The sequence below is a fragment of the Pinus tabuliformis genome, chromosome 1_2 (assembly GCF_031772625.1).
Source record: "Pinus tabuliformis cultivar Carrire ecotype Pingquan chromosome 1_2, CPIR1, whole genome shotgun sequence".
Taxonomy (NCBI): Eukaryota; Viridiplantae; Streptophyta; class Pinopsida; order Pinales; family Pinaceae; genus Pinus; species Pinus tabuliformis.
In genome coordinates, this window is record NC_142298.1 from 1,178,413,954 (window position 1) to 1,178,558,132 (window position 144,179).

A 144,179-nucleotide genomic window follows, 5' to 3' on the forward strand; every position below is an offset into this window, starting at 1 on the left:
TGAACAGCCCATGTTCCATTATTGGGTATTGACCAATTATATTATATGTATTTGAAGTTGCAGCAATATTAATAAGATTATTTTATGCTACTTTTGCACTGATTCCCATGCTCACGCATGGTGGTTGTATTAGTTGTCTGGTACCTTCAGCATATTTGTATGTGTGCTTGCATATATGCCAGATGTTATGTACTGATACATAGTAGTTGCATTTATTTTTCACTTATGAATCTGTGTTTACTTGTCCTTTTCCATGTCGATAATCTATGGTGAACTACTTTGCAATTAACCTCTAGCATGTTCCTATTTATTAAGTCCGATGGGGTTTTAGCTCACTAATCTCTCTCATCATTCATCTCTCCTTATCGTTGTTGTGACTTGCTGGCACCTCTTTCTGCAATTTGTCAATCTTGGGTTGATTTTGTTTCACTGCCTGGGCACTTAATTCTTGCCCCACCCTGGCATCTTCTCATTTGATTGCCAAGAGCAGAAAACATTCATGGTTGCAGCCAAGCCCACATATCGGATGGGGCTCCTATCCCAAACGGTGTGAGTTCTAATTTGGAATTCACACTGGGGAGACCCCTTAGTCGTTGGCGGTACATTTTGGCTTGTCAACATACTCTTTAACTCAGTGCCTTTGCCTAAAAGTTCTATTGGTGGCACTTGTTATTATATTATAAAATTTCACATGTCACTACGGAAACAAAATGTTGTGGTGAATTAATTTTATGAAATTTCATAGCTGTCAAAGATTGTGTCAATGATTTCTTTAATTTTAAAGGAGAATCCTCCTAAAATATCTCTTGAGGGAGATTTAAATCAAGTAAAGGTTGAAACATTTTTCACTAAATATAGATAAAGATGATGTAGTATCAACATGTTTGCAAATAAATACATCCAATGATGATGCAAATGATACTGATTTGGAGGAATACATTGAGGGGAAAGGAAAAACATTTTCTATGAAGAAAGGTCAACCATCCACCAATACTTTGGTTGTGTCCAACAAGCATTCTTAAGCAATGGGCACAGGAAATCTGTGAGAAGATTATCAAAAAAGGAAACTTGTTTGTTGTGGTATATCATGGAAGCATCAGGAAAAATGGCCCTAATGAGCTGGAAAAGAATTAAATTGTTTTGACTAGTTATTCCATGGAGGTTCCAAAACATCATCTTGGAGATTATGGGAAGTTAAAAGAAATCCTATCAATTCTAGTCTAATAGACTCTTTTATTCTTAAAAAGAAAAATAATTCCTCAAAGACCAAAGACTATTAGGAAGACAAATAGTAGAAAGGGAGAAGATGGCTCCTCAAGTGAACCTATTCCTCCCCCTCGTGCAAGACTGGGTCGGTTTAGGGTGGTTCTAGATGAAGCTCAGAGTATCAAGAATCATAGGACCCAAGTTGCTAGAGCATGTTGGGGTTTACCAGCTAAACAAAGGTGGTGTCTCTCTGGGACCCCAATCCAAAATTCTATTAATGATATTTTCGTCTAATTTAGGTTTCTTAAATATGATCCATATGTCGTTTATAATTATTTCATTTCCAAAACAAATTTTTTTGATTTCCAGAAATCCAATTTCAGGATACTAGAAGCTCCAAGTTGTCCTGAAGATAGTAATGCTCCAATGCAAAAAGGTACTACAATTGATGGGGCACCTATTATTACATTACCTCATAAAATGATTACCTTCCAGAAGGTTGAATTCTCTGCGAGAGAACGTGATTTTTACTAGTTGCCTAAACCTCATTCATAAGCTCAATTCAAGCTATGGGGCCAATAGGTGGTTTTGTTTAAACCCCAGGTCAGCACTGATCAGTTTGACTCTTTCGTTTTGGATGTTTCTATAAATAAATATCTTGTTGAGAGAAATTTGTGGGTATTTGTTGTTTCATGGTGGTAGATAACATCAACATGCAGAGGCTCATATGTCTCACTGAGAGAGAGATTTGTGGGTATTTGTTGTTTCAGGGTAGTAGATAACATCGATACATAGAGGCTCAAGTTTTTCTATTGGTGGAAGCTCAATTCAAGGTCTATGCTACTGCAAAAACTATGAAAAATAACATAGATATAAATATATTATTAATTTTGTTACGTCTTCATTAAGCACGTGATCATCCTCTTTTTGTTAAAAGTCACTTATCCATTTCTACCATCCTCTTTTTGTTAAAAGTCTCTTATCTGTTTCTACTTGGAGATGTTCTATAGAAGAAGTAACGAAGCTACCAAGGGAAAAATAGATTGATTTGATAAATCATTTGGAAGGTTCATTGGTTCTTTGTGGCCTCTATAATGATGCCCCTGAAGAAGCCGTTGTCACCATCTGCGGTCATGTATTTTGCAATCAGTGCATATTAGATCACCTTACTCAGTCAAACAATATCATTTTCCCTCCTCAAGGTTTCAAAAGCTATATAAATGATTATTCTTTGTTTTCTCTGGTTGCCTTAAAGCATTTCCTTATGATGATACTATCAATGATTAGATCTCTGTAAGTTTAGCAGGGGTCACTGAATTGGATTTGAAATATGATATTCCATACTTTCATTCTTCAAAGATCAAATCTACGATAGAAACTCTCCAAGCCCTCCTAAAGTTACGTAAAAGTGACTCTAGCAACAGTTATGTCAATAATATCAATAAATATTCAACTGAAACATCTGATAGTGGTAATAGTAATCAACATGCAAAGCCAAGTCTAAAGAAGTAGATTATAGAGACATAGGAGAAAGCCATAGTTTCGCCAAGTAGATGAGTATGTTGGATTTGCTTCAGGTTCCACTAAAAATGGCATGTATAAAATATATAAGGATGGACGTAACTATGTCTATAATAACATGGGATAAAGTTGTGAATGATTTCAAGACACTCCCTAAGGTGACTACTATGACAATGTCCCTGAAAGTTTCATGTTATGTTATTCTGCTTGATCTTTTGTGGAATCCAACAACTGAAGAGAAACCTACTGATAGATCACATTGAACTATACAAATTTGTCATGTAATGGTTTCCTAATTTACAATTAAATATAGTGTGGAAGATAATATTTAGCATTATTATTGTCGATGAACACGCAGTTGACATTGTAGACAATCTTATAACAACCATAACCTAAAACTAAAGTAACGTGTCATAGCTTGCACACCAAAACATTGACATCCCATCTACAATAGACAATAACACAATGATCATATCACCCATTTACCATAGAAAAATTCACATATCCAAATCAAGCCAAGACAACATGAATTCAAAGAGAGGCATTTTCCAACAGACCCATACAAAATAAATTCAACTCTGGGCCACAAGTAATTAGCACTATTAATCTTGAATGAGTAAGTGCTTGAGATTGCAAGTAATATTATAGCAGACATAACCTGAAACTGAAATAATGTGTCATAGTTGGCACTCCAGAATGTTGGCATCCCCAGTACGATACACAATACCACAATGATCATATGACCCCTGCCCCATCGACAAACCCACATAATCTTATAGCAGACATAACCTGAAATTAAAATAATGTGTCATAGCTCATACTCGAGAACATTGACATCCCTAGTACGATAGACAATACCAAAATGATCATATCACCCATGTCCCATCGAAAAACCCACAGATTCAAATCAAACTAAGACAAAATAAATTCAAGCATACACATTTTCCAACCGACCCATACAAAAACACATTCAGACAGACATACAAAATCTAAAGTCAGATTAATATGAACTAAAAGTGGTATATTCAGTCAGGGATGACCATGAGGATTCATTTCAGTGTTTCCATTTGATGGTCAGACAGTTGAGTGGAGACAAATACTTCTTCCCTCTCTTCCACGTAGGACATATAATTTGCTAGGGACATATAATTCCCTCCAGATTGACTTCTTGTCTGTGCTTGTTTGTAAACATTTTGCACAATTGGGTCCTAATAGCCTACGGACTAGAGCCTATCTTTGCACCAACAATTATCAAGCAAATCTGAAGTGCAGTCATGGACTCTTTTTTTTACTTGCAAAAAACTGAAAGTGAAATACTTTCCCTCTAGTTTCACGAGAAGATATACATTAGTTGAACAATCTTTTACAAGACAATCAACTTTTGTCTAACAAATATATCACCCAAGACAATCAAAGTGTTATAACCAAATAGAAAACTTTCCAATACAATTCCATATGGCAAGGTGTACCCAAATTTTCATCCAAAGCTGACTACTAAGGTCCTAAAAGGATCGTCCCTACAGGACACACTAACAAGATTCTAGTGACTGCACAACACCAACTTTCTTGATAAAGGAAAAAAAGACAACGTTGTTGATCTTAACGATGGAAATCACTTGGCCATCATTACTTTGACAAATTCCTCATAGTTAATTTTTCCATCACCATCGACATTGGCCTCCTGAATAATCTCATCAACTTCTCCATGAGTGAGTTTTTCCCGTAAATTTGTCATGACGTGGCATAGATCAGAAACATATATGAAACCATTATGGTCCTTGTCAAAAACCTGGAATGCTTCCTTCAACTCTTCTTAAGAATCAGTGTGCTTCACTTTCCATGCCATGAGATTTAGGAACTCGAAAAATTCAATGGTACTGTTACCATCTGCGTCAATCTTATTTATCATATCTTGCAGCTCTACTTCAATTGGGTTGTAACCCAAAGAACGCATTATTGTTCCTAGCTCCTTTGTTGTGATACATCCATCTTCATCCTCGTCAAACAAGCTGAAAGCCTCCTTGAACTCAGAGATATGTTCCGCTGTAATATTGTCCATCATTTTCACGTAATGCAAGCAGATAGACCATCAGAGAAGCTAAGAGGGTACTCTGATTGGGTTGCCCAATGTCAAGATCAAGCTTACTTTCTCCTACCAACCTTATTCCTTCTCAAAACAAAATAAGGGACGACTTGATCTATTTTTACCTTCCTTCATCTAAGTGAATTCACAGACTCACCTGCAACAAATTTCATTCTACAACATCACTCAAGAGGTCGAACCTAGTTACTTTTATGAATTAGCTCTCTAGAGATTGCCAATTGACCAACTAGAAACTGGTCGACCTCCAATCAAAGCCTATTACATTCATATACTTTTCCAATCTCAATATAAAGGGATGAATTAACCTTGAAGTGGGAACTAACTATTGCAAATAGAGTGTCACCAGCCTGACACTTATCTATTCTCCATGGAATTAGCCATAGACCACACTGAATGTTGCATTCAAGCAGAGTTAAAACAACATCCCTCTTCATAATTTCCTTGTTAATTTCCTTTTTACAAACAAGCATAGATAAGAAGTCAATCCGGAGGGAATTATAAAATTGCGCCAACTAAATTTCATAAATTCATGAATGCTTCTACATGTTTTATGAGCTTCCAAATCTATGGTCTATCACATAAACATGAAATTTGGGATAATTGATCACATAAACTCTGTTATGGGCATTTACTATACGTCCAAAAGTAATTATTCCTCTCTTGTGTCCTGTCAAAACCCATCCCAATCTACCTGATTATTGATGTGCTCTTCTGTGGTGAAGGACTTGATGATTTCTTGAATAAGAGTCGCAACATAGCCAATATCTTCCTCAAATAGGTGCTCGGCAAGTAGAAAACAATAATAGTGCAGTCTAGTAATGGAAGCGAGAAATGCGATAAGATGGAGTTGGTGGTTTTTAAAAATAATTTATACTTATTTTCATAATTTAAGGGTTTTCACCAATCATAACGGACCATATTAATCCAAAAATAGAGAATGAATAAATGGAACCGGAGCATACTAATGGTGACATCACACTCTGGAGCATATTTCCTATTCCCTCGGGGCCGAGTGAGGTGTAGAGGATTTTCACAATGGTCGTAGCCACAACAATGTTGGGCTTCTGAGCATCTAAGTATCTCATTTTGGTTTTCTACTCTTGCTCTTTTATTATGGTAAATGGTCTCTCGAACTCATCAAATGCCAACGCCCTCCTTGCAAATAGTAATAAAATGCAACACAGAGACTAACACCTAAATATAAGAGTGTGGATGTAAAAAAACAATGGATTTTTAACCAAGGACATGAGGTGTGTGTACTCTTCTCTGTGTGGAAGACTAAAAATGGGGAAACACAATGATGTTAAAAATGGAACATACCTTGGCGCAGTCAATGGGTAAAACCCTAATTCACAAGTCCCTTAAGTCTCGTTTTTTCTCCCGCGTTCTAAAAAAGTGAACAAATACTAGAATACTTAAATGAAGATTGCGGTTGGGAGGGATTTTGTAAAGCAAAATTAACTCTTAAATTTTTCAAATATGCTAAAATTTTCCCTCCTATAAAATAAATACATTATTTTCTTTTCTTTTGGCACAGTAAATGGGTAAAACCCTAATTCACAAGTCTCTTAAATCTTGTTTTTTCTCCCACCTTCTGAAAAAGTGAACAAATACTAGAATACTTAAACGAAGATTGCAGTTGGGAGGGATTTTTTAAAGCAAAATTAACTCTTAATTTTTTCAAATATGCTAAAATTTTCTCTCCTATAAAATAAATACATTATTTTCTTTTATTTTTTTGGTAGGTAAGCATCCACTAGGGATTTGAACCAGTGACCTACCACAAGGAGTGCCTTAACAGTGTACCCATTCACCATCAATCCAAAGCCCCATGGGCAAATACATTATTTTATTTTCACTTAAATACATTATACATTATTTTATTTTCTTTTGGATACTTGGGATTTTTTGTTCTGTTTGAAAGCATTTCTTGCATATTTGGATTATTTATCATAATAATAATAATTTAATTTTAAGATTATTATTTTGAGGCAAAGATTTTTTTTGTTAAAGTTTATGGAGGTAGACATACTCTACTTTTGGAATTTGAATGTGAGACCTTTCACAAGGAAACATGTGCTCTTAAATTTCTTGTATTGAAAAAATTTAACTAAAAAGTAAAAGCTGACAGTATGACTAGACTATTGAAGTACGGCATCAAGTTTTCCACCCATATGTACTAGTGGGGGTTAGGGGTTAACGGTCACAAGTTAAGAGGATAAGGGATTAGGGCTTAGGGGGTTTGTGGATTTCAAGTTAGGGGCTAGTGGCTTAAGGTTTAATGGGTCAAGAGGTTAATGGGTGATGAGTTATGAATGTATGGGTTAAGGGATGATGAAATGTGGATTAATGGGATAAGTAATTTAGTGGTTATGGGTTAATGGCTTATGGGTTGTGATAATGGAGCCCCTAATCCCCTTATCATCATTATTGGGGGTTCCCCTATCAATTTCTCTCATTCCCTTCACTCTAGGCCCCTTATCCAATATGACGTTAGGAACTAAGTGTTGGCATTATGGCTAAAGTGTTGTCCTTGATGGAAACCCATACAGGTGATAGATCACAGTACATCAAGTCAGTAGCAGAGATTGATGATTAGCTCACAAATAATGAAGAAAATAAGAGGTATGCAAGTACACCGTACAAAAGGTGCGGACACGCAGGAATGTCATAGAGAAAGTGCGTACATACCCGCAGGTACACCATGTAAAAGGTGCGGACCCTAGTCCACGCACTTTCATGCAGTGAAAAAGTATTCTCACGTGGGAATCCAATGGTGGACCATAGTATTTAGCCCGACGTATTTGATCCTATGGTTTGGTCAGTGGTATTGTTTTATATTATTATTATTATTATTATTATTGAGCCCCATGTTTTTGTGTCCCTTGTATTGGTTATCTATGGTATTGATTCATGGTTTTAGCAAGAGCTTGCCTATATAAAGCAAAGGAGATCATTTGGCTAGACACTTGTGAAATCAGAAGATCTTAAGAGGAGCTAGATCTGAAATTCTTGTAATCGGTTTGTGAAGAGATAGCTGAATCTAAGTCAAGAAGAAACATGAGGATTACAAATCGGATCTACTAATGGGTTGAGATCTCCTTGGCGCATGATCAGATCGGTAGATCTGACAGTCTGGGTTATCTTTGAAGACTGAAAATTATCTATACCCACAGGACCGCAAGTACAGTGAAGGAACAATGCAGAGGTACGCAGGCCCAGAAGTGCAGAAGGTGCGGAGGTGCGCAGCAGTCCATTAAACATAGTTCGGAGGTGCGCAGGCAGTCCATAAGACACAGTGCGGGGGTACGCAGGCAAGCAGCAGGAGAAGGTGCGGATGTACGCAGGTGTTCTATGGGTGAAGCTGTGGACTTTTCATGAAATCTATTTAACTGCCCCTGTTTATTATTGCTGTGTTCTGGGTTTTGAAGTGATGTCTGGTTTCTGGTATTAAGTTCTGATAACAATATTCTGAGAAGTGATAGATTATGTTTAGCTTCAGTTTTGATAGATGAATGGATCGGGTTCATAATGACTTATCCTTATATGATTTGATCTGATTGTTGACACACATGCTATACTTGTATATGGTGATTGGGTGATTTAGAAGATTGATTGATTATGAGCTTCAATGTTATTTATGGGTCCAGTATGAAAATTGGATGAAACATGGCCTTTCAGATTATATGTTGTGCTTCAGGTGTATCCAGTCTGAAAATGTGATGAAACGTGGTACCCGGAAGAGAGAAGATTGTAGGTCGGCGCCTATGTACTAGTATCTTAGCTAGTACAAGAGCTAAGGGGGTGGTAGCTCCCTTCTAGTAGCAGTTGAGATCTTTGGAGCATTGTAGCAGGTAGCAGCCTGCGTACTAGTTCATCGACTAGTTCAAGAGCATAGGGGGTTGTAACTCCCTTCCAGGAGAGTCTGGAGAATGAGAGGAGGGTTGTAGCCCTCTACAGGTAGAAGCCTGCGTACTGGTATAAGACTGCACCAGTACATGAATATTGTAAAAGGATTTTCTTATTAAGAAGAAGATTGAGATGACTTGCAGCAGGTGGTTTTCTCCCGCATTGGGTTTCCACCTTATATCATGGTGTTCATGTGTGTGACTTATGTGTGATGATCTATTCTATTTTACTGCACCTGTTTATTGGTAATGTTATAATGCACTCATTGAAGATCAATTAACTAAATCATAAGAAGTTGATATGAATCAGATTTTGGAAATGAAAAAGTTTTATTGACTTGATAATACTGATTCACCCCCCCCCCTCTCAGTATTATTTCCAACACTAAGTTTCCTTCTCATTATCTAATGCTAGATCTTACTAAACCATGCTTGGACCTCCCCTTTCCACATTAAATACACAAAGAAATAGCCCTTCCACATTTTTGGCCGTACTATTCAACTTCTCCTAATGTTATGAACCCCCAAGTTTGGTGCCAATTCCCATACAAATACACCCTTTCCCCCATTTGGATAAGGGCTTAAATGCATTAGGGTTTACAGGTTGTGATAAGGGAGCCCCTAATCCCATTATCACAACTATTGGGGGTTCGCTAATCAAATTTAATTGCATGATACATATGAGAAATTGAGAGAAAAAGACAAGGAACTTGGAAAATTAAAATCAGTTATTGAAGAATTAATTAAATGAAAAGCTATCATGGAGGTGTAGACAAGCAAGTTAAGCACCATGAGAAATTGTGAAGAAAACTTAAGACATTTGATGAGTTGCATGAAGGAAACTTGGAAATGGTACTAAGTGAACATTCCTTGATGGAAGTTGATACCCTCTCCTTGGCACTACCACTTTGCAAGACAAAAAAGAAACATGAAATATATGTGCAACACACTAAATAAGTTGGGAAGGTCCTTGCAACATATATAGGTGGTTTTTTCATGCCGCAGAAGGAGGTGTTGGAACTTGGAAGGTGACCATTGCAGTAGAATTTCATGGAGTGTTAAAGAGGTGAAAGGACCTGATAAGGAGAAAATTACACAAATCTAACAAATATCCTATATTGGGTTAGGATATTACGGTTTTGGGACTTCCAAAGTTGAAGGTACTTTTGATGGAGGTGTAGTCTAAGTGCTTGTGTGTATCACACATCTTATGGGTATCTTGGACTTTTGGTGTGTGTTACTAGTGTTAGTGCATTATGTTTAATGAGCACTAGCTAGAATGTGTTCCATGAAGACAAAAAGCCCACAAGTTTGAGATGGCTTAACCATTTGGCTTTGTAAGGTGTGTTATTCCATAGTTTTGAGGAGACAATTAAAACCATCTTAGAGTGTGATGGGTTGTATCATGGACTTAGGTCCAGTCGCATGGGTTGAGGTGTAAAGGTAACCCATGAGTTGAGGATAATGATTGCAATGTTTACCTATATAAATCGTTTATAATATAAGATTAATGAGTTTGTTTTGGAGAATGGAAGAGGAAGATAATAAAGGAGAGGCAATGAGGTTTGTTGTAAATCAATCAAAAGGAAGGAAAAATGTCTCCAATTACCAGGATTTTTCAAGTTTCCTATTCAATAGGACTAAATTTTAGTTGGAGTTAGGGAGTTGCCCTCAAAAGTATTGATTCAATACTCTAGAAATCGAGGACTAACATTTCCAAGCTAGTCAATTAGATAGATTCATCTTAGGAAAAGGTTGCAAAGGCTAAGGTTACAATATCCCCCTTTTAATGTGGGTTTTAAACCTCCCATTTGAAAATGCTAAAAAACTCAATGGCAATGCTTAATCCATAGTGTCATTATTAGTTTGGGTCTAGTTATCAGTTTGGCATTTCATTTATCTATTGAGAAGGTCCTCGGGGCTATAGGGGATAAGATGGTTATTTTCCAGCACCCCTCCCTTAAAACCATATCAAGATACGGTGTGCCACATTTTTTTGTTCTAATATTTCAACCACAAGCCCTTCCTATGAGGATTCCCTTGAAGGGAGGATATGTAAAGGAAGTGGGAAAAAACAAGATTTTATGTTGAGTCGAAGGAGGGGCATGGATTGCAGGTGTCTCTAGAGGTCTTGACAAAGGTGATGGGGAATGGATTTTACCTCCTGTTACAACTTCTACTATTCCACCATTAAATGTGCTGACAGCCATTGACTTTAAGGGTCAGAGGTGAAAGTTCATAGGGATATTAAAAACGATAAGGTATGTGTGATTTAGCATATGATTGATTCTTCATTGATTGAATTTTTGGGTGATATTTCCTATTAAATGGAAAAAAATGAAGCCCTACCACCTCCATCTTGTGTCCATGAGATCCATGTAATTTATGTTCAAGTGTTGATAACCTGTGTTAATATATCATCTTTGATTCAGGGCACATATACTTCTTCAACTAGTGGTGGAGAATCCAACCAATGAGTAGGAAACGTTATTCATGTACAAAGTTGGCGTCAATCAAGTATTGTCCCTCTCTACCCAACTCTAAGATGAGAAGTGTGAATAATGGACTTATTATTGTAAAAAATTGAAAATATTGGATTATCTTGAAGTTCAAGGGCTTAAAGGGGTTGCCTCAACCTACAAATATTTAAAGGAACTATGTGTTTTTCAATTAAACCCTTGTGGCCAAGGAGCTGCAAAAGAGGAAGGCCTTATGGCTATTTTTAAGGGGTTGTAATGACCCTAGTCTTGTGGTAAATATGAAAATATGATGCTAATGGTCCTAATCTTAGTACATTCTTGTATATAATGTAAATATTTTCCTATCACCTTGCATTATATAAATATGATAAATATCTTGTGGTTATCGTGGTGTACATCTTGAACTTGCACTTGCATGATTATGGGAAACACTTCTCAATTATCCTTGTGTACATGGGAAAGATCACAATTACACTATGCCCAAAAATATAATAATGAATATTGTCTAACTTAATCAAATCCCTAACCATCGACCCAACCTCCATTGATGCTTCAACCAATGGTCCTTCCTTAAGGTAAACACTTATAATTATTGATGGGACATTTTTCTAACTCACGGAACCTTGTATTAACTAGGGAGACTTAGATGGAACCTCAATGACTTCAAGGTGATGGTAATAACCAAAGTTCAACATATAGCACAATAACCTAGACATGTGTCTTTATATTAGGGACATGATATAAGTATAAAAAACTCTATCAATGGGGGAGGGGGGCGGGTGTAAAGAGCATATAGCTCGACTCATATAGTTAAACGAGAAAAAATAATTCCACCGAAGACTAGAGAAGAGACTCGCAAACACTCATAGACATACGATTTACAGGCCTTGATACAACCAACTAGGGCGGGAAGATATTTTTCAACCTATTAGCACATGTGAATATATTTTTCTCCTCCCTCACACCTTGTCGATTCTAGAACTGACCTAGGAAGAGGGAAAATGACAGATAGGGAGAAAATGGGAGGCCAAATGGCAAGAAATGGAAAATCCAATTAGCCAAGTCCTAACTAACTAGAAGCATGAAGTGAGAAGTAGAAAAGATAAAGAAATTGGGATAAGGAGAACAAGAAGAAAAAGAGCACAGTGAGAAGAGAGTAAGGGATAAGGAACTGAGAGTGAACAAGATAAGGAGAGGGCAATTAAAGGCAACAAATTCACTAGGTAACTACTCGAAGGACGTTGTTGCAAGGAGGGTGTCACACTTGGACATCATGGGGTATGCACCACGAAGATAGTAGACTAAATTATGATGTTAGAGGTAAGCCTCCACCATGTTGTTGAACTATAAATTTGACATTTCCAGCATCAAACTACTACTTGTCTGCATCTAATTAACAATCAAGTTCTCAGGTCTAGCGGAATGGAAAAAACACTACCATGACTCTCTTATGAACACTAAAATTTCCCAAAGATATTATAGTCATATAATTTCTAGTTAGTTTTACAATCCAAGATTCAGGAACCTTACCGTCATGCTTATGGCTTAGCCACCTTCCAACTAGTGTGGTAAAGACACCTAGTAATATTTTCACACTAAACACTATACAATAAACTTAACCCTAGTCTCTTAGCAAAGAACAAGTAATTATCTAGCCTTTGGAAGGGTTTTTGGATTGACTATTGGTGAAACTCAGTATAGTTAGGTGTGCCAATGCGTGCTAGGTATTAGCGAGCGCTAGGGAAACACAAGGGAGCACTAGGTCAAAATGAATGGAAATGAATGAATAAGAGTGTGTGATAAGGAGTGTCAGTGAGTTTTAGGTGTGGTAAGGGGGGAGTGACATCGTATGCTACACAATGATAATTCATGCTAGTGTTCCCAAGTATCATGCGGCCAAGAAGTGCTAGGTGCCAGGGAGTGTGAAAACTTACTAGGAAGTGTTAGGGAGTGCTAGGGAAACACAAGGGAGCACTAGTTGAAAATAATGCATGCAAATGAATGATTAATATTTTGTGACAGGAAGTGTCAGTGATTTCAAGGTGTGCTAAGGAGGGAGTGACAAGGTATGTTAGGCAATGCTAAGGCATGCTAGAGGCCAGGGAAACATGCCATGATGTGTCAGGTGCTAGGGCATGCCAATGCATGCCAAGGAGAGTTATGGAGTGTCATGGAAAACAATGGATCACTAGTTTCAAATGCATTTAAATAAATGAATAGGAGTTTGTGATAGGGATTTTCAGCGAATCTAGGTGTGCTAGGTAATGCCAAGGAATGCTAGAGCGTTAGGGAAACATGCCAAGATGTGCCAAGTACTAGAGTGTGCCAATGTGTGTTAGGGAGTGTTAGGGAGTACCAAGGAAAACAAGGGATAACTAGTTCAAAATTAATTGAAATGAAAATATAAGAGTGTGTGATAGGGAGTGTCAATGAGTTCCAATTGTGCTAAGGAGGGAGTGACAAGGTTATATTCTAGGCAATGCAAAGGAATGATAGAGTGCCAGGGCATGTCAAGGAGTGGTAGGGTGTGCCAGGGAGTGCAAAAGAATGCCAAGAAATGCAGGTGGTGCTAATACATTCCATGTAGTGCCAAGGGATTGTAAGACATGCCAAATGCTATGGCATGTGAATATGTAAACTATGTTGCTTAGTTATTTTATGGGCATAATTGGATGAGTTAAGATTGGACATGAGAAGCCTAAGATGAGTTATAGGCCATTCCTAGGTAAACAATACATTAGGTAAAAAAATACATAGTCTAGTTGTAGTAAATGTAAATTTGTCAAGTTGTTGTAGTTGAGGCAAGACTTTGTTGGGTTCCAAAGTCTAAAAAAAATAAGGGTAGTTATGAGGGCATGATAGCTAAGGAGTTCCAGGGCATGCCAAGGAATGAAAAGGAGTGATAACATATTCCGGATAGTGTCAATGCATGAATAGGAGTGTTTGGGAGTATCAGGGCATCACAAGGGAGAACTAGGTCAAAGTGCATGGAAATGAATGAATAAGAGATTATGCCAGGGAGTGTCAGTGAATTGCAAGGTGTCCCATGGATGAAGTGTGTTAGGATAATTTCATAATAGGACTTGTAGGATGAAATCCTACGATTTTGATAAGGGGATGGAAAAAGCAGTGTTGGACAAAGGGAGACTTTGGGCTAGGAACAACACTATTTTTTCAATGACTTGGTTGGGTTCCCAACTCGCAAAAAAAGTAAAGCTATCTATGAGGGCATGACAACTAGGGAGTACCAAGGTGTGCAGGGAATGCTAGAAGTGTTAACACATGCTAGAAATTTCCAAGGCATGTTAGGCATGCCATGAAATGATAATTGCTAAGGAATGCAAAGATGTGTTATGTTTTAGGTATTGGTGCCAACACATGCTAGGGATTGCCAGGGAAACATAAGGGATGACTAAATTCAATTGCATGGAAATGAATGAAAAAGAGTATGTGATAGGAGTGTTAGCAAGTTATATGTGTGCTAAGGATGGAGTGTTAATGTATTCTAGGCAGTGCCAAGGCATTATAGAGTGCTAGGAAATCATGCTAAGATGTGCCAAGTGCCAGGGTGTGCCAATGTGTGCCAAGGAGTGTTAGGGAGTGCTAGGGAAACAAAAGGGAGCACTATGTCATAATGCATGAAAATGAATGAATAAGAGTGCATGACAATGAGTGTCAGCAAGTTCCAAGTGTGCTAAGGAGGAGTGACAAGGAATGCTTGGAAATGCTAAGGAATGTTAGAGTTATAGGGAAGCATGCAACCAAGATGTCACAATTCACGCAAGGAAGTGTTAGCTAGGAGTGCAAGGGAAACACAAGGGAGAACTATGTCAAAATGCACGGGAATGAAAAAATAAGAGTTTGTGATAAGAATTTTTAGTGAGTTCTAGGTGTGCTAAGGAGGGAGTGACAAGGTATGCTAGGCAGTGTTAAGGCATGCTAAAGGCCAAGGTGACATGCAAATATGTCATAGGTGCTAGGGTGTACCAACACATGTCAAGGAGTGCTAAGGAGTTCTAGGGAAACACAAGGGAGAACTAGGTAAAAATGCATGGAAATGAATGAATAAGAGTTTGTGATCGGGAGTGTCAACAAGCTCTAGGTGTGCTAAGGAGAGAGTGAAAAGGTATGCCAAGTAGTGCTAAGGAATGCTAGAGTACTAGGGCAGCAAGCCAAGATGTGCCAGGTGCTAGGTGATGAGCCCCAATTTTTGGTACAATTTGGGCTCATTTGGCCTACTTGCTTTGCTCAAACCATTCATCTTTAATTGCTTATGCATTCATTTCTTGGTTTATTCGTGTTGTTTGTAGGAAGAAGGGTAGGAATTCTATCTACGTGACTAATACATGATGATTTCAGGTTTTTGGCATTAAAAGGGAGCAAAGACCACGAAAAAGGAGACAAGGAGACAGTAAGGTGGCACTGCTAGCTTGTAGGAGAGGATGTCCACAGTCTTGGGGACCTTCCTCGTGATTCCCACCATAGCTCCGAGCTCCAACCAATCTCCCCACCGAGCTTAGAGGCAGCCAACCGTTCTACAGGAACAACAGTTACAACTGTTCTACAGGATCAGCAGTTTAACCTTCAGATTGGACAGCCGAGCTCCACAAATCAAGGAAACCTGTTGGATTATCGTTTTGCATAAATACTGAGGCCGTAGCCTTTGTTAGGGGCTTTTGAACTTTCGCATTACTATTGTAATTTCTGAGTACGAGCTACAGCTCGTTGTTGGTTCTTTTTGTAAGCCAGTTTTGGCATGACATCAGATTTTTGGTTATGAATAAAGGCAGGCAGATTTTGATCTCATTCTGAGTTTCTAAGGGAGCTATAGCTCTCAGGTTAGGGCCCAACCTGAGAGCAATAGACCTCCTCTGTGTTGTAATTTTATTTGCCTTTCGTTCCAGCACTTTGTTTCCTTACTTTGACATGCAATTCGAATTTACAGACTACTAATTTAGTTTTTTTTTATGAGATTGAATAGGATTAGTTTATGGTGAATTTGCTTCCAGTTGCTTAGGTTAGAATCAGATAGTTATAATTCATTGGAGCTCCAGAAAAAGGTTGAAAGGACCTCACTTCCATCTCTGTTAGGGATTGGGGTGTAGTCTGAACCAACCACCAAAACAAAAAGCAGTTCTTTTCACGTCCATGCAAGCTGCAACAGTTACTTTAGTCGTAGATCCATCCATGCACTTTGGTCTTGATCATTACTTCTTCATTCCACTTCCATGCACGAGTTTCTTTCACAAATTTCACTGTTGTTCATTGGTTCAAAATAGCACAGTTAACGTAGGTTAAAGAGTTCTCATTTTTGGTGACATTCCTAGACAATTTGTTTCATCTACACTGCTCCACACCATTCCATTACCTTCCTCTTCTTGTCAACCACACCTAAAGCCACTCAACCTGTTATCACAAAATCAGTACTAAGGGCTGCTACCTAGCAAGATTTCATGTAACTATTTCAACCAGACTTTAGACTAAGGATTAGCCTCCTTAGTCAGAGAGGGCTCTCTCAGAGACTTCTGATAAGAATCAATTACAAAAACAGATGGCTAACTCTTTACACATTTTATGAAAATAAGTTGGTTGGAAAAACAAAACAACACTTCTTCCATTGGGCTCATGGAGTCATACACTTCAGTAGTAGACTTTTAATCACTCAATCATAGAAGCCAAGGCATATAATGTTTAACACTCAAAACATTTCTCAAAAAGAACCAAAACTCATAAATATACACAGGAAGTCTGAGCACTAGGTGAATTCAGAGTGATTGCACATTTAGTGAGCTGTAAAATATATAAAGGATAATGACAAAACTTCACACATTCTGAGCATTTAAACACTTGATGAATCTTGGGAAGAAAAAGTAATTCTTATATTATTGTCAAAAGTCTTCTTACACAAGCTGATAAAAACTCTGTTTTTTCATAAATTTCCAACCCTACTTACATCAGAGTTTTCACTATATATAGGAAAACCCAAAACTAAAACTATCTTGAGTCTCCTCAACAAGCATGAGGGGAGAACTCGTTGCTCTACCATTAATTAACCTTATCTATTTCTAAACAAACTTATTAAATACATGAAGTGGTTGGGCTGTAAATACATAGAATCCCAATTACATTGCAAGTCCAACTCTATCTCCTCGTATGCATGATTCTCCTTGGATCCTTGACAGCTGTACAATTTCTGTTGTGGCTGAGATATGTTGAGGAACATTCACTGAACGAGCTGACCTTCGGGTGCTAGCTGTGTAGATGGCTCATAAATTAGTAAACCTGAACACCCTATTTTCACGGTCCCTGTCTTCCATTCTTCTTTACCATCAAAAGACCACACTCCAAGCTCTTTAATCCTTTAATAACCACGCATAACACCATATGCCTCATGATCTGGATGCCTTGTGGAGTGAACAGGTGTGCTAGCCAAAATCTCGGTAACCCTACCAGAACCCTAGTATTTCGGTCATAAAGTGCCTTTAAGAGAACTTTTAGCAAAAAACAAAATATTTCACTTTTTCTTCAAAACTCACACCTGTCACTATTTGAGCTGCTATGATATCCATGTATAATCTCCCTCCTGTCCTCGAGACATTCTTTTCAAAATTCGCTGACCTCATCATCAAATTTCATTATTTCCTTATAAAACAGCGTTCTACAGTAGTTTCGTAGCGCGCTACGAAACTACTGTTTCTTGCCAAAACAAAACATATTCATCTTGCAGCGCTTTCAGCTTAAACTCATGACTTCTTCAGATATTTGTACAGGTGCATAGGGACCTAAATAACTTCAAAATGATAGAAGTTGAACCAAAATTTATCAAAACTTTGAAAAGTACCTTTCTTCTTAAGTCAGTGAGCTAGTTTACCTAGCTTCTTCTTCAAACTGCTAACCTCCTCCTTCAAAGCCTTATTTTCTGATCTCAGACACATGTTCAGCTTTCTCACGTGTTTTGCTTGTTTAAGTGCTGGTATCATCCATGAGAATACATCAGACCCTGAGCCAGCTTGCTTCAGTAGACTTGTGCTGCCTTTTAATACAGCCCTCCTATAACTAGCATATCTCATTGCACTTTCTTTAGAAAAACTCTTTGTCTGAACCACCTCTTCCTGGGTCTTTCCTGCCTGGTTCTTGATAGCAATGACATTCCCTCCTTGACTAATAATAACCTTTTTACTTTTGTCTTTACTCTTGGTTGCATGCACTGTTTTAGTCAAAATTTCAATAACCTCTGTACTAGGCATTTTTACAGCTGCCTCCTCTTTATGCACTTTCTCAGCCTCTTTCATTTGTCTTCTTGTAATTGGCCTTCTTGGTTTAAACACATATTCTTCACTTGGATCCTCAAACCGTAACCTCTTTGAAGCCTTTGATTTCTTCATGCTCTCTGGTGAAGATTGGGTTAAGTCAATGTGCATTGGTTGCACTGGCTGATCTTGTTCAAGTTCCATTGGCTCAATCTGCACTGACTGATCTTGTTCAAGTTCAATTGCTTCAAGTAAATCAGTTAAACTAGCTTTTGACACAGGACTCTCTTCAACAACAATTGACTTACCCTTCTCCTTGCTCAACTGACCCCTGGTTTTTACTCTTGATCCCTTTTCAACTTCACTTGGTGCAGGTGCATCCTTCTTCTGTTTGACCTTCTCTTTTGATGATGATTTAGGTGTCTCCTTGATCACCACAGGCTTGACTGGTTTCTTAAACTTGGTTTTGGACTTCTTTAGATCTTTCACCTCCTTCCTGATCTCAGCCAGAGTAGGTTCAACTGTTTTCTCCCTTTCCCTAACAGGCAATGGAGTAAGGCCCGTCTTGCTCTGAAAACCGGCCATAAAAATAAAGGAGTCCCAATCTTTACCAATCTTCTGCAAACCATCTAACACTAACAACTTCACCAAACCATGATGGAACAGTGATGTTTCACAGTCATCTTTTTTCAACTGAATTTTATCACACATTTTACTTAGGCTTCTGAATAAATAGAAAGGGATATCAATTGATGCTTTGCCTGTGAAATGTAACAAAAGCTTAAAATGATATGAGTACACTTTGTTATACCTCCCTTCGCATGTTAAATACTTTTGGATGCATGTGAGGAGCAGGGCAAAATGTTCCTTCACGTAACTCCTTGGCACAGCTTTTGTGAGATCCTCGTTTACATAAGGTTCCTTCAAAAATTCCTTACAGGGGCTCATGTCGAATTTAAATTTTTTGAACCATTCATGTCCACCTCTAGGAATCTCAGTCACCTGAGAAATAGCTTCTGGAGACACAGGGAATTCTAGCATTGACACCTTAGAGTTTAAACCAGTAAAATTCAATGCAAATGCCTTTGTCACCTCTGCGTGCCCTCCCTGCAACTTCTCGCAAAACCTCCAGCAACCAGCCTCTCTAAACGCTTTTGCTACTCCTTCATCCCTTAATGTAAGATCCAGCCCCACTGGTTCTGTTCTGTGGCACCTACCGGATCGATGTTCCCTCCTTTCCATTTTACTTTGAAAACTTTCGAACAGAGAACAAACAGCAGCTTCAACTCAAAAGGAGACTTCGAACTTTGGAATGCAGGCTCGCTTGCAATTCAGGTTCTTTTAAATGAAAACTCGGGCTCTTTTGCGCTTCAATAGTCTTGTCATACAAACAATCCAGTTTACGCACTAATAACCATAACATGACACTACCATACATCATAAAATCACTTTGAATGATGCTTATGCGCGTGATTATGAACCTTATGGCGGAATGATGACTCATAATGACCTGGAGAGGATATTAACTGACAATATATGGACGGACCTAATGACTCATTCCCCCCAAACTTGACATTTCAAGAAAACGCGCTGCAAAATCCCAAAACCCCGATTTCGTAGCGCAGACAGTAATGAATTAACAAAAAGCGCTACGAAATGGCTGGTAAATGAGACGCTACGAAAAGGCGGAAACATCATTTCGCTGCCAAATTGGCCAATCAGACTGCGCTGCGAAACTGCACAAAGGACAAATGACGCAAACAAGACAAGACATGCCTTAACCAAATATGATAGAGGATGATTAACGGTTTTTTGCAATGATTCACAACAATACCTTTTTAAATCATAATCCCTAAGCGACACACATAGGATCATAACCACTAGACACACATTTTTTGACAATGAAAAATTTTGTTGTTTGGGACAACCTTATGTACATGAACTGTAGTTCTAAGTGATAACACAACCGACCTCTGTTCAGCTCGTTTACCTTCCATCTCTTCCATTACTCACGTAGCTCCATTTACTTAACCTTTCGTTGATCCCATCCTTCTAGCCATCAACCCACTGCATGCAATATTTCTCCATCTGAATTCTCTGCTCCTGAGCCATCACCAGTTCCATATCCATCTCACCTATCCTCCCATACCACTCCATCACTTCACCATCTCCCAAAACTCCCACGGTCGAACATCCTGTAGAATCTCACAGACTTCCTGTAGAACCCCTGAGTTTCTTGTAGGATCCCCTTCAGACTTCCTGTAGAAGCCTGCAAACTCGGTTGCTGAGCCTCCGAACGTGGTAGACTTCTGTGGACTAATGCTAGAGATCCTCTAGGGCCTCTCCTAGCCCCCCTGACCTTGCCCATGCTTTCCTTCCATTCGAACCGCTCCTGCACAGTCAAACCCTAATCAAAAGCATCATCACAATAAATCCAACCACTTAATGAAAAAATACAAAAACATGTCTTTTCAGATGCAAGTAGCTTAGATGCATGTATTTCAACTCACTGCAAGTAATGGCATCATTGGTAGAAGTTTCATTCACAGTTTTGCATTGTAAGGGCCTAGCTAGTCAAATTAGGGTTTACTAGGGTTTTCATGCTTTGTTGGCTTTCAGTTTCTTTCTGCAAGTAGATTAGCCTCCTTTGAGTTAGCTTTCATCCATCACTCATAAAGCTTCTTCTGAGAGCATATAGAAGTTGGCTTGAGCCCTAGCGGACTTGTGCCAGCTGACCAAGTGACAGCTGCGACAAGAGCTAGTACTTGTGCATACAGCACCGTCGCTTCCAAGTTTGTACGAACTACCGGGTTGATAAAATTAGATATAGGAAGCTCCAGGAGTTGTAGCATTATTGCTACAATACTGGAGCCCACCATCTTTTTGGCACCGTTGCCGGGGAAGCGTCAGAGTATTAGTAATTGTTCCTTTTCTTCTACTTTCTTACTCTTGCCTTCTGCTAAGTAGTTTACTTCATTTCCATTCTGCAAAAGTAGCATAGACATTTCCTGCTTTCATAGATTAGCATTTCCTGCTTTCATAGATTAGCCTTTCCTTCTTTCCTAGATTAGCCTTTCAATTCCGCAATTTCAATTCTGCAAGCGTAGATTAGAATTTCAATTCCTGCAATTTCATTTAAGCAAAGTAGATTAGTTCTTTCCTGCTTTCAATTCAATTCTGCAAGATAGTTAGTTGTAGATCAATCTGTTTCAGTTTTGCAGGTACCAAAGAAAAAGCAAAAGCAATCAAGAAAAAAGAAAGTCTTTTCCATTTCATGCCTCGTAGGAACCGAGATAGATCAGGGAAATTCCTACCCAACACCCCCACCACATCACTAAGTCACCCTTCTCTCTTCTTTGGTGACAGTGACCCAGAGGAACCTATAGGTGAACAGCCTGAGATATACAAAGATCCTATAGAAGAAGAAGAGCTAGAGACCACTCCATCTGAAGCTATGGCTGACAATAGAAGAGAAGATGAGAGAATAGAAGGTGCCTTCCCCATCCGAGAGACCAATGGAGAGATGAAAATGAAGAACATTAGCCCCTCCGCCTTACCTCACTTCCATGGACTAACTACTGAAGATCCTGATACCTTCCTGTTTGAGTTTGTTGTCCTTTGTAGAACCTATGACTATACTGAAGATGAGCAAAAGCTGAAACTCTTCCCTTCCACTCTTAAGGATGCAGCATTACGCTGGTTCATGGGCTTACCTGGGAATAGTATCACTACTTGGGCTCAGATGCAGCAAGCTTTCAATACCAAATACCGGGATTACTGTAGGTCCAAGGAAACCAAGGGAGAAATCTTTCGGATGACCATGGGAAATGATGAGTCCTTAGAGGATTATGAGGAAAGGTTCCAACTTAGCTATAAGCGGGCCAGGTGCACACTTGACCCTGAATCCCTCAAGTTGGTCCTTCTCCGAGGAGTCCCTGAAGACCTCTTAGATACCCTTCACATGTTAGCTGGGGGGGACATTTACCAACTGCCTTATGAGGACATCAAGACTGTGTTTAGAAACCACTCCAGGGCAGCTCGGAAACGAGGTAGAGGAAACCTCCCCTCAGCTGGTATTCCTTTCTCCAAACATGAGCTTGCAAATCAATTAGAATATCTTAAGAGTGAGGTGAGACAGACCATTTCCATGCAGCTTGACACATTCAGGATTCAGCAAAAGAAAGAAGAAGCTGAGAGAGCCTTGGCTGTCTTCTGCCCTAGGTGCACAAGGAGACACCCTAAGAACGAATGTCCATTGCATTCGGTTGAAGTGTGTTTCGTTTGTGAGGAGGACCATCCCACAAATCAGTGTCCAACCTTACCTGGGTTTAAAGCCATGTACCAAGGGATAGAAGCTCCCATTGAACCTCTCTATTACCTCAACCAAAGGAGGCCACAAGGATCTAGACCTTATCAGCAGGGGATGCAAGGGGCACCTCAAGCCTATTACAGCCCCAACCAATCAACTCCTATGCCTTCCTGGGGTCCCCCTGCTCATCCTTCCTGGTCCATGCCTCCTCCATGGTCTTATCCACCTCAATACCCTACTCAACCCACTACTCACTCATATCACTCACATGCCCAGCCACAGCCTCAGTGGAATGCACCTCAGTCGGGGTGGAGGCCCCAGTACAACACTCCTCCCGCCATTCTGCCTCCACCTCCAGTTCAACCACAACCATTACCTCCTGCTCCTCCAAGGCAACCTTAAATGCCTGCTCAACCGAACCCGAACCCCAACAATAGACAGGCCCAGCAGGTATACACTGGGGAAACCTCATGCCCTACCTATGCTGTGGAGATCCAGGAGATCAATCTTCGATCTGGAAAGACTCTACCAGATCGCCAACCTCCTCCCCCAGAGGATGAGGAAGATAAACAGGAAAGTGAACCGAAGGCTATTCCACCCTTTCCTGAGAGACTAACAGCCACCACACAACCCAACCCGGAAGAAGATGCGCTTCTGGGAGAGCTCAAGCAGTTGTGTGTGAAAATACCCCTTCTCCAAGCCATCAAGGATGTGCCAATATACAACAAACTGGTTAAGGAGAAGTGTTTCAAACACCCAGGCAGACGGAAGAAAGATGCTTCCACTATCAATGTCATAGGACAACTGTCTGACCTTATGTTAGGACAAGTCATCTGCCCAAAGTACCTAGATCCTGGAAGTCCTGTAGTAGATGTCCACATCAATGGCACCATTATACCTCACACCTTGATTGATCTGGGGGCTGCCATTAATGTGATGACCAGGGATACCATGCTCAAACTCAATCTTCAGGGTTGCTTGAGGAAGACTTCGACAGTACTGCAACTGGCAGATCGCTCCACCGTGACTCCCGAAGGGATTGTGGAGGATGTATTGGTCTCTATTGACTCTTGGGAATACCCTGCAGACTTCCTGGTTCTGCAACCAAAGGCAAAGCTTACTAGATATCCCCTCATTTTGGGAAGGCCTTGGTTAGCCACTTCAGATGCCTACATTAGTTGCCGTGCAGGAAATATGACCATCAAAAATGGTCCTATGTCCAAGCAGCTAGTCCTATACCCTCCTGCCCAACCCTCCTTAGAGCATGACTTACCACTCTGGTTGGAGGAAGGAGAAGAAGACGAGGTGTACTCAGCACCTCTGTGTACCCTAGATACCACTAGAAGAAACCCCCCAACCGAGGATGATTTGATCGAGACCTTGATCCAGAACCCACCTACCAGTGCACTACCCTTAGAGAAATTGGTGGAGGATGCCCAAGCTAGCACCTTAGTGGATCTTTGTACAACCAACCCTGTCACTCCCAGAGTTAAGAATGTGGAGTTCGGCCCTGAGAGAGCATTAAAGATCAGCTCCTCCCTATCTCCTTCCCAGGAAAAGGAGCTGTGTAGCCTGTTGGCCAGCCACTTAGATGCTTTTGCTTGGAGCTATAAGGAGATGAAAGGAGTTCATCCTTCGGTCTGTACTCATCACATATACATCAAAGAGGATTGTAAACCGGTTAGGCAACCTCAGAGGAGAATGAATCCAGCCCTTAAGGACATTGTCAAGGAAGAATTGCAAAAACTGTTGGATGCCGGATTCATCTACCCCATCTCAGATAGTGAATGGGTGTCCCCTCTGGTGTTGGTTCCCAAGAAAAATGGGAAATGGAGAATCTGTGTGGACTACCGAGAATTGAACAAAGCTACCAAGAAAGACCATTTCCCTCTACCTTTCATAGATCAAGTGTTGGATGGACTGGAAGGAAAGAAGTTCTTCTCTTTCCTGGATGGGTTTAGCGGGTACAACCAAATCTAAATCAGCCCGGAAGACCAAGATAAGACCACCTTCACTTGTCCTTGGGGTACCTTTGCCTACCGAGTCCTTCCCTTTGGGCTATGCAATGCTCCTGCTACTTTCCAGAGAGCTGTCTTAAGCATCTTCTCGGAGCTGGTCCATGATGCAGTGGAAATCTATATGGATGACTTTACTCCTTATGGGGCCAACTTCCAGGAAGCATTGTCCAACCTGGGAAAAGTCCTAACCAAATGCATTGAGATGAACTTGTCCCTTAGTCCTGAAAAATGTGAATTCCTAATGACTGAAGGGACCGTGCTAGGCCATACCATTTCTTGCCAAGGGTTGCAGGTGGATCCGAACAAAATTGCTCTCATCAAGAAGGTTCCACCTCCTCAAAAGGTAAGGGATGTCCGGAGTTTCTTGGGATTAGCAGGATATTACAGGAGATTCATTAAAGACTTCAGCAAGCTAGCCTCGCCATTGTTTGGCCTGTTGGCAAAAGATGTGGAGTTTAAATGGACTGACGATTGTCAGAAGAGTTTGAATGAGTTAAAGGACAAGTTGGTGTCAGCACCAATCCTGAGAGGTCCAAACTGGGCCCTACCTTTCCACATCCACACCGATGCCTCAAACAAAGCCATAGGTGCAGCTTTAGGACAAGTTGAGCAAAAACTTCCATATGCCATTTACTTTGTTAGCAAAAACTTGACCAAAACTGAGCTGAATTACACTGTAACCGAGAAAGTATTTTTGGCTGTAGTCCATGCACTGAACAAGTTCCGACATTATATTACTGGCTATCAAACATTTGTACATACTGACCATGCTGCAATTAGATATTTAATGAATAAACCAGATGTGAATGCTCGTATTATTAGATGGTTACTTTTATTGCAGCAGTTTGATTTGACCATTGTTGACAAACCAAGTAGAGAAAATGTTGTTGCTGACTTTTTATCTAGATTGGATTTGTCTGCAGATGAGGATGGAACGGTGGATGACCAAATGCCCGATGAACATCTGTTTGCTATTTCAGTACTCTCTCCATGGTTTGCTAATATAGAAAACTACCTTGTTTCAGCACAGTTTCCTCCGCACCTCTCCTCAAAAGAGAAGAGCAGAATCATCAGAAAAAGTGCCTCATTTACTTGGATTGGGGGCAACCTGTTCAAGCTTGGCCCCGATCAGATCTTAAGGCGTTGTGTAAGGGAGGAGGAAGTCTTTGATATCCTCCTCACTTGTCATGATGGTCCTTGTGGAGGACATTTTGCAGCAAAGAGAACTGCCTTCAAAATCCTGCAGGCAGGCTACTATTGGCCCACACTCCATCAAGATGTCAGAAGATATGTCAGCCAGTGTGACCAATGCCAAAGAATGGGGAAACCGACCCAAAGGGATGAGATGCCTCTCCAACCTCAGGTGACTCTTGAGCCAATTGAGAAGTGGGGCATGGACTTTGTGGGCCCAATCAACCCTCCTTCGAGGCAAAGGTCTTACATCATTGTGTGTACTGACTACTTGACAAAGTGGGCAGAAACTAAAGCGATCAAAGCAGCAATAGAAGAAAAGGTGGTCGAGTTCTTAAGAGAGAACATCTTCTACAAGTTTGGCTACCCAAGAGAGCTGGTCACCGATCAAGGGAGCCAGTTCACCTCCAACCTAGTTGAAGATCTACTAGCTCATCACAAGATCAAGCATAGGACTTCCACTCCCTATCACCCTCAAGCAAATGGGCAAGTGGAAGTCACCAATAGAGCATTAGAAGGGATCTTGACTAAGGTGGTGAGCAGCAGCAGAAAGGACTGGGCAGATCGCCTGGTTGAAGCCACATGGGCTTACAACACCACTTGGAAGACCACCACCGGCTTCACACCTTATGAGCTGGTCTATGGGAAGAAAGCTTTGCTGTCCATTGAGTTTGAATACAACACTTTGAGGATGGCAGCTCAGCTGGACCTAGATCTTAGCCATGCACAACAAGAAAGGCTATTGCAGCTGAATGGACTGGATGAGCACTGAATGCAGGCCCTCCTTCACTCAGAAGTGGTTCAACTTCAGAGAAAGGTGTGGCATGACCAACATCTCCATGACAAGCAATTTCAGCCGGAAGATTGGGCTTTGTTGTATGACTCCAGATACAAATATTTCAAGGGGAAGCTGAGAACCAGATAGCTAGGGCCATATGCAGTGGAAAAATGTCATGAAAATGGATCTGTTCTTATTCGGACCATTGATGAGGAAGCCATCCCCATGCTTGTCAATGGGCATCGATTGAAGATCTACAGGAAGCCTCTCTCAAGACAAGAGTTCGTCAAAACTATGGAGAAGGCAGTGTTGGTCATAGAGAAGGGTTCTGCCTCTACTTCAGGCATACCCTGAAGGATTTAAAAAAAAAAAAAAAATGATAAAGATCCTTGGGTGAAAACCTCTCTGAGGCGCCCAAGGCAGGTGGTAGGAGTGAAAACCTCATTGAGGCGCCCCTATTGTCCTTCAAAAAAAAAAAGGAAAAGGTTTCAAAAAAGATCCTTGAGTGAAAACCTCTCTGAGACGTGTTGAGACTCACAATTGACCTATTTTTGACCTTATCTTTTGCCGTATTATTATCCTTTTGCAGTCATAAGTTGAAAGCTTTTATTTTATAATGACATATTAACCCCAAGGTATGAAGTAACCTCCCACATATCTATGTTTAATTGTTTATTTCATATTCGTGAATATCTTTATACTTATCCTTGGAAACGCTGACTAAACTGTCAAATAATTGCCTTAAGTTTGCAGGAATTATAATGTATAGTTGCTGTAACACCAAAAACAGCAACTACGCAGTTGTTGTAACACCAGAAACAGCAACTACGCAGTTGCTGCAACACCAGAAGCAGCAACTCCGTAGTTGCTACAGTCAGCAACAGCAATTACCTAAAGCAAGCTATTTTGTAACAGCCATGAACAACAGATGGCAACTATTTAAAGAACCTTGACGTGGCATAATCAAGCGGAGGTCTAAAGTAAGAAGAACACAGTCAGCATGGCCCAAATCAGGAACAGCATGGGGAAATGGCAAAGGAATATGAAGATCCCGAGAAGACGGTCGAAGTCAGTTACCCGCTGTGTAACAGCCAGAGCTCAAGAAAGAATGTATTATTATACTGTTGCAACAGCGTCCTAAATTGCTTATTTTTGACAAGATGGGTTAACTGAATAGGCTGTAATACTTTATTGTAATAGATGTCTCCTCTATAAAGAGGAGACATCTACATGAAAAGGGGATTAGTCAGTGTCTATGGTCAGTCTGTGAGAAGAAAATCTTGAAGAACATCAGCAAGTCTGAACTACATTGTATTTAAATCTTTTTGGCAGATGAATATAAAACTGTTTTGAGCACTTAATCCAGTCTTCATTTTCCTGGGGAATCTTGTGAGAGGGACTGGGCCCACCTTCCTCACAAGATTCACCCATTTACTTTCCTGTCAAGTGTGTAAGTGTGCAATAGTTTCTTTCTGGTACTCTGCTTGGATTTGATAGCATTACCTCTGGTATTCTTTGTTTTGCTAGTACTATGTTTCATTAATCACTTGAGTTTGTTTCTCACCGGTGAATGAGAGTGCAGTGTGCATTAGTAAATCTGATTACAGGGGTAGGTGCTGAATGTCCCCATCTGGAGGATAGGGTCCTGATCCTCTGCCAACAGAGCATCCATCATTTCGCTTTCCATATTTGTAGTTTTCATTAATTTCTTTCACTTTAACAAGTACTGTAATGACATAGCGTAAGAATTACGTATACTACAACTTTTCAATGCTTTTAGATTTTGAGTACATACAGTACGCGGTAGCCTTTGGAATAAAAAGACTTTCCCTGGTTGACAATTAATGTGGTACTTGAATGTTTAATTCATAAACAATTCAACTAGCCAACAAGGCGCTCAAGGCAGATGGCAAGGGTGAAAACCTCTTTGAGGCGCCCCTGTTATCTTTCAAAAAAAAGAGAAAAAGGAGAAAAAAAAAAGAAAAAAACAATAAGCAAAATATGGTAAAATTGCATGCAGGTTGCAGATGTTCTATGGAGGAGAGGAAGCCTCTCAACTCAAAGCCAAGGGTCCTTATCATGCTATCAAGGGACCTCACCAGAACCTCCTCCAAAGATACCCATGTTTTTTCAAGGTATGTACAATTTTATCATGGTTTGAATCTTCTACAGGAAGATGCAGTCTTTCTACAGGAAGACGCGGATTTTCTACAGGAAAGTGCAGACTTTCTACAGGAAGCCCGAACTTTCTACAGGAAGCTCTGTGTTCTACAGGAAACTTTCTGTAGAAGTTTGGGACGGCCCAGAATTCATTTTAAAAGGAGATCTAGCGACTAAGGATCAGTTTGGACGCATGCAAGCCTCTGTTGACACCCTTGCGCATTGTTGTTACCTTGCTCCACCATCCTTGTCGACATGCAACCAAGTTCCCTGCACCAGCAAAGCAGATCGATGAGTTCTCGCGGGAAAAGCCATTTTCAAAGATAAACAAGTGCTAAGATCTCATACCACAGGCATCAGAAGATCCGGGAGCGTGATCGAAAGGCCAGATCCTCCGTCGCGCAGCATGCACCCAAGGAGGAAGAACTGTTACGAGACACCCCGCGGGAATCCTGTAACAGTTAAACCTGCTAGAGTGGATACCATTCACAGCACCGCCATCTGCAATGAAACGTGGGCGCATGCAACCAAAGCATCCACTCCATCGTCGGCAGCCTGTAACCATGAGCCTCCGGGTCTGTGTAAGTTCGCATGCAGCAGGTAGATCCACTCACCATCGTCCAAAAACTGGAAAAATCGTGTGCAGCCGCGCAGGTAAGTGTCTCGACCCTTCCTTCCATCAAATCGCATGAATTTTACTTTGAATTATTTGCACAGCGTAAAAGTGAATGGTTGAGCGGCCGTATGGCCAGTCGACTGGCCACGTCGGCTAGTTATGGTATAGTTGGATGTTTGGGTGGCGGCCACGACAAAGAGAATGAGCAACACGCACGTGAGAATAATCCCGTCGGAAGCAATGAGTTTAACAGAAAGAGGCGGCGGCAGATCTGTGGGAATGGATGCGGCAGCAAGTGAATATGCAGGCGAATGATGGATGACGTCGACCAACGGTCCGGCGGGGACAACTCACCCCCCGCGCCACGGATTGCGCCGATTCAAAATCTAATCGACTAGATTATGCGCATGCATTTATCAACCACCACTTCAAACTCGAGTGGCTATTCTGATCTCTTCTGCACTTTGATACGCCGAGCTTTTGGCTACCAGAACGCCGGTGAAGCACACCTCGAGCGCAGGCCAACTACAGTCCTCCCCAAAATTTGCGCACTGCTCCTACAGGAACACAGCTTCTACAGGAACGCAGTCTCTACAGGAACGCAGTTCTACAGGAAGGCGGGTTCCTCACGTAAAAAAAGGTGGCAGAAAAAGGTAACCCTGAAACTCTTCATGCAATTGGTTTTCAAAGGTGGCAGGATCATCGTCCACAGTCTGGTCATAAAGATATCGGTGAAATTGTTGTTTGCTGTGCCTATATTGTCGTTCTACAGGATGTCAGTATAAATAGACTGTGTTGAGATCCGCAGGGATAAATTTTGTGGATTATGTGCATGCTCTGTCTCAATAGACCAAATCTCATTCGCATTTGCCACCTTTAGTTAAAACAACCATGTTCATCATGCCGGGTGGGTTTATTAGACGAGAACCCATTGATTCAACCAAATTAAGGGAAAACCAGGAGGTGGTAGAACTCTTCACACGGGTTCAATGGATATCTTTTTGTGATAAATTGCAGGGTTACGATGATGAAGTGGCCGAAGAATTTCTGCAAGCTCTAAGGCCGAAATCCAAAACACTGGCTACAGTAACCTTCAAGGGCCTAAGCCTCAAGCTCACCCCACAGTATATCAGTCGGATTACAGAACTTCCTATGGGTTTGCCGTGGGATAAGGAAGAAAGAAAGTTGAGCCAACAGGCAAAGAAAGAATTCTTTCCCCCTGAGGAGGAATTCTCGGAGGACAAAAATGGAGTGCGCAGAACCAGTTTGCTACCACCTTGGAACGAGGTCAGCCTTCAGATAATGAAGTATATAACCTGCGAAGGCCGCTATAGCATCGTCTACGGGTATCACTTTCGGTTGCTTACTGAATTAAGGCACCGGAGTGAGCTTCCTGTAGAAAAGAAACTTAGCATTCCTTATTTCCTGTTACAGTCCCTAATTGAGTGTGCCACCAAGCTAAAGGATGGCATACTGGATCAGGTAGCCCACCATGGGTTGATCAAGCTGCTCGTGGAGGATGCACTTCATTCCTATAAGGTCCCCCTCTCATGGGAAGCATTCAGGAATCTAACACGAGATGGAGACATAAAGATGCTGGCTGAAGAAAGTGGTTCCTCCAGCAGTGAGGAACAAGAAGCAGTGGCCGAGGGGAAGAAAGAAGCAGCCCAGAAGACCCCGACCACAGTGCAGAAGAAAGAGCAAAAGAAGAAGCATGAGGAAAAGGAAGACAAGGAAAAAGGTGACACACCTATCTTGTCAGCAAGAGAGAAGAGGTTGCAGAGCAGAAAGGACAAAGTGGAGATGGTCAACATCAGCACAAGTACCTCGTCAGCACCTGCAACCGAATCAAAGAGCAAAACCCATGCAGCTAAGCAAGCAAAGGTGGTGACACCCGTGTCTACAAGAAAGCAAAAACAGGCTTCTACAAGAAGCCCGAAATTGGCAAAAGGGTCTTCTACAGGAAGCCCGAAAATTACCAAAAAAGGGGCTTCTACAGGAAGCCCCGAAAAGGTGGAACCCAAAGAGAAGAAGGTGGATATTCTGGCACGGGAGGTAGCAGTTGTATTGGCTGGCCTCAGCACGCCACCTAAGCCAAAATGAAAGAGGAAGAGGGAGGCCCCTCTATACTTCAAAGCTCGAAGAAGTGTTAGGATAAAGACGGGCAAGCCACAGCCTCCGTCCAGCAGCCCGATTGTCATCGAAGATACCCCTGCTTCTCCCAAGGAAAAGTCACCCTCAAGGATAACAGTCACCTACGAGAAAGGGAGTCCAAAGAAAAATATGTGGCAAGAGAGGTTAGACCTGTTGACTGAAAAAACTCGGCTACAGGAAGCTGAAAATGTTCTACAGGATACTCTGGCCCGGTTACAGGAAACGGAGAAGAGGGAAGGAGAAGGACCGTCATCACCACCAAAGGAAGGTGAGATAGAGCCACCTAAAGAGGCAGAAAGAGAACATATACCAGAGCCCAGCCCTCAGCCTAGTCTGAGTTCCTACTACACCTTTTTAGAGGCAGGCAAAATCATACCGCAAAAATTTACTGTACCCCTATTTTTTGCATTAGAGGAGGAAAGAGTTCGTTCCCACACATGGATGCAGATCGCCAAGTCAAAGGGTGTGGCGGACATAGGCCCTTTAAAAGAGCAACTCAAGGAGGTCAGGAGTGAATTCGCCATGGCTAAGCATGTGGCTAATTGCCAACGTGTGCTTCTACAGGAAGAAAACCAGAAGCTGAGATTGCAGCTACAGGAGCTAAGGGCAGGGGCAGGAACATCCTCCAAGGACATCACAAAAGAAAAACAAGGCCAAAAGGAGCTGACCACCGGTCTTGAAGAGCCAATGACACTTCTACAGGAAACAGAACAGCAAACAAAAATTGAAGTGCAAGCTCTAAAAGAGCAGCTGCAATAAAAGGAAGCACAATTGGCCTGCATGGCCAGTTGGGCCATGGAGGCAATACAGTGCAGACCACCTGCAAAAACCTATGGTTTGTACTTGAAAGATCAATGGCTGCAGTTCCAAATAAATACCTTGGCACAAAGAGGTATTTCACATATCCAAAACCCACAACAATTTTCTGAATTGTGCAGTACTAGTTCGTCAGAAGACAGAGCCAAATTAGAAGAGTTCTACCTCCACAATTTGGCTTTGCCTAATGAAGTCTCATGGGATCCCAATATTGCCTTGGGTGATATGCAATTGATGGCGTTGGCTTCGTGGTTGAACCATGAGGATCAAAGAGCAGCTGAAGCAAAATCGGTCATGAACCGAGAAGTGAGCAAGCCACTGTTCATTCGAGCAGAACCAGAGGATCCGATGGCACTCATCTCAGCCCACCAACAGTTGTCTACTGATCCCACAGCTTCTTTGAGATTTATGGAAAAACAAGCCCAAGCCATAGCCCATTTTGAGGATATGGAAAGATTGTTGGGAGAAAGTGCTGCCCAAGCATGTGCACGCAGATGGAATACCTTGGCACACAGTTTGAAAATCCGAGAGTACCATACCCCAATTCGGATGAGAGAAGCTTTGGCAAGGGTAGACCTTTACAAGAAATCCATGCAAAGCCTCAAGGCCAGCTGGATTGGCCTTAAACTCAGCCCACCACTACTGCTAGGGTTGACTGAAGGCAATACAGAGGAGGATGACAGTGAACAATGGGAAGAGGTGAACAAGAAAGCAGGGTTTCATATCAGCAAAGAGGACACTACCACAGAGCCTTGGGATGTGAGGGAAGCAGTGAAAACAATGAAGGATGAAGATTTGGACTAAGTTGCTCAAGGATGAGCAAATGGTTTAGCTGGGGGGTGATGATGAGCCCCAATTTTTGGTACAATTTGGGCTCATTTGGCCTACTTGCTTTGCTCAAACCATTCATCTTTTATTGCTTATGCATTCATTTCTTGGTTTATTCGTGTTGTTTGTAGGAAGAAGGGTAGGCATTCTATCTACGTGACTAATACATGATGATTTCAGGTTTTTGGCATTAAAAGGGAGCAAAGACCACGAAAAAGGAGACAAGGAGACAGTAAGGTGGCACTGCTGGCTTGTAGGAGAGGATGTCCACAATCTTGGGGACCTTCCTCGTGATTCCCACCATAGCTCCGAGCTCCAAACAATCTCCCCACCGAGCTTAGAGGCAGCCAACCGTTCTACAGGAACAGCAGTTACAACTGTTCTACAGGATCAGCAGTTTAACCTTCAGATTGGACAGCCGAGCTCCACAAATCAAGGAAACCTGTTGGATTATCGTTTTGCATAAATACTGAGGCCGTAGCCTTTGTTAGGGGCTTTTGAACTTTCGCATTACTATTGTAATTTCTGAGTACAAGCTACAGCTCGTTGTTGGTTCTTTTTGTAAGCCAGTTTTGGCATGACATCAGATTTTTGGTTATAAATAAAGGCAGGCATATTTTGATCTCATTCTGAGTTTCTAAGGGAGCTATAGCTCTCAGGTTAGGGCCCAACCTGAGAGCAATATACCTCCTCTGTGTTGTAATGTTATTTGCCTTTCGTTCCAACACTTTGTTTCCTTACTTTGACATGCAATTCGAATTTACAGTCTGCTGATTTAGTTTTTTTTTATGAGATTGAATAGGATTAGTTTATGGTGAATTTGCTTCCAGTTGCTTATGTTAGAATCAGATAGTTATAATTCATTGGAGCTCCAGAAAAAGGTTGAAAGGACCTCACTGCCATCTCTGTTAGGGATTGGGGTGTAGTCTGAACCAACCACCAAAACAAAACGCAGTTCTTTTCATGTCCATGCAAGCTGCAACAGTTACTTTAGTCGTAGATCCATCCATGCACTTTGGTCTTGATCATTACTTCTTCATTCCACTTCCATGCAAGAGTTTCTTTCACAAATTGCACTACTGTTCATTGGTTCAAAATAGCACAGTTAACGTAGGTTAAAGAGTTCTCGTTTTTGGTGACATTCCTAGACAATTTGTTTCATCTACACTGCTCCACACCATTCCATTACCTTCCTCTTCTTTTCAACCACACCTAAAGCCACTCAACCGACCTCTGTTCAGCTCGTTTACCTTCCAGCTCTTCCATTACTCACGTAGCTCCATTTACTTAACCTTTCGTTGATCCCATCCTTCCAGCCATCAACCCACTGCATGCACTATTTCTCCATCTGACTTCTCTGCTCCTGAGCCATCACCAGTTCCATCTCCATCTCACCTATCCTCCCATACCACTCCATCACTTCACCATCTCCCAAAACTCCCACGGTCGAACATCCTGTAGAATCTCACAGACTTCCTGTAGAACCCCTGAGTTTCCTGTAGGATCCCCTGCAGACTTCCTGTAGAAGCCTGCAAACTCGGTTGCTGAGCCTCCGAACGTGGTAGACTTCTGTGGACTAATGCTAGAGATCCTCTAGGGCCTCTCCTAGCCCCCCTGACCTTGCCCATGCTTTCCTTCCATTCGAACCGCTCCTGCACAGTCAAACCCTAATCAAAAGCATCATCACAATAAATCCAACCACTTAATGAAAAAATACAAAAACATGTCTTTTCAGATGAAAGTAGCTTAGATGCATGTATTTCAACTCACTGCAAGTAATGGCATCATTGGTAGAAGTTTCATTCACAGTTTTGCATTGTAAGGGCCTAGCTAGTCAAATTAGGGTTTACTAGGGTTTTCATGCTTTGTTGGCTTTCAGTTTCTTTCTACAAGTAGATTAGCCTCCTTTGAGTTAGCTTTCGTCCATCACTCATAAAGCTTCTTCTGAGAGCATATAGAAGTTGGCTTGAGCCCTAGCGGACTTGTGCCAGCTGACCAAGTGACAGCTGCGACAAGAGCTAGTACTTGTGCATACAGCACCGTCGCTTCCAAGTTTGTACGAACTACCGGATTGATAAAATTAGAGATAGGAAGCTCCAGGATTTGTAGCATTATTGCTACAATACTGGAGCCCACCACTAGGGTGTTCCAATGTGTGCTAGGGAGTGTTAGGGAGTGTCAGGGAAACATAAGGAAGAACCAAGTAAAAATTCATGGAAATGAATGAATAGGAGAATGTGAGAGGGAGTTTCAATGAGTTATAGGTGTGTTAAGGAGGGAGTGACAAGGTCATATGTTAGGCAGTGCCAAGGTATGCTAAACTACTAAGGCGTTTCAAGAAGTGCTATGATGTGTTGGGTATGTCAAAGCATGCCAAGAAATGTAGGGGATGTTAACACATGCCAAATAGTGCCAAGGAATTCTAAGACACACCAGGTGCTATGGCATGTCAAGATGTAAATTATGTTGCTTAGTAGTTTTACGACCATGGTTGGGTGTGATGAGCCTTGTCTTGGTAACTTGTTAAGTGGGATGAGTTGATATTGAACATGAGTATCCTAAGATGAGTTACATGTAGTTCTTAGGTGAATAAGGAATCTGTTGAATTTCCATGACAAATGAGAATCTAGGTTTGGTCTTAGAATCTTTGATAATATTTGATGCAAACATACTCAAGTCTTGTTGTCCTTCACAAGTATAGAACTTAGGGCTCTTCTTTGACAGTCACCTAATGACCCTCCAACTGTACTTGGACTATCATCATTTTTCCCAACCATGGTCAATTCTTTTACTGATATAGGGCCCATGACACTGCCCTCATCTAGGGATCCTCAAATATTCCACCTAATAGTGGTTTGAGTCCTCTCAAAATCACTATTCTTGTGTATAAATTTAATTTTTGTCAAATCTATGAACAAATTTTAACTACTCTCCTTATCATCCTTCTAACAATCTGTAGATGACTGAACTAGGGTCACAAATAATCCACTAATAATCCATTGACTAACTATTTATAGACTACTTCAGATCTCTATCCAAAACTATATGGACAATCCAACAAATTCAACTCCTCTTCATGTCAACCCATTCCACATATGGAACATTTGTTCTACCCAATATTCTACTTAGGTTCCATCATACTTTGTATTTTCTATCTCCACACATATTTCTGCAAACCATCTTCCCGATCTGTGGTCTACATTTCAGAGATAAACCTCACTCTAAGGGTCATGACCCCTCTTCTTCTATGAATATTTTTCGTAGTCTTAAGGGCATACCTTATGGACTCAACATGCTAGGAAACCACCCTAACTATGGCATTATACTTCTATTCTAATTACTTTAGAACAAACCCTATCCACCCAATAGAAAAAACAACAACTCTTGCATCCATAAGGGACTTAGCCTAGCTCATATGGATCCATAGATTCTTGGAATTTTTTTGACTAAATATTGACCTGAAATTTACATCTCTATGACCCTCAAACTATGATTACCTTAGTCAATATACACCTGCGACTACTTTTGTTCTGGCCCTAAATTCCAGTGAAGGAGCTCCTCCATTTTTGTTGGTCTTTATCATAGAAATTGCGACCTAATAACCAACAAAAGGCAGGGTCTCAACCCTCTCTTCTATTTCATGATTTGATGTGTCCTTCCCATAAAATCACCATTGAAGTCACATGCCCAAATTCTCATGAGCCACCTATCTTGAGCTCCATCTGCCAGAAGAGAACCAACAGTATGCCATCCTACTTCCTAGATCGAACCCATTAAGGTATGTGACATTCTTGTGAACCCTCACATGATGATATTACTCTTGGTGGATGATCATGGCATCCCTTTAGAAACCCTTACTCATCCCTTTAACTCAACCTACTTTAAGACTGCATCTCTCCTCACCTTCTTGATCAAATGAAGTCCTTCTCACTCAATGTTATTGCCTTCATGCTAATGCCTCCATAAATATATTTTCCCAACTATGCCTCTTAGGAACCCTATAGAAAGTATGTGTTTTATCCAGTTACACCTTAGGAAATATTAATTTTCCTTTCTAATTTTCTTTTAGATTTGAAACCCTATCTGGGGTCCAAAACCCTTCACTTGGGTTCTTTTCGCACAAATCCTTTTGTGACCAAGCTCAAAAACCCTTATCACTAAGCTTTGAGAGTACCATTTTTTTCATTTTTGAGTACTTTGTAGGTACTCCAAGCCCTAGTGTTAGAGGATTAGAGGTCAAAGCACCACAAGTAAGCTTGTGGGATTTGAACCTAAGCCCAATGTGTTGCACCCAATTATGTTTTTGGAAATTCTTGAAGCACATTTCTATATGTGATGACATGAGATTGTAGAGGGAAGAAAGGAGAATCAAACACTTCAAGAATCATTGAATTCCGAGTTGTAGAAGTGGAGAAATGAAATTTTGAAGTTTGCAAATAATTATTGGTTTTCAAGTCATGTAGGCTTGAAGTAAAATTTAGCCAATAGAGGTGTATCTTCACTAATTCGTTGGAGCCACTTTATTGGTTATAAATAAAGGGTGATTTGATGTTTTATAGGCATCCATTTTCCAACATCTTCTCAATGGAAGGATTCGGTGGAGAGAGACTATCTACCCCTAGCTACAACAAAAGAGGAGGCCTAGATAACATGGAGGAGAGGGTCCGAAGTCTACAGGGGAGGCTGAGTAAGGAGGTTGCTGCAGAATGTGTTTGGGCTATCCAGGTTACTACATTTAGGGGTGAGTAGGCTCATTGTGAGGCCAAGTTAATGAGAGGTAAGGACATTGCTCATGGAGGGTGTTTCGGCATTATTTGGAGGGGTTAGTTCTACATGAGGGTTGTTGTGCTAGGTCGAAACCCATAGCACACAACCAGGAGCTGCGTAAGGGTTCTCAAGGGTGACCCAAGCCTTAAAGAAGCAATGTGATGAAGGAAGAGCCTTCTTAAGGTATGTCGCAACTATTTAAGGGCTTGTTTGGGGATGACCAAGTGGATTTAGGGCTACAATAAGTTCCCTAAGTAGGATAGTTACAGAAAAAAGTGAAAACATCAGTACAACAATGTTTTTGGAGGGATGTTGGGTCAAAGAGTTTGACCGTGCTTGGATCATCTGGATGGGAAGATTGAGGAAACCTTAGGAGCTACTTGGATTAGCCCATTTGGACTATTAGGAAGTCTACTAAGCAACCAAGGTGAGAGCAAGCACATCAAATGAGAGGCAAGAGGACACTAGCAAGGAGAGTTGTAGGTGTTCCCTTGGATGGTGGCTAGGTTGTGTCCTAGGAGAGGACATGGTTCTTCCCATATTTTTGTAATAGCTCCTCTATTACAGAAGAAAGGGTGGATTGTTGAAGTCTATGGGCAACCATGTGTAAGTGTCTCCTAAGTGTGGGGATGCACTAACTAGGTGCAGATGCTACAAAATGGACTTGGTCTCTCGTGGATTGTTGGAGGGGACCGTGAGAGAAGACCAAGTGTGGATGTTATTTGGAACTTATGGTATGCTAGAGGCCAATGTGATAGTGTCCAAGTTGGAGCCCAGTGAGCATCACCTTGATGGATAAAGGTGGTTGCAATAGACGCAATTGATGAGCTCAAGGGTCTGATCAACCAGGGGTCGTTTGTGGAGCCTGAAACTTGTGTGTGGAGAAGGTCATCTACAGTAGAATATGGGCAGTCCTCGTAGACCATGTTCATTGTGGGAGATGAACATCTTGTAGTGATAGGTGGAAGTGATCTGTGCCCTATGTTGGTCTTCATCAGTGCAACGCAGGAAGACCATAGTTGGTTGAAGTCCATGAGTAGTTGAGGAGGAGTAGTGGGCAATTGAAAGGTTCATAACTAGAGCTATGAACAACTCGATAGGAGTTTTGATGTGTTGTGTAATTGATGGACTAAGGTAAAACTAGAGAGTAGATTGGATAGCCAAGATTTAGTGGCCATATGGACTTGGAACATTGATAGAGGTAGGAGCTGCAGATTGGGAGCTGAAGGACTAGGAAGGTACAGGTACAATCGAGGGGAACTAAGAAAGTCAACTTAATCAGCTAGATGGTTAGAGCATCTTGTTGAGGGTAGATTTGTCATTGATGGACTAACACAGAGCCCCAGTTTGTATCTTGTACAATTGGATGTATGAGGGTCGTTATCCTTGGTACAAGATCCCTAAACTATTATATTATATGTTGTTTAATATAACAAAGTTGGGTTGAAAATTGTAAAAACTTGTCTATATTCTGTGCACATGTGATTCATTTCTATTTATATTTTGTTGTGAAAAGCGGTATCATTGAGATTCTTGGTTTGGTAGCGTCATATATTTTAATATTCTATCCTAAATCCAAGGTCGTGGAAATTCAACATGGTATCAAAGCATGTTTGAGCTACTTTGAGGGACAGTGAATCAAAGTGTGCAAAAAAAAACAACTCAGAGGGATTTGTGGGTGTCTAGATCAAGGAGCATAAGGTTCAGCTGAAGACATGGAGATGTGGTCTTGACTGCCTTCGTAGCAAGATTAGTTAGGAGTTTTGGTGGATTGGTGGTAAGCCTGGTGAACAACAGTTTGTTGTAGGGAATATTACTGATCATGGACTTTCATTGACTTGTCATGGATTGTTGGGAAAAATCGAGGGTTTCTTTGGCATGGACAGGATCAAGTTGACCGAGATGGATTCATGTGATTGATTACATATTGGCAAGCTAGAGTCTTCATCTAATCGTGATGTTTCATATATGAGATTGGAGGTGTTATGTCTCAAAACTTTTCCTTAGAAGTTTTGGAAGAGGGAAAGGCTTCGAGGTAACCATAAACCAACTTTTAAGCTGGTTCTGAACTATTGTGCATTGGTCGAAGATCTATTTTTTTTTGCTTATGTTCTGAGTTAATGCATATTAATGGATTGTAGATTTCTGTGGATTGTAGCTGAAGATCATGAAGCTGTAGATTGTCCCACACTAATCACACAGATGCGGGAAAAGGGGGTGCTTCAGTGTACTCCAACATAGAACATCCAAATGATGAAGGCTGAACCACGCGAAGACGACCCCAACATGAACATGGTGCTCAGAAGTGGTGCAACCACAGGGGAGGATAAGGGGAAACAACCTGAGGCGAATACATGGGTTCGCAAGGCCCCTACAAAGCAACCTAAGTTTGATTTGGAACGTGCAAGGGAGACATTTATGGAAGCTAAGAATAGCTTCACGGAGGTCTCTACTTCAGGTAGTAAGGATAAAACTGAACCAGAAATGGATTCTTCTATGCTAACTACCTTTTTAGAGACATGCATGAAGCTACTATAGGACAATAAAGCAGTTAAGGGATTGCAAGAGCTGATAACTAGGTGTGCAGGGTTGGGTGAACCACGCATGGTCTGGAAACTAGGCAAGCATGCTTTGCACACCAGGCGGGAAATGCAATTGACTGCATAGATTGGTGACTATGAGATGGATCAGGTCATTCTGGACTTGGGGTCAGATGCGAATGTGCTAAACAATGTAAACTTTGAAACGGGAACTATAAACTCAAAACGGGAACTCTGGCCAAAAAACCCCAAAAAAACATCAAAAACAGTGCTAAAAACGAAAAGTGTGTATACTGGAACGATGTTTTTTTTTTTAGGTGTGAATTTTGAACGTGTTTTAAAAATGGCGGTGACTACGAAATTTACTACGAAATTTTCGTGCAAAATATAGCTTCAAAACGAAAGTGATGCTACTGGAATAACGTTTTTTTTCTTTAGGGTCAATTTTCAAACTTTTTAAAAAATGCTAATAAAACCAATTTTTTATGTCTCAAACAAAGTTAATTTTTAAGGAAAAAACACATTAATGTTTCTGGTAGAATATCATTTTTCTTTCCTAAGTATAAATTTAACATGTTTTCAACCACACCATGCTAGATACAAAAGAAATTGAAATTTTTTCAACTATAAAATTAAAAAACCATGACATTATGAACAAAGTATATCACTGAATGAAATCAAAAGTCTTTATTTGTATATTGAATAAAACAGACATTATATCTCTAATTTGATATTGCATTGTAGATATTTAAACAATAAAATTTATCATACTTAAGACATAATCCAACAACATAAAAATGCTTCATTAAATATGGTTAAGGATGAACACATCTAAAGCTTTCGAAATTAGAACCCTCACAACTCTGTTCCATATACATTTCAATTCTTAAACCCTAGTCAAATAAATGCATGTCGAATATGCATAATAACTACGAAAATTACCACATATTCACACAAAGAGTAACATGGAAGCTTAAGCTTTAGGATTAAAATGTATTATAGGAAACCATGACTTCTGGAGGTTACAAAAGACTACAACCTCAGCCAAAGATACTGAGAATTAGATTTCTGAGCATAAATAGAGAAAAACAACACTCATTTTAGCTAAATATCAACCAGAGAGAAAAAGCTGATCTGTGAAGGCTCAATAATTTTGAATTGACAGCTCAAACATGTATTAAAATATGTTCTGAGGTTCAACGCAATAAACAAACAAAACAATCATAAGTTCATCACCTCTGGACATAAAAAGTCTAAGTAAAATTATACGCTCTTTAGAAATAAGAGTCTATAGCAGTCAACCATAGATCTTACATGTAAATAAATGTTACATAAAGTTCAAACTATGCCTCTATTTCGAAACCCCTATTACACAGAGCAATGGCCTAAATACGCCCAAATTTACAAAGCGATGGGTCGAAGCCACATAAGGCAACCCTAGATATAGATGTTTAAGTTATAAAAATTGCTTCACCATAGCTCCAAACGATGGACAAACCCTACAAGAAATTAATCTCTACAATTTAGAAACTCTAACACTTTGGCTGCAAAACCTTCTTTAGAACTAAAAGAAAAAGGAGTAAGTACTCGGTGCAAGGTAGGTTCAGCCACAATCGAAGCCGGATTGAGAGTTTCTCCACAGCGCAGCAGAAACCCCTGAACCTGTAAAGGAAATCTACCACGGAGGATGGAAACAACATTAGAAACCCTCGTACGAACAAAATTGTAGTCATTTGTAAGAATAGAAAGACCAAAAATGATTTCAGAAGTACTTATCCTCGCAAAGCATGGTGAGAACCCCATTGCTGAGGAATGAAACTCTGACAACATTAAGAAGAATCAAATGCTTTATGTCCGACCAACCCAGACAAAACCATAGCGATGGAAGACGAAGAGGATAAGCAAACATAATACATACATGGTCGAACAAACCAGAAGGCACTGAGCACAACCATGAAACCCTTAATAGAGTTGGTCTCGCTCTGGAATGACACAAAGACTTGACAGAGATGCTATTCCCAGGAAATGTAGAAACAACTTCACCAGCAGCCGCCCGATGCAGCAAGTAGCCAAGAGTCGTTGATGAGAATACAGATCCCGAGGGCAGTGCAGGAAGTGACAACCTGGAGCACGAAGAACTGGCACCTAAGCCAAAAGGCCAGAATCATTAAATTTGGCGCTGGTTTTCAAGACTAAGGTCGAGCTTCTCATTAAATATAAAGTCCAACATAGCACTGGCATATAAATGTAAATTTTTTAAAAGAAATCCAAAGTAAATTTTGAGAACACATATAATCGATGTGGATATCAATCAAATCCCAGTTGTTATGAATTATTAAGGCACTTACTGTCGCTTGTGTTAATAATAAACTCATTATTTTGATTTATAATCATCAATGATATAAGTATGCCAAAAGGAGTTAAAGAGACAAAATTAGGATTGGAGATGTAAACAAATTTTTATTTTATTTATATAATGTTGTGTTTAATATATGGACATGTGACACCATTCAACTCTTAACACATCGTAAGTTGGGGGGCTTTAACAATAGGTACACTGAGTCCAAATTTTTCTCACCAAAATCGAGGTAATGATTACGAGGACCAGCCTGCCGATATAGACGACATTGAGTTTTTGAACGGTTCAAGAAGCATGATTGGACAGGTGTCTATTAGAATTTGGAGGCTGTATTTATAATTTAATTTATAGTTAAAAGGTTTATTTTAAATAAATTGAATAGGAATTGATTAAGATATGTTGTTTTTTTTAATATTTGAAACATTCTGAAATATTAGAATTTGGAGGCTGTATTAGTTGAGGTTTTTTTTTAAATTAAAGTGAATAAAAATCGGTACACGGATACTTTTTCTTTTATATAAATATAAGTTTTATATATTTTAGATTTCATATTTAGTTAATATGTGATTTTAAATTCAATTATTATTAGTATAATAAAGTTTTATTCTGAAATATGTATTAATTCAAAAAAACATGGTTTTATAATAATATTTTTTTTGTTATGCATAAATATTTTAGGCAAGAAGTTATGAATGTCATCTTATATTTTGTAAGATAAGTTTTATTAATTTCTAATTATATTGTTTTATTTTATTTTTTTGGATTTGAGTAAAGATATATATAAGGAAAATAGTTCTAAATTTTTACAAATTCAACTCATATAGATAATCAAAATATAAATATCAATACCATAATCTATATATATATATATATATATATATATATATATAAGTGATGTGGTGATACTATTTATTTATGATTTGAACTTAATAGAAATTCTTCAAAACTTAAGATGTGAAGAAAAATTACATTGTACATTGTTTCTTAGACTTAGAAATTTGGTAGAACAAAAAGCAACATTTTCCTTTTATAAAATAGGTATGCAAAAGAGTAATTTTAGAGGCTTGATATATAGATTGTAAGTTGTTGGAATTTGGTTTACCTAACCAACAAAACAACTTACTAGATGTAATCCCCATTAAGCATTCATAATTTTCACTTTAAATGTTTTGAATTTCAAACATCATGTTTGTTATAAAAATATAATAGGTTAGTATTTAATAAATTGTTGTACTTTTTACACATAACATTTGTCTTAGTCCATATGGTGTTTATACAAGCATTTTCTCATTGTGAATAACAACACCATTAGTTGAGATTTCATAACACCAAAAACCACTGTGAACATTTGCTTTCAACAATTCACTTGTAAATGACACTATAGTTGACATTGCTAATATAAGGGGGCGTGGGGAAATACTCCCAACCTTTGTAGAGCCTCTACAACTTTTCATTCATTATTTTTTATAATGCCCACCCCGCCCACCCGGCCCACCCGCCCTACCCAGCCCCGCCCCTACCCGGCTCACCCCGCCGCCCCTCCCCCTCCGCCTCCCCCTCCCCCGCCCCTCCCCCTCCCCTCCCCGCCCCCTCCACCCACCCCTCCACCCGCGCAGGGCCACCCCCGGGCCGCCCCGCCCCGCCCGACCGGCGGCGGGTCGATTCTGGGAATCGACCCGCCGCCGGTCGGGCGGGGCGGGGCGGCCCGGGGGTGGCCCTGCGCGGGTGGAGGGGGAGGCGGAGGGGTGGGCGGAGGGGGCCGGGGAGGGGGAGGGGGAGGCGGAGGGGGAGGGGCGGCGGAGGGAGCCGGGGAGGGGCAGGGGAGGGGGAGGCAGAGGGGGAGGGGCGGCGGGGTGGGGCGGGGTGGGCCGGGTAGGGCGGGTGGGCCGGGTGGCCGGGGGGGCCGGGTGGGGCCGGTGGGGCGGGGTAGGGTGGGGTGGGGCCGGGGGGCCGGGTGGGGCGAATTTCTTCTCACGCCAATATTTATAGCCCAGGTTTCTTCTCACCTAAAAACGCATGAATTAAATATGTAAAACGAAAATCGAGGACCGTTCATATATAGATCAACGGTCCAGAGGACGACACGTTAAATCCCCCAATCGTGAGACTGAAGATTAAAGAAAAGCTATCAAAAGCTTTCGTTTTATAGCGGACGAAGACCTTGGTCACTCAATCACCGTCGAATCCGATGATCGGATGGCTGGTAGGAAGATTCTAGAAGGGACGTGGGTATTTATTTTCCCTTTTACATCTTAGCTATTCTTTCCGGCCATCGGTCACGGCTAAACACACCCCGGAGTCATATGGTTAAGCATGTCTACCCCCATTCTTGTGGTGCCCATGCCAAAAATATCGGCAGGGGGCTAAAGCCGGCGGCGAAAGGGAAGTCAAACGAAATTACTGGGTGATGAATATTTTTGCTAGTTAGCATTACAATTAAATAAAATATTACGGTGGCGTCTTTTCCATTTTAGCATTAATATTGTTGGTGGATTTTCTATATTTTATTAATCTTGTTTATTTTTTTTCACTTTATTATTAATATCGGGGTTTTTCTAACTTTATTAATATGTTCACTATTGAGGTTTTTCAAACTTTTTTAATATGGTCGGTCAGGGATATTTCTGCTCAAGAGCTTTATAATTAAAATATTACTATGGTATTTTTTTCACTTTAATATTGATAGAACGGTGGGTTTTCTATTTTTCGCTTTAATATTAATAGTACGGTGGGTTTTCTATACTTTATTTGTTTTTACTTTAGTATTTAGTATCAATATTCTTCGTGAGTTTTTAATATTTTATTAATATGGTTTATGGGTTTTTAATATATTAATGTGTTTTTTTGTCTTTTTACTTTTAAGTGTTTGTTTTTAGTGTTATTCACTAAAGTTGAATCAAAAAAATATAGATTTTATGTTAAATATTTGGTCAAAATTTATTGTTAAATTCTAACGGTCAAAAACTTAATTTTTTTTATTGTTATTACTATTTAATTGTTGCCATGCTTTATTCTACATCTTGTCCGGATGATGAACCATACTAGATGATTTGTAACGCGTTGACAAAAAGTTTTGAATGTGATTAATACCAAAAGATGCCCCAACATTCAAAATATGGATCACAAAAACCTAAATTCGAAAATAGATTTTATGTATCACAAACTTTTTAGGCAGAAACTCGACATGGCTTAGTAGGAGCATAGTGATGGAAAGTTCTCATAGCAAGCAGAGAAACATTGATCTAAGTCCCATATGAGGCTCAAAAAACTGAAACAAAAAGACAGTAATACATGAATTAAGGATCTTGAAACGGTTAGAGAAAACATAAAGTACATCCAGAAAATAGAGAAAACATAAAGTACATAGAGAAAACATGAAATTCATAAAAAAAACTATTATTTGACCATTTTTAGTTAATATTTTTGTATAAAAATTGTGATTTTGACATGTTAATTCTAGCAAAAAATTATCAAAACGTTTAGTTTTTTTGTTATATTTATGTTAAAAATGGTTATTTTTATGTCCATTGTTAAAAAGTGTTGTTTTTTAGAAACAATTATTTCATGTGGATTGAAAAATTAATTAAGGATGTATAAATATGTAGATAATTTAAAATTCAAACTATCGACTTTCTAATTTAAAAACGCAAAACAATAAAAACCCCCTAAAAAAAAAATTAAGATAGAGAACAAGAAAATATGAATAAAATGACGACTTCAAAAACTATCAAATTTAGAAAATAATTTTTTTACATTTCACACACTAGAAAATTAAAAGTCAAAAAATAGGTCTTTTAAAAAAAGGGTGTGATGCAGAATACTCACTTTTTAAAATCAGCATGAATCACTACCATTCTAAAACTTGATTTCATCCTTGAACATGAAAAAAAATTAAAGTTCCAGAAACCATGTTCTAAAAAAAACATGTGTATTCTGCATCACCACTTTTGAAAATCAGGTCATTTTTTTGCTATCTCTACGAAACGGGTAATAGTATCAGTTCCTGTTTCAAAGTTTACATTGTTGCTACCTAAACAAACCTGGGAATGCATGGGTAGGTCCGTGCTACAATGGTCTCCTATTCAATTATGGATGGCAAACCAACAAAATATCTTGTCGATGGGGAGATTGTAAGGAGTCACAGTGGACATTGAAGGCGCGAGCAAAAAAATAAATTTTGAGGTAATAGAAATTGTGGATGACAGCAATCCTTACCTCACATTGTTAGGGATAGACTGGGCCATAGACATGAATGGAGTCATCAATCTAAAGAGACGAAAAATGATATTTGAGAAAAATTCTCTACATGTAGTAGTTCCACTAGACCCATCTGAAGGAGCGCGCTACACTAAACCTATGCACGAGGAGGATAGTGACGATGAGCTAGACTGCATCTACCAGATAACGACACAAGACTAGGATCGGGCGAATCTGACAGCGGATGGGAGAATCTCATGGGAACGCGACAATTCCTATACGTCGGATTCTAATGAAGAGATAAACTAATGGCAGAACCGATTGCATGAAGTAACAACGCTAAATTGTAATATGATGGTTAGATCATTGCGACGCGTGACAACCGAAGAAAGGGAACTTCCAACCAATGAGGGCGCAGCAAACACAGAGGAATCCATAAACCACTGTGAAAAGATGATATTGGAATGGAAGCGGCACCGTGTGCAAACAGGGGCGCTCTGTGCGACAACTGCATAGAGGTGGAATACCCATCCGAAGACTGGGTTGACTTGGTGTGAATATAGAATGCGGGCACGTGTAAGGTGTGGACAAAGCAGTTTGAGCATCCACTGGCGGCATATGATGAAGATGTATGTTATGCGACCGCTTACCCGAATAAGGATCAAAAATCAGGATCTTCCACGACAGCAGGAAAAGCGTACATTCTGCCAGCTGTTCACGACAAAGCAATCAGGAAAATAGGTGGGAGCATGAATAGCATTCACCAAATAAAACAAATCAATGGGAATCTGTGTGTACCAGGGGTTCGATGGGCCTATAAGACCATAAAAAAAATAGGAGGGCAAAGGTGATCTTATCAATGATGAGACAAGATGAAACTAAGAGGATCGAAGAAACTCCCCATACCACAACCTCTGCAGTCCAGGCAGCATGCGAGGACCAAGGTAAAGGAATTTGACAGTTACAAGAAGCCATTCGATGTGAGTGCTTGAAAATTCGTGAACTCAATGAAGAATGGGCATGACTGAAGAGGAAAGGTGTGATATTGGATGAAGAAATCGGTAAATTGCACACCGAAATTGCACAAGTAGACTGCGTGGAACTAATAATGAGGGGATAAAGCCTAGTCAGCCCTACTACTGCATTAGAACAAGCTGTGACCCTGCTATCATGGCTACGACCGCACCTCACTAAACAAGGGAGTATAAAATCTGATGTGCTATTGAATACAAAGGTAATCGACAGGTGCCTGTAGCCCGGGTTAGCGGGGAAGCTGAAATATTGCACCAGGGGTGCAACCACCTGACTAGCTATGGAAAGAACGGTCTCAGCACTCAAAGCAGTTGAAAGAAGATGCGGGACTCTAAACAAGTCTGCAACAAAGTTGCGTTGAAAGGAGGTTTCGTGCATAACCAGTCGATCATCAGGATCGTGGTCGCACATAAGAGGTTGCACTGTCGTGTGGGATGGCTAGGAGGTGACCATTGACATCACTATTCATGACAAGAAGTTTGATTTATGGCAAAAGGAGTGGGCAGTGGGCCATTAAGACAAGAATTTCGAGTTAGATATGGGAAGATCTACCGCCAAGAAGATATTAATGACTCAGAAGTGGCGGGAATGGTCAAATTCAAATTCAAGTGTTCTTATAAATCCCCTTGGGGTAGCCCCAAGCCCACACTTGGATATTTCAGATTCGAGCCAGTACAAAGCAGCAAGCACCAAAGTAAGTACCTAAACGAATCCAAGATAGAAAACATGTCTGCTAGAACCAGAGTGAGATTCGCGAAGGAGCCCCATCTGACCCAGGAGGAGCCTGGCAAAGCAACCAATGTCCCAAAGGTTCCAAAGTCTCCCTGCACACCATGACCCCAGAAATACAAGTAGATTATGGGGCCAGTCTAGGTATCACCACGATTCAGTAAATTTTCAATGACAAAAAAGGGAAAAGCTATCACCAGTGAAACTAAGGAGGAAGAATAATTTTTACAAGCCTTGATCGCTCAGATTGAAGCATAGGACAAGGAAGAGGAAAATGTTTCCAAAGTACTTGTGGAAATAACACCATATATCTCCCCATGGAAAGGGACGGCCAAGATACCAAAGGACCTGGAGGCCACGAAGAACATGCTCCAGACCCCGCTTCTTTCGAATGAAATAAGGTTTGATGGTCTACCATTGGGTCGGATACCAAATATCAAGTTCGAAGACTAGGACCTCACAGATAGTGAAAAATTTCCTCAATTGGATGAAGAAAAGTTACTGTAGTAGAAGCGGCTAAGGGGTGTGGAGAAGGCGCGGCTACTCCATCTGAGGTGGATACCCCATTACCACCGTGTAGCCATCATAATTTTGTTTATCCAGCAGCTACTGTGTCTAGTACATGATGGGTACCTCTAGCTAGAGGAACCAATTCCTATCACGGCTGATGTAATACACCGAATTTCTTAGCTACCTACTAAAGGGAATGATCCAACAAACATAGCTAGAATGAGTAGCAACATGGGCCTCACAGAAGCCATGAAGGCTAAGTTTAAGCTGGAAAAGCAGAAGTGAGGGTATGTAATAGCCAGCTTCAAAGACCGAGGGATGTGCGTCGTCGCCCAGTTACTAGCCAGTAAGCTCATTAGGAAATGCCATGCAGACGAGGTGCCAACATCTGTCATTGTGCTTGCGGAGCAGTGTATGGAAGGGGTTTAGTTCAAATGGGCGCAGTTTCTCTGTGACGAATTGTAGGGAAGCCGAGGAGAAGGGAAAAAATTTCCACTATGCATGGTTGCTCCTATCAATCCTACTGGTTGCAGCGGAGCTGCCAAAGGGCAGCCAGTTTCCAAAAATTTAGAAGAACCTACCTGAAGCCATGACGTATAACTCGCTCTGGGCAACAAAAGACATCACGAGGGTTCGTGTGATCAAGGTGTTTTGGATATTTATGGAAGAAAGTATCCGGACATGGATCGACCACAAACTGCAATTATCCCTGACAGTATACAACAGATTGCAAAGCGTGGCAGAGTTCAAGGCGGATATGCATAATGTGTATATCTGGTGGCGGAAGGATCCCGATTGGCGATGGGTAAAGCTTCCATTCATTGCAACGGATGATGCAATTTTCGAGGTAATGGCAGCATGTCCTCTGGAGTGGTGTGCCTCGAACTTATCCAAATTAGACAAGATTGCAGCTTAGTAGTGGAAGAAGGAAATCAAGCTGCCATCAAAAAGCCGGTGGAAAGAACGTGCCAAGAACAAAAAAAGCCCACGCAGTGGGAGGTGACCGAAACAGCAGCAGAGACCATCACTGCGCCAGTCGAAGAGATTTTGGAGGATCAGGAACTATCCATGGAGTAGGACATACAGGGGGAAGTGGAGACACAGGAACGCATGGACTTGACCATAACATCAACTCAACTTAAAAGGTTGCACGTCCAGGAGCAGCGACATGCATGCAAAAAGACTAAGACAGCAAAAGCTTTGGAGAAATATCTTCTTGCCAGCAGTGAACCAGCATGTGATGGCACTAAGGGTGTTTTGGAGGAGCTGATGATAGAGCAAACAACTGTGTTGGGGGAGCTCAGAGCACAATTGCAGGCATTACAGGTGCGATCCCTAGGAAGCATGAATCTAACCTTCGCAGAAAGTACACTTGCAGTGGAGTAGATGGTGCACGCCCCCACAATGAACACCTTAGTATTACCAACAGACACTGTCCAAGCAAAGGTCGAAGGTGACATGAGGAGTTGGGGGTTGAATTTGGCAGCCCTTCTAGAGAAAACCTATACCAACTGCAGGATGGGGTAACCACTGAGCTCTGCGCCAGGGAAGGTCACGCCCTCTAAGTATTAATAGAGCAAAAAGTAAATCTGGAGCAGATCAGTCTACAGCACGATGACTTGATTGCACACAACCAAGGATTGGAACAGGCTGTGGAGGTGGTCTGTAGCAGTGTACCAGAACTGGCTGTGCTAGCGGAACTCCTAGCAATCGAAAATATTCATCACATGGCAGAAGGATTCCTAGGGCCCAAAAGCAGGCCGCAAAAGGTTAGTGGGAGTTGAACTTGCATATCGCAGAGCTAAGGATGACGGTGCAACCTACTACACCCCCAGAAGTTAGAGAGCAGCTCCACCTCGCAATTCAAGCATGATTGGAGGTGATAAAGCGCGTTGTACAAAACTGCATGGGATTTTTGGTTCAGTCCCTTCTTACGCTCACATCACTATAAGAAGACCCAACATTGCAGCAGGTAGAGACAGAAGCACGGGAGTTGCAACAGGCTTATGACAATGTCCGAGGGACTATGCAAATGGTTGCCATCACTCAACTTTTGGCAAGGATGAGGGAGGCCCAAGCTCTGAATGAGCATGTGGACATCGCACGATAGTAGGAATCTAGGCTCAAAGCGCGTATCTAGCCTTGGCTTGAGGAAGCGTTCACGGTTACCACTACGATTGAGGGGAAGCTGGCCCAATTGCAGGACACATATGTGCTCAGGCAGGAAGGTGCACCCAACAATGCATCAAAACGCCAGGCACAATTGATCCAATAGACAGCAGAAGAATGTCTGGTAAATGTTAGTGCAGTGCAAAGGTTGCTGGAGGGACTATGAGCAAAGATCAACGCACCAACCGAGTGACTCAGGACAAGTCACGATGATAGTGTTGAGGGCCTGTTGGGTAGCAGAGGCCCGACATAACGGGTTTGGGGCTTAAAGCCCGCAATTTTGGGTAAAAGCATGGTAAAATCTTCGTGAAGTGCATGGAGCGCGAATGGTATTAGGTCAAGTCAAAGGGTTGTCGGCTCGGAAATAATGTAAAATAATAGAGAGAGATTCGGCCTACCCATGGTCTGCAGACCATGGGAATGTATAAATAGAGTGGGGCTCTAAGGGTAGAAGGTAGTTCTAGTTGGATCTTAAATGTTATGGGTTTATGAAGGCAATAATTGCTTTGGTCTGTAAGTCCGAGTCGAGTTTGATAGTAGTTAGAGTAGGCTTTGTAGCTGTGTGCGCAGAGGCCTAGTAGAGTCCACAACTGTGTACGCAGACCCCTACAGCTGAGTGCACAGGGTGAAACTGGTTGTACTAAATAGAATATTAAATAAAGATAAGTGGTTCTGAACTATTGTGCATTGGTCGCAGATCTATTTGTTTTTGCTTATGTTCTAAGTTAATGCATATCTATGCTTGCGCGCACTGGTTATTACTGTTGAATGCTAGATTAAGACCTTAAGTATTGGATCAGATCTATAATAAACACATTAAGAATAAGACTTCAAGAGCAACTTGTCGTGGATCTATGCAGAAGCCTGACAGCAGTGTAGAGCAGCACGAGGGTGCAGATCGGTTCGCGACCCCTCCAGACCTCATCAAGATATCCCAAGGGTGCGGAAACCTGGTTCTAACACCCTCCCCTACTACCTCGGGTGAGACTTCAGTCTGCGCTCCATGGACTATTGTCGACAGGGCCGGTAGTGTGGGATTTGTTTGGCTAAAACACTTTCGAACCTGGGTCAGGCCCCAACAAGCCAACAATATTATAAAAGGAAAGACCTTCTGAAGTTATTCAGGAGCAAGACAATTCTAAGGAAAATTCTCTATAGCCCAATAAAAGTTTTGAGGGAACATCTCTACAAAACAAAATACTGAAAATGAAAAACAGAAAGAACCAGTGAACTCAACTCCTATCATTGAGCAGCCAGTATCTACTTCTGCACCTCCTTTTCCTGAAAGACTACAAGTTGATAGAGGAGTAGAAAAGCAGATCATGTTGCCCAATTATGATTTTCTATATTAATTGAAAAATGTCTGTATCAAAATTCCTTTGTTACAAGCCATTAAGGAGATTCCAATTCTAGCTAAAACAATAAAGGAGTTGAGCATAAAGAAACCAGGAAGAAAAGAAAAAGAAACAAAAAGGATTCACCTGGTAGGAAAAATAGCAGATATAATGATGGGAAAAATTTCCATACAAAAATATGTAGATCCAACAAGTCCAATTGTGAAAACACACATTAATGGAGTTGAAATTCCAAATACATTGATTGATTTAGTGGCAGCAATAAACATCATGAGAAAACAAACCATGGAACAACTCAATCTTCCTAATCTTCTTTACACACCTACATTACTGCAATTAGTGGACAGATTTGTAATCAAACCAGATAGAGTGTTAGAAGATATTTCAATATCCTTAGATTCTTGGGAATATCCAGTTGATTTTACGATCTTAACCCCCAAGAACAATCTAGGAGGACATCCACTCATATTAGGAAGAACTTGGCTGACCACAACTAATGCTTTCATGAGTTGTAGATCTGATGATATGCATATATCTTATGGGAATTCAACAAAGAAATTCACTCTATATCCTCCAGCAAGAACAATCACAAAAATAGATGACAAAGAATGGATTGATGATGAAAATGACATTCAACCTCTCTTTACTATTTCAAATATTAGTGAAGATAGTCAAATCTTAAATACAATGGAAAATTTTGAATCATCTCAAGAATATGAACACGATCAATTTCAAGAAAAATCCAACATTGAATATTTGTCATTTAGGCAGATGTCTCTTTATTCTATGGAAGAATTTGGTAGCTCTACAATTGAAATCTTTCCAGGGAGAACATTGAACATAAACAATAATTAGGAGAAATTACAAAAGGAAAACCTAATCAATACATTACAACAACATTCTGCTGCATATTCATGGGAATATACTGACATCAAAGGAATCATTCCTAAGACTTATATTCATCACATCTACATTGAGGAAAATTACAGACCTATTAGACAACCTCATAGAAGAATGAATCCAAATCTTAGGGAAATTGTGAAAGAAGAGCTACAAAAATTGTTGAATGTCAACTTCATTTACCCAATTTCAGACAGCCAATGGGTTTCCCCTTTAGTGATTGTGCCTAAAAAGAATGGTAAATGGAGGGTGTGCATTGATTACCGAGAATTGAATAAAGCTACCCTTAAAGATCATTTTCCTTTTCCCTTTATAGATCAAGTGTTAGATACATTAGCAGGTAAAAAGTATTTATCATTCTTGGATGGTTTTAGTGGCTATAATCAGATTCAGGTGGCACGTGAAGATCAAGATAAAACCACATTTACTTGTCCATGGAGAACTTATGCCTACCAAGTACTTCCTTTTGGGTTATGTAATGCACCTGCAACATTCCAAAGAGCAGCACTAGGATTTTTTTCTGATCTAATACATGATTGTGTAGAGGTATATATGGATGATTTTACAGTCTATGGGAATACATTTGAAGAAGCTTTGGAAAATTTGGAAATAGTTCTTAAAATATGTAAGGAAGCAAACCTTTCACTAAGCCATGAAAAATTTTTTATGATGTTTACAGAAGGTATTGTTTTAGGGAATCACATTTCAGGAGATGGGATTAAAGTTGATAAAGCTAAAGTAGAAGTCATATCTAAATTATCAATTCCAAATTGCCAAAAAGATGTTCGAATTTTTCTAGGATTCACAGGATACTATAGACGATTTATAGAAAATTTCACTAAAATAACATCACCACTCTTTAAATTACTCACCAAGGATTGTGAATTCAATTGGAATCCTGACTGCGAGTTAGCATTTGAGACTTTAAAAACAAAAAGTTCTGAATCACCCATCTTGAGAGGTCCAAATTGGAAACTACCTTTTCACATTTCAACAGATGCTTCAGATACAGCTTTGGGAGCTGTATTAGGACAAAATGACTTGATTCCCTATGCCATCTACTATACAAGTAAGAATTTGACTCCCACTGAGTTGAACTATACTGTAACTGAAAAGGAATTTTTAGTTATTGTTCATGCAATCAACAAGTTCAAACATTATATAACAAGCTATGAAACCTTTGTTCATACAGATCACTCTACAATTAGATATTTAATGAATAAACCTATTACTAATTGCAGAGTCACAAGATGGATTTTACTCTTGCAAGAATTCAATATTACTGTGCTAGATAGACCTAGAAAACAAAACATAGTTGTTGATTTCTTGTCCAAAATTTAGAATATCAAAGATGACACTCCAGTTGAAGATAAGTTTCCTAATGAATATCTTTTTGCAATGACTACTCAAACTCCTTGGTTTGCAGATATTGCTAATTACTTAGTCACAGGGAAATTTCCTTCACATTTGTTTCCTAGAGAAAAAAGAAAAATCATTCAGATAAGTGCAAGATACTCATGGATAACTAATGAATTGAATAAAATAGGCCCAGATCTTATGATCAGAAAATGTGTTAGGGAAGATGAAATGCCTGAGATTCTTAAGGCATGTCATGAGGAGCCGTGTGGTGGACACTTTGCTGACAAGAGGACAGCCTATAAAATCATTTCTTTAGGATATTATTGGCCATCCATCTTCAAATATGCCAAAGAATATGTCAGGAGGTGTGATAGTTGCCAAAGGGTAGGGAAACCTGCTCCTTCAAATGAAATGCCATTAAAAGTTCAGGTACTCATTGAACCTTTTGAAAAATGGGCCTTAGATTTTGTTGGGCCAATTAATCCTTCATATAAGCAAAAGAAGTATATATTGGTATGCACTGATTATGTCACTAAATGGGTAGAGGCCAAAGCATTACCTTTTGCTAATGAAAAATCTGTAGTTAATTTTTTTTTTGAGGACATCTTCACTCATTTTGGTGTTCCAAGAGAAATTGTGACAGATCAGTGATGAGCCCCAGAAATGGGTAATTATATGGGATCATTTAGCCTCCTAATTCGACTTAATCCACCATTCTCATTAGTTTATTGCATGTTTTTTATTACATTTATGCTAATAGAGTGAATTGGGTTAGTCATTATGCCAAAAAGTCTAATGTGTGCTTTATGCAGATTTTTGGTCAATTTTGAGACAAAATCAAAGGTTTAATGAGCACATGGCAGCCAAATTCATGGAAGAACAAGGGAGAGGATTTGTAGGAATGTGTCCCCTTCATTTATGAGCCCTTACCTTGAATTCTCCATCAAAAACTCAGAGCACAAGGGGCAGCCAAGCAAGTCAAGTAGGACTGTTGTTAATTGCAAGTTTTGGCAGCCGAGTTCCTAAAGTTTAGGAGGGTTGTTGGGGTCCTCAATTTGTATAAATGAGAAGGCTTAGGGCCTCAGCTCAGTTAGTCAGATTTTAGTCAAATTGTAGTTATATTTTAGTCAGTATGTCAGTCATTTTGTTAGTCTATTTTCGCACTTTAGTGTAGCTCCGTATCAGCACATTTTCGAGCTTTTTCTTATAGACAGTTTTTGGGATGTAACTATTATTTTTTGATCAATAAAGATAAATCCAGTTTTGCACTAGCTATAATCTTTCTTAGGAGGTTGTAGCTCTTGGGGTTGGGCCCAACCCAAGTGCCAGTACCTCCTTTGTGTACTATTATGTGTTTTCTTTGCATGCATAGAATAATTTCTGCTATTTAGGTTAAGATCTTGCTTTGTTACTTTTAATGATTAAGATAGCTTTTTCTACTTCAGGTTTATTTGACAGGTTGGTAACAAAAAACATCTTCAAAGAAGGCCATCAAGCAACCCTTGATCTCACCTCTCCCTCCTTGGGACCATGAGCTAAGACCAAGGCATCCTTGCTGCCACAAAAACATTGTTTTTGCCTCTTCATGCAATTGCTAGTGTTAGATTTTTAGTTAGGAAAGTTGATACCAATTGTACTTGCATGTTTTGAATCTGTTCTTGCTTATTTTCCATAGTTATCTTGCATGATTTTCTGCCAATATACTTTTGTTCATCATATTTCTGGTTTGTAGGTCAAAGTAGGTCAAAATAGCTAGATCTCTGGTTTTTCTAGTCTTTCTTCGATCAGTTTTGAGAAATAGTGTGCAGAGCATCTGTAATACCTCCCTGTCTACCCTTCCTCCATCATACAACTTGCTCCAACCCCTAATCCGAGATTCCTCCCTTCATTTGCCACATTTTCCCACTTTGCCCTAATTTCTACATCTTTGTGCAACATTGCCCTTTCCATCCTTGAACGAATCCAACCACCTTAATCACTCCTTAGCCTCATTTAGTAGGTCCTAGACCCCTTCACATCCTCATCCATCCTCCATTTCCACTTTCCCATCGTTTTTCCACCATCAACCCTCCAAAATCCTCTTTTGGATCTTCCTGTAGAACATCCTATAGAACCCCTGCAAACATCCTGTAGAAGTTCACGTGAGCAGTTTTTCGAGATATGATCACTGTGAAACTCTTTGGAAGAGTGTTAGGGGCCCCTTAGGCCCTCTTCTCACCTTCCCAACCTCCTGCAAGCGTCTACTCCATTTCCTTTCGCCAATCAACCTCTTCACAGTAAAAAATAGTTAAAGCACATGCATAATAATTCTGCAAAATTACTCAAAAATGAAAAAAGATATTTTTTCTAGATTTTATTGTAGAAGTAGCTTAGTCACATGCATTTTACCTTTCCAAGAGTCAATGGCATCCATTTCCACCGCTTTCATCTCTTTTCTTGCACCAGTAGGGTTAGTCGGTAAAACTAGGGTTTGCTAGGGTTTGCATTTCCTTTCAGCTTTCAGCTTCTTTTTGCAAGTAGACTAGCCTCTTTTGAGTTAGCTTTCATCCATCACAGTTAAAGGCTTCTTCTAAGAGCTCATAGAAGTTGGCTTAAGCTCCTAGTGGACTTGTGCCAGCTAATCAAATGACAGCCACGGCAAGAGCTAGTACTTGTGCATATAGCACCGTCGCTTCCAAGTTTGTTACGAACTACCAGGTTGATAAAAGTAAAGAAGGGAGCCCTAGGAGTTGCAGCATTATTACTGCAATACTAGAGCCCACCATATTTTTGGCGTCGTTGCCGGGGAAGCATCAGAGTATTAGTGATTGCTGCTTTTCTTCTATATTCTACTACAACCTTCTGCTAAGTAGTTTATTTCAGCAAGAGTAGAGTAGTTGTTTCATTTCCATTTTGCAATTTCATTTCCACAAAAGTAGATTAGACATTTCTCTCTTTCATAGATTAGAATTTCAATTCGGCAATTTCAATTCTACAAGCGTAGATTAGCATTTCAATTCTGCAATTTCAATTCTGCAAGCATAGCTTAGCATTTCATTCCTGCAATTTCATTTCAGCAAAATAGATTAGTCCTTTCCTGCTTTCATTTCAATTCTGCATTTTCATTCCAGCAAGATAGATTTTAGTTAGTTTCAGTTCAATCTATTTCAGTTTTGCAGATACAAGCAAAGAAAAAACAAAAATCAACCAAAAATATTTCCTTTCTTGCCTTGTAGGAGTAGAGATAAGTCAAAAAAGTGTTTGCACAACACCCCCACTGCTTCACACAGCCAACCTTCTCTCTTCTTCCATGGTTGTGATTAAGAAGAAACCCTAGGTGGAAAACAAGACATATTTGAAGAACCTCTAGGGGAGAAGAAGAAGAAAACATTCCTCTGGAGCAAATGGCTGGAAACAGAAATTTTGGGAGCAGTACCTTTTCTTCCAACTCATCCATTGAGGGTGAAATTGGAGACATGTGGGAAGATTGCAAAAGTGAGGTGAGGCAAATGCTTGCCATGCATATCAAAAGATATCGAGAGGAAGCTGAGAGGGCTTTGGCCATATTTTGTCCCAGATGCACTAGAAAGCATCCTAGGAACGAATGTCCATTACACTCCATAGAAGTGTGTTTTGTCTGTGAAAAAGACCATCCTACGAACCAGTGCCCTTCCTTGCCTAGACTTAAAGCTGCATATTAAAGGGCCAAAGGCACCACTGAACCACTCTATTTCATGAACCAAAGAGGGCCACATGGACCCAGAACCTATCAGCAGGGAATGCAAGGGACATCCCAGACCTATTATAACCCCTATCAAGCTACTTCCATGCCTTCTTGGGGTCCCCCTGCTCATCCTTCCTGGTCCACACCCTCTCCTTGGTCATATCCATCTAAATACCATGCTCCTCTGGTTACTCATTCATTTCACTCCTATGCTCAGTCGCAACCTCAGTGGAATGCACCTCATCAGGGGTGGAGGCCACAGTACAACTCTCCTCCCGCTCCTTTGCCTCCACCACCTGCCCAACCACAACCCCATCCACATCCATCTCAAATATACACCCCCACTCAACTACCCATACCACCATTTCCAAACCCGCACATTGGAGTAGCTCAACTCAATTGCAATGCTGAGGCACAACATGTCCAAACAACTCCTCTTGAGCTCAATGATATTCACCATAGCTCAGGAAGAGTATTGCAAAAAAGAGATTATATTGACAGCATTGAAGGACCATATCCAGCAAAAGAAGATTCAAAAGAGGAGATCAAAGAACCATGGGCTACACTTGATAAAGAGAAGACAACAGAATCAGAAATCGAGAGCTCCCTCATGGTTACCGTCAAATCCTCCATGTATTCAAGAGAAAAATCAGCAAAAAGAGGAAGATGAGAAGCTCATGGTAGAAGATGACATGAAGAATGATCCAGCTCAGCAAAAGGACCAAGGATATCAGAGCTATATTGAGATATGGTTCCAAATGGTCACTAAGTTGCAACAATACTCTCTTCCTCATCTATGTTTGATCCCTTCAAATCCGAATACCTATCAAAGCATGCATTTTAAGCCTCCACATCATTTTGTCTCTGATCTCGATGTGCACATGGCTCCATTGGAAGTATTCTTATACTTGAAATGATTTTTTTTTCAAGTAGGGTAGGGTAGGAAAAAAGAAAAAAAGAAAAAAAATGAAAATAAGAGGAAAATAAAAATCTAAGGTGAAAACCTCCTCGGAGGTGCCTCATATTGGCTCATTGATTGAAAACCTCTATGAGGCAGTCAATGGGTTGGAAAGAAGAGAAAAAGAGAATAAAATCCCTCGGTGAAAACCTCCCTTAGAGGCACCCGGGGCAAGCAATTAAGGTGAAAACCTCCATGAGGTGCCCTAGTTGTTTTCAATAAAAAGAGAAAAATAAAGAAGAAAAGAGAAAAATAAAAATAAACCTAATTTCTGTTGAATAATTGCAGGTTGCAAGAAGGACATTGCAAGTTAGGAGGATCGCAAAAAACAAAGACAGAGGTCAGCACCAGGCTACAAGCATCCCTCACAATCCATTCCTCCATGACCACTACCCTTTCCCAAGATTTTGTCTCATTCAGACTGAGATTTCACCTTCTACAGGAAGTTTTGTGTCTTCTACAGGAAATTTTGTGTCTTCTATAGGAAGAGCTTGTAGAGCCTGCAAACAAGCCAAAATTGATCTTCAAAGAGTACCCAAAGGTTGGGAATCTATCTATGAGGCCTGTAAACATCCATGTTTCTATCCCTCACCCTTCTCCATCATTTTGTCCACCTCATTGTGCTTTTTTTCTGAAAACTGTGTTTTCTATAGGAAGTTCCTGTAGAAATTACAGAAAGCTAGAAATGGATTTTAAAAAGCAGTTTGGCGAACATGGAAGCTTCATAAAGGGTTCATAAATCCTCCTACAATCTTCAAACCTCTCTCCCATCAATTTCCAATCTGCATTATAGCCCAAGCTCATTTTTTCTTACTGTGCAAAAAACTGCAGAATGCTTTGAAACAAAAATATATAGAGCAGAAATTTGTTTTTTCCCTAACTTGAAAACTGTGCATCCAATTAAAAAAATGTTTTATGAGTTGTATAGGGATGATGGCAACATGCCCGAGCAATTTCAGCCAATTTCAGTGCACGGTTTCCAAGAAATCAGCCTCCATCACCTTCAACCATTTTTGCATTTCTCCATATCTGTGCATCCATTTCAAAACCTGTTTCATGGGCAGATTCATATAGGTGATAGTAACCTACCCAAGCAGTTTCAACCAATTCCAGTGCACGGTTTTCGAGAAATTGACCTCTATCACCTTTATCCATTTTCAGTTTTTCTCGAAATCTGTGCATCCATTGACCACAATTTTGCTATGGGAGATGCATAATGATGATGGAAACATGCTCAGAAAGTTTCAGGTCAATCTAATCTATCATTTGGGAGCTATGGAGAAAACAAGTTGTTGTCCTGCAAAAATCTAGCATCATCAGCTTGAGGGTGCAAATCTAAACGTTGAAACAGACTCCTGCAACTTAGATCCAGCCAGAGGATACCTACACAAGAAAAATAGCCATGTATTAGCAACCAAACCAGCATGCATCCATAGAAACAAAGGCATGTAGTAGAAGGAAAGGCCATAACACCTCACAGCAAACGCATTCGACTTCCAGGTACGTGACTAAACTCGTTCCTCTATTGCATGAATGTAATTTAAGAACTGCGTGGACAATGAGATGGTTGTGATTAAACAAGATTGGTGGCCAGCTAACTGGCCACCCTCATCTAGTTCAAACAGCGCTCGGTGGGTGAAATCGACCCGTGTGGTCAACCATCTCAGGAAGAAAACTGAAAACAGGTAGTGGTGGCTGTTTAAACTCCAACGTAATTGATGGAAGTGATTACAGGCAGAGAACATGCAGTTCATAATAACACTATAGTGGGGACCATCGGTCTGCATGGGGCCAACATGCACTTGGCCAGCTCACCCTCCATCAACGGAAGTCTCCATAAACAGCCAATCGAACTCATCTTTGAAATACTCTCACCACTGTTGTTTCCATGTTATCGTCGTCCCTGCAGCTGCAACAAGCTCCATACCACCTCCGTAGCAGCGAACTAGTCTTTCTTGGCCATTTTTCAAAACCCTCCTGCTTATCGGCATTCTACAGGAAGCTGTAACAGTTCTACAGGAACCAGGAGCCTTCTGCAGGAAGGGTTCTACAGGAAAGACTGCACAGCTTTCCAGAGCAGGAAAACCTGGGATTTTTCATCGAATTTGGAGCTCCAAACGAGGTAGGCCCAAAAAAAACTCCTCTATGCATGATGTGTTTGTGCAAGGTGGTGAATTGAACGACATCAGATTGGAAAATCAAAGAAAAATCTGCCTGTGTACTGTAAGTAAAATGTTTGCCTGTGTATTGCACTGAGTGTCCCAATTTTTCTACATCAAAATTCTCCTCCAAGTTTTCTTTCTAAATTCTCCTGTAGGGAAGATATATGCAACCGTGGAGGCCAGCCTGTGCATGTGTAAATAAAAAATAAAAAAATAATTGGATTTGCATATCTGTCTATGCGCTGAGAAGAGAACTTGATCCTTGTGCTCTGCCTGTAAAAACAAAATTCTTCCTTTCATAAGCAAACAGTCGAGTTCTGGTGACAGCAGTCTTAAAACAAGGGAATTGTTGCTAGTTGATATTGGACACACGAGAAATTCCTTCTTGGGTTCAGGGGAAACCAAATTCAGCTATCCTCTGTTCAGATTGACTATTTGATTGCCTGAGCATTTCCTTTTCTGATTAAAACATAAAAAGAGCACTCTCTGGAGTGAAGTCAGTTTTTAAATTATGAAGTACATCACGTGTGAAGGGAGGTTTAGCATCATCTGTGGTTATCATTTCAGGTTGCTGTGTGAACTAAGGCATGGGATTGACTTGCCTCCAGCCAAGAAACTGAGCATCCCCTATTTCCTTCTTCAGTCACTAATTGAATGTGGTACAAAGTTAAATGAAGGGATCCTAGATCAGTTGGCCCATCATGGGCTCATCAAACTATTGGAGGAAGATGCCTTGCACACCTACACTGTCCCCATATCTTGGGAAATATTCAAAAACATGTTCAGGGATGACAATATTAGAATTTTGGTCGAAGACATCACCTCATCTAGCAGTGGGGAGGGAGAACACACTGAAGAAGGTGAGAAAACCAATGGTGAAGGAACACAGGACATTCAAGCACAGAAAGAACAAAAAGAAAAATTGTTGAGCCTAAAATAGACGAAGAAACAACAGCAAAAACACCAAGGGAAAAGAGGATGCAGAGTAGGACAGAGAAGGCCGAAAAAGCCCAAATGAAAGCTACCACAGCCAAAGAAGGCACACAAAAACAAAAGGAAAAGACACACCCTGATATCTCAGAAACACACACAGAAACAGTTGACACAGGGATTTCTACAGGAAGCAAGGAAAAAGAATAACAAAAGGAGAAATCACCTGAGATATTGGCAAGGGAGGCAGTAGTTATGCTTGTTGCATTAAGCACACCTACAAAACAAAAGGGAAAAAGAAAAAGGCAAACCTCCATGTATTTCAAGGCCAAGAAAAGCACAAGAATTCAAACAAGCAGAATAGGAGGAAAAGTGTAAGGACATGAACAAGAGGGCAGAATTTTGTGGCACACATGAGTAGACCACATCAGAAGCTTGGGATTATAAGGAGGCCACCAGGGCCATCAAATATGAAGAGATAGATTAGTTGCTCAGAGGATGAGCAACACTTTCAGTAGGGGGTGATGATGAGCCCCAGAAATGGGTAATTATATGGGCTCATTTAGCCTCCTAATTCGACTTAATCCACCATTCTCATTAGTTTACTGCATGTTTTTTATTACATTTATGCTAATAGAGTGAATTGGGTTAGTCATTATGCCAAAAAGTCTAATGTGTGCTTTATGCAGATTTTTGGTCAATTTTGAGACAAAATCAAAGGTTTAATGAGCACTTGACAGCCAAATTCGTGGAAGAACAAGGGAGTGGATTTGTAAGAAGGTGTCCCCTTCATTTATGAGCCCTTACCTCAAATTCTCCATCAAAAACTCGGAGCACAAGGGGCAGCGAAGCAAGTCAAGTAACACTACTGTTAACTGCAAGTTTTGGTAGCCGAGTTCCTAAAGTTTAGGAGGGTTGTTGGGGTCCTCAATTTGTATAAATGAGAAGGCTTAGGGCCTCAATTCAGTTAGTTAGATTTTAGTCAGATTGTAGTTAGATTTTAGTCAGTAGGTTAGTCATTTTGTTAGTCTATTTTCGCACTTTAGTGCAGCTCTGTATCAGCACATTTTCAAGCTTTTTCTTATAGACAGTCTTTGGGATGTAACTATTATTTTTTTATCAATAAAGATGAATCCAACCTTGCACCAACTCTAATATTTCTTAGGATGTTGTAGCTCTTGGGATTGGGCCCAACCCAAGTGCTAGTACCTCCTTTGTGTACTATTATGTGTTTTCTTTGCATGCATAGAATAATTTCTGCTATTTAGGTTAAGATCTTGCTTTGTTACTTTTGATGATTAAGATAGCTTTTTCTACTTCAGGTTGATTTGACAGGTTGGTAACAGAAAAGATCTTCAAAAAAGGCCATCAAGCAACCCTTGATCTCACCTCTCCCTCCTTGGGACCATGAGCTGAGACCAAGGCGTCCTTGCTGCCACAAAAACACTGTTTTTTCCTCTTCATGCAATTGCTAGTGTTAGATTTTTAGTTAGGAAAGTTGATACCAGTTGTACTTGCATGTTTCGAATATATTCTTGCTTAGTTTCCATAGTTATCTTGCATGATTTTCTACCAATAAACTTATGTTCATCATATTTCTGGTTTGTAGGTCAAAGTATGTCAAAATAGCTAGATCTCTGGTTTTTCAAGTCTTTCTTCGATCAGTTTTGAGAAATACTGTGCAAAGCATCTATAATACCTCCCTGTCTACCCTTCCTCCATCATGCAACTTGCTCCAACCCCTAATCCAAGATTCCTCCCCTTCATTTGCCACATTTTCCCACTTTGCCCTAATTTCTACATCTTTGTGCAACATTTCCCTTTCCATCCTCGAACGAATCCAACCACCTTAATCACTCCTTAGCCTCATTTAGCATGTCCTAGACCCCTTCACATCCTCATACATCCTCCATTTCCACTTTTCCACTGTTTTTCCACCATCAAACCTCCAAAATCCTCTTTTAGATCTTCCCGTAGAACATCCTGTAGAACCCCTGCAAACTTCCTGTAGAAGTTCATGTGAGCAATTTTTCAAGATATGATCACTGTGAAACTCTTTGGAAGGGTATTAGGGACCCCTTAGGCCCTCTTCTCACCTTCCCAACCTCCTGCAAGTGTCTACTCCATTTCCTTTTGCCAATCAACCTCTGCACAATCAAAAACAGTTAAAGCACATGCATAATAATTCTGCAAAATTACTCAAAAATGCAAAAGGATGTTTTTTCAAGATTTTATTGTAGAAGTAGCTTAGTCACATGAATTTTACCTTTCCAAGATTCAATGGCATCCATTTCCACCGCTTTCATCTCTTTTCTTGCACCAATAGGGTTAGTCGGTAAAACTAGGGTTTGCTAGGTTTTGCATTTCCTTTCAGCTTGCAGCTTCTTTCTACAAGTAGACTAGCCTCTTTTGAGTTAGATTTTGTCCATCACAGTTAAAAGCTTCTTCTAAGAGCTCATAGAAGTTGTCTTAAGCTCCTAGCAGACTTGTGCCAGCTGATCAAGTGACATCCGCGGCAAGAGCTAGTACTTGTTCATATAGCACTGTCGCTTCCAAGTTTGTTACGAACTACCGGGTTGATAGAAGTAAAGAAGGGAGCCCTGGGAGTTGCATCATTATTGCTGCAATACTGGAGCCCACCAATTAGGGATCTCAATTTACATCTAAAATGGTGGAGGGTCTTGTGGAAAATTACAAATCAAACATAGGAAATCTACTCCCTATCATCCACAAGCAAATGGTCAAGTTGAATCTACAAATAAGGTGATTGAGGGAATTCTCACTAAGACTGTGCATCTACATAGAAGAGATTAGACATAAAGGATTCCTAAAGCATTATGGGCCTATAGAACTACATGGAGGAACACAATGGGACATACACCATATGAACTTGTTTATGGGAAACAAGCCCTGTTCCCTATGGAGTTTTAGATCAAAACCTTCAAGATGGTAGTCCAATTAGCATTGGATTTATCAAAGGCACAGAAACATAAATTGGAGAAACTCAATGAACTTGATGAAATCAAGCAAGATGCAGTCCAAAGAACCAGTATAGTCCAACAACAGAGGGATCAATGGCATGATAAATATATTAAGGAGATGAAATTTCAAGTAGGAGATTGGGCACTGTTGTTTGATTCAAAGTTCAAAGATTTTCAAGGGAAGTTTCAAACTCATTGGCTTGGGCCATATGAGATTGAAAAAGTCTTTAACAATGGAGCAGTGAGAATAAGAACAATAGATGAGGAAAAGGTACCTCTTCTTGTAAATGGTCATCGCCTGAAGATATATCAAAAACTAGTTTCAAGAGAGGAGTTCATCAGGGTTTTCTAGGATAACTCTGAAATGAAGCTAGTGAAGAAGAATCATTCTTCTCCACTAACTTAGTCTTTATTTTTCCCAAGAAATGACTGATAAAAATAAAAATAAAAAATAAAAAATAAAATTGTATAAGGTTGAAAACCAATCATTGATTGGCATACTTATACAAAAAATACAGGGTGAAAATTAGATATTTCTGACATCCTATATTTTCCATTTCCTTTCTGTAATAAGTAATGACAGAAAGCTACATTTTTTTGCAAGTATAGAGTCCGCAATTTCATAGTCTCATTCCATCTTATTCCATGTTTATTCTATTTTACAGTTCCACTTCATCTCATTGTCATTTTTCATTTACATTTTATTTTTACAGTTTTACTCCATTTCACACTATTTTTTATTTTATCTTACATCTCATTCCATCTCACTGTCATAACTCATTTCCATTTTATTTCTACATCCATATTTCATAATCCATATTTCACTTTTCCTTCTTTTCACATTTTGTAGCTAGTTCCATTCCGTAGCTTATCTAATTCTGGAGCTACAAACTACTTATCAGCTCTAGCACAATTGTATAGTTTACAAATAAATCATGAATTCAAGGAAATTGAAGAATCAAGTTTTGGAGATCAACCATGCTCAAAGTACCTATGGATCAACACCAAAATAATTATCAAGAAAAAGGTTAAGTTCTAAGGTAAAATGCAAATTTATTTCAAACAACAAGTCATAAACATAAGCTATGTATAATATGAATGATCGTATGTCTCCTTAACAAGTCATCATTTGATTTGACTACCACATCTCCGCCACATATTCCACATTCGATACCCAACGGTCTATAATGATTTCATCATACCACACCTTCGCTACGGTTTCCATACTTTGTACTTAAAACGGTCTCTAATAACTCCATCTACTAACGGTCACAACCAAGAAATGACCAAAGTATTCACGTCTCTCCAAACCGTCACTATCTACTTATTCCATGCAAACCCATTCTTTTTCACCGTACCCGCAGACAGTCCATTTCATAGACCGGGAGAATAATTCTGAAGGTTAGCAAATTCTACAAAACAGAGAGCATGGGACTCTTTGTCAGGGCAGAGCCCGTAGGGGCAAAGTTTATGGAAGGGTACCCCCAACTCAAGGAGATTCTGCAGAAGACTGGATAGCTCAAATTCATTGAAACATTTGATGGATATCACAAGGAGATCACAAAATCTTTTGCTAGATCATTCGATGGTATAGAAGCAGAGATTGGAGACATTAAGTTTGCAGTAATAGAATCTTACATAGCAGAGGCTACAGAATTTCCAAGACTTGGTGAGAGATGGTTCAAATACAAAGAATTTCACAATGAATCATGGAAGGTAATCCTCAAGAACCCAGGTATGGATATCACTGTGTTTAAGAAAGGAATTCCTATTTCAGCACTCAAAAATAAATGGAGAAGCATGGTTTTGATATTACAAAAATTTATTACGTATGAGAGAAGGTTCAAATGTATGTATGTTTATCATATACGTTTATTGATGAACATTTTAGAAAATGGAAACATCAACCTCCCTTTCTTCCTTCTAAATAGTCTAAGGAGGATGGCTTCCAATGTACAGAAGAAAATAGAATCCCTGGAGACAACCATGTACCATCATGGGTTATTCAAAATACTGGTTGAATATCATCTGAAAAGAATGGGAGACACCTGGGAAAACTTGGCAACCGAATCTCCTGAAAAAGATAGTATCAGAAAGAGTAGGAGAAAGAAGACTAATCTAACCATTCAAAGCCACCCTGAGCCTTCAGTACAGAAAAATGATGAAGAACAAATATCTGAAAAACTAACAGAAATCAGAGAGAAAATCAAGTAGAAGAAGTAGATGAAAAAGAAAGCTGGTGGAATTGCTGAGAACAAACCTGAATCTCTATTACAAAAGGATGATGAACAACCAATCCCTGAAAAATTGACAAAGATTAGGAAACAAATCAAGAGGAAGGAAAAGATAGGAAAGGAGAAAAAGGGTACAAAAGAGGAGAACATAAACCCCCTACAACTTAGAAGGAGTTCTAGACTCCGAGGTATGGTGAAGAAGGTATCATCAAAGGAAACAAAGTTCATAAATCTAGAAGAGGAAACTCCAGTATCATCTCCTAAAAATGTTCCATTTACATACAGTCCTCAAAACTCTCTTAGACAGTATTTTGAAGGCAGCCCCAGCAGAGGATCCCCAGGTATAGACCCAGTTGATCTGATAATCACCCTATGAGTGACCTCAGTTGAAGATTTATTAAACAAAAGGTATTACAGACTCATGTGCTGGTGTGTGTTCTGTGTTATTGAAACAATGGATCGATCAAATTTCCAATACACAGACATTTTAAAAGGAAAGACAACAGAGAAATACAGTAAGCAATACTAGACACAAACTATTTTTAATAAGGAGTTCACCCTATGCTCCAGGGCTACGTCTCCTGTCCAGCTACAGTGGTGGCCTAGTTTTATTGTGTCTTTAAGCAGAGACTTACAATATAGGGACTCAATATGAGTTCTCCTGATAGCAGATTTTGCTTGGCAGGGTGGTTCTTGGATTCCCCAAGCCACTCAAAGTTCACAAACTCCCTTTCTTCCTACCAGCTCTGTGACCTTTGGTCTACAGTGGAAAGAGCCAACTGTGATTGTCAATCCAAATAGATTCCTCTATGGGAAGGCTTGAATCTTCAAGCTCTCTGGTGCTCGATGCTGCCTATGGTCAGCTCGGCCCTCTGTCTATTTTGTGTTGGAAATAATACTGAGAGGGGGGGGTGAATCAGTATTATAAAATCAATCAAAAATTTTCATTTCCATACATATATCCATATACGCTACTTCAGTTAACGGAACCCGCATGTATACACAACTGTGTCTAAAGCAACTAGCGTATATTCAGAATACTTATGATTCAGTTAATCCATTAAATGTGAATCTTTAGTTAGTGCATCAGATCTTCATTAACCATATGAACAGTAAGCAAGTGCAGTAAAACAGAACAGATCATCACACATAAGAAGCACACATGAACACCATGATATAAGGTGGAAACCCAATGTGGGTGAAAACCACCTGCTGCAAGTCATCTCTATCTTTCCTTAATAAGAAACTTCAGTTTACAATCTTTTGTACTGGTGCAGCCTTATACTAGTACGCAGGCTACAACCTGCAGAGGGCTACAACCCTCTCTCGTTTTCCAGACTCTTTTGGATTGGAGCTACAGCCCCCTTAGCTCTTGTACTAGCTAATCCATTTAGTAGTATGTAGGTGCCTGCCTACCGAATGCTCCAATATTCACTCATTCTCCAGCTGCTACTGGAAGGGAGCTTCTACCCCCTTGACTCTTGTACTAGTTGTTGTACTAGTACGTAGGCGTCGGCCTACAATCTTCTTTCATCCTCCAGGGACCACATTTCATACATTTTCAGACTGGATACTCCTGAAGCACAACACTATAATTTGAAGGCCACGTTTCATCAAATTTCATATTGGACCCATAACTATCATTGAAGCTCAAAACAATCAATACTAGCATCATCAATTTCTGAATCACTGAAACACTGAAACACAGTCACCAAAAACACAGAGAAGAACCCTGATCTCTGCAACAATATTCAGAACTCATTGTATCATCAAAATCATGCATCAGAGTACATATGCTACTTGGAAGTGCTGAACCTGCGTGTATACGCAACTTCATCAAGGTGAACCAGCGTATATGTCATTAATTACTTATTCAAAACTTCACTGCAGTTCCTGACTTCAGACATAACCAGATCATTACATAGACAAGGATAATATATGTGTTAGCACCCAGATCTAGTCCACCAGATCACATAAATATGAGTCATTATGATCCTGATCCAATATTAGTTCTCATCCATCAATACTGAAGCTAAACACAATCAGCCAACCAAGATATGTAGGATACAGACACCTTTAAACTATCATTAACAATCAGAACTATCTGTAACCTTAAACATCATAGCTCAAATGGTATACGCTACTACAATGAACCCAACCTACGTACATACGCGCTTACACCAAAGGCAACCCGTGTACAAATCTATAAATATTCATTCATGACTTGCAGAGATTTCAAACTTAAGTTATACCCAATTTAGATCATTACATGTGTCAGTCTACAGATCTAGAATAAACATAATCAATCATATAGAGATAGTTCATTTCAAACCGTTTGATCCCGATCTCTCCTTAGATCTTATTCTCCATCAACCGGTGAGATCCCTCCATAGCTCAGATCAAGCAATGCATCATCAACCCATAACCTGCATACTGGATCTCATACTTCATCAGATATTCAAGACTTTCTCAATACACTTTGCCTAATGATCTACTTCTCCTTTTATAGCCTTAGGCCCTTCACAATACCACGGACCAAAACCATAGTAACACAATACCATCGACCCAATACTTGGGATCAACACGTCTGTCGAGATACCATGGTCCAAAACCATAGGTTCAAATACCAAGGATTAACCGTCACGGACCAAAGGTAAGTTTTCCAACATATATGCGCTTTTCCGTGCATGAAAGTGTGTGTATACGCATACGTGCTTTTGTGAATTCCAACCTGCGTGTATACGCGGCTTGGTCACAATGAACCTGCGTATATGTATTTTCTCTTCATTCTTGTAGTCTGATCATCAAATCCTTGCTGCTGACCTGCTGCACAGTTATCTGTCATCTGTGTGATTTGCCATCAAGGACAACACTGGTCTCATAATGCCAACAATCTCCCCCTTTGGACTTGATGGCAAAGCTAACTTTGTCACACTTAGAACTATCATCTGATTCCTTTGAGTTGTCATGCATTCAGAACTATCATCTGATTCCTTTGAGTTGTCATGCATTCAGTCACATCTGATATCTCTTCTGTAGATTCATCTAGTTATATGTAAGTGAGATGTTCTTCTATGAGAAGGTTGCCATCAAGTACAACTCATGCATCATAATGCCAACAATCTCCCCCTTTGGACTTGATGGCAACAACACCAAATCACTCTCCCCCTTTGACATCAAGGGCAAAGGGTGAACCAAGATATTCTCTTTCCTAGATAAGTATTTTGTTGTTCATACTCCCCTTGAGTATCTGCTGAAATCTGAATGTGCTCCCCCTTTGTATATGCCAAGGTGTACCAATCTGTCCATGTTACATGCTGAAAGCTCTGCTCTTGCTAAATTGTGATGTTCATGCTCCCCCTGACTGTAGGCAAGATCTGCAAAAGATGTTCTTCAAGAAGAACCAAGACTTATACATCATAAAAGACCTTCCTATCACCAAAAGACTCAATACATACATCCATCACCCAACCTAGTGGGGATATACCAATATTGACTCATCCACCCAACCATGTGGAGATACATCAAGAGTTTACACATGATAAGACAAGAACATTACATCATTCATCCTAGGCATAGTGGGGAAACCAACATAGGCCGTTACATGACCTTGATAATAAGAGAAATACATGACATAGAGACCAAATAGAAAGATCAAGACTTATGAGAGTCACCAATGACTAATATCAGTGGCATCTATCAAACACTTTTCAAATCAGCGACCATGATTTCCTTCTGTTCTCCTTTTGCACCTGATCTAACCAAAACAACTTGTGTACACGAACCAAGAGCTTCTAAGGTAATGCAAACAATGCATTATTAGAAATTAATATGCTCCCCCTGAAGCTATGCCAGATGGTCTCTGTCAGACCTATATCATACTATCTTCAACCAGAGCCTGATATCCATCAAGCCTCCATATACGTGACTATCTCTGCAGAAACTAGCGTATATACGTGGATACTTTTTATGAAACTCATGTACAACCAATTTCAGATCAACAACCTATAAATTTCCTATGACAGGGTATGTCTGCAGATAGATATCAACTCATCATCATAAAATCATTCACATTACGCCATAGCCATCTTATCAACATTATCATCCTTGTGTCACTTGGGAATATCTGCATCAATCAACATATGTAAGTATCAACCTATCAACATATAGGTAAGAATTCATCATCATCATGTCTCCAACAACCATCACTCTGTATCTTGAGCTCAAGATCATTTGTCAAGACTTATCAACATCAACAATCTTCATCTATATGAGCACAAAGAGTTGTAGGAATCCTTCATCATATATGTACCATCTAGGAATCAATCCACAAATATGATCTAAGCATCAATTATGTAATCCCAAGAATCACATGAGATTTTATCATGGATAACTCATAACCACATCATAGCAAGATGTATCATTTAGCCATATAAGCATCATCACCAAGGACTATCAACCATAATGCCAACAATGCATTATTAAAGGCATATGCTCCCTCTTAACCTGTGCCATCTGTTTGTTGTTAGATCTGAACATACATACATCAACACTAAGCATCAAGACGTCATCATCATCAAGTTAAGATTAAAACACTTCTAGCAAGTATAAAGTCATTTCCAGACTCCTCAGCAGAATCTTGTAACTGTTAACTAATAGAGCAAATAATGGACTGAATCATATCAGATCCTTTTTCTGAGCCTGTCCCCAGTGCTTTTCCTCAGACTGACATATACGCGACTTCGCAGTGTCTAACTCACATATATACGCGACTTCCCCTTACGAAACTTGCGTATGAGATTCAGGAAACTGAAATTTTACACTTTCAGCTCCCACTGAGTCTCTTATGTTTGTGTTGTGTTGTGTCTGAGTATATTGTGTTGTGCCACATTTTTCTGACTGTACTTCCTTCTTCTTCCATATCTTCAAGCATGTTGATGATTTCTTCTTTTGGTAAGGTCCCTGTACTTTGTTCCTGCATTCCTTTGCTCTATGTCCAAGCTTGTTACAGGCATAACATCTTAGCTGTTTCATATTCCTTCTGTAGCAATCAATAGCTTTGTGGCCAAACATATTGCAAGCAAAGCAATATCCATTAAAGTACCTTGAATGTGATGATCTTTCTGCATGATGGTCTTGAACTCTACTTCTTCTACATCTGGCTGCAACATGTCCAAGATTATGACATACATAACATTCAACATTATTCATAGGAGGAGTAAAAGATTTTCTTTGAAGGACTTCTTTCCTTGCTTGATGATGAGATTGACCTCTCATCTCTGTTATCTCCTTGTTGATCATTTTAGATTTCTCTTTAGAGTTCCTTGCATCACCTTATGAACTAGATTCTCCTTCAACAAATTCATGAAAACCAAGACCAGTCTTGATAGCAGGAGACCTTTGACTATTAAGAATATCATCCAAGACCTTAGTACTATCTTGAAATCGTAAGAGCTTATCCTTATCTTCTAATTTACCTTTCAAGATATTTACCTCAACCTGAAGTTGTTCCTCCTTTTCCAGACATTGCTTCTTCAAGATTTCTTCAGATTTTCTTCCTTCTTCCATTTGTTGCCTTAGTTTGAGTATCTCTTTTTCTTATTCTTCATTCAGATCCTGCTGCATTTGACGGATTCTGAAGACACATTCCAACTGAGATTTTAAGTTGATGACTTCATTTTCCTATTTTTCAATAGCTTGGAGTAGATCTGTATTCTGCTTCTTTGATTCTTCAAGATATTCTTTTAGTGAGAGGTTTGTAGCTTCAAGACTTTCATAGTAACTGGATCTATCTCTGAGTTTCTTGATGGTTGTGCTTCTTTCATTGACTTCATCTCTTAGTGATGTAACTCCATCCTGCAACTTTTGATATTTATCCTTGAATAACTTCCTTACCTTGTTTCCTTCCTCTAGTTGGGCTTTTAGTTTGGTAACTTCTTATTTGAAGTCACATTCCCTTTAAATGTTCAATAGATCTTGTTGATCTTGAATTTTGTCTGTCAGCCTTTTAAATTCTACCTCTATTTTATATCTCTCTTGTTCACCCATAAGAGAAAATTCAGTTGTTTCGCTATCACTTTCATCTTTTCCAAATGGATAGATAGCTGGAACATCAGAGGATAACACATTCATACCTGATAATGATTCTGAATCTGATTCTGACTCTGAAGAGCTTCTTATACCTAATCCCCAATCGATTCTCCCACTGTCATAGTTCTTCTGAGATGATTTCTTCTTCTTAGGTGCTTTCTTCTTAAGCTTCTTTCCCATTGTTCCACGGATCTCCTTCAAGTGATCAAGCTTCTACCAAAGGACCTGCTCTGATACCAATTGTTGGAAATAATACTGAGAGGGGGGGGAGGGTGAATTAGTAAAATCAATCAAACTTTTTTATTTCCATACTTATATCCCTATACACTACATCAATTAATGGAACACGCGTGTATACGCAACTGTGTCTAAAGCAACTAGCGTATATTCAGAATACTTATGATTCAGTTAATCCATTAAATGTGAATCTTTAGTTAGTGCATCAGATCTTCATTAACCATATGAACAGTAAGCAAGTGCAGTAAAAAAGAACAGATCATCACACACAAGAAGCACACATGAACACCATGATATAAGGTGGAAACCCAATGTGGGTGAAAACCACCTGCTGCAAGTCGTCTCTATCTTTCCTTAATAAGAAACTTCAGTTTACAATCTTTTGTACTGGTGCAGCCTTATACCAGTACGCACGCTACAACCTGTAGAGGGCTACAACCCTCTCTCGTTTTCCAGACTCTTATGGATGGGAGCTACAGCCCCCTTAGCTCTTGTACTAGCCGATCCATTTACTAGTACGTAGGTGCCTGCCTACCGAATGCTCCAATCTTCTCCCATTCTCCAGCTGCTACTGGAAGGGAGCTTCTACCCCCTTGACTCTTGTACTAGTTGTTGTACTAGTACGTAAGTGTCGGCCTACAATCTTCTTTCATCCTCCAAGGACCACATTTCATACATTTTCAGACTGGATACTCTTGAAGCACAACACTATAATCTGAAGGCCACGTTTCATCAAATTTTCATACTGGACCCATAACTATCATTGAACCTCAAAACAATCAATACTAGCATCATCAATTTCTGAATCACTGAAACACAGTCACCAAAAACACAGAGAAGAACCCTGATCTCTGCAACAATATTCAGAACTCATTGTATCATCAAAATCATGCATCAGAGTACATACGCTACTTGGAAGTGTTGAACCTGCCTGTATACGCAACTTCATCAAGGTGAACCAGCGTATATGTCATTAATTACTTATTCAAAACTTCACTGCATTTCCTGACTTCAGACATAACCAGATCATTACATATACAAGGATAATATATGTGTTAGCACCCAGATCTAGTCCACCAAATCACATAAATATGAGTCATTATGAGCTTGATCCAATATTAGTTCTCATCCATCAGTATTGAAGCTAAACACAATCAGCCAACCAAGATATGTAGGATACAGACACCTTTAAACTGTCATTAACAATCATAACTATCTGTAACCTTAAACATCATAGCTCAAATGGTATACGCTACTACAATGAACCCAACCTGTGTACATACGCACTTACACCAAAGGCAACCTGCGTACAGATCTATAAATATTCATTCATGACTTGTAGAGATTTCAAACTTAAGTTATACCCAGTTCAGATCATTACATGCGTCAGTATACAGATCTAGAATAAACATAATCAATCATATCGAGATAGTTCATTTCAAACTGTTTGATCCCGATCTCTCCTTAGATCTTATTCTCCATCAACTGATGAGATCCCTCCATAGCTCAGATCAAGCAATGAATCATCAACCCATAACCTGCATACTGGATCTCATACTTCATCAGATATTCAAGACTTTCTCAATACACTTTTCCTAATGATCTACTTCTCCTTTTATAACCTTAGGCCCTTCACAATACCACGGACCAAAAACATAGTAACACAATACCATCGATCCAATACTTGGGATCAACACCTCTGTCGAGACACCAAGGTCCAAAACCATAGGTCAAATACCAAGGACTAACTGTCATGGACCAAAGGTAAGTTTTCCAACATATACGCGCTTTTCCATGCATGAAAGTGCATGTATACGCATACGTGCTTTTGTGAAGTCCAATGTGCGTGTATATGCGGCTTGGTCACAATGAACCTGCGTATATGTATTTTCTCTTCATTCTTGTAGTCTGATCATCAAATCCTTGTTGTTGACCTGCTGCATAGTGATATGCCATCTGTGTGATTTTCCATCAAGGACAACACTGGTCTCATAATGCCAACATTCTGCTCGGCTTTACTGCTCTCTGTGTTCAGTCCTCCTCTTAGGGGTCACTGTTCACTGTCTCTCTCGATCGCATGGATTCTTCTCCTCCTTCTCCTCTCTTTTTTGACTGTCTCTATTCATGGCTTTAACCTGTCGATCCTATGCCTGTTCGATTCCTCTCTCGCCTACGTTGATTCACCTTCTGCAGCTGTGCTTGGAATTCCCTGTTCGGCGTCAGCATGAATGCTCAGGGAGTGCCACATGTCTCCATATAACTGGTGCCAGCATGCTTCGTCAGCTTGTTCCTCCAGTTATGTCGCGAATATGATCTTTCTCCAACGTGGTGGTCAACGGATTCTAAATCCCTTTTAAATCGCAGCTTATTTCCCTGTCGATTCCACTTCTTTCCATTGGGCACAATCTCAGCCGTCCGATCTGGGCTCCTCCAGATCCAACGTCATACGCACGTCGAGCACGGTTTACTTGCTTGACCGTTAACACGTGATCACGGCGGTTTTTCTCTCACCTCCGCTACCACGCATCGATCGTTGATTATGATCGCTCCGCTTTCTCCAAAACCTCTTACCATTCAAGGGCATCCCGATCAAACCGTCGGTTTCCCAAGCCGCGGGTCCCACTGTCGTACATTGGCGCATTTTACCTTTTTCTGCCCACGGTCCTCTGGCTCCCAACGTGACCGAGTGCTCAAGGTTTTCCATTTCAGCCCTTTTCGCCTAGCGAAGTGCTAATCGTGCATCAAAATGGCCTCCCTTTCCCGATCCGGGGCTCCCAGGGGCTATTTTGACCTCCTGCGCAGTCTCCATGGGCCTCAGTCAGCACGCTTTGACTGATGTCCTCATTGTTTCACATCGGCTGCCATGGCCACTGGTTCAGGGGGTTTTTGATGTTATTTCGGATTTCATTAGAGATTTGTTTAACTCGATTCAGTCAGAGTTCTAGACAGTATTTTGTGGATTCGATTTGGATCATGGCCTCCCTACTGAAAAAGCTTTTGGACCACCAAAAGTTGGTTTTCTTCAAGCATCAACTAAGTGAGGAAACTGTTGTCTCACTTGTCCAATCTCAATGTACTTCACACTACTCAGCTTCGAACCTTTAAGCCCAATCCTAAGGTATTCCACCTGTCCACTGCGCGTCATCACCTTCGTGTCCAGCACTGTGTCTTCCTGTAACTTATTAAGATATTCAGGTAGCAGGTCATCAATAGAAGGTAATTGACTCTGCTCTTCAGGGTCCTCAATCATTGAAGGTTCAAACAACCTCAAACAGTTTGCATTTACGACTGAGTAGATGTGCATGTAAGCTGGTAGATCAAGGCGAAAATCATTCTCACCAATCTTCTCAAGTATCCTGAAGGGTCCATACCTGATAGGTTTTAGCCTTTTACCTTCACCTTGCATTTTGTCCTTGCTGATATACAGCCAGACTTGGTCTCCAACTTGAAAACTATGCTCCATCTGATGCTTATCATGCCTATTCTTGTACTTGGCCTAGCTCTTTTCCAGCTGTTCCTATACTGCTTGGTGGATCTCCTGGATCTGTTCAATGAACCTAGTTGCCTTGTCCACATCACTATGTCCATCAACCATGGTATATTTGCCAAAGACAGAATCCAGAGGAGACCTTGGTATGAAACCAAAATAGGTCTCAAAAGGAGATCTCTGTGTAGAAGAGTGTTTGGCTCTATTGTAAACACGCTGCACATAGCACAGGTGCTCATCCCAAAGCTTAGGATGTTTGCTGCAATATCCTCTCAGTAGCTGGATCACCGTCATGTTAACTACTTCTATATGGCCATCTGTTTGTGGATGAAAAGCTGTGATTTTCTTTAATTTGGTGTCCATTAGTTCCCATAGACTTGACCAAAACTTCCCCACAAATCGGGTGTCTTGATCAGATACAATAGAAGTGGGTAATCCAAAATGAACCCATACATGTTCAAAGAATAATTTTGCAGTTTGTTCAGTTGTAATCTGTTTACTACAGGGTATTAAAATACACATTTTACTGAACTTATCCACAACAACATATAGATAATCATGATCTTTCCAAGATTTAGGCAGTCCCCCAACAAAATCCACGGAAATGCTTTCCCAAGGGTGAGAAGGAACTGCCAAGGGAGTGTACAAGCCTAGTTTCATGTTGTTGAGCTTGCTTTTAGCAGACATAGCACACCCTTTATATATCTAGAAACTGTCTCATTCATTTTCGGCCAGTAGCAGAACCTTTGCAGTTGTGCAACTGTTTTACTTACCCCAAAGTGACCTGATATCAGAGAAGTGTGTGCTTCCCTAATTATCTTCACTCTTTCAGTTTGTGGAATGCAGAGTTTCCCACAATGATATAAGAGTCGGTCCTTCACATGATAGTCCAATTCTTCCACTCTTTTGCCTTGACTCAAAGTTGCATACACATCTTTAAAGTCCATGTCCTGAGCATATTGTTCTATGTAGCTTTCATGCAGCATAGAATTATGCATAAGTATGGTAGATGCATTTATAATGGGTCTAGATAACATATCTGCAACCTTGTTATGTATGCCCTTTTTATATCTGATGACTAAATGAAACTATTGTAGAAAACCCATCCATCTGTAATGTCTTGATTGTTGCAACTTAGTTTGGAAGTGTAGATATTGAAGTGGCTGATGATCAGTGTGTATTACTGTCTCTTTTCCCATTAAGTAATGTTTCCACTTTTTCACACTCTGAACTAACGCATACAATTCTTTATCATAGGTAGGATAGTTAACTACTGTAGGATTAAAAGTCTCAGAATGATAACATATGGGTTTATCGTGCTATGTCAACACTGCTCCCATGGCATAGTCACTCGCATCAGTTTGGATCTCAAATGGCCTTTGTAGATCTAACAGTGCTAGTACAGGTGTTGTACTAATTTTTTCTTTCAAGGTGTCGAAGGCTTTCTGCTATTTTCCTCCCCACTGAAACACCTTGTTTAATCCTGTCAAAGCATGTAAGGGAGTTGCAATTGAGGAAAAATTTGAAATGAACTTCCTCCAATATTGTGCTGCTCCTAAGAAGCTTCTCACTTCTGTAGTAGACTTGGGTTTAGGCCAGTTTATGATGACTGCCACTTTAGAGGGATCTATTTTCAATTCACCTCCCCCTACTATATGACCCAAATAATTTAGAGAGGTTTTTCCAAATTCACATTTAGAGAGTTTAACATAAATTTTTTCTATTTTCAAAACATCTAATGTCTGCTTAACATGCTTTAAATGTTCTTCCCACATTTTACTGAAAATCAGAATGTCATCCAGATACACAATAACAAAATCATCAAGAAAAGATCTGAGTACATCATTCATTAACCTCATGAAAGTAGCAGGGGCATTGGTCAATCCAAAAGGCATAACCAGCCATTCATACAATCCTTGCTTTGTTTTGAAAGCAGTCTTCCATGCATCTTGCTCTGCAACTCTGACCTGATGGTATCCACTGTGCAAATCCAGCTTGGTGAAATAAACAGCGTCCTCAACTGATCTAAAAGATCATATATGCAAGGAAGGGGATAACGATTTTTTATTGTTATCTTATTCAATGCTCGGTAATCAATGCACATTCTCCACGAGCCATCTTTCTTTCTCACCAAAACGATTGGTGACCCACATGGTGATGTGCTAGGCCTGTGAACCCTTTCTCGAGCAACTCCTACACCTGCTTCTTGATTTCATTATTCTCTAAAGCGGACAACCTGTACATCCCAATGTTAGGCAAAGGAACATCTTGTTGCAAAATAATATCATGTACTATTCCCTTTTTGGGTGGCAGACCTTTAGGTTCCTGAAATAAGACATCATACTCTGAAACAATTTTTTCTATATCAGTTTGCTGATCAGCATTACAGCCCTCAAATATTCTGGTTTTATCAGGTGTCTTTTCCTTTACAACCATCAGTAAGAACTGTTAGCATGAATTTATCATTCTTTTCATATGTCCTGAGTTTATGGGAGTATAATTATTCTTGAGCTTGTGAGCTCTTACAAAGTATTCGATTCCATCTTTGACAAGTAGATACTTGTTCTCAGCTCTATAGAAAATAGCTTTTCTATCATACAAGTAAGAACTTCCTAAAACAATTCCACATATATCCAAAGGAATTACATCTAACTCAACCTCATCTACAAATGCTGACCCAAAAGAAAACTTGAGTTTGCACTGTCTAGTCACTTGTAGTTGTGCTTTATCATTCAACCATCCTAATGGGTATGGTTTCTTATGAGGTGTAGTTGTTAATCCCAATTTCTTTACAATTGCTTCAGAAATTAGATTTACTTGTGAGCCACTATCAAACAAAGTATCAATCTTTTGATTTTTGGAAATGACTTGAATATGGAAAAGCTCATGTCTTTTTCTCTCATGTTCTTCATCAATGACAGATTGAGAAGAATTACTAGTAGATGCTTCAGAATTCTTACCTTTTATACCTGTGGCTGCAGTGATTGTTTCATCTCCCGAGTCTAATCCCAAATCTTTCTGAATAGCTGCAGCAGTCTTCTTCTTCTTGCCCTCAGACTTCTTAGCTCTCAGCTCTGGATGTAGAATCCAACAATGCTCCTTATCATGCCCCTCATTTTTACAGTGAGTGCATGAAGCTTTGCCTTTTTATGCAGTGTTAGCCTTCCTTGCTTTCCACTTCTGCTTTCTTTTCTCCTTTCTCTTGCTTACAGTGGTTTGGGATGGTCCCCCAACTTTTAGATTCCCATTTTTTCCTCTAGCTTCTAAATGAGTAGCTTGTACATATACTTCATCTATACTAGTGTGATTAAACATGAGGATGGTATGCCTAATGTAGCTGTGTAGACCCCCAATGTACTTCAAAAGAGTCTCTAGTGAGTCTAATGAGATACCCAACATCAATGCTCTCTTTCTGAATTCTTGAGTATACCCTTGCACACTTTGCCCTTTCGACTGCCGAAGAGTTTGCCAACTCATCATGGCTTGTTACATGTAAGCCAATGGATAGAACCGCTTTTTGATTGCAGAAAAAAATTCACTCCAGACAGAGATGGTCTTACCATGCTTCCTCACATCAGCTTGGGTTCTGCCTTCCCACCAAACCAAGGCAATGCCTACTAGGCGTAGGCTTTCCAGCTGAATCTTACTCCTGTCTGAGTCTATGTTTTGTACCCTTCAATACACATCAATTTCTCTAATCCAATTGTCCAACTTTTCAGCATTTAGCTCTCCATCATATATAGGAAAATCAAATTTGACATCCAATTTAATCAAGGATGCTTTTTTATTATGCACAGGGCTACTAGGAGGTGTGGGAAAGCTTTCTTCTTTTCCCTTTCCCTTTGAGTGGTCATGAGAATGAGACTCATCTTCTTCTTTTTCTTGTTTAGAACCTGATGAATCTTCATCCTTATGTTTTCTAAAGTCCCTATAAATTTCTTCTACCATAGAATTTATAGCTAGGAAACTTTCTATGAACTGGGGGTCTAGCCCTATAGAACCTTCTTCTGACATCATCTTCCGAGAATAAACTCTCCCAATTTCAGGATTAGTTTCCACCAACTCTCCTTCTCCTAATTTGAGCTTTGATCTAGTGATCATTCACAGCTAAACCAACACAAGCTTGTCTAACCTTACAACCTAGAGCTCTGATACCACTTGATCTGATAATCACCCTATGAGTGACCTCAGTTGAAGACTTATTAAACAAAAGGCATTACAGAATCATGTGTTGGTGTGTGTTCTGTGTTATTGAAACAACAGATCGATCATATTGCCAATACACAGACATTTTAAATGGAAAGACAGCAGAGAAATACAGTAAGCAATACTAGACACAAACAGTTTTTAATAAGGAGTTCACCCTATGTTCCAGGGCTACGTCTCCGGTCCAGCTTCAATAGTGGCCTGGTTTTATTGTGTCTTTAAGCAGAGACTTACAATGCAGGGACTCAATATGAGTTCTCCTGATAGCAGATTTTGCTTGGCAGGGTGGTTCTTGGATTCCCAAGCCACTCAGAGTTCACACACTCCCTTTCTTCCTACCAGCTCTGTGACCTTTGGTCTACAGTGGAAAGAGCCAACTGTGATGCTCAATCCAGACAGATTCCTCTATGGGAAGGCTTGAATATTCAAGCTCTCTGGTGCTCGATGCTTCCTATGGTCAGCTCGGCCCTCTGTCTCTTCTGCTCGGCTTTACTTCTCTCTGTGTCCAGTCCTCCTCTCAGGGTTCACTGTTCACTGTCCCTCTCGATCGCTTGGATTCTTCTCCTCCTTCTCCTCACTTTTTCGACTGTCTCTATTCATGGCTTTAACTAGTTGATCCTATGCCTCTTTGGTTCCTCTCCCACCTGCGTTGATTCACCTTCTGCAGCTGTGCTCGGCATTCCCTGTTCGGTGTCAGCATGAACGCTCAAGGAGTGCCACATGTCTCCATCTAACTAGTGCCAGCATGCTTAGTCAGCTCGTTCCTCCGGTTATGTTGCAAATACGCTCTTTCTCCACCGTGGCAGTCAACGGATTCCAAATCCCTTTTAAATCGCAGCTTATTTCCCTGTTGATTCTGCTTCTTTCCATTGGGCACAATCTCAACCATCTGATCTAAGTTCCTCCAGATCCAACATCATACGCACATCGAGCACGATTAACTTGCTCGACCGTTAACGCACAATCACAGTGGTTTTTCTCTCACCTCTGCTACCATGCGTTGATCATTGATTGTGATCGCTCTGCTTTCTCCAAAACCTCTTACCGTTCAAGGGCATCCCAATCAAACCGCTAGTTTCCCAGGCCGTGGGTCCCACCGTCGTACGTTGGTGCTTTTTACCTTTTTCCGCCCGTGGTCCTCTGGCTCCCAATGTGATCGAGTGTTCAAGGCTTTCCATTTCATCCCTTTTCGCCTATCGATGCACGATTAGCACTAAGCACCAATCGCACATCAAAATCTCCTCCCTGTCTCGATCAGGGGCTCCTAGGGGCTGTTTTGACCTCCTGTGCAGTCTCCATGGGCCTCAGTCAGCACGCTTTAACCGAGGTCCTCATCGTTTCGCGGCAGCTGCCATGGCCACTGGTTCAAGGGGTTTTTGATGATGTTTCGGATTTCATTAGAGATTTGTTTAACTCAATTTAGTTAAAGTTCTTGATAGTGTTTTGTGGATCCGATTTGGATCACCAGTACAACAACAAATTTATGATTACATAGAATCACTGGAAAAGAAAAGTGCCTCAATGGATCTAGGATCCTCAGCCAATCCAAAACAACCTGTCAATCCACAAGAACCTCTGACTGACTCTCTCAAACAGGAAATCTATGAGTTAGAGATATTGAACTTTAATATCAAGAAAGAAAATGAAACCCTGAAGGAACAAAGAAAATTAGATAAAGCCATTCATGATAATACTGCACCTAGGACTATTGTACAATAAGAATAGGAAGTTGAAGAGGAAGAACAGAAACTTGAACAAAACATTGATCAACCTTAAATACAAACTTCTCATGAAGAAACCCAGGATGGCAGTGACTTTAAAGAGGAGCAAGATAATAAAGTTAGATGTACTGGTGGAAGTATCTGAGCAAATGCAATAGGAAAGACAAGTTCATAGTTTTGGAAAAATTGCATTGGGACATGCAATGATTTTGTAGTGGGGGTATGTTGGACGTCATAATTACTCTCTCTTTGACAACTTTTCTCACTTCTTTCTCTTGTTTTTCCATGAAAGGAAAATCCCCATCACTGATAAATGATAGATTTTGTTTCAAGGAAGACATTAAATGATTGACATGTTATACTTTTATGTTTATTATATTTGAAATAAGTTTTTTCAAATTAGCTACAGAACTTAGCCCATTCTGCAGCTAACTATGTGTTCCGTAGCCACTTCCATGGTTGAACAGATTACAGGTGTCAAGCGAGGAAACTGGCCACATGGGCATCTCTGGAATGGTCACGACATGGATACTATCCTAGTCACCCAGCTTAGATTGACAAAAAAGCCAGATCAAGACCACAGTCAAAGGTGGAGTCAAGCGAAGAAATTTGAGAGCAATAGGACTCTGTGTCCACTCTTCATGACTAATTTATAAATATGACAGTTTTGTTGTAGCGATAACTTGAACTAGCCACCTGTGATAATAGTTTCATGCAACCATCTTTCCGACTTAAAGTCACCTATAGTTGATCAATTGTTTACGCAGATATGTTATAATACGTGGAGACCACCTGTAGCTTAATTCACTCAAAAGACAGTCAGGAATGTTTCTTTAAATATCATTTGTATAGAACTGAGAAATAGTTCGAATTTCTATATGTATTAAGCTCAGACTTACATCTCTGTAATTTTGGAACTTATTTTCTTATTAATAATATGAAGCCATGTTTGACCAAGTGATCATTTGAAAGAGTATCTTCAGCTAGTTAGTAGCTCAACTCAATCAGTTGCAGAGGGCCCCTGCAGTGAAGGAGGTTTTTCTTTTGTTATTTTGTTTACTGTTCAGTTTAGTTTCATTATTTACTTTTAGCAGTATTTGTAGTTTAGATTGATTTCCTGTAGTTTGTTTTATTTTAATTCTGTTCAGTAGCATAATGTTAGAATTCGATGGTGCAGTCTTGTTTCTCCTATCTATTTCATAAATGAAACTTTTTTTTTTTAACAAGGTAAGGTGGGAAAGTAACAATAATGCATTGTGGATTAGTTCACTTACTGTTTGTTCCTCTGTTATTTATTTCCTAGCTCAGATTTCCAATGCACTGTGTGGATAAATGGTTTTTTTGGTCACCATTTCAAGCTGATATCCATCCTAACTAAATGGTTAATCATTCACTTCACACAAGGATTGGAATCAATTAGTTACTCTCTGCATATTTGATTTAGCTCTCTAAGCTATAAAGTACAGTAGGTTTCTTGTTTGCCATCTCAAGAAAGTTATCTTTCAAAATTGGAGGCTTGGGCAACTAAAAGTGCTTTAGTTAGTTTTCATTCTCTGTAATTATTTCAATTTGCCTTAAACTTCACCTTTCAATTTTTGACTTAGGATTAAATGACAGGATAGGATAGATGCTTTGTTTTCCTTCCTTTAACTTAGACTTTGATCAGTTCACCTTTAGGAAATTTAGACTCAGTTTCATCATAATTTAGACTGTACATCATTAGAAATCAAGGAAACCCCCAAAACAAAACAATATAAGAATACAAAACAATGAAGTAAGAAGGGTTAACTAGCACATACAGTGCACTACACTTCATCAACTTACAAGCCTCAGTTGATAATTTATGCAAAGCAATTTAGGAAACTAAATTGACTAAATAGTAGTCACTGTAGGGATTACAGTTGCTAGTGTGGTCCCTACTTCACCTTGCTTCAATTGGATTAAGGCATCCAATTCCTTCTCCGTGCTCCTCAACTAATCATTCAACTTGAGGAATAAATCCATTAAGTCCTCATGCTGAGTTTGAGACTGTAACACCTCCTGTGTTTGTAGATGATGCAAGGAGGGTATGTTTAGTTGCTTCTTCAGTGAAGCAATGCCCTTGTTATTATGTTTTATTAACTCCTTTGTTTCTTTGATATCTTTGGGATCATGTACCATCTCTATGATCAAGTCTTCCAAATACTTGATTCTATTATCCTTGGCTTGTGATAAAGCTTCTTCAAGTTGAAACTAAGCTGAGATGTTGTTCAGGGAACTTTGCAGTTGATGAACAACTATGGACTTCCCTATCAGGGTGGAGTAGATCATTTCTCTAGCCTGCTTGTGAAACTCTATTTGGTCCACAGGGTGAATATCGCTAGCCAACACCTCAAAATCAACTTTCTTATAGTCAGTGGGTGCCCTTGGTTGCTTCATAGTTGGTTGAATGAAGGAAACCTGCATCTTCGCCTCTTTGACGTCAAAGGCTATCATCAATCTACTTTGACCTGGAGTAGAAAGTTTGAAAAGCTGAGCATATGTCTCAGCTTTCAATCTTTCATTCCTCATTTTTATCTCTTTGATCTATCTTTGATACTTTTATCCTGGTCTACTGGCCAAATGAAGGACAAGGCCTCTACACTCATCTGTCTCTATATCATCTGGGTTCCTAAGGATGATGGGGGTTGTGTTTCCTCTTAAGGGACAATACATTTTCTCCTTTCTAGCTCAGAATCAATTATTTCAACTGAGCCATCGATGTCTTCTTGCTCTGACACAGGATTGATTCTAGGCCTTTTGCTTTGGCCTCTTTCATATTGAACATTGAAGGCTTGTGTCCCTGAACTTGATCCTTCCTCCCTGCCCCTTTTGGGATTTTTCTCCTCATTCAAAGGAGCCTACATGATAGGGGGAGTGCTCATTGTCCCTTCCTGAGGTGGTACCTGCAGAAATGAATTTTCATCAAGTTTCTTTTCTAGATCTAATAATGTGTTTTCCACAGCAACTTCAGTATTGACACTATCCTCTAAAGTGTTTTCCAACCATTGCAATTGCTTGGCATAATTTTCTATATCAGGGATGCGATGATGGATATAGGGAGACATCTTGTTTTTCTGCCTTCTTTTGCAGATGAAATACAAGGGATCATATCTCCATATGAAGCTTTGTTTTAATTTTAATCTCTGAAGGATCAGTTCTGCCTCCTTTCCATCTTCTCTGCTATTACAAATAAAAGGACCCAATTGGTCTTTGATCTTGAGTTGGGATTTCTTTTTGGCTGAGACAAAGTTTACCTCATCTGAATTTATTATATACCTGTAGTACTCTAGGGCAAATAACCTCATTGGGAGGTATTTAGGTAGTTTGTATGGGGCAAGATGGCACCCATAAATCTTGATTTTAGTGTGGTTTTGGTACAAGTACTAATCTCCCACCTGATGATTGATGTTTAGATGAAGGACTCCCTTGATCTTAGAACTGATTCTTGGTGGAGGGCTTCCACTGAGCATGGTCATCATAGGATGGACAAAGGAATCTATGAATTCATTGTATGAATAGGGAGAGGGATATTGATGAGTCAATGGAGTCTAGAAGATGATTGATCTTGGTTGGCCCTTGGTGTCCAACTTTTGCAAGGTAAGTGGGAATTTATCTGCTTGGAAGTAGAGGAACATGTGGTATAGTATTGAGGAGTACTTGAAGACTCTCTTAGTGGGTAATCTCATAAGTTGTTCATGCATCTTGTCTGCAATGAACTGGGCATAGTCATAGATAATTGTTGGAGGCTTACTAGGGCTAAAAATAGACATGAAAGCAAGCACTATTTCATCCACCTGTTCATGAGTGGTCCAACCTAGGATAGAAGAAATCATGGTGATGATATGTTTACCCATTTCAGAAAATATGGCAGAGAAGTATGGTGGGATATCAGTGGGCATATGTGGTTCTTCCAAAATGAAAGTTTGAATAATTTCAGTGAGTTTGGTAAGGCCCAAGGTGGGGTATTTTCTAGCAAGTCTCCAACAACTAGTGGGGGCAGGTTCTGGCCTGGTTGCAGCTGTAGCATTTGGTTGATGGACTTGGCATTGGTTTTGAAAAGAATTCCTTCATGAGGAGACATAATAGCCCTAGTGCTGGGAATGTATTAAATTATGAATTGGTGAATGATCTCAGGAAAACAATGGACTTGTAGGAAAACATACATGGATAAGTTAGATTCCCACAACCCAATTTCATCAGCATGGTTAAGGTGGGCGCCTCTCACAAGGCAATATATTTTAATCATTAGATCGTTGGTGATCGTGTTTTTTATCTAGAAATATCTGTCAGCCAAGGGAAGGTAATCTAGGTTCAGATGTGGTGTGAACATAGGCTTGACATTCAATGCAGTAGGGGCAGCCATAATTCGGTTCTTGTGGATTCGAATTAGGCTTGTTCAAGGTTGAATTAAGGTTTTCAGAGGTAGTTTGGCAGTTTCGGGGTTTGAGTATTCAGCAAGGTGTAGTATGGAGTCTATTGGAGTAATTACAATTAAGTTTTAAGTTTAAAAAAATACTCAATGACTGGTCTAACTTGAAATTGAGAGGGAACTTGGTGAATTCAGTTTTAAATACCTGAAACTGAGGCATATTGACTCTGAGCAAGGTAACTTATAGCAGCAATTGGTCAAAGGGTGCTTATGGAGGCGACACAGTTGGCTGGGTGGTCTGTGGCATCCTCTGGAGAAAAATCTGCATGTGGGTTGATGACTTCAATATTTTGTAGGTGTCGTGCATGCGTACAAAATCTTGCAAGTGAAAAATCAGCGAAAAAGACATTTTTGGGGATTTTTGGCTTTTATATGGAAAAAATGTTTTTTGGTGGGTACGGGTCAATATTGACTGATTTGTCGCACAGCGGGGAAGTGGTAAGCGGTTAATTTCACACCGCTTATTGGCATTAGGTGGTATTTGGGAGGGGCCTCCCAATTCCACTCAGCGACTAACACATCGCCAGGGTGGTCTCGGGAAAAACAACTTTTTCGGGCATGTATCGTCCGGCGGATGATCCCGCTTGAAATGGTTTCTAGGGCGCTGGATCTGGGCCTTCAGATCAGACAGTGGTTGGGGCACGATTGCATGTGGAGGTTAATGGGGGGCCCGGTAGGCACTTTAAATATGGTGCTATCGGGATTAATGGTGGATTAAGGCGGGATTAGGCCATCGGGTGGTTACCGGAGGGCTTAATCAGGGTTTTGCCTAACTTAATCGCAAATCGATTAGTTAGTGGGTTTTTTTCGGGTTTGATGTATCTTATAGTTTATATTTAAACTAGGGTATAAGGATAAGTTTATATAGGAAATTAATATATACGGGAAAAAGGGTTATTAATGTGAATTAATATATAATAGTTAGAAGTTAATATGAAAAACATCGGAAGTGAATAGTGCTAAGCATAATGTATTTTCTGTGATTTGTTTGTTTTTCGCATATATGCATTATAACTTAGGCTAAAGTGTTTTTGTGGGTTTTTTATATGAAAGGGGAATTTACATGGGGGTGATTACTTTCCCTAGGCAAATAATGTTTTAAACTTAGGAAAAAGGGGTTTTATTAAGGAAATGAATGAAATGAAGGGGGGATGAAGGTTTATGAGGGGAATTCGGTACTTGTTATCCATAAGCCATTGAGCCAAGGGTCTGGTCCCTCCAGAAGTCAGATAAATTCTCTAAGCCCCTTTGACTTAGATTTCTTCAGTACTTAGAACTTTATGGAAATTAGTTAAGTAAATAGGTAAAATGAATGGGGGAAGTTAACCAATTGACCTTGAAATCCATCTTCATGCTTGATTGACCATTTACATTTGAAAACTATGATGAGAGATGATAAATATGCTTTTTTCCCTATCATCATATTTCTGCAACCTTTCTTCTACTTACCCATATACTTGTCCTACCATTTTTTCTTCACTTTATTAGGGTGCATTTAGACTAACAAACCCTTATCAAAACATTTTATTTTATTTTCACAAAGAAAACTATCTAATTCTATCACTATATCATCCAAGGGCTTAGATTAAACTAATGAGCTCCTTTTATTTTATTCTACCTAATCTAATGATCTACCATGATTAAATAGTTTGGTCAGATTTTATTCTCTAACTATCAACATAATATTCAAAGCATGGCATAATCAAGATTAAATAGTTTGATTTCGCTAGATTGTGGCATGAGTCACAAGTTGTACACAATCATTATTTTTCACAAAGTAAATAGTAGTGACATTTAGACTTGTACACTGTCATGGTCTCTTTTTGTTTTTTGGGGTTCATATTTTTCATTTGTTTGGACCTTTTTCTTTATTCTTTTTGTCATTTAATTTTTCTTTTAGGGCATATGGAAAACATTTGCAGAAGGAAAAGGTATGTTCATATTACAAGGCTTAACCTTAGCCATTCAAAATTATGACTCCTATTGGTATAGGAACCTAACAGGAGGGATTTGCACGAGTTGTATTTGGTCGAGGAGGATGACAGCTTGTAGGACTGAGCCAGTAGAGTTCGTGTAGGGTCAGAGAGGGATTCTAGCCTCAGAGGGAGCATCCCTATGGAGGTCTGGGATCTTTAGGTTCAGCTGTGATGAGGCAGAGGCACTACTGCTATTTCTAGATTCATCTATAGGGTATATTGTAGTGATAGGTGCCAAATGGGCAAGTGTCATCATCAGATGATGATGGTTACTTCCTAGTCATAGAATTACCTCCCTCGCTATGAGGGAGTGTTGATTTTTGTGTAGTTGGGGAGGTGCTCCAAGCCCTAGTGTTCGAGGGTTGGAGGTCAAAGAACCACAAGTCGGTTTGTGGGCTTAGAACCCAATCTTGGGGTCTTGCGACCAATCGTGTTTAGGGCAATTCTGGAAGCACATTTCTACATGTGATGACATGAGATGATAAAGGGCGGAAACGATAATCCAACACTTCAATAATCGTCAAATTTCAAGTTGTAGAAGTGGAGAAATGAATTTTTGAGGTTGGAAAATAATTATTTGTTTTCAAGTCATGTAGGCTTGAAGTAAAATTTAGCCAATAGATGTGTCTATTCACTAACTCGTTGGATCCTGTTTATTGGCTATAAATAATAAAGGGTTATTTGATGTGTTATTAGTATCCATTGTGCAACATCTTCTCAATAGAAGGACTCGGTGGGGAGAGGAGACTATCTATCCCTAGCCGCAACAAAAGAGGAGGCCTAGACAGTGTGGAGGAGAGGGTCTGAAGTCTACAGCGGAGGTCGAATAATGAGGTTGGTGCAGAATTTCTTTAGGCTATCCAGGTTGTCGTTTTGAGGGTCAATTAGGCTTGATGTGAGGCTGAGTTCATGAGAGGCAAGGATGATGATGGTGGAGGGTGTTTTTGGGCATTGTTTGGAGGGACTAGTGCTATAGGAGGGATGTTGTGCTAGGTTGCATGACATATCACAGAAAAGAGAGCTGCATAAGGGCTGTCAAGGGTGGACCATGCCCTAAAGAGGAAGTGTGGCAAATGAGGAGCCTTCTTAAGGTATGCCACAACCCTTTAAGGGCTTGTTTATGGAATGTCAAGTGGATTTAGGACTACAATAAGTTCCCTAGCTAGGACAGTTATGAACAACAAGTGAAAACATCAATACGACAATGTTTTTGGCGGGATGTTGGGTCAAAGAGTTTGACTAGTTCTTGGATCAGCTTGATGGGGATCTTGGGAATATTAGGAGCTATTTGTAGGATCCCATGTGGATTGTTGGGAAGTGTACCAAGAAGCTAAGGTGACAGCAGGCACATTAGATGAGAGACAACAAGACAATAACACAGAGATTTGCAAGTGTTCCCTTGGATGCTGGCTGGATTATGTCCTAGGAGAGTACATGATTGGTGCCCATATTTGTGTAATGGATCCTCTATTACAGAAGCAAAGGGAATATTCGTGAAGTCTGTGGGTAGTCGTGTGTAAGGGTCTCTTAGGCATGGGGATTCCCTAACTAAGCTCAGATGCTACAACGTGGACTTGATCTCTTGTGGATTGTTGGAGGACAACGTGAGAGAATAATAAGTGTGGATGAGATTGGGCACTTATGGTCTACTGGAGGACAGGGTGATATTGTCGAAGTCGCAGCCCGGTGAGAAACACCTTGATGGACAAAGGTGGTTACAAGAGAGGCAGTTGATGAGCTCAAGGGTCTGATCAACCAGGAGTAGTTGGTGGAGTTGGAGACTTGTGTGTGGAGAAGGACATCTACAATAGAATATTGGAAGTCCGCCTAGCCCATGTTCATTGTGGGAGATGAACATCTTTCAGTGATAGGTGGTAGCCCTTCGTTCCCTATGTTGGTCTTCATTGGTGCAGCAAAGGAACACCATAGTATACTAAAGTCCATGAGTAGTTGAGGAGAAACAGTGGGTATTTCAGAGTTGTTCTCAATTTGAGATGTGAACAAATCAATAATAGTCTCAATGTGTTGTGGCCTTGATGGACTAAGGCATAACTAGAGAGTAGATTGGATAGCCGAGATTCAGTGCCCAGATGGACTTGGATAATTGATAAAGGAAAAAGCTGCAGATCGGGATTTGAATGACTGGGAAGGTACATGGTATGACTGAGGGAAGCTAAGAGAGTCAACTTCATCAACCAGATGATCAAAATATATTGTGGAGGGTAGATTGGTCATTGATAGAATGACACCAAGCCCCAGTTTATATCTTGTACTAGTGGATGTATGAGGGCCATTATCCTTGGTATGGGAGCCCTAGACTATTGTATGATATGTTGTTTAATATAACAAAGTTGGATTAAAAATTGTAAAATTTTGTCTATATTTTATGCATGTGTGATATACTGTTGTTTATATTCTGTTTTGTAATGTAGTATTGTTGAGATTATTGGTTTGGTAGTGCCATAAATTTTAAGATTCTATCATAGATCCATGGTCGTGGAAATTCAACACATCTCTCCTAACCTCCTTGATCAATTGAGTTCCTTCTCACTTGATGTTATTGCCTTCATTCTAAGGCCTCCTTAAATATATTTTCCTAGCTAGGCCTCTTAGGAACCCTCTAGAACTTATGGGTTCTATCCACTTAGACCTTAGGAAATATTAATTTTCCTTTTTATTTTTCTTTTAGATTTTAAACCCTATCGTGGGTCCAAAACCCCTTCGCTTGGGTTCTTTTCCCACAAATCCTTTTGTGACCAAACTCACAAACCCATATCACTAGGCTTGTGGAGTACCTCCAAAACTACACAAATCAATAACATAGTCTAGTTGTAGTAACGTAACTTTGCAAGCACTTGTAGTCAAGAGAAGACTTGGTTGGGTTCCCAAGTTGCAAATTAAGTAAGGGTAATTTGAGGACATGATAGTCAGGGAGGGTCAAGGCATTCCAAGGAAGGAAAAGGTGTCCTAACACATGCCAGACAATGTTAATGCATGCTGAGGAGTGTTAGGGAGTTTTGAGGCGTCATAAGAGAGAACTAGGTCAAAATGCATGGAAATGAACAAATAAGAGTGTGTGACAGGGAGTTTCAGTGAATTCAAGTGTGCCAAGGTAGAAGTGTGTTAGAAGAAGTTCATAATAGGATTACAGGAGGCAAGCCCATGGTTGGGATAAGGGGCTCAACAAAACAGTTTTAGACAAAGGGAGACTTTGTGCTGGGCATAGCATTTTTTTTCCTTTATCTATTATTTTTATATGACATGTGGCACACTTTGGCCGAGTACTCATGTTTTAAACTATTTCAAACAATTGCATATTGTACAATGTTGTGTATAAGTTTTGGGGCACTCGACTTGTGTGGGCTTATATCTTGTGTGTCTTGTGCATCTTATGGTTCTTGCAAATTCTTAGTTAATGCTCTATTGTTTATATGAATTGGACACACATGTGAAATATTATCTGTGTAAGCTATGTTTCTTAGTTGTTTTATGGACATGGTTAGATGTGATCCTTGTCTTGTTAAATTCTTAAGTGGGACAACTTGAGCTTGGACATGAGTGACCTAAGATGAGTTATAGGTAGTTATTAGGTGAAAATGACACAATATACTTGTAGTAAGTGTAATTGGTCAAGTTGTTGTGGCTGAAGTAGGCAAATGTCACATGAACTGTAGTAGCTAAGGACTTGATTAGGTTCCCAAGTTGTGAAAAAATGTAAGGCTAGTTATGAGGGCATGAGTGCCAATGTGTACTAGGGAATGCTAACATGTGCCACATAGTTTGAAGGCATGTCGAATATGCTAAGATGTGTCAATTTTTAAGGCATGCCAAGATGTGCAAGGGTGTGACAATATGTGCCAAGGACTGTCAATGAAACAAAAAGGAGAAACAAGTTAAACTACAAGGAAATGAACACATAACAGGGTTAATAAGCCATCCGTTTACATTTTCCAAGAGAGGCATGCTAGGTACACCAACACTATGTTCCAATAGGTGCAAAGTGCCAAGTGTTAGTGTATTCTAACTGTTAAATATTCCTCTGTTACTTCTCATCTACTTTTCAATAATTGATCTCAAAAAATTTTAATATTAAACCATGCCAAAGCATACCAAGGCCTCTTAAAGAATGCTAGACATGCTAAGACTTATCAAGTTCCAACACATGCCAAGTGCCAATGTGTGTTAGGGAATGATACACATGTTATGAAGTGGCAGGGCATGTCGAAGAGTGTTAAGGTGTTCCAGAGAGTGCTAATGCATGCTGAGGAGTGTTAGGGAGTTCTAGAGAAACATAAAGGAGAACTAGGTCAAAATTCTTGGAAGTGAATGAATATGAGGGTGTACCATGGAGTGTCAACAAGTGCTATCTAGCATGTCAAGGAGGGAGTGACAATTTTTATTAAGCATTGGTAAGGAATGCTAGGGAATATCAAGGAATGTAAAGAAGTTCCAAAGTGTGATAGGGAGTTCCATTGTGTGTTAACATGTGCCAAATAGTGCCAAGGAATTCCAAGACATGCCATATGCTAAGGGATGCTAGGATGTGCAAGGTGTTAGGGTATGCCAATATGTGTCAAGGAGTTTCAAGGAAACAAAAGGAATAACCAAGATAAAATGAAAGGAAATGAACACATAAGAGGGTTACTTATCCAGGAATTTATATTTTTCAAAAGGGGCATGCTAGGCACACTAATAATAGGCTCAAATACATGTCAAGTGCCAATATGTGCCAAGTGCTAATGTATGTTAATGCATGCCAAAGTGTTCCAGGGCACGGTAGGGACTACAAGGTGTGCCAACACATGCTAGGAGAATGTTATGCTATGCTAGGGCCTGCCAACATGTGTTTGGGTGTCCTAGTCATGGCAATATTTTCTAGGTATAAAGATGTTACAAGGAATGTGCGGTGCCAAGGAATGTTAGTGTGTGCCAAAGAATGTTAAGTTGTGCCAAGAGTGTAGGGAATGCTATGTATCTATCATTAATAGAATTAACAAAGACTGATTATGTATTAAATAATATAGTTCCTACACACACTATGATCAGGAGCTCAGGACCAAGTGTCGTAAAATGGTCAAAAATGAAAGTGCTCAGAACTAGTTTGAACCTAAACGATCGGATAGAGCTTGTCTTCCTGATTCTGGCACTATGAACGGTTCAGAAAATGGTCGTCGTATGAGAAAGTTATGCCAAAAAGAAGAATTGCCCAATAACATTGAAATTTTGAATTTTAAAAAATATATATAAAATAGAATATTCTTTGGAATATTCTATTTCGGGAAACCAATGGCAGGCAGCCACATGGCAAGCCTGGAGGCTGCCACATGGACCAGGGTGACATCATCATTATGTTGGCGCATTTTTAAAATTTTGGGCGGAGAGTGGAATTGAACACATGACATCCTGCGGATGAGGCCTAAGCCTTACCACTACGCTACGTAGGTGGGACATGTTATGTTGGCCTGAGAAAATTCATTTGAACGTTAAATTTTGTTTAGGTGGGGCACGAAGGGGACCAGGCCCTAACGGCGAGCCCTCATATTATATGACCATCACCAAAGAAGCAGGGGCATAACCCATAACTGTCGGCAGATGTTGGTAGCGGTTTATACGTGGTCACATGAGTTAATCCCGGTTTAACGTGCAGTTCAACTTACAGTTACACCTACCGTCTAGGCGCGCAATCTGAGATAAACTGTCGTCCATTAATGTTGGTCACATGCACCATCCAACAAACAGTTAAGGCGCGGTTTAGTGGGCGGCATGTTTGGCAGCGAGTGCCAAAATGGGTGGGCCCGCCATATTTGGTGGCCCTATCTGGCCTTGACTAAAAGCCTAACTGGAGTTTTTCAAGGGTAACTGCAGTTGGGAGTAAATGGCCATAACTTTGGCTAGGAAAGTCCTTTTTGGTCGAATTTTTATTTTATTTTGGGTCTCTTCGACCTTCTGAAGCCATTGGCATAGGTTTCATAGCCATCTGAGGTCATTTGCAAGTGGTTTTGCTTCGTGGAAGTTCCATGAGCCACTAGGGCCAAATCAGTTTGGGAGCTGCATTGGGAAGTGTGCAACCATTGAATGTGGAACGAAGGTCATTCCTAAAGGATTTTAGTGTTTTGAATCCATTTCTACATCTTTTTTTTCCTATTGAGGCAATCTTCTCATTTTTTAGCTTCAGGGAAGCTTTCAGGGCCACTAGGGCCATTTCAGTGATTGAGCTGTGCTAGGCTAGGTTCATCTGTTTGAGGTGAAACAAAAGCTTATTTCTGCTATAAGAAACCTTCTGAATTCAATGAAGGTGTGTTCAGAAGAATTTTGAGACTTCTAAAGGCCGAGATGCTAAAGAGAAGTTTCAGGCAGCCTAGAGCCATCCATGGGAGAAGGCCGAGATTGGGGATGCAGTGCTCACTTTGAGCAAATGAACTGTCATTTTTTAATGTCAGATATGTGTTGGAGATAGTAGCAGAGGTTTCAAAGACATTTGAAGTATTCTGAATGATTTTTTGCCATTAAGAAGCTCAGGGAAGCTCAGTGCACCTACTGAAGGAATCAAGTCCAAGGGAGCCTAGATCTGCTTCCACAAAGTTGACAGCCATGACAGGGATGTATATGGTTTTTCTAAACCCATAGGCTCAGTCAGTAACCTTTTGGAGTTGAGTGTGGAACTTGTAAGAGAATTCAATCCATAATCCCAAAGAGCCAAGTCTAGTTGACTAGAGCTCATAGGAGACGTAGCCCACGAGATTGGGGTAAACTCCTTATTAAATTTGTTGTTATGTGTGATGTTTATTTGCTGCCTTATATGTCTGATATATATGGTTAATATCAGCTGAAACAAATCAAGTTAAAACACATAAACAGAAGAAAATTCATACACCTCTTAAACATGTATGTTTACTGAATTGAATACCTTGCTAAGCATTTACAAGTAGTTTCAAATTCAGATCACACTAGTGGAACTTTATATAAAGAGAATTTGTTAGATAATAAACCTAATAAAGATGAATCATGTATTGACTCATAGGAAAACTATATTATCATTAATTGAGGGAAATTATACACACTAATTACTTCTTAACAAATTGAGTAACTCTAACGACTATGGCATTGGACACATAATGAAAATGACTCCACAATAATGGTCTTAAATCGTCATCTTTTGACAAAAAATATAGTAACATGCACATTGCGTCATCAAAAATGCATTGGAACGATAAATGATGACAAACATTTTTTTACCATCACCAAAAGTAACCAAAAAGAGCATCGGTGAGGGTCAATAAAAGATCATAACTAGAAGTGTCACCAAAGAGAGAATAAGTGACAGGGTTTTAACAACCCTCACCAAAAGTGTCACTGAGAATGCCTTTGGTAACAAACCTTAAAGGACTATCACTATATGCACTTACAACAACGTTTTTTTAAGGACAGCCACCGTATGTGACATTGGTGATAGACCTTAAAGGTTCGTCACAAGCATGACCCTCACCAATGACCTTTTTTGTTGTAGTGCGATATGGAATTGTTTGAATGGACTAAGGTGGACATCAATGATGAGGCTTAGAAAGAGTGTGGGAATACCATGATTGAAGATCAAGAGCCCTTTGAGGGTGAGCTTTTGTTGTATTCCAAACGTTTCAAGTGATACTAAATCCCAGTTTTGAAGATTTGGTCATATTTATAAATATCTTGTTTTTGTTTAGTGTTTTGTCTACAATTTATACAGAGAAGCCTTTAATGCAACTGGTTATCCTTATTGTGCTTGAAGTTGTTTCTACACAACAAAAGTTGTCGCCATCCATCATCAAAGCTCTTTTTCTTCTGCTTGAGAGGAATGTAGATTTTATATCCGATTGTGGGGCATAATGACGATATATTGGAACAAGATCATGGGTTTTTTTTTGGGACAAAATATGCAAAGAATTCAACACTCAACTATGGTGGCTCATTGGTCACAACCTATTACATACTTGCACATTTATGAATGTGATAGCTTTACTATTGGTATATTTCTCTTTCTCTTTCCAAAATAAGTTGTTATCCCACTCCATGATCACCCTAGAATGATTGTCTTGAGCAAGATCCTTTATGGATTATTGCATGTTAAATCCTATGATTGGATTGAACCATTTAACATATCAAAAGCCACTGATAAATCACAGCTAATATTAGCCAAACTGAAGGCTGACACTATTATCTCAGCTCCTTATGAGACATCAATGTTATATTTAACAACTGGAGGCAATTTACATTCTTTCACAATAGAGACATCTTGTGCAATACTTGATTTCCTCACACCACCTTACTCGGACAAAGCCGACAGGAATTGTACATACTATCATGATTACCCATATGCATATTTTCAGGGAAATTTTATCAAGAATATTCATGAAGATCAAGGTTATGCATGGCTGGAGGTACATTATTTGAGTGACTTTTTTGTTAGAGACTAAAAATATATGGGTGCTAAAGTTGAGGTTTGATGGTCTTTGTAAAGATCAACTGTTGCTGAGATATCTAGTGTTCTTAGAGTGTCAAAGAAGTGGATGGCATGTTTAACTAAATGAAGTTAGCTGGTTTTTTCTGCTTTGTGGTTGATCAGGTTGATTATCACGCATGTGAGGAAGGATTAATTCGTGGTGCAGTGAATGGTTGACATATTAATAATATTGTTTCTATACCCTCTCATTCAACATTGTTGGTCGATATAAGGTGGAGATGTCATCTTTTTTCAATGGTCTATGAGAATATCAATGGTTATCAATTGCTCCGCCTTATACTGACCTCGACCTCCATGAAAAAGTAATAAGCAAGTAATAAGAAAATGAAACCATTTCATGAATATCAATAATTATCTCTTGCCCTTGACACATTGTCTATGAGAATATCATCTCATATGTGTGCATTTGTTGTGCATTTGAAATTTGAAGGGATGTGTTCTTTATCTCAGATAACCACCTTAAACTTCAGTAACAAAATCATAAAGGTAGCACATTATATACACAATATAGGAACATCTATGAAGATATCCTCTAGTGCACATTATAACATTTCAACCCTGTAACATTATCAACACTCAAACCTTAGGAGACATGTAGCAACAATCATATGCAACAAATAAAAACAATATTTGAGATATTATATGGTGGCACAATGTTGTTATATGGTGGCGCGACGTGTATATATATATATATATATATATATATATATATATATATATATATATATGAATGAATCTTGGATGTGCATGTAATGAAATGACATGAAGGAGGTTATTAACAAGAAACAATATTGTGGAGGCCCATCATAAAGTTGTTACAAACCGATTATTAAGCTGATAGACTATTATTCTTAATATAAAAGATCACAATGATTCATGAGATTGGAACACATGGCACAAAGGTTATTACTTATGCTGGTCAATTTATATCAAGGGCACAACTCATTCAGTGATGAATTCCTTACAAAGTGTTCTCTCAACAATATTCTTGCAATATCTTGAAAAGCCCTAATAATCCATATGGAGTCGAGAAGCCCTACTAAGTCATCTCAACATTTGTAATCCCTTTGCCATTGATGTCAAAGGGGGAGGTAATCAAAGGAAGGAAGACACTTCTCAGGACAAAAAGGGGAAGATCAGTGTTTTTCCATCAATGCCAAAGGGGGAGATTGTTGACATTATTATCATTGATGGAAAAGGAAGAAAGGAACAACACAAAGAACAACAAGCAAAGGAGAAGCACAAGAGAAACAAGCAAAGGAGCAACAAAGAGAATGACAATGAAAGGAGCAACAAAGTAGTAGCAATGCAAAGAGCAACAACAAGGCAAGGAGTGGCAACAATACAAGGAGTAGCAAGCAGCAAAGTAGCAGTAATGCAAGGAGCAACAACAAGGCAAGGAGAAGAAACAATACAATGAGTAGCAAGCAGCAAAAGAATGAAAAGGAAGAGAAGAAGGAGGAGGAGTTGTGATAAAATAAAATGTTTTGATAATGTTGTTGATATTTCATCTATGTTGAAGAATGTATGATGTGAAATTATTGAGTAAGCTTAATTGTTATGATGCAAAGGCAAGGCTCCAAGGCAAAGGTAAATATGTTGCAAAGATTGTTGTGATGCATTAATGATAAATATTGTCATTTGATGTTGGCATTAGGTTGATACATTTAATCATTAAATATCGTTGAAATTAATATTGGATGGATTATTTATTTTTGTGTTCCAACATTCAAGATCTGATGAGTTTCGAAACAAATGAGTGGAAAGCAAAGAGTCAAGCCTATTCACTTCATATTCTTATGTGGGATACAAACATCCAAAAACTATATCTATAAAAGATGTGATTTTGGAAGGCACGAGAGGTTTGTGAATGGGAGAAGGTCAAGAGATGATAGAACCATTATACATTAGTTACCTAGCACATATGGAGCTGAAGTGATGCATATTTGAAGGGAAGAACAGGAAGAAATGAAGAGGGAGACATGCATAATTTATGGCCAGATAAATCAAAACATTATTGTTTCTTGTGTGTATCAGGTGATGGTAGTTTCCTTTCAAGTTGTGGCTTGATAAATATCCAGTTGGAGTTGGTTGAGGTGGGAGTCTCCTATGGGTTGTAGGCTACAGAAAATATATGGGAGTTGGAGCTTCCCTGCATGTTGCAGCTTGCAGAAAAATTTAGGTAAAATATAGGTACCAACCTCCTATAGGTTGGGGCCTATAGAAAATAAGATGTAATAAGGAGTAGGAGATTTCCTTTGCCTCACAACAATAATAAAAGCATGGTTTTATCCCTTTATGGGTTTACACATATATCTAGTGTCAATATGTGTTGTTATTATGTGTTCATGAAATGGGTTCATTTTCTTATTACTTGCTTATTTTGTTCACATATTCAATATGCTGGTCATTATTTGTTAAGATGCTTATATAATGTTTCAATTTATGAGTTTGAAGAAAAGAATATTATTTTCCATGAGTATACTAAACTAATTCACCCCTCCCCCCTCCCCGATCTCAGTTTAGTCAAGTGTTCATCACCATAGTCCCTGCTAACTTCATGTTCATGTGAAAAGTTTTTTTCTGAGATTAGACAGTAGATGGACTCAAGTTTTCCGCTGAAATCAAAATACAGTGTTCATCACCATAGTCCTTGCTAACTTCATATTCATGTGAAAAGTTTTATCTGAGATTAGACAGTAGATGGACTCAGGTTTTCCACTGAAATCAAAATGCGTTCCATCCCATCTTGTGAAGTGTGGGCAGGTCACCAAATACGTCCAGGACAACATTGCTCTTTGCATAAACATTACATCACATGAAAATGAAAAACATTTTCCTTCTAATGAAATTTATCCTCATAATGTCCATCCTAACAACTTATATAAATACAAGGCAATATCAAACCAAACCCTAAATTTTGTTATGTTCTATAGGCCAGCTAAAACTTCTATCCAACAGTCTCACTGACCATCAAAATTCTTCTGTGAAACATGATAGAATTACAAAATATCCCCAACACTTCAAACCTATAGAAGTTGCAAAGACCAAAAGACTGCAATTCACAAAGGACACATATGGTTGTACAAAGGCAAACTATGTTAAAATGTTACTTGCTCCATAAAATATTAAAAAGATTGCATATCAAAAACAACCCCAAACCATATATAAAGGACTAAAAATCCCAAAATAATTGGTTGTCATACAGAGAAATATTGACCAATAAAACAACACCAAAAACACTGGAAAACACTCTTTACATATATAGCATGATGAAAAATAAACCACAATGTTTCTCATATTTTCTCAATAGAAAACAGAAAAACCAATACTAGCATAAATGAAGAATCTGATTTTGGGCAGTAGTAAAGGCATTAAGTGGAGTTTAACCATCAGAAACATAATCACAAAACGAAAAGCAAAATCCACGTGCAAACGGTTCGCGCAACCGTTTAAATTCTAAAATTGTAATACGAGGGGTGTTGGACTTAACTGCTTCAACGACCCATGTAGTAGATGTGTCGAGTTTATATAGTCGGAGGAAGCGTCATTTGTTTGTCATGTCGTGTGGGTCGTTCACCATGGAATATGATATTTAAGATGTTTGGGCAACTCGTGTCACAGTATTAGTGAAGTTCAACAAAGAGTGTCTTTAAGGTTTAGAAAACCTCAGCTTGCGGATTATGCTAAAATACGCTTCCGCGATGCGCTAGGTTGACAACATGAAGGGACGTGTTTCTGTTAGAAGCTTTCACAAATTTTTATAGACACGTGGTTTAAAATATATTTTTAAAATTTAAAAATCAGAAAAAACTTTGTCGATGTGATATGATGATTATCATCACCGTTATCGTTCTTTAAAATCAATAACTTTTTATGAAAAGTAAACGGTTAATATTAAATATTCTTAAACATCAGGAAAATAAAAAAAATTATGATTTTCATAAATTATAAGTCGTGATGCTTATTAGTCCCTGCCAAGTTGTAATGTTTATTAGTCCCTGCCAAAGCAGCAGGGACTATAGTAACAGGTAAAGGTGCTTATCATTAGTCTCTGCATCCAAATTCAAATACGGAACCTAAAGTTTTCGTACAAACCTTATAATATATTTTAGTCTTTACGTCCGAATTCAAATATGAAACCTAAAGTTTTCGTACAAATCCTATAATATATTTTTTTACCATCTTATTAAATTTTGACAATTGTTTCTTTGTGTCAATGAACAATTTGAAGATATTATTTAGCCTCTTCCCGGAGAGAAACAATTTGAAGATGTTATCTCACCTTTTCCCGAGGCAAAGAGGAATTATTTGAATATCTTATTTAGCCTCTTTTCAATACGGAGAGGTGCACATGGTTTGGAAAACATAAGATTAAAAATCATATTGGACGGAAAAAAAATTCAAATCTGAGATAATGACACTTGGTTAACATTACATTTTCTCCTCCATGGAGGTTGCCTCTATAGCGGTATCTCCTACTTCATCCTATGCCACAATCCTTCGCCATGATCCCAAGCCCTCTCGTACACACAGTGGTTGTCGAATTATCTAAATTGGCCAACTTCCTTCTTCGTTACATGCGAAAGTTGTCGAATTACCCAAATTGGCCAAGTTGCTTCTCCGTTACAAGCTAAGGTTGTGGAATTATGCAAATTGGCCTTCTGGCTTAAGCTAAGGTTGTGGAATTACGCAAATTGGCCCACTCGCTTCTCATGCGAGGTTCCCTTTACTCTGTCCAAGTGTTTTTTGATAGGGTAAAAAAGTTGATAGGCTTTAGATTCTTTAGGATAGCACCTCATGATGCAAGCATGAATCTTTTCACACAATTTCTTCCTGCAATCATCAGAAATGTATGGCGAAGAAACACATCTGAATTCTCTGAGGTGGTTTGGCTTCTTTCCACACCATTTCTCCACCATTTCTCAATTGGAGTCGCATGACTGATAGCTCTGGTTGGAACAAGGTTCAAGAGATAGCTCTATATAAGATCACTAAGCTCTCTATAAGCTCTCCCTTCTCAACAGGATAGTAAGGTGTGCAGGCTTACTGAACCTTTCTTTTTGTGCAGGATGGGCTTCCGAGTTACGAATCGATGCTTCAGGTCAATGAAACGATGCTTCGGGCTTCACTGCACCTGGTTTTGAATTTCCTTCCTTTCACGTTAGCGAGGGATTTTATGCTTGCTCAACCATAGGGAGGTCAACTTTTCTTTGAAATTCATCAAATTTGTTTATTTGACACTAGGTGGCTAGTACCCTATCTAAAGTATTTACTAGGATAAACTTTAGCTTTAGGCCAGAGGAGCACCTTATTGTTAAAACAGAGGAATCCCTCAATGGAAGACCACCAAAATCCTGACTAAACTAAAGGGATGTATGGTTTATTTCATCTTTACTTATGGATATAATTTCTTTCATCACGCAAAATTACACTTATAAGTCTAAGCTATGCACTTCGAACATAATTTTTTCAAGATTTATACACTCACAAATGAATGCCATAAGAGACTAATGAAGCAGGCTTCTGGGAGTTTTTAATCGCTCGATATTCAGTCAAGCATCTAAATATCCTATGAATGGCCCTAACCCTAAGAAAAATATTTTTTTTCTTTTCAACTTGTTGTCCGACCCAAAAGATTAATCAAGCTCGGGAGAGGAGCACGATATCTTAGGCTATCAGGTAAGAGGAAATGGGTATGTCACCTAACTTAGGCGAAGGAGAGTGGATTGCTTGCTAGTGGGGATTTTACGATTCAGGTTATACTGTTTTGAATATGTTTTGAATAGAATATCCATGCACAGATCGCCATACAACCAGACATTCTCTTCAGTGCAAATCACCATAGAAACCAGGTATTCTCTACAGTTTAGATCATAACCAGACATTCTTATATTACTACTAAAATGTATGGTACAAATGTCTCACCCCGGTATGTTATAGTCTAAGTCACCTGACATGGAGATTTGGGATTCGTAGGATTCAGGATTCATGGCGTCGGATTCAGACATGTTGACCCCCCGGAACAGGACACATAGGATTCGTTATATATATATATATATATATTAAAAATTAGATATTTCTTACACAAATTTTAATTAATGATACAAATTTATTGATTTCAAACATAGATATTCATCTATAGCTATTAGCATGCATAGTACATACAAAATTCAAATACATGTCAGTGGGACTGGTCACATAAATCATGATTCATAATTCATAACTGAAAGACAACTTACAACTACAAGATAGTAAGATAAACACACTGACAACTGTAGTTTTCTCATTAAGTCATCAAATCAAAATGTGTTACGTAGGTAGTGCTAGTGCAATGCCAATGGCAAATAGAAATAGAAAATATAAAACAACTACAGGTATACAAGCCTCAAGGCATCAATCAACATCAAAATCAGCATCAGAATCAGCATCAATGTGCTCATCATCATGGTCCCCACTGCTCTCCTCTGCATCCTCCTCCTCCCTTGTATCCATAGTCGCCTCTGCATCTGCTGGTGTGGAGGATGACCCCTCTAAGTCATCAAATCTAACAGGCTCTAGCACTGGATAATTGAGATCCATGTTGGCCAACGCCAACTCAACACTGGTGTCTAGACCCATATCATCAGGAACAATGTTACTTGGGAGCAGGAGCGACATTTTTAGAAGCTCCTGGTTTGGTGCTCTTGATTAAATACGAGTTCCATACCCTAATACATGACAAAATTCAATGGAAACATTGCAATCCCCCAATCCTAAAATCCTGAAAAACTGATAAGTCTACTGGATTTTGAATGAAATCTAAAATTCTACTTTCTCCATATGAAATCCAATGAGGCCGAAACCACTCTCAAACATCCTGAGTCATTTCATGGTAATGTTAAAAATTTAAGTAAAAGGATGATCCGGATTTAGACAGGAACGCAACAAATTACAGAGATAACCATAAATACAGAGATGAGATAACCATAAATACTGAGATGCAGCGGAAATAATACTTCATTTCATTACTGTAAAATACTGAAATATGCTTACAAACAGAAATGGGAAGAAACCAGCTAGGGCGATGGTAGCTTATCTCTGAGAAGAGATGTAGCGGCTACATACCTCTAAACTGTTCCGAACTGTGTTACAATGAGGCTCGAAGGCCTATTTATTGTTGAGAAACAATGGAAAACCCTTAACATTCCGAAATCTAACCCTAAAAGATGAAACGCCAAATTGTGGGCCCCGTTTGGGTAAATTGGTACATCAATTTCCTGGGGTCGTAACTTTGGCATACGATCTCCGTTTGACGCGTACAATAGCTCGTTAGAAAGATCTATCCGAGTACTACAACTTTGGGAGGCAACATCCATCCATGGACCCATGTTGCCCCAGATTCCCAAAAAAACGTCGTTTAGGGCCTCAAAACGGCTTCGGAAGTTTAGGACCCGAAAAACTGCTAAAAATAGTAAACTGTGCTACAATTTAGGAAACTGAAAAGACTGAAAGAGACAGTTGTGGGGGTCCAAATGGGATAGGTGGGTGGCCACCAACATCCACCTGGATCATTCCTCCCCCCTTAGGAAGCAATGGTCCCCATTGCGTTGAGTTCCTCCCTGAGATGAGGAAGCTTCTGTTGAGCGGGGTCTCTGGTGAGCTGTTCTGCAATCTCTGATGTGTCCAGAAATGGTGGAAAGCATGGTCGACAATGGTCCACATTGAACACTCGGTGCAAGCGAAGGAATGGAGGAATGTTGTGCTTCAAATCATTGTTTCCCGTAGCCTTGGTACTGCTGTAAGGACCATATCGGAGTGGTCTGAGCTTCTGATGGGTTCTGGTAAGGCGTTCTCTCTGCAGATGCAACCAGACTTTGTTGCCCACCTGAAACTTGTGTGGTATCTCTGTGGGTCAGGAGAAGTTGTTCCTGTGTTCTGTCATGACCGTATCCCTTTGTTGTTGCTGCTGCATAGAGGAACCCTTTGCAGGGGTCATGGAGGTAGCAACGATCTTCCCCTTACTTTGGGAGTGAACCAGACAGATAAATTTCCTGGTCTGTGAGATGAGCTTGCTGCCTTTCTTAGCAGTGATCAAAGATGTGGCAGTAGGTGGGGCTACCTCTGGTATCCTGTATAATGAATTATTCAAAGAAATAATGACAGGACGAGGCCTAGACTCATACACAGCATGTCGCCTCCACAAGTATGGCTGGCCTAATAATACATCACAAACATCCAGAGGTGTAACATCACACAATACCTCGTCTGTGAAGGGCTTGATGCTGTAGGGAAGGCGACACTGCTGGCGAACTTTGAGATCTCGTCCTTCATGAAGCCACCCGATACTGTACGGCTGTGGGTGTGGTGTAGTCGGTAGGCCCAACCGCTTCAACACCTCTGCTGAAATAAGGTTCTTTTGGCTGCCACTGTCGACAATGAATTGTAGCGGCGAACCCTTCACCCACATCTGTGAGTGGAAAAGACGCTCCCCTTCCTCTGGATTTTTGGGCTCATCTTTCTGGATCTTGGCGGTGGCAATAGTGGCACTGGGATCCGCATCAATGATCTACTTCCCTTTTCCATTCCCCTTATCGGGTTCTGGCTCAGGGTCGGAACATGCATCTGATTTGGAAGCCTTCAACTCGGCCACCAGTGACTGCTTGGTCCGACACTCACTTGTGTTATGAGTGGGACTCTTATGGAACTCACACCACTTCCCTGTGTCCTTCTTCGGCTTCATGGTGTTGTTCTTTTCTTACGGCTTCGACGGGTTGTCTTGGGTCACCCCGCCTTGGCTTTGTCCTTTGGGCTTCGGATTTGCAGATCCAAAATCTCGCTTCTTCTGTTTGAACTTTTGCTCGATTTTGACAGCGTATCGGTATGCTGTGCCGAGTGAGGAGATGTTCAAGAACCCCATCTCTTCCTGGATGTATCTATGTAGGCAGCCGCGGTATTTGAGTACCAGATGCAGCTCAGAATCTTTGATACCCAACTGTGTGCGAAGGGTATGAAAAATGTTTGTGAACTCCGGCACATCTTGGTCTCGTCCCTGCCGCAGTGTGGTCCATTTGATGTATTTTTCCTCATAGGTTCCGACAGGGTAGTACTGCTCCTTGATGGCATCCCGAAAGTCATTCCAAGTGGCTGCGGCTGAAAATAGTGAGCTTGTACTTTCATCCTTCTGCTCGCAGTAGGTTTCCCACCAGTCCTTGACGTGGGGGGCTGCTTTGAGAAGGGCAAAAACAATCTTTTCCCGATTTGAAAATTCATGAACAGAAAAATACCCATCTAGCAGATTTAACCATTTATCTACGGCATCTGCGTCTATTTGACCCTCAAAGATGGGGATTTCAAAATTAACTTGTACCTTGAAGGGTGTGGCATTTCCAGAGTCGTTGTTGGAAGCCGATGCGTCGCCTCTGGGTAGCCACTGAAGGATCTGTGCAAAGCTATCCATCATCGCGTTCCTTTGCCACTCGAGTGCTTCTTCGAGCAAGATTTTGATAGGATATCCTGCCCCCTCGTCTTTCTTCTCATCCGCCATGGGAGGCCGTCGGGATTTGCAAGGCTAGTCTTGCAAAGGTTCGACCAGTTCAAGCCCTAACTCCTTATATCCCGACCTCGTTGGGGACATGCAAAGAAAAACAGAGAAAAAGCAGACCGCTCTGATACCACTGATCCGGATTTAGACAGGAACGCAACAAATTACAGAGATAACCATAAATACAGAGATGAGATAACCATAAATACTGAGATGCAGCGGAAATAATACTTCATTTCATTACTGTAAAATACTGAAATATGCTTACAAACAGAAATGGGAAGAAACCAGCTAGGGCGATGGTAGCTTATCTCTGAGAAGAGATGTGGCGGCTACATGCCTCTGAACTATTCCGAATTGTGTTACAATGAGGCTCGAAGGCCTATTTATTGTTGAGAAACAATGGAAAACCCTTAACATTCCGAAATCTAACCCTAGAAGATGAAACGCCAAATTGTGGGCCCCGTTTGGGTAAATTGGTACATCAATTTCCCGGGGTCGTAACTTTGGCATACGATCTCCGTTTGACGCGTACAATAGCTCGTTAGAAAGATCTATCCGAGTACTACAACTTTGGGAGGCAACATCGGTCCATGGACCCATGTTGCCCCAGATTCCCAAAAAAACGTCGTTTAGGGCCTCAAAACGGCTCCGGAAGTTCAAGACCCGAAAAACTGCTAAAAATAGTAAACTGTGCTACAATTTAGGAAACTGAAAAGACTGAAAGAGACAGTTGTGGGGGTCCAAATGGGATAGGTGGGTGGCCACCAACATCCACTTGGATCAAAGGATGAAAATGAAGATTAAGGAGAATGTCACTTTTACTTTAACAATTTAACATTACCATGAATAGCATATCAATACTAGGGCCTAGACTTGATCATGAAGCTGCCAAAATGCTTTCCAAATGAAAATATGCGTGGCTATAATGACCAAATGCGGCCTTTTCATACCCGCGCAGGTCACTTTTTGAGCCTAGCAAGTCCTGGAAAACAAGGCACGATTCCCAAAATCGTGACACGCTGAGAAAATCGTGACACACAGTCGGATTCGACGTGTCAAAAAAGGACACGACGTGGCATGGGTTTTGGACACGAATCTGGAGAGAATCGTGTTGGACACGATGGATTCGGGATTCGTGGGGCCTATAGGACGAATCCGATTACTTAGGTTACAGTGATGTGGCTTCCATATCCACCTCTTATAGCCATTACCTGGCCTTTTGTTTAAGAAACATTTGAATTTATTGATTCTAAGAGCTATCACTGCTAGAAACAACTCCAGGAGGCACTAGAACTAACCCCTCATGGAATTTTTAGAGCTATAATTTCTAGAAACAACTTTAGGATGCACTGGAACTGTCCCCTACATGGAATTCTTAGAGCTATCACTACTATAAACAACACCCGAAGGCTTATTGTTGAACCCTCCTGGAACTGTCCTCTGCGTCGAATTCCCATAAATTGTTGTCTTATCTGATCCATCTATTATTGGAGATTTAACCGGCTTGGAACCTATCTTTTAGGAATTGTGTTGGTGCCAACATGGGATTGTTCATTCTGTGATAATGTTACAATAATTCCCTTTCTTTACCAGTAAATTGTGTTAACTGTGATGAGGACAAGAAAACATGCAACATTCTTTCACAACACTATGGCAGAGGAGTTTTCTGATCATTTATCTTCTCAGTTTAGTAACTATTTAGCGCACCCAGGAAGGAAGGTAGAGATTTAGTGGCAGGGTAGTATATATTCACTTTGGTTACTTGATTTATAGGTTCATACAAGTAAGTCACATGGCAGAACACGTACAAAAATAAAACATTTAGCAATATTTACACGTGTTGAATGCATCCATTCTTCTATTTATCTTTTAACTTATTATTGGAAACATCTACAAATATATAAGATGTTCCTCCTGCAAAAGGAAAGTTGAAACACATGTGCTACATGCATTGCCCTCCTCCTACCTGACACATTATTTTGTTTATCTTTCACTTATTATTATTCCCATTTTATTATTTAGGTGACTAAAAAAATAAGTCAAGATATTACACGTCAACATGACCTGCGAGCATTGATTCCAATCATAAGGGTGCATATATGGGAGGGAAAGTGGCTGAAACATCCGATATGTACCCATCAAAACAATATATGCTCAGAACATCATGCAAGAGATTTCTTTATATGCCCAGTGGTCTTCACCAAACAAGACAGGTCCTGGACATCGTGGTGGGGCACATGCCAAGTTGATTCTCCTTTGATCATTTTCCGGTGATGTTTGTTTATGAAGACGTAGTAGGCATTAAAAAAATTCCATTAAAAAATTTCCAATGTGTAATATTATTTAGAGATTTAATTTAAGGCCTGGGCATATACCTGGAACAACGACAAACCTAGAGGCAGCTGAGTTGTATGTGGGCCCAACGTATTTGCTAGCCATCCCCTGACACGCGTGACTGCGACTCTTTGTCTATTGCATTGCAATATCCTAAACAGGTGGCTATTTTATGTTCATATTAAAACACATTGCTATTATGAATTCTGTAACAAGCCTTTTGATACCTGTACACAAAATCAAAACAAATTAACAACTTGAATATCTCATTTCAAATGTGCTTAAAGGCCATGCTTTCAAGCATAACACAGGAGCGTGCTGAGTAGATATATCTGAATGTTCCGACAATCATTGACATCCTCGGGTCTTAATTTCTAGCTTGAAATTTGGAATTGATGTTGACAAGGTTTTCATGAATTGTTGTATATATGTGTGCATTTGATTCTTTAGTGATTTTAAATGTTACAGACATGCCAATGATTTTTATTAATAATCTACGATTTTGTAGTTACTCTAAATCAGAAGATGTTATTACTAATTTAGAAAGAAAGAAACGATAAAATCAAGTGAAATAAAACTCATATTCATGCTTATCCAAATATATTCTGATCATTCGAATATATATACAAACTAAATACAAATATATATACAGATGCAAGATTCGTGTTTTATTTCTGGCCAAAATATACATGAACGAGAAAGATGCAACCATGGTAATGTCTTGAGCTAGAGTTTGCAGTAGTCGGGCAAGAATAATTAGTTTAACACAGGAACACGCTAGTGCTAGTCCGCCATGGAAAAAGCAGCTTCGTAGGCTTGGTCGTGATTTGGGCATACAAGGAGGCCACGCTCGATAGTGAATGAGCATGGTTGGATTCAGTCACAGAGGTTTTTAATAGAACCATTCACCCCGCTTGGCCACTGGGCTTTACAGTGTCCTCTGCAAGTATGACTCTCTTTTGTCATCTTGTTTAGATCGTGTTTTTCCTGCAATTACTTCCTCCTGTTAGAAAGAGTTCAAATGGGAGACTCTGACTTTACTAGAAAATGGTCTTTAACTGACGTGGTTTTTATTCCTACATGAATGTTTCTTTGTTTATGTTTTATCTGTTGGAGCTACTACACACTTAGGACCTTCATTAGTGGCACATGTGGACACTTAGTTAGAGCATTCACCAACATGCAAGGTTTCAACATTGGAATCTTCACTAGATTGGCGCCTTTGACTGTCCATGCATGCATGGGACTACATGCAAGATCCTTTCTGCATGATTTACTCCCTGATTTGCTCCTCCTTTCACTCCGCAACTAGGTAGTTCTTCTGGATGATTTACTCCCTAATTTGCTCCTCCTTTCACTCCACAACTGGCTAGTTCTTCTGCATGATTTACTTCCTGATTTGCTCCTCCTTTCACTCCGCAACTGGCTAGTTCTCTTCAAAACTTGTTGTAGGTGTCAAGTCCTCTCATTGATCACCACTATGGCACATTGCCTTGGGATCTTCACCCAGTGATGCTATATCATGAGCATTGTAACCTATTTTCTGAATCAATAATTCTTTTTTTCTTTCAATTTCTTTTAGTGTTTTTGCTCTGCAAAGCTGTGTGTTCAACCTTTACTAGCTAGATTCATCTGTGCAGGTTTTCTAACACATTTACATGGTATCAGATCCCACAGGTTGCTAGATAAAATGCACACTAGTACTTTATTTTGCAGGTATTACATCTTGGAGATTGAAGATCGACAGAAAAATGGAGTTTCCCAAAGCATCAATCCTAACACTGTACAACTATCACGAATGGAAGGACCAAATGGCTTGATACCTTTGTCAGAAAGGGTTTTTTAGGATTACCATGGTTGCAGAAGTGGAACCCACTTCAGCCATAGAGAAATCCAAGTACCTCAACTGCATGGATGAGGCCCACAAATCCATATGCATGTGCATCTCTCCAGAGTTGCAGTTTCATCTATCTGCCTGTAGTACTCCCAATGAGATTTGGAAAAAGGTTGAAGAACTCTACGAGAAACAGGATGAGATGAGATGACATCTGCTCGAAGTGGAGCTGCTCTCATTGGATCCACAGAACTATGATAGAATTCAAGACTTCTTCACCAAATATAATGATCTATTACTGCAACTCAAGGGTTGTGGAATTGATATATCCAAGGAGGAGAGTCGCCAAGTTCTCTCTATTATGTCAAAGCTCAGACCAAAATACTCTGTCTTTGTGTCTACATTTCATTCAGTAAGGCTCACAACAGGTAAATCCTACACTATGCCTTCTCTCAAAGAGTACATGGAGTCCCTCACTTTTGAGAAAGATAAACTCATTGGCATGGGGAAAATCAAACCTCCAAAAGTGCATGCACTTGTTGTGCATGATGGCAACCACAATAAAAATCACAGATTTGATTCAAATGAGAAAAATTAGTAGCAAAAATACAAGGTAAAAGCACATTCCCATCCAAAGAAGGAAGCATACACCAAGCCCTTCAATGAATCCTTCGGCTCCAAAAATGAAAAAGGGAAGAAAGGAGACAAATGCACCTACTGTCACTGAGGATTCCAACCGGAATCCTCTTGCATGAAGAAATAAATTGACCAAATGGCAGAAATCCTTTAGAAGCACAACCTTGGGGACCACATCCCTCAGGGTGCCAAGAAGAAAACTAAGGATCCACCACACGGGAAAGGTACCAATTTTCATGCTTTAGTTGCAATTAACTCTTCCCCTGATGCATGGATTATAGATTCTGGTGCATCACATCATATAGCTGATGAAAAGGAAGTCTATTCCTCTTTGGATGCATCTAAAGGACCTCCCATCCTCACAGGAGATGACTCACCTATTGAGGTCACCGGAAAAGGTAGAGTGGAACTTTTACATGGAAGCTTTGAAGATGTGCTTCATGTTCCAAAACTTTCAGTAAACCTACTTTCAGTTTATCAGATCACTTAGTCCAACACCAGAAAGAGAGTGGAATTCACTCAAGATGCAGTGAACATATATGACCTACATAGCAGCTCCAAAATTGCAACCGGTGAGGTAAACAATGGAGCTAGACTGTATACATTTTCTGAGTTTATTGAATCTGAATCCTCCTTATTGCTTACACATGCTGATGATAGTAGTAGGCTTTGGCACGAGAGATTTGTTCACTTAAATTACAAGTATATGTAGCAGCTAAGCAAGCATGAGATGGTGAAAGGCTTGCCAAATATCAGTTTCTCCAAAGGAGCTTGTGAAGGGTGTGTCCTTGGCAAACATCATAGAGAAAGTTTGACACCGGCAAGACTCACTGAGCATCCTCTCCTCTAAATCTTATCCATAGTGATCTCATGGGGCCTTTTCCTCATCATTCTGTCAACAAAGCAAGGTATGTGCTTACATTTATTGATGATTTCTCATAGTATACTTGGGTTTCTCAGGGCCAAATCTGAAGTTTTTGCGCACTTTGAAGATTTCAAAGCACTAGTTGAGACACAGTAAGAGAGAAATATCAAATCCCTCCGTACAGACAATGGGGGGGAATATGTTAACACAACACTTCAGAACCTTTGCCTTGAATCCAACATACAGTTGCAGCACACAATTCCATTCACTCCACAGCAGAACGGAGTTGCTGAGAGAGAACCGATCTCTCAAAGAGATGGCTTCCTGCATGTTGCATGCTAAGTCACTACCTCATAATCTATGGGCTGAAGCACTTAATTGTGCTAACTACATCCAGAACAAATCTCCTCATAGATCTGTCAAGGATCAGAGCCCCTTTGAGGCTTGGAGCGGCACTAAATCGGAAGTCACCCACTTCCATGTTTTCGGCTCCCGAGCATGGGAAAGGATCCCCTCTGAAAAGAAGAAAGCTCATGATCCACAGAGCATTGACTGCATCTTTGTTAGATACCCTGATTGTGTGAAGGGATATCGACTCCTAATTTCCTCTACGGACAAGCTCATCATTGAGCGAAGTGTCCAATTTGAGGAAAGTCTCTCGCATGAACCTTAATTGCTGCACGCAGACACCTTTTATCTACCTCATGACTGAGATGATGACTCAGTACACTCAGATGCAGATACAGAGCATGCAGATGCCTAGGTAGAGCATGCAGATGCAGAGACAAAGTCTTCATATACAAATCTAGTGCATGCATATGATGATCCACATCCAAGCCTAGATCGGGCTTCCAGCAGGGAATCAACTTCCCCTGTCATAAATCAGAGAACAAGGAGCTTAAGTGAGATATATGCACAAGACCACCCAGCTACTAGAAATGGTCTTCTGGAGGATAATTCTGATCGACAGAGGACTAGCTCAGAGTTTATTGAGCCTCCGCTTTCCCTCACTATCATTAAACCAACGCCATCCTGTCATTGTCATTTGGTTCAGTATTCTGATCCGTAGTCTTATGCTGAGGTTGTTGGGCATCCCTCTTGGGAGTTCGCCATGGAGGAGGAGTACAACTCCCTCCTCGAGAACCAGACCTGGGATTTGGTCCCCCTTCCTTCAAGAAGGAAACTTGTCCGATGCAAATGGGTCTACAGGACCAAGAGTGTTGCAGATGGGCAAATCAATAGATAGAAAGTCAGGCTAGTAGCCAAAGGCTTCCAGCAAGTGCATGGCATTGATTATGATGAGACCTTTGCTCCAGTAGCAAAGATGGATTCCATACGCCTTTCACTTGCCATTGTGGCTGCCTAGGGGCGGGAAGTACATCAGATGGATGTGAAGAATGCCTTTCTTCACAGAGACCTATCTGAGGAGATCTACATGGAGCAACCACATGGTTTCATTTAGGATTCATCTTTGGTTTGCAAACTGAAGAAGTCTCTCTACAGCCTTAAGTAGGTCCTGAGATCTTGGTATGCAAAGATGGATTCTTTTCTCTTATCGCAAAACTTCGAAAGATGTAAGTTTGATCCGAATGTTTACATGCTCAGGGCACATGACTCTCTTCTTATCTTAGTTTTGTACGTGGATGATCTCCTGATCACCGGCAGCTCGACTTCAACCATTGTTGTAGCCAAGAGGACCTTGCATGATAGGTTCTTGATGACAGACATGGGTCCATTACACTTCTTTCTTGGTCTTGAGATCAGCTAGGATGCCACAGGCATCAAACTCTCTCAGGCTAAGTATGCACGGGATCTCCTTGAGAGATTTCACATGACTGACTACAAGCTAGCACCGACTCCGTTTCTGTCTAGGGTCCGCCTTGAGGATGGAGGTGACACTCCATTAGTTGATAGTACTGTCTACTGACAGATAGTGGGAAGCTTACTGTACCTCACCCACTCCAAACTAGATCTCTCATATGCAGTAGGGGTAGTTTCCAGATACATGCAGGAGCCTCATGAGCTACACTGGAAAGCTGCCAAGTGCATCCTCCGATATGTGCAGGGCACCATCACCTTCGAGATTCACTATGCAGCAGGCATTGCATTGAATCTCCTTGGCTTCACAAATTCTGAATGGGCGGGCGACATCATTGATTGCAAGTCCACCTCCGAATATTCACTCAGTCTAGCGTCTGGCCCTATCTGTTGGTCGAGCAAGAAGTAGGTTGCTATTGCTCTCTCTTCAGCTAAGGCCGAGTACAGAGGATTAGTCAACATCACCATTCAGGCTTTGTGGCTACAACACTTCCTCATTGAGTTGGGTGTCTAGTTCCACCAACCCACTGTCATCTAGTGTGACAACCAGAGCACTCTCAAATTTTGCAAGGATCCAGTACAGCGGCAGCAAACGAAGCACATAGAGATCCATATGCACTACATCAGAGACTTAGTACATGATCGGGTCATTGATTTGTAGTTCTTTCCTTTAGCAGAACAAATTGCAGACATCTTCACCAAGACATTCACTGAGCAGAAGTTTCACTCTATGCACAATCGCCTTGGAGTGAAGGACACAGTTTCTTAGCAACTGTCTTTTCTTCCTCTTTTCTTTTGATTACATTGTATTTTGAGGGGGGGGGTTTCCCATGAGGTTTTCCCTCTTTCCTCAATTTTAGTACAAGTTGCATTGTATTTTGGCTGACCTTTGGCCTTAGTTGCCAGGGCCCATTTTCTATTTTTCCCCATAGTGGTGTTCAAGGGGGGTGTTGGAGGTACTACACACCTAGGACCTTCATTACTTGCACATGCGGACACTTAGTTAGATAATTCACTAACATGCAAGGCTTCAACATTGGAATCTTCACCAGATTGGCACCTTTGACTGTCCATACATGCATGGGACTACATGCAAGATCCTTTCTGCATGATTTACTCCCTGATTTGCTCCTCCTTTCACTCCGCAATTGGCTAGTTCTTTTACATGATTTACTCCCTGATTTTCTCCTCCTTTCACTCTGCAACTAGCTAGTTCTTTTGAATGATTTACTCCCTGATTTTCTCCTCCTTTCACTCTACAACTGGCTAGTTCTCTCTGGAACTTGTTGTAGGTGTCGAGTCCTCTCATTGATCACCACTATGGCGCATTACCTTGGGATCTTCACCCATTGTCATGAGCATTGTAACCTATTTTCTGAATCAATAATTCTTTTTGTTCTTTCGATTTCTTTTAGTGTTTTTGCTCTACAAAGTTGTGTGTTCAACCTTTACTAGCTAGATTCATCTGTGCAGGTTTTCTAACACATTTACATTATCTCACCAGTCATATGTGATTTTCGCACCCGAAGGCACAGGTCACGGAGCTTGAATACATATGGAGGTATTTTTACTACACAGTCCATGACTATTTCAGAAATCATATATTTTTAACGCCATTAATTGTCTATATTATACCATCTCACAGATGCTACAAACTCTGTGTTTTTGAACTGGGTTTTTTCTATTTCTCTCCATTAAATGGTCTTAATTTATATACCTTCATTTCTCTCATATCATTACCCTTTTCATTTAACTTTTGAAAAGGCTATATGCCTCTACTCTCTGGATCCCCTTCAATCCTGTGTTTTGTGGCCCTCCATATAGGAATACAAAGTCTTCAATTTACTCTACCCTCTTATTAGATTACAACGACCATGCTTTTGTTATTTCACCAGGCCATGTCTAAATTTCAATTTCAATCTCTGTAATATATGGTATACCTGCCCGGGACGCTACTGTTGTTTCTGCAACTAGATCATGACCCACCCACAATACAATTCCGAGTTTTTTCGGCTCTGGTTCTTGACCAGAATCTCTCTTTCCGGTTCTGGTTATTGCCTTTTTTTCCGATATCCATCATCTCCGGCATCTGTTTCTTTGCTATGGGTGGTAGGTGGCACCATCTCTTTTGAGATCACCTCTAATCTTCACACATGTTGGTAGGACGTCTATACACGCGCCCATAATTACCTCGGTAGTTGGTTTCTTACAACACATTATTCTCCCCCGTGTCTGCCTCAGACTTTTTGCAAATTCTGGATGTTGTACCAATGATGTTATCATATCAAGGGTATATTGGTCTATCTGCACACGAGTCACCACCTTGGTTGACATTCCATCTGTTCCCTGAGGCTTTCCACATTTAATTGAAAATCTCATACTACATCATCACTATACACATATCGAGCTCATGCATATTCCAGGCTGACAGACGTCATATCACCTCTCTCTTTTAATCTTTGTCTTCCCATTTGCCTCATGTTGGGCCAACTCTCCGACACATCTGCCAATGATGCCCTCATCCAAGCCACAATGGATGCTGAATCACTATATCTTCATACTGTCAACTCCGGTAATCGACCTAGCCCACGCTCACTGGATACATGGCATAATATTTTGGGGCAGGCCTCTTGGCCAGATGTTGCACATGCATCACATGCTTCATAGGGTGGCGCACAAGATGCATGGGGACATCGTCCAAAAAATAATCAACGTTCTATAAGAACGACCTCCCCACCACCTGCTCTTTCTTTAGATAATGATGTGCTTGTGGATAGAATTGTGAGTTTACAGAAAAGAGCTTTGGTCGGTCGTTGGTATTTCGCTGATTTCAGTGATTCAGACATGTGAGATGTTATCACCAAATAGGGGTTTACATTGTTCCTAGTCATGGTCTTATATAAGTGTCAAATCACCCTATGTTTTAATGGGTAGGTGATAGGTTGGGAGTCTCAAAGGTTTCATTTTTCATATCCAAATAAAGTCTAACATCCTTTTTCCATGTTTCATGAGTCTTACATTCTTTCTATAAACTCATAGCTTAAGCCATTTTGAAAATTTTTGGAATTAGCCTCAAAACCACGTTTTCGTAGCGCAGACAGTGTAAAATGTTTGTTTTGCACTATTAAAATGCTGCTCTTTTTGTAGCGCTTTTCCCTAAGCGTTACGAAAGCGTGGATTCGTAGAATAGTCTTGTCAAACATCAATCTGAATCCGTTAATATTCCGTTATAATTTTCATTATTAGGTGTTAGCTAGGAGTCAGTCCTTAAGCATGCTGCCATCCAAACTCATCATTTTGAATTTAGGGCTCATTATGAAAGATAATTTCAAATTCGAAAGGGTTGGCTAGTCACATCATTTTAGTTTGCATGCAAACCCTCAAACAGAATTGTTTTCGAACAGTAAGATTTGGTAATTTTTCACCAAGGTTTTCATCATCCATAATCCAAGGAAGCCTGACCACCATTGGAAATCGAGGTTGATCAACAAAATTTCAAGCAAGGCCGGTTTTGGTACAGGAATTTAGAAGGAAAGATGACAGAGGAGAAGAAATGTCACAAGTCTGGTCATTGTTTAAGAACAGAGCCGAGGTCTTAGTCAGAGACAAATCAGTTGTAGAAGCCTTTGAGAAAGCAGGATGCTGGAAGTTTTGTAAGAAATTGTAGGGAGGACATACTCAGGTGACAAAGGAGTTTGCACTACATTTCACTGGCGCAAGCACAAAGGTCGGAATCTGAACTTGCAAATTTCTACTGCGGTCATAGCTTTGGTGATAGAAATCTTGAGGGGGGCAAGATACATGGTTCAAAAACTTCAGGTTCGACATGGAACCATGTAAGGTGTTTCTAAAGCCAGAGTTTGTAGAAACCGACTTAACCAAGGCAGTTCCTAGAGACTACATCAAGGACAGCTATGCCAATTTGCTCTTCAACATTCAACGTCATTTTACCTGTGAAGGCAGATATCAAAACGTTTATTCATATCATTTTAAACTCCTATTACATTTTACTAGTATGATTTCTTTAGATTTTCCTTACTTCTTATTTTGAAGTGTAGCTAAGATGGCAGATAAAGTACAGTTGAAATCTCAAGGATGTGAAACTTCCCTGTTTCATCATGGTCTAATTAAACTGATAGTTCTACATGAACTCAACAGGATCAACAAAGATTGGTCTTCGTTTTTGTTTTTATGTGACTTTGGGGAAGAAAAACAAGGTGTAGACATTAGCCCTCGGGTTAAAGGAACTCCATCAGCAGAAACTAGCAAGTCTGTAATGTCTAGGGAAAAAAGGTATGTTAAGTTGAAACCTAGGAAGTAGGTGAAAGAGCAAGTAAGAAAAACACCAATAGTCATTCTTGAAACTCCTAAATCTACAAAGGAAAAGATGTCTGAGGTTAAAGGAATGACACAAGAATAGTCAACCAACAAACCAGTTCAAAGGAGATTGACTAGAAGTCAAATTGCAAAGGAGAAAGGTACACAGTGATCTCGAGAGAAGGTTCAAGCTTGACGGGTGATTCAAATGATATTTTAAAAGCCATTGATATTGCAAAATCCCCTTTGGTACAGGCAGATGTGATAAGATTTGATCCAAGAAAGTCGAAGAAAGTGAAACCCTCCAAGAAATTGGAATTTGAGGATGATGTTACAGCATTTGTTTTGAAACCCAGAAAACCCTTAACCAGGCAATCCAAGAAGATGCAAGAGTCCAATATTAAGCTGGAGAGAATAGATGAAGCCTTTGTTGTTTAAGAAGAGTTGATAGACTTTCCGTCTCTAAGACCTGAAGGTGACAAAAACATAGTTCCTGCCACTCAAACAGAAAAAGCCAGTTACGAGGTTATGGAAGAAAGGTTAAAAGCTGCTAACAATGAAATTGCTAGAATAAGAGTGAGAGCAAGAGGGCATGCTACTGAAAGGACAAATTTCAAAAGGATGAAGGCTCTCTGGGAAGCTGAAAAGGTTTCCAAACCAGAAATAGTAAACAGTGAAACTCAGTACTACACCTGGACTGTTCCTATAATAAAAGAAGACAGATTTGTAAGGAAGATTAATGCTCAACTGAGAGCTACAAATAGGAGATTGAAGAGACAAATTTAAGACCTAAAAATACAATTAACCAAATCTAGAAAAGGGTCTACAACAATAATGAAACAGGGTGATGAAAAAGGGCAGTGAAGGATATATCTTAAAATAGTTTTGGCACATAAAACGAGTTTTGGGCATATAAAAGGAAGGATAGTTGTGAAGAAGAACATATTATAAGGGTAAGTGGTTTTGATTTTTGGTTAATCATATCTGTTTTCATGGAATTTTGAAAAACTTCCAAACTACAGATTTTTGAAGGTCGTGCTGAAAATGAGCATACACAGCAGTTTTGTAGCACGCTACGAAACTACTGAAGATGATCATTTAGCACTTATGGATGTTTTTCGAAGGTAAGGTCTGATTAGTTCCAAATTTTGAAGTTGCTCGTAGACATGGGATCATATGTGAAGTTTCAGATGGCAGTGGTGTAGAAAGCAAACTTCCGAGAATTATTTCATAAGTGATGTAAAGGTTGTGCTACGAAAACAGAGTATTTTCATAGCACAGTAATGTTTCATCCTTTCCTCCATGTATTCAAGTTTCCTTTTTGCACAGGTGGAAAATGATGTTTTAATGGATTATTAATGCATTCCACATGCACACCAGCAAAACTGCTCGAAGATAAGCATAAAATATTAAGGGCCTTAAAAGGAGGAACTTTGTCTCCTAGTTTTCAGGACACTGTGGACATCATCAAGCTCGAAGACATGGGTTGGTAGCTGATTAAAGAATGTATTGAAGTCATAGATAAGGTTGTTAAAAGAATGTTTTAGGAGTTTCACTCCTATTTGTATTGGGACTCTTAAAGACAACTAGCTGTCAAGTTGTAATTAAGTAGTTTGTTTTATGAATAGATAGGTGTCAAAGTTAAGAATTCGAATTCCTCCAAAGATGGATCATAGTATCCAAGGTTGTAAAACTCTATATAAAGCTTGAGAATCGAATTCCTTAGGGTTGGTAATTTCATTAGAAAAAAAAAGTTGTGTTACTGTACAAAACTGTGGTTTTTCAAACTTAATACGGAGATCAGTTTGACTACTCAAGATTCACAAGGAGTTTATGTGTTTGATGTTCTTATGGTCTTTTACAATTACTTATTTGCAGTAGTATGAGCTTGTGATACTTAGAATTCATTGGAAAAATCTCTAACTTCCTTCACATGCTTGTAGACTGTGTTGATTCACTATGTTATTGTTTTATTTACAAACCTAAACTCTAAGTGCCTTGACTTCCATGTTTTGTTGATCATGTTGTTTTGCTGAAGACTATTTTGACTCCATAGCCCAACATATATATTTTCTAATCTTTGATTCAACCAGTCAACCAGTTATACATTTGTCCATTTTGTTCCTAGAGTTAGCCATCTAATCATTAATCAAAAATCTTAAACCTATTGAGAGAGCCTTCTCAGGTTGAGGAGGCTAAGCCTCAACCAAAAGATTGGTTTTAAAGAGTTACTCAGAGTCTACTTGATCAGTAGCCTATCAAGGTCAGATTTTTTGATAACATTTTGGTGCGTCTGCCGGGAGCCTGAAGATTACTCATTCCCGAAATCAAGAAGCTGAACTTCTAAAGGTAGCAAGAGCTCAGAAAGTTTCTCGAGGTTGCAATCTACCTTGGTGACTCCATATATTTTCAAAGATTTAAAGGTGGCTTCAAGAAGGAGATACACACAGAGCAATCCTGATCCCAATCCACCTACCATTGGAGACAATCCAAACACTGCTTCAAGAGTCAGTCAAAGATTTTCAGAAATATCAGGTACTCCATATTATTCAAAATATTTGCTCTTTGAATTCTCATGTCCTGAAGACAAAAAAGTTGATGATAAAATTCATGAAGTGTTGTTTAGATCAGAAAATGAAGAGGAACTCATTGGTATTATCTTAGACCTACGAAAGAGAGGAATTGACACCTCAGCCCTAGTATCACAAGAAGACAAAGAAGAGTTTTGGGAAGTTTTTACCTCTGAGCTATTGTTAGAAAAAGAAGCTTTAGATAAACTGAAAGAACTTGACCCTTTCGAAGTCCTACTGAAATCTAAAGATGGTTTACCTCTTCCAAATTGGAGTTCGTTTATTAGTGGTTTACAGAATCCAAGTAGTCCTCCTCATATCAGTTCTTCATCTTCTACTATTCCTAGTGGTTTATAGAAACCAAGCAGTCCTCCTCATATTAGTTCTTCATCTTCTATTCCTGCTATTCCTACAACTATTGTTCCTCCTTTAATCATGGCTGCACCTGCTAGGTATGCCCCACTCGTGCTCCCTATTGTTTTGCATGACCTTCCTAGTAAATATGCTACTAGGATCCCTACCTAGGGTGGTGATGAAGAAATTACAGTAGAAGAACATGTCGATAGATTTAATGATTTTGCTTACAGAGAAGAATTTGATGATGAGGATGTGAAGCTAAGACTATTTGCACAGACCTTTATTGGTAAAGTTAGAAAATGGTTTAAAGCTCTTACACCGGGAAGCATTCGAAACTAGGTTGAATTTGAAGATAGTTTTCTAAGAAAATGGCGAAATAGAACTAATCCAGTTCAAAAACTTAGTGAATATAACGACCTTAGAAGGGAACCTGATGAAACTGTTAAAATTTTTTCAAAAATATTCAATAAAGTGTTTAACTCAATTTCAACTTAGTTGAAACCCCCAGAGGCCCTTGCACAAATGAGATATGCTAAAGAATTTGATTATGACTTTTCTCTTTTGTTGAGAGAAAGAGAATCACCTACACTTGCTAAAATGCAGCGTAATGCTGTAAAGGTAGAGGTAAACATGATAGTTGTTAAAAATTCAAAAATGGGAAAAACTAAATTGAAAGAAGAAGAGAAACCTTCCTCTTCATCTCCTGAAGATAAATTAGACTCAATGATGAAAACCATGGAGAAGTTTATGGATAGGTTAGCTCTTGGAAACACCTATGCTCCTCCTGTGCAACATGAACCTAAATTTAGAAACCCTCAATTTAGGAGACCTCAAAACCAACAAAGACCAAGAGAAAATAGAAATCAACAACCTGACCTGCAGTAAGACCTCCTTTTCAGCAGAATTTGGTTGATGAAGAAGATGATCCTGAAATTCCTGAAGAACCTATCCATTGTCTTGACGAAGAGATGTCAGGAATTTTCTTGACTAAAGAAGAGCATGATGAGTCAGATTTGGTTAATCAAGGAGAAGAACCTTCAGATTATCTTAAAGGGTATCAGCATGCTATCTTTGAAATGCAAAAACAATACAATCTTAGAAACAGAAATGTGTCGATTATTGTAAACAAAGCGCAGCCTAAGAAAGATGCTTCAAAGGTTTTTGAAGCCAAAAATGATACCCCAAAGGTTGTTGAAGGTAAGAAAGACTCTCCACTTGGTAGAAAAGACACTCAACTTCCTCCTCCTATCAAAGAAGCTGAAAAGTTTGTTTCTGTTTTCAACCTTGAGAATGAAATTTCAAAGATTAAAATATCAGTCCCTTTTAGTGAGATTCTCAAGGTAAATCAATATAGAAGCAATATTGTTGAGATGTTGAATTCACAACTAGGAGCTGCTGATATTTTAAATGTCCAAGAAGATAATCCTACTATATATTTGGGTCCAAGGGTATAAGATGATCAAAATGAAGAGTTTCCTCCTTTCTATGTAAGCATTAGTATTCATGATATGACTTTACATAATGCTTTGTTGGATTCAGGGGCTTCTCATAATCTCATGCCCAAAGTAATTATGGAAAGGTTAGGGTTACAGGTAACAAGAACATATAAGGATTTGTTTTCTTTTGACTCAAAAAGAGTTCAATGTATTGGTTTAATCAAATATGTTGTTGTTGGTCTAACACAAATCCCAACAAAGACAATTTTTATGGACATTGTTGTGGCTGATATTTTGCCAAAGTTTGGGATGTTGCTATCAAGATCATGGGCAGCAAAAATTAAAGGCACAATGTAGATGGACCTTAATTATGCCACCATTCTTGTTTTTGGTGAACAAAGGAGATTGTATCAGGAGACTAGAATGGCTTATATGGTAAGCAGCAAAGATAAACCTCAAAATTTTCCTATTTATTCATTTGATACTGAACTTGGATATGCCATTCTTTTCAATGAGTTAGTTGATATTCGTCTAGAAGAAATGAAAGCAGAAAATCAACACTCACAAAATTAGCAAGTAAATGACAAAGAGATGGAGGGATGGTGGTCATTATACTTTGATGGATCAGTAGGAAAAGAAGGGGTAGAAGCAGGAATTTGGATTACGAGTCCAAGTGATGAGAGTAAGTTTTACTCTTAAAAACAGAATTTTGATTGCACAAATAACATGGCTGAATATGAATCTTTGGTTTTGGATCTAGATGTTTTGATAAGAATGAAGGCTCAGAATATTTCTATTTTTGGAGATTCTGAATTGGTTATTAGACAAGTTGAAGGTGTCTATCAAACAAAGGATGTAAGAATGAGAGCATACAAAAATCTAGTTTTAGATATGTTGGAGAATTTTCAAGCCTATTCTTTCATTGTCAAAACTAGAGACCAAAATTCCATTGCTGATTCTCTTGTTGTTTCGGCAAGTCTTTTTGTCATTCCTATTCATTCTTATGAGAAATATGAGATTGCAGTTTGTCATAGACCAGCTATACCAGATAATATCACAAATTGGCAAGTTTTTGAAGATGATTGACAGGTAAATAATTTTATTGAGCTGAAAGAAGAATTTGAAAGTACTCAAGTAGATCAACAAAACATGATTGTTGAGTCTAAAGAAAATTTTGAAGTCTTGCAATTAAAAAATAATTCAATACCAAAGGGTCTTATTCCTCTTGAGAAGCTTTTTGATCAGAATGATATGTTCAAATCGCCAAAGATACAAGCTAATGAAGAGGAAGTAGAAAGTTGTAATCTGGGTACATCAGCTTTGCCTAAAATGATAAAAATTTCAAGGTTTCTTTCAGTTGATATGAAATTCAAATATATTGAGATGATGAAGAGGTTTGTTGATGTTTTTTCTTAAAGTTATGCTGACTTAAAACAGTATGATCCTTCCATTATTCAACATACTATTCCTATTAAAGAAAATGAGAAACCATTCAAATAGAAGTTGAGAAGAATTAATCCCCTTCTCATGCCATTGATTGAAAAGGAGATTAAGAAGCTTTTTGATGCTAAAGTCATTGTCCCAATCAGATTCACAAATTGGCTTGCAAATTTGGTTCTAGTTAGAAAGAAGAGTGGAGAAATCAGAATTTGTATTGATTTCAGGAATTTGAATAAGGCTTCACTAAAGGACAACTATCCTATTCCCAAGATGGATTCAATTCTGCAAAATATTGTTGGTTCAAAAAGAATGTCTATGCTTGATGGCTTCTCAGGTTACAATCAGATTCTTGTGCATCTGGATGATCAGGAGAAAACAGCCTTCACAACACCATGGGGCACATTCATGTACGCCAAGATGCCTTTTGGTCTCATGAATGCGGGAGCTACTTTCCAAAGAGCAATGGACATTTCTTTTTCTAAAGAAAAGGACAAGACGGTGGTTGTTTATCTTGATGACATAACAGTCTTTTCAAAGAAAGAAGAAGATCACCTAAAACACCTAGAAAAAATTCTGCTGAAATGTAGAAGGTTTGGTATCTCTCTTAATCCTACTAAAAGCATATTTGCTTTAACTATAGGCAAATTACTTGGTCATATTATTTCTGAAGATGGAATTAGGATTGATCCTAACAGATTTAATGCCATTCAAAGGGTATATTTTCCAAGAAGTAGGAAAGAAATTCAATGATTTCTTGGGAAAGTGAATTTTGTTAGGCACTTCATTCCTAACTTTGTTGAGATTGTCAAAGATATAAAAAGGATGTTAAAGAAAGGATTTGATATTAAATGGACAGTTGAGGCAAGGAATTCTTTTGAGCAAATTAAGAAGGCACTCACACAAGCACCGGTACTCATCAGTCTAGATTTCTCAAAAGAATTTTTGGTTTTTACATTTGTTTCCGAAAATACAATTGTTGGAGTTTTGCTTCAAAAGGGAAAGCAAGGTACTGAACAACCTATCTCTTTCTTTAGTAGAACATTAGCTAATGTTGAACTGAAGTATAATATTCTAGAAAAATAGGCCTATGCTTTGGTGAAAGCTATTAAAGATTTCAAAATTTACATTCTGCATTCTCACATTGTGGCATATGTTCCAAGTATTGTGGTGAAAGACATTCTAACTCAGGCAGATCCTGATGGTAAGAGGGGTAAATGGATTGCAAAATTGTTGGAATATGATATAGACATCAAACCAACCAAATTAGTGAAAGGACAAGGATTGGCGAAGTTAATGACTCAGTCAAACTTGGATTGTCTTGACATAAATTTGAATGCAGAAATATCAAAAATTTCTGATGATGAGGAAGAATTGGTCCCAATTGATGAGAAATATCTTGTTTCAGATTGGTATAAGGATGTGGTATTTGTGTTACAACATCACAAAGCTCCCCCTGATCTAACAAAGTCAAAAGCAAGGTTTGTTAAGCTGAAATCTTTGAGATATTTTATATTTGACAGAAATCTGTTTTGGAAAGATATAGGAAGAATTTTGTTGAATTGTTTACTTGAAGAAGAGGCTGAAAAGGTCATTGAAGAATTCCATAAAGGTGATTGCGGAGGACACCATTATTGGAAGGCTACAACAAATAAGATTCTAAGAGCGGGATACTTTTGGCCAACAATGTTTAAAGACATTTACAAAAGAGTCGCTGCATGTCATGAATGCCAAATTTTTGAAGGAAGAAGAAAACTTGTACCTCTACCTCTGGTACCTATCTATGTGGAAGCACCCTTCCAGCAGTGGGGGTTAGACTTTATTGGAGAAATACATCCATCATCATTAGGACAACATCGCTAGATTCTCACAGCAATGGACTACTTCACCAAATGGATAGAGGCGATCCCAACAAGGCAAGCTAATGATTCTGTAATTATTTCTTTTCTAGAGAATAATATATTGTCTCGATTTAGCTGCCCCATGAAGATTATAACAGATAATTCTCAAGATTTCAAGTCTAAGAAAATGATTAATTTCTATCATCAATATTACATCACTCTTGGACATTATACAACATACTATCCGCAAGGAAATGGTCTTGTTGAATCATCAAATAAGAGTATTGTAAGAATCATCGAAAAGGCATTGCAGGAGAACAAGAAAGCTTGGCACTTAAAGCTAAAGTACGTTGTTATGAAACCAACTCACAAAAAGATAGAAAAGAGAGATCCACGCCTTAGAATTCAGCCTCTTCGAGGGGGCAACCTCCTTTACATTACATAAATGAACAATTCTTGGATGATACAAATGACAAAACCTCCTTTCTATATATAGTAGTCTAGGGAGTCACAATATAATCCAGCCGACCTAACAATAATAATATAAAGCCACAAAAATAACAATAGAGGGATTCTATGGGGCACAGAAATAACAATATGGGGGTAATAGGGGCACAACAATATAAATAAGGGGTATAACTACAATAGTAATGGGGTAATCACTAGTATTATAGGGACCCAACATGCCCCTCTCCTTCAAAAAAGTGTTGTCCTCAACGCTTGAGTAGTTCTGGATACTTCTGCATAAAATTCTCATCCTCCCATGTGGAATCTTCAGCGGATAAGTTCTTCCACTTGATAAGATACTCTGAAATTGATCGATTTCGTAGCTGTCGAGTTCTTGTTTCTGTGACTGCTTCCGGTTCCAATATAATTTTTCCTTCCTCGTCAAGTTCTGGCAATATTGTTTGAATTGGGAGCTTGTCACCTATAACCTTCTTTAAACATGAAACATGGAAAACTGGGTGCAATCGAGAAGCTGCAGGAAGCTCCAATTTGTATGCCATAGTACCAATCTTTTGCAACACCTTGTACGGACCATAATACTTTGGTGATAATTTATTATCCTTCTTAGCTTGCTTTAGGGACATTTGCTTATATGGTTGTAGCCGTAGGAATACCCAATCACCTACATCAAAACTTCTTTCACTGCGATGTTGATCTGCCTGTTGTTTCATTCTATTTTGTGCCAACACGAGGTTATCCTTTAAGAGTTGGAGGACTTGTTGTTGATGTTCGATGTGATGTTCCACTGCCTGAACCTTAGAATTTTCTCTTAAATATGATGTGATGGATGGTGGTTGATACCCATAAAGTGCCATAAATGGGGTCATTTTTGTTGCTGTATGGAAGGAAGTGTTATACCACCATTCAGCCAGAGGCAACCATTTGACCCATTGTGTCTGTTTATCAGATACAAAGCAACGAAGATATCCTTCCAAACATTTGTTTACTATCTCAGTTTGCCCATCAGATTGAGGATGATAAGATGAGCTATGAGCTAACTGAGTACCAAGACAAGAAAATAATTCTGTCCAAAAATTTCCAGTGAAAATGGGATCTCTGTCACTTACAATAATCTTTGGGTTTCCATGTAGCTTTTGAACTGTTTCCATAAATGCAGTAGAAACTGTACTGGCTTTAAATGGATGTGATAATGCACAAAAGTGTGCATACTTGGTAAGTCTGTCAACTACCACCATGATGACACTCTTTCCCTCAGACTTGGGTAAACCTGTGATAAAATCCATTGAAACCTCCTCCCAACGTTGGCTTGGAATGGATAAAGGTTGTAATAGACCCGGTGTCTTAATTGTTTCAACTTTATTTTGTTGGCAAACCAAACATTCCGCCACAAACTTTTGAATATCTGATTTAAGGCCATCCCAAAAAAATTCCTTCTTAACCCTGTGGTAAGTTTTTAAAAATCCTGAGTGCCCTCCTAAGGGAGAAGTGTGCAATTCCATAAGAATCTTTTGTTTTAGCTGGGAATTCTTACAGAGGTATAAGCGATCTTTGTACCATAACGAATCATTTTGCCAGCTAAATGTATCAGAAGTACTGGAATCTTGTTGTAGCTTTCGAATAAGTGCCCACACTTCTTCGTCATTCTTCCATTCCTCCCTTGCTTCGTTTATCCAATCTGGTTGGATAATAGAAATGGCACACAACAATGCTTCCACATCCTCATCCTTTCTTGAGAGTGCATCTGCCACCACATTTTGCTTCCCTTTTTTGTAGATGATTTCAAAGTCATAACCCAACATCTTTGTGACCCACTTTTGTTGCTCTTCAGAGGATAATCTTTGTTCTAAAAAGTATTTAAGGCTATCATGATCCGTTTTTACCTTGAAGTGTCTTCCCATTAGGTAGGGTCGCCATTTCTTAAGTGCATGGAGTATTGCCAACATTTCCTTCTCATAAATAGCTTTGCTTAAAAACTTTCCCTTGATTGGACGACTTTCAAAAGCAATGGGTCTTTCATCTTGCATTAGAACAGCACCAATTCCATTTCCTGAAGCATCACATTCCACAATAAAGGTTTTTGTGAAGTCCGGTGTAGCTAAGACCGGTGCTTGGCACATTGCCTCTTTAAGATGTTCAAAGGCCTTTGTTGCTTCCGGAGTCCATGAAAATGAATCTTTCTTCAATAATGTTGTTAGAGGTGCTGCTATTCTCCCATAATTCTTAACAAACTTGCGATAATACCCTGTCAACCCAAGAAATCCTCGCAGATGCTTTATGGATGTGGGGATTTTCCATTCCTTAATGGCTTTAATTTTGCTAGGGTCTACCTTAACTCCTTCATGAGATACAATATGACCCAAATATTCCACCTCCTGGACTCCAAAGAAACATTTGGATCTTTTTGCATATAATTGTTTCTCCTCCAATAGTTGTAGCACCCTGTCAACATGTTCAACATGATCCTTCCAAGACTTGCTGTAGATTAGTATATCATCAAAAAATACTAACACAAATTTTCTAAGGAATGGTTTGAAAATTGAATTCATCAAACCTTGAAATGTTGAAGGTGCATTGGTAAGGCCAAAAGGCATGACCAAAAATTCATAATGACCCTCATGAGTTCTAAATGCCGTTTTCGGAATGTCTTCAATCTTCATTCTGATTTGATGATATCCTGAACGAAGATCCAACTTGGTGAAGTAAATTGATCCATGCAATTCATCCAGTAATTCATCAATGACAGGAATGGGGAACTTATCTTTAATAGTGAGCTTGTTGAGCTCCCTATAATCCGGACACATGCGCCATGATCCATCCTTCTTGTGCACCAATACTACTGGAGCTGAGAAAGAACTTTGACTCGGTTGAATTATACCAGCCTCTAGCATTTCTGCAACCATACGTTCAATTTCACTTTTTTGGACATAGGGATATCTGTACGGCCTGATGTTTGGAGGAACACTTCCTGGAATCAGATGAATAGCATGATCATGATCACGCATAGGTGGGAGACCTTTGGGAGTCTCAAATACCTTGGAATGATTGTCCAGGACTTTTTGGAGATCTGGAGAAATAGATGATTCCAATGTGGAAACATCTAGCGAACATAATTGTGCAATTACACCTCTTTGCTCCTTTTTTAGAAGCTTTGTCATGCCATTAGAGCTGATTATCTTTCCTGGTTTCCCTGCAATACCCCTTAATTCAACTTCCTTTCCTTCCATAGAAAATTTCATGAAAAGTTCTTGAAAATTAAAAGCTATTGTACCCAAGGATTGTAGCCATTGGACTCCTAGTACAACATCAGCACCTCCCATTGGAATGGAAAGCATTGGGCTAGTCAATACATATTCTCCCATGGATAGCTTGATATTATGGCACTTTCCAGAACAATTTATTGTTCCTCCATTTGCAATCATCACTTGACACTCTGGTGCTGGATATAGGAAGCAATTCAATTCTTTTGCTACCCTACAATGAATAAAATTGTGGGTGCTTCCTGAATCAATCAACACTATTACCTTTTTCTTCTTGATTTGTCCTTCTATCTTGATGGTTTGAGGAGTGGTAATTCCCGCCAATGCATTACAAGATATGGTCGGATTTATTTGTTCTTCATCTAGGCTTTGTTCCTGGAATATATCCTCTTCTTTTGACCTTTCTTGCTCCTTTTCTTCTTCCTCTTCACAATCTATGTAGAATAATTTCTTCTCAGCACACTTATGACCTTTTGTGTATTTGCTATCACAATTGTAACAAAGCCCTTTTGCTCTTTTTTCTTCCAATTGTTGTGGTGTCAACCTTGTAGGTTGTGGAAGACTATGGGCAACAACACTTCCGTCTTTATAGTTGTGAGTGGTATGCTTCCTAGTTGCCATAATTTTGCTTTCCATTTTTCTTGCTAACCTGAATGCCTTCTCTAATGAATCAGGTTCCCAAAGGCGCACATCATGTTGGATATTATCCTTTAAAGACCCTATGAACACATCAATCCTATGCTCCTCTGGAATATCTTTTACCCTTATGTTCAATTTTTGGAACTCCTCAATGTGCTCCATTATTGAACCCTTTTGTTTGAGACTTATCAATTGGCTAAAAAAAGTGTTGCTTTTTGTATCCTCATAATGTGCTATCAATTCTTCCGTAAAAATTGCCCAAGTGATAAATTGTTTACGAGAACAAAGCCATTGATACCATACAAACTGATTTGGTTCCAAATATAAAGTTGCCATACGTACCTTTTGTGTGTTTTGCACATTATTGAGATCGAAGAATTGCTCCATCTGTAATATCCATGTGGCGGGATCCTTGCCATCAAACTTCCTCATATCGATTTTTGGAACATGGTGAGTCTTCGATCCAACATTAGAGTCTATGGAATCATGATTAACATTTCTTTTGTTCTCATCATGAGTTTCCTTTACTACCTTTTCACCATTAGTGACCCTTTCTTGTAGCAACTTCTTCAATTCATCCATCTTATCATCCATGCCATCAAATTTAGCGTCAATCTTAGCTTCCATGCCATCCATCTTAGCTTCCATTCCCTTTATCTTAGATTCCACACCATTTACCTTAGATTCCACGCCACTTATCTTAGCTTCTGTTAGCTTTTGTGAGCGTGACATTTGTTGCACTTGTTCTTGTAATTTTGATATATCATGTAGCATTTCTTCCTCTTCTTCATGAGTCATGCTAGAGCTTTCAGGTTCCTTACTAGGTGTTTGCATTTTCTTTCCTCGGGGCATCAGTTACCGATAATAATGCTTTACTATGCCCTTTGAATTCCGTTAAACCAAGCTTACACAAAAATTAAAAAAAACTACACACCTTTTTTCACTTTATAGAAGCCTGATATTGAATCTGATGTATCTCTGTAATTCGGATCATCCAATTCTGAAATTTCTACCTGTAGTAGCCTTCTGTGTCCTCTTTCCAATGCCACAAGTCTGAGCCAAATTGGATTCTCCAAGGAAGAGTTATGTGAAATCTCCCACAGTGACTTGCTTTTAGACTGGTTCAGTAGAGCGAACTTGTACGACGTGCCACGAGTCACTGTTTCAACCTTTGAATCTGAAACACACGCACAAGAAACTACAGTCCGTCCTCTTTCTGTACCTTTTTACGAAATTTCAATCCGATCCTCAGAGAGAGAGTTATGACGATTTTCCCCAGGTCACCTGTTTTGAATGTAATTCAGGAGTCTGCAAAAAGACCAACTTCCTCAGATCATATCTCCGAAAATATCATGAGAAAAGCTCTGAAATTCGGACCCAAGGTTCAGCGCCAATTCTTCTCAAATGGGTTTTTTTTTGCGACTTCTGAAACGTCACAGAAAAAACGTTATAGCGAAAATGCCACGATGACCTGTTTGGAGCAGCGAAACCCTAGAATCCAAAGCTCTGATACCAAATGTTATGAAACCAGCTCACAAAAAGATAGAAAAGAGAGATCCACGCCTTAGAATTCAGCCTCTTCGAGGGGGCAACCTCCTTTACATTACATAAATGAACAATTCTTGGATGATACAAATGACAAAACCTCCTTTCTATATATAGGAGTCTAAGGAGTCACAATATAATCCAGCCGACCTAACAATAATAATATAAAGCCACAAAAATAACAATAGAGGGATTCTATGGGGCACAGAAATAACAATATGGGGGTAATAGGGGCGCAACAATATAAATAAGGGGTATAACTACAATAGTAATGGGGTAATCACTAGTATTATAGGGACCCAACATACGCCTTATGGGCTGACATGATATGTACAAAGAGATCAATTGGAACTTCACCATATGAATTATTTTATCGTGCTGAAGCTGTTTTTCAAACATCACTGGGGGTACCAGTCATGAAACTAATTCAAGGACTTGAAGAAGAACCAAATGCCATACAGAGGGAGGATAAACCAGCTGATAGCTTTGCAGGAAAAGAGGAATGAAGTCTATGACAACCATCATCATGCTCAAAACAGAATTAAAAATACATTTGACAGGAAGATTAAAGAAGAGAATTTCCAAATACAAGACAAAGTGCTGAAATGGGAGGCCAAAACTGAGGAAAAGGGCAAGCATGGTAAGTTTGAGAATTTATGGAAGGGTCCTTTTAAGATTGTTGGTTTTCATGGGGACAACACTTATATATTGCAGGAAATTGATGGAGGATCATATGCTAGAGGGCCTGTCAATGGCAGGTTCCTAAAGCATTATACTTGTTGAAGTTTCATCAACCACCCATGACATTGTATATATTCCATTTTTGTCAGTTTTTATTGCTAATAATGATAAGCTAAAACAGAGATCTTAAGCTCGGGTTGTAGGCCCAACAGTTTGAAGAAGATGCTTGTCAAATCAAATAAAAGTATTTCTGTTTTATTTTAAAAAAAATGGATAACACTGGATCTACGAGTTCTTAGTGTGCCACAGGGGTACACTATCCCAAGTGGAGCCACTGTTATCACCAAATAGGGGTTTACATTGTTCCTAGTCATGGTCTTAGATAAGTGTCAAATCACCCTATGTTTTAATGGGTAGGTGATAGGTTAGGAGTCTCAAAGGTTTCATTTTTCATATCCAAATAAAGTCTAACATCCTTTTTCCATGTTTCATGAGTCTTACATTCTTTTTAGAAACTCATAGCTAAAGCCATTTTGAAAAATTTTGGAATTAGTCCTGAAACCATGTTTTTGTAGCACAGACAGTGTAAAATGTCTATTTTGCACTATGAAAACACTACTCTTTTCGTAGCACTTTTCCCTGTGCGCTACGAAAGTGCGGATTCATAAAACAGTCTTGTCAAACATCAATCCGTTAATATTCCATTAAAATTTTCATTATTAGGTGTCAGCTAGGAGTCAGTCCTTAAGCATGCCGCCATCCAAACTCATCATTTCGAATTTAGGGCTCATTATGAAAGATAATTTCAAATTCGAAAGGGTTGGCTAGTCTCATCATTTTAGTTTGCATGCAAACCCTCAAACAGAATTGTTTTCGAATAGTAAGCTTTGGTAATTTTTCACCAAGGTTTTCCTCATCCATAATTCAGGCGAGGCTGACCACCATTGGCAAGCGAGGCTGATCAACAGAATTTCAAGTGAGGCTGGTTTTGTTACAGGAATTCAAAAGGAAAGATGATAGAGGAGAAGAAACATCACAGGTCTGGTCATTGTTTAAGAATAGAGCCTGAAAGCACCGAGGTCTTAGTCAGAGACAAATCAGTTGTAGAAGCCTTCAAGAAAGTAGGATGCTGGAAGTTTTGTAAGAAATTACAAGGAGGACATATTCCGGTGACAAAGGAGTTTGCACTACATTTCACTGGCTCAAGCACAAAGGTCGGAATCCTGAACTTGCAAATTTCTCTAGAGGTCATAGCTTTGGTGACAGAAATCCCTAGGGGGCAAGATACATGGTTCAAAAACTTCAGATTCGACATGGAACCATGTAAGGTGTTTCTAAAGCCGGAGTTTGTAGAAACCGACTTAACCAAGGCAGTTCCTAGAGACTACATCAAGGACAGCTATGCCAATTTTCTCTTCAACATTCAACGTTATTTTACCTGTGAAGGCAGATATCAAAAGGTTTATTCATATCATTTTAAACTCCTGTTACATTTTACTGGTATGATTTCTTTAGATTTTCCTTACTTCTTATTTCGAAGTGTAGCTAAGATGGCAGATAAAGTATAGTTGAAATCTCAAGGATGTGAAACTTCCCTGTTTCATCATGGTCTAATTAAACTGATAGTTCTACATGAACTCAAAAGGATCAACAAAGATTGGTCTTTGTTTTTGTTTTTATGTGAATTTGGGGCAGAAAAACAAGGTGTAGACATTAGCCCTAGGGTTAAAGGAACTCCATCAGCAGAAACCAGCAAGTCTGTAATGTCTAGGGCAAAAAGGTATGTTAAGTTGAAACCTAGGAAGCAGGTGAAAGAGCAAGTAAGAAAAACACCAATAGTCATTCTTGAAACTCCTAAATCTACAAAGAAAAAGATATCTGAGGTTAAAGGAATGACACAAGAACACTCAACCAACAAACTAGTTCAAAGGGATTGACTAGAAGTCAAATTGCAAAAGAGAGAGGTAAAACAGTGATCTCCGGAGAAGATTCAAGCTTGAAGGGTGATTTAAATGATATTTTAAAATCCATTGATATTGCAAAATCCCCTTTGGTACAGGAAGATGTGATAAAATTTGATCAAGGAAAGTCGAAGAAAATGAAACCCTCCAAGAAATTGGAATTTGAGGATGATGTTACAACGTTTGTTTTCAAACCCAGAAAACCCTTAACCAGGCAATCTAAGAAGATGCAAGATTCCAATATTGAGCTGGAGAGAACAGAAGAAGCCTCTGCTATTCAAGAAGAGTTGATAGACTTTCTGTCTCCAAGACTTGAAGGTGACAAAAACATAGTTCCTACCACTCAAACAGAAAAATCCAGTTACGAGGTTATGGAAGAAAGGTTAAAAGCTGCTAATAATGAAATTGCTAGACTAAGAGTGAGAGAAAGAGGGCATGCTACTAAAAGGATAGATTTCAAAAGGATGAAGGCTCTCTGGGAAGCTGAAAACGTTTCCAAACCAGAAATAGTAAATAGTGAAACTCAGTACTATACCTGGATTGTTCCTGCAATCAAAGAAGCCAGATTTATAAGGAGGATTAATGCTTAGCTGAGAGCTACAAACAGGGGATTGAAGAGACAAATTGAAGACCTAGAAATACAATTAACCAAATATGGAAAAGGGTCTACAACAATAATGAAACAGGGTGATGAAAAAGGGAAGTGGAGGCTATATCTTAAAACAGTTTTGGCACATAAAAAGAGTTTTGGGCATATAAAAGGAAGGACAGTTGTGAAGAAAAAAATCTTATAAGCCTAAGTGGTTTTGATTTTTGGTTAATCATATCAGTCTTCATGAAATTTTGAAAAACTTCCAAACTACAGATTTTTGAAGGCCGTGTTGAAAAAGAGCATACAGAGCGATTTCGTAGTGCGCTACGAAACTGCTGAAGATGATCATTTAGCACTTATGGATGTTTTCCGAAGGTAAGGTCTGATTAGTTCCAAATTTTGAAGTTTTTGGTAGACATGGGATCATATATGAAGTTTCATATGGCAGTGGTGTAGAAAGCAAACTTCCGAGAATTATTTCATAAGTGATGTAAAGGTTGTGCTACGAAAACAGAGTATTTTCATAGCACAGTAATGTTTCATCCTTTCCTCCGTATATTCGACTTTCCTTTTTGCACAAGTGGAAAATGATGTTTTAATGGATTATTAATGCATGCCACATGTACACCAGCAAAACTGCTCAAAGATAAGCATAAAAGATTAAGGGCCTTAAAAGGAGGAACTCTATCTCCTAGTTTTCGGGACAGTTAGGTCATGATTCAGCAGGTTTTGTAACAGCAGTGTGGACATCATCAAGCTCGAAGACATGGGTTGGCGGCTGATTAATGTTGGGTCCCTATAATACTAGTGATTACCCCATTACTATTGTAGTTATACCCCTTATTAATATTGTTGTGCCCCTATTGGCCCCATATTGTTATTACTATGCCCCATAGAATCCCTCTATTGTTATTTTTGTGGCTTTATATTATTATTTTTAGGTCGGCTGGATTATATTGTGACTCCTTAGACTCCTATACATAGAAAGGAGGTTTTGTCATTTGAATCATCCAAGAATTGTTCATTTATGTAATGTAAATGAGGTTGCCCCCTCGAAGAGGCTGAATTCTAAGGCGTTGATCTATCTTTTCTATCTTTTCTTGAGCTAGTTTCATAACATTTGGTATCAGAAGCTTTGGATTCTAGGGTTTTGCTTCTCCAAACAGGTAATCGTGGCATTTTCGCTATAACTTTTTTTCTGTGATGTTTCAGAATTTGCAAAAAAACCCATTTGAGAAGAAATCACGCTGAACCTCGGATCTGAATTTCAGAGCTTTTCGCGCTATATTTGCGGAGATATGATCTGAGGAAGTTGGTCTTTTTGCAGACTCCTGAATTACATTCCAAACAGGTGACCTGGGGAAAATCGTCATAACTTTCTCTCTGGGGATCAGATTGAAATTTCATAAGAAGGCACAGAAAGAGGATGGACTGTAGGTTCTTGTATGAATTTTTCAGATCCAAAGGTTGAAACAGTGACTCGTGGCATGTCGTACAAGTTCGCTCTACTGAACTAGTCTATAATCAAGTCACTGTGGGAGATTTCGCATAACTCTTCCTTGGAGAATCCAATTTGGGTCAGACTTGTGGCATTGGAAAGGGGACACAAAGGGCTACTGCAGGTCACAAATTCAGAACTAGATGATCGGAAAGTACAGAGATACATCAGAGGCAATATCGAGCTCCTACAAAGTGAAAAAAGGTGTGTGGATTTTCTTAAATTTTTGCTTGAGCTTGGTTTGAAAATCTATTTTGAAGGAATTCAAAGGGCATAATAGAGCATTATTATTGGTAACTGATGCCCCGAGGAAAGAAAATGAAAACACCTAGTAAGGAACTTGAAAGCTCTAGCATGACTCATGAAGAAGAAGAAGAAATGCTATATGATATATCAAAATTACAAGAACAAGTGCAACAAGTGTCACTTGCACAAAAAGCAACAGAATCTAAGATGGATGGTTTAAGGAAAGATGTAGAAGCTAAGATGGATGGTTTAAAGAAAGGTGTAGAAGCTAAGATGGATTGTTTAAAGAAAGGCGTAGAAGCTAAAATTGATGGCATGGATGATAAGATGGAAGAATTGAAGATAAATATGAATAAGTTGCTACAAGAAATGGTCACTAAGTGTGAAAGGGTACTAAAGGAAACTCATGATGAGAACAAAAGAAATGTTAATCATGATTCCATAGACTCTAATGTTGGATCGAAGACTCACCATATTCCAAAAATTGATATGAGGAAGTTTGATGGCAAGGATCCCGCCACATGGATATTACAGATGGAGCAATTCTTCGATCTCAATAATGTGCAAAACACACAAAAGGTACGTATGGCAACTTTATATTTGGAACCAAATCAGTTTGTATGGTATCAATGGCTTTGCTCTCGTAAAAAATTTATCACTTGGGAAATTTTTACGGAAGAATTGATAGCACATTATGAGGATACAAAAAGCAACACTTTTTTTAGCCAATTGATAAGTCTCAAACAAAAGGGTTCAATAATAGAGCACATTGAGGAGTTCCAAAAATTGAACATAAGGGTAAAAGATATTCTAGAGGAGCATAGGATTGATGTGTTCATAGGGTCTTTAAAGGATAATATCCAACATGATGTTTGCCTTTGGGAACCTGATTCATTAGAGAAGGCATTCAGGTTAGCAAGAAAAATGGAAAGCAAAATTATGGCAACCAGGAAGCATACCACTCACAACTATAAATATGGAAGTGTTGTTGCCCCTAGTCTTCCACAACCTATAAGGTTGACACCACAACAATTGGAAGAAAAAAGAGCAAAAGGGCTTTGTTACAGTTGTGATAGCAAATACACTAAAGGTCATAAGTGTGCTGAGAAGAAATTATTCTACATAGATTGTGAAGAGGAAGAAGAAAAGGAGCAAGAAAGGTCAAAAGAAGAGGATATACTCCAAGAACAAAGCCTAGATGAAGAACAAATAAATCCGACAATATCTTGTAATGCATTGGCGGGAATTACCACTCCCCAAACCATCAAGATAGAAGGACACATCAAGAAGAAAAAGGTAATAGTGTTGATTGATTCAGGAAGCACCCACAATTTTATTCATTGTAAGGTAGCAAAAGAATTGAATTGCTTCCTATATCCAGCGCCAGAGTGTCAAGTGATGATTGCAAATGGAGGAACAATAAATTGCTCTGGAAAGTGCCATAATATCAAGCTATCCATGGGAGAATATGTATTGACTAGCCCAATGCTTTCCGTTCCAATGGGAGGTGCTGATGTTGTACTAGGAGTCCAATGGCTACAATCCTTGGGTACAATAGCTTTTAATTTTCAAGAAATTTTCATCAAATTTTCTACGGAAGGAAAGGAAGTTGAATTAAGGGGTATTGCAAGGAAACCAGGAAAGATAATCAGCTCTAATGGTATGACAAAGCTTCTAAAAAAGGAGCAAAGAGGTGTAATTGCACAATTATGTTCGCTAGATGTTTCCACATCGGAATCATCTATTTCTCTAGATCTCCAAAAAGTCATGGACAATCATTCCAAGGTATTTGAGACACCCAAAGGTCTCCCACCTATGCGTGATCATGATCGTGATATTCATCTGATTCCAGGAAGTGTTCCTCCAAACATCAGGCCGTACAGATATCCCTATGTCCAAAAGAGTGAAATTGAACGTATGGTTGCAGAAATGCTAGAGGCTGGTATAATTCAACCGAGTCAAAGTTCTTTCTCTGCTCCAATAGTATTGGTGCACAAGAAGGATGGATCATGGCGCATGTGTCCGGATTATAGGGAGCTCAACAAGCTCACTATTAAAGATAAGTTCACCATTCCTGTCATTGATGAATTACTAGATGAATTGCATAGATCAATTTACTTCACCAAGTTGGATCTTCGTTCAAGATATCATCAAATCAGAATGAAGACTGAAGACATTCCGAAAACAGCATTTACAACTCATGAGGGTCATTATGAATTTTTGGTCATGCCTTTTGGCCTTACCAATGCACCTTCAACATTTCAAGGTTTGATGAATTCAATTTTCAAACCATTCCTTAGAAAATATGTGTTAGTATTTTTTGATGATATACTAATCTACAGCAAGTCTTGGAAGGATCATGTTGACCATGTTGACAGGGTGCTACAACTATTGGAGGAAAAACAATTATATGCAAAAAGATCCAAATGTTTCTTTGGAGGCCAGGAGGTGGAATATCTGGGTCCTATTGTATCTCATGAAGGAGTTAAGGTAGACCCTAGCAAAATTAAAGCCATTAAGGAATGGAAAATCCCCACATCCATAAAGCATCTGCGAGGATTTCTCGGGTTGACAGGGTATTATCGCAAGTTTGTTAAGAATTATGGGAGAATAGCAGCACCTCTAACAACATTATTGAAGAAAGATGCATTTTCATGGACTCCAGAAGCAACAAAGGCCTTTGAACATCTTAAAGAGGCAATGTGCCAAGCACTGGTATTAGCTACACCGAACTTCACAAAAACCTTTATTGTGGAATGTGATGCTTCAGGAAATGGAATTGGTGTTGTTCTAATGCAAGATGAAAGACCCATTGCTTTTGAAAGTCGTCCAATCAAGGGAAAGTTTTTAAGAAAAGCTATTTATGAGAAGTAAATGTTGGCAATACTCCATGCACTTAAGAAATGGCGACCCTACCTAATGGGAAGACACTTCAAGGTAAAAACGGATCATGATAGCCTTAAATACTTTTTAGAACAAAGATTATCCTCTGAAGAGCAACAAAAGTGGGTCACAAAGATGTTGGGTTATGACTTTGAAATCATCTACAAAAAAGGGAAGCAAAATGTGGTGGCAGATGCACTCTCAAGAAAGGATGAGGATGTGGAAGCATTGTTGTGCGCCATTTCTATTAACCAACCAGATTGGATAAACGAAGCAAGGGAGGAATGGAAGAATGAGGAAGAAGTGTGGGCACTTATTCGAAAGTTACAACAAGATTCCAGTATGTCTGATACATTTAGCTGGAAAAATGATTCGTTATGGTACAAAGATCGCTTATACCTCTGTAAGAATTCCCAGCTAAAACAAAAGATTCTTATGGAATTGCACACTTCTCCCTTAGGAGGGCACTCAAGATTTCTAAAAACTTACCACAGGGTTAAGAAGGAATTTTTTTGGCATGGCCTTAAATCAGATATTCAAAAGTTTGTGGTGGAATGTTTGGTTTGCCAACAAAATAAAGTTGAAACAATTAAGACACCGGGTCTATTACAACCTTTATCCATTCCAAGCCAACGTTGGGAGGAGGTTTCAATGGATTTTATCACAGGTTTACCCAAGTCTGAGGGAAAGAGTGTCATCATGGTGGTAGTTGACAGACTTACCAAGTATGCACACTTTTGTGCATTATCACATCCAAGAATGTATTGAAGTCATAGATAAGGTTGTTAAAAGCATGTTTTAGGAGTTTCACTCCTATTTGTATTAGGACTCTTAAAGATAGCTAGTTGTCAAGTTGTAATTAAGTAGTTTGTTTTATGAATAGATAGGTGTCAAGGTTAGGAATTCGAATTCCTCCAAAGATGGATCATAGTATCCAAGGTTGTAAAACTCTATATAAATCTTGAGAATCGAATTCATCAAGGTTGGTAATTTCATTAGAAAAAGAAAGCTGTGTTATTGTAAGAAACTGTGGTTTTTCAAACTTAATACAGAGATTAGTTTGACTACTCAAGATTCACAAGGAGTTTATGTGTTTGATGTTCTTATGGCCTTTTACAATTACTTATTTGCAGTAGTATGAGCTTGTGATACTTAGAATTCATTGGAAAATTCTCTAACTTCCTTCACATGCTTGTAGACTATGTTGATTCACTGTGTTACTGTTTTATTTACAAACCTAAACTCTAAGTGCCTTGACTTCCATGTTTTGTTGATCATGTTGTTTTGTTGAAGACTATCTTGACTCCATAGCCCAATAGATGTTTGCTAATCTTTGATCCAACTAGTCAACCAGTTATACATTTGTCCATTTTGTTCCTAGAGTCAGCCATCTAATCATTAATCAAAAATCTTAAACCTATTGAGAGAGCCCTCTCAGGTTGAGGAGGCTAAGCCTCAACCAAAAGATTGGTTTGAAAGAGTTACTCAGATTCTACTTGATCAGCAGCCTATCAGGGTCAGATTTTGTGATAACATGAGACTGGGTGGGGCGGAAATGGAAATCTATGTTGGGTTATATGCCAACAGTCATCTGGCTGCTAAAGGGGTGGTACAATTTCAATTTTCTAAGTCAAGAAGACTTAGAAAAAAATCAAATTGGTGCCATGGAAAAACAGTAAAATCTTACTCGCTTTACACCACTGGTACATTGGCTAGAATTCTCTTCACAATACACCCCAGAATAAGCTCATTTGGGTCAAGCTCCCTAGCCTTCCCATTGAACTCTGGACAAAACAAGTTCTGAAGGACATCGGCAATGCCATAGGTAAATTTGTGTATGTCGACCCTCGATGTTTGGGTGCATAGGACAAAAGGGTAGCTTGGATCCTTATTGAAAAAGAATACTGTGGTGGTTTCCCAGACCACATTGATTTATTCTGGGGAGAAACACACTTGTCTCAGCGCTTAGGCTTTTGGGGAGTACCTTTTCGATGCTCTCGATTCCATCATACGGGGCACTTAATGGCACAATTCCCTCACAGGCTGGGTAGAAAACTCCATGGCAGATCCTTCATCAATCACCAAAAGGGACGGGATGGGGGAAGTGGTCCATCACCGAATTATCAAAATGCGATCTCCCCTTGGTGTCAACATATAGGTAATCCTTGAAAAAAAATTCCTCATCATTCATATGCTCTGAATTCATCGTTAAATGGAACAACACCTATTTTGGTTTCGTCATCTCCATCCTCACAAAAGATGGATTCTCATGTACTGTCCAGTCCTGCAGTTCAGCCATGAAAATCTACTCCGAAAGCCTCACCACCACCTCTGGGTATCCTGCCACCTCATCCGACTCATGAAAAACCTTCCACCTCACATTTAACGTACATCCCAACCTCATCACCTTCATTATTTACCAACCATGGTAAAGGCTCTATGACCAACACCACCCCACCTAACTCACCACTAAACTCAACAACAAACTCTATAGGTTGTGACCTCGATTTTCTACTCAATAGAAAATCATTGGATTTGCGTACCCTCACT

At 39.5% G+C, this 144,179-nt stretch overlaps 2 pseudogenes; one reads left to right on the top strand and one right to left on the bottom strand.

Annotated features, from left to right (window-relative positions):
* Positions 1-4,339: 4,339 nt before the first annotated feature.
* Positions 4,340-4,789, bottom strand: LOC149210428 (calmodulin pseudogene; annotated as a pseudogene).
* Positions 4,790-50,583: 45,794 nt separating this feature from the next.
* LOC149210429 (plant cysteine oxidase 3-like) lies at positions 50,584-99,044 on the top strand (annotated as a pseudogene).
* The last annotated feature ends 45,135 nt before the right edge of the window (positions 99,045-144,179 follow it).